The following is a 124,730-nucleotide window of genomic DNA, read 5'->3' as shown; positions in this document are numbered from 1 at the left end:
AGGCCTCAGCAGTGATGATTTCATGAGCTTCTTTAATGACAAAATCCTAAAGATAAGAGACAAAATTTGTAACCTCCTGCCGTTAACTGGTGCTGATGTATCTTTGGAAACTGCTCAAAAACCTGATGTTTACCTTGACTGTTTTTCTCCAATTGACCTTCCTGAGCTAAATTCTCTGATATCTTCGTCTAAACCATCAACCTGTCTTTTAGACCCGATTCCAACCAAGCTGCTTAAGGAAGTCTTTCCCTCAATGAGCACTTCTTTACTAGATATGATCAATATGTCTTTATCGACCGGCTATGTACCCCAGTCTTTTAAACTAGCTGTAATTAAGCCACTTCTTAAAAAGCCTACCCTAGATTCAGTCACCTTAGCTAACTATAGACCTATATCTAACCTTCCTTTTATCTCAAAGATCCTTGAGAAAGCAGTCGCTAATCAATTATGTGACTTTCTTCATAACAACAGTTTATTTGAGGACTTTCAGTCAGGATTTAGAGTCCACCATAGCACTGAGACAGCACTTGTGCGAGTTTCAAATGATCTACTTACTGCTTCAGACAGAGGACTTCTCTCTGTACTCGTCCTGTTAGATCTTAGTGCCGCTTTCGACACGATAAACCATCACATCCTGTTACAGAGACTAGAACATTTAATTGGCATTACAGGATCTGCATTAAGTTGGATAAAATCTTATTTATCAGATCGATCTCAGTTTGTTAATGTTCATGATGTGTCCTCTATGCACACCAAAGTTAGTCATGGAGTTCCACAAGATTCTGTGCTCAGACCGATTCTTTTTACCTTATATATGCTTCCTCTTGGTAATATCATGAGGAAACACTCCATTAATTTTCATTGTTATGCAGATGATACTCAATTATACTTATCTATGAAGCCAGACGAAACCAATCAGCTATCTAAACTAGGAGCATGCCTTAAGGACATAAAGATCTGGATGACTAGAAACTTTCTGCTACTTAATTCAGACAAAACTGAAGTTATTGTGCTCGGCCCAAAACACCTTAGAGATTCTTTCTCTAATGATATAGCTGCCCTAGATGGCATCAGTCTGGCATCCAGCACTACTGTTAGGAATCTGGGAGTTCTGTTTGATCAGGATATGTCCTTCATCTCCCACATAAAACAAATATCAAGGACAGCCTTCTTTCATCTTCGCAACATAGCAAAAATCAGACACATCCTGTCTCAAAACAATGCAGAAAAACTAGTCCTTGCATTCGTTACTTCCAGGCTGGATTATTGTAACTTGTTACTATCAGACTGCCCTAATAAGTCACTAAAAACTCTGCAGCTGGTACAAAATGCTGCAGCACGTGTGCTGACAAGAACTAGGAAGAGAGATCACATCTCTCCTGTATTAGCCTCTCTGCACTGGCTTCCTGTAAAATCTAGAATAGAATTTAATATCCTTCTTCTTACTTACAAAGCTCTTAATGGTCAGGCGCCATCATATCTTAAAGAGCTCATAGTGCCATATTACCCCTCTAGAACATTGCGCTCCCAGGATGCAGGCCTGCTTGTGGTACCTAAAGTCTCTAGGAGTAGTGTTGGAGGTAGAGCCTTCAATTACCAGGCCCCCCTCCTCTGGAACAATCTACCAGTCAAGGTCCGGGAGGCAGACACCCTCTCTTCTTTTAAGAGTAGACTTAAAACTTTCCTCTTTGATAAAGCTGGCTCAGGACCAGCCCATAGTTATGCTGCTATAGGTTTAGACTGCCGGGGGGATCTGACACACCAAGCTTCTCTCTCTCTCTCTCTCTCTCTCTCTCTCTCTCTCTCTCTCTCTCTCTCTCTCTCTCTCTCTCTCTCTCTCTCTCTCTCTCTCTGTGTGTTTCTCTGTCTCTCTCCCACTCTCTCTCTCTCTGACTCTCTCTCTCTCTCTTCCTCTCTCTCTCTGTCATATTAATGCAGCTCATTAACTCTGTATCTTCTGGTCCCATTAACATTACTAACCACATATCTTCCTGGGAGTTCTTGTGCTCCCTTGTCTTGAAGGTTCCTGGGGATCGTTGCTGCGGACCACCTGCTGCTGTGGACCTGCTCGACTGCAACAACTACTAACATCAGCCTTCCCCATAGTATCATTATTGTTGCTGCTAATGCTAATAGTAGACCTGCTGACTTCAACTGTTACAATTACGATTACCTCAGCCTTTATCATTACTCTGCTTCTCTCGCTAATTTATTTATTTATTTATTTAGCTAATCTTCACCCTAGTCTACCACTATTATTGGCATTGTAACCATAAGTATGTGTCTGTTGTTGTTCATGTAACAAGGACATATGTTGTTGTTGTAACAAGAACATATGTTGTTGTTGCTCTCTTTGCCTGTCTCTATTGTGGGAATTTTCCAGGGATCATCAAGGGGGTAACTCTTCTAAATTTAAAATTATATGGGGGGGCAATTTATTTTATGACGTTGACTTGGTGAACCCCGGTTTCCCCTGGTTTCCCCTGGAGAGCAGAGAAGGATCATCTTATCTTGCTGATGAAGGCCATGTGGCTGAGTGAAGTACCATGTGGGGATGGGGTAGGGGGTTGTTGATGTTGTATATAAGCTTGAACACTGCAACAGCAAGGGAGAGAACTGCTGTACTTCTCTCCATGCTGCATGTAAAATGTAAGTAAAGAGACTTGATTCGTAACATTGAGTTTGCTTGTTCTTCACAAATTATCTTCAGGAGGAGAATTTCCCTCACATTTGGTGTCAGAAGTGGGATGGACATTTCGCTGATCGACTCCTGAGTCTGGACTGAGGGTAAACTGCCGGCAGGGGTCTTTTTTGAGACTCAGGGTGACCTCCCCACAAAAAAGGGTGATAGGAACCCACCTGAAGTCAGACAAGGGTTTCGAACAGTGGATGCTCCATCTATTTTTATCGGGGTGAGTACGGTGTTATGAATCATTTTCTCAATGGTAACTGTGTAATTGTTGTGTGATAGGACAACTGTTTCCTTGTAATTCCTTCGTGGTATTGGAAACTAGTTTCAGCGTAATTCCAGACAAGCGGTTGTGAAACTAACGTATGGTTGTATTTCTCTGATGGATTTCCTTGGGGGAGCAGAGCCCGTTGGCATGTAAATCCTTTGTGGTATTGTAGACCAGTTCTATGTAATTCCGGAAAAAAGGTTGTTAGAACTGACAAGGGGAATCAAGAAAAGAAAAAAAAAGGGTGAAAGGGTGGAGGAGTTTTAGATAATCCTCACAGAAGTTAAATATGTTTGTTGAAACATAATGATATTACAGTAATTTAACACATTATAAGGGTATAGCACATTGTGATAAAATGGGCGTATGATTGAAAAATCTAAGAAATATATAAAGAATAAACTTTGTGGTTGTTCATTCAGTGTCTAGTACATATTCATGTGTACTACAAGGGTGCGTTGCTCGGAACGAATGTGTCGTACAAACCACCTGGCTGAATAAGTTACCCAAAGGTAGTGTATGTTTGATAAGATCCAACCATACTTGTATGGGAAGATTAGTGTGACTGTGTTTTTTTTGTGTGGATGATAAGCTCATTGGATGTGCAAGCATATCTGTCCTACTGAGTCAGTTACCTGACCTTCTTTCAGGTCCTGTTAAATTGATGGTAGACAAATGGGAAAAAAATGTGGTTGAGGATGTTTCACTCTGGCACTATATAATACAGGGTTTTTTCCTTTAATAGGCACATTGAATAATGATTGTTTAAGAAGATGTAGAATATGTTTAGAAGAAAGAGAACAGGGAAAGAAAGTGGGGAAGAAGCAGATGGATTGGCAAGGTTTCCAAAAGTGGGCAAAGATGAAAGTGTATGTAGAAAACAGAGAGAGATAAGCAAATGTAGGGTAAGAGATAGGGCTCTCCTGCCTCTATATGCTGTTTCCATTCCTGCAGGCCTCCTGGTAACGAGACACATCCCCCAACAGCTGATCAGACTCATGATGAGCCCGAGCAGGAGGGGGAAGGGGCAACAGTATACCCTGACCTGTCCAAACTTCATTTGATTGTTTGATTATTTGTTGCGGAGCTAAGGGACAAAGGGACTGTGCAAACAACTGCTCATGATGATGTGTCTAAATCTCAAGCCAAGGCCAACAGGAGGAGCGCACACAGCCACTAAGATCCAGAAGTGTTGGTGGACAGTCCATGGCAGCAACTGTTAGGACACACGTCCTGCATGCTGAGAGACGGAAGGAGATGGGGTCCACATCAAAGACTTCAAGGAAAGTATGGCTGCAAGCTGAGGTGTTACAGATGTGAAGGTTTTGGCCACGTCACATGATTGGACTTGTTGTTCACTCCCAGGATTGCTGTTGACACAGCCATAGGAGACAGCGGAGGCAGGTCAGAGCATTGTGCAGAATACACACACACAAGCATTGGTGACACTTATAAACATGTTTATAAGTAGCTTATCAAGGTGCCATTGTGGAATGCCCTAATTCACATCCTTGTCTTTCACAGGTGTGAGCAAACACATGGTGGTTTTCTGTGATTGATTTGGCAAATGCATATTTAGCATTCCTGTTTGTCCTGACTCAAAGTTCTGGTTTGCTTCCACATTCAATGCTAGGTGATATATATTGAAAGCCAATGTGTGGCAGCACACTTGTTCAGTATGTTGATGACCTCTTGATGTGTTTTCCCTACACAAGAGTATTATCAAGCTGACACAGTGTTGTTGCTGCAGTTTGTTGTGCGATCAGTGTGTTACCTTTTCTTTTTAGGCATAGCAGGCTAGTGCCATCCATGGATTTTTGATTTTGTGGAGATCTCCCAACCCATGTATGACATGACTCATGGGGAAAAAACTGACTTGACTTGACCGAAACAGCATTGACTGACTTAAGAAAGTTGTATTACTCTCAGACTAATAAGGATTGGACTTCAAACGTCCTCATATACTTACCCACCACACTGCAAACTGATCCACTTGCATTCAAAAGCCAAACCGATTTCATTTATACTGATATGCATACACCCGACCCATCAAAGGAGGGCGGAAATGGACTAATGTTACTAAGGGTGCAAGAGGGCACAGAGGGAAGTGGCATTGGCATGTCACCACCGCAGGGTCCGGAGACCCCAGAAGAAGACAAATATAAATTGATAAAGAAGAACTGTTCAAGTTATATGTTGTTATTGTTAATGTACATTTCCTATGGTATTATTTGTAGCATAATTGTAATTTCCTCTGGTGTATTGTGGTTAGGTGTATTGTGGTTTTGATTTGGTTTTGTATTTTTTGCAAATTCATGAAATTTTAACTTGATTATCCTGTAACATGGTGTGTAATGTGAAATTTAATTCCCAATAATGATTGTTTACACTTTGTGTCAAAAGGAGGGAATGTGGGAATTTTCCAGGGATCATCAAGGGGGTAACTCTTCTAAATTTAAAATTATATGGGGGGGCAATTTATTTTATGACGTTGACTTGGTGAACCCCGGTTTCCCCTGGTTTCCCCTGGAGAGCAGAGAAGGATCATCTTATCTTGCTGATAAAGGCCATGTGGCTGAGTGAAGTACCATGTGGGGATGGGGTAGGGGGTTGTTGATGTTGTATATAAGCTTGAACACTGCAACAGCAAGGGAGAGAACTGCTGTACTCTCCATGCTGCATGTAAAATGTAAGTAAAGAGACTTGATTCATAACATTGAGTTTGCTTGTTCTTCACAAATTATCTTCAGGAGGAGAATTTCCCTCACACTATCCTGCATCTCCTTCTATCCCATTTTCGGCCCATCCAGTCGAGGCAGATGGCTGTTCAACATGAGTCTGGTTCTGCTCGAGGTTTCTGCCTGTTAAAAGGAAGTTTTTCCTTGCCAATATTGCTAAATGCTACTCATGGTGATTCATGTTGGGCCTCTCTTTAAATAACATAACAAAGAGTCGGTCTAGACCTGCTCTTTCTGTAAAGTGTCTCGAGATAACTCTGGTTATGATTTGGCGCTATAAAAATAAAATTTGATTGATTGATTGATATATCCATGTGAGGTACAAGTTGTATGAGGATCATGGCTCATGTGGTCCTGATGATTATTAAATGCTGTGTCATTTTTCTCCGTCCTTTGAGAAAATCCTAAAACTTGAGGTTGATGTCTTGAGGTTTCAGGTTGAGAGTTCCGGTGGAGTGGTTGTTGTGCTCCAGTTTGTGCATGTGTACTTTGTTTGGGTCGTGCACCAAGGGATGTTAAATGAGACTGTGGTGATAGTGGACGAGGCTGGGGTAAGTTGGTATGATGTGTCTTGGATCTCATTTCTTTGCTGCAGTATGAATTCATGCCATCAGATGGTGCCCCACTGGCACTTCCCACTTGGCTAATTTCCAATATGGATAGCTTAGCACTGGTAGCTGCTAGCTCAGTTTCTATTGCAAGTTGTTCCTTTTTTCTTCTTAATCGGACCTGTTCCAGGCGTAGATTTTCCTCTTCTGTTTCCAAAGTGTGCTTCCTCTCCAGAGCAGCCATGCGCTGAAGAAGTGCTGCCTTTTCTGCTTAAGCTCTTATGCGTGCTGAGGAAGTGGTACTTGATGTTTTAGATATGGCAGATGAGCGAGTTTTGTGATTTGTGGAGACATTTGAAACACTGTCATCAGGTCCTACATCAGAGTTCATTGTTGAAAGATTGTCCTTTTCATCCATATGATGTGATTTTTCAGCATCCAATAGCCATTTCCTTGTTTTACATATGAATGTTTCGTTATTTTTACAGTGTTGTTCAAACCAGTTTTGTTGCTTTTTTATTTCATCCTGAGGCATAGACATTTCCATGAATGTAGAATGGGCCTCAGAAGCCTCAGTGCACAGTTTGGTGAAGTCCTTTAAAGCATTTTCAACCTCAGACACAGTTTCAGATGTTGTTTTAACAGTGAGCAAGTGGTCCACCTTTTGTTTGATTTGTTTGAGTTGAGTTAGTTTGGATTTCCGGGTTTTTTGAAGAACATCATACATGTATACACGGCCTTTTGACGTCATCTTCCTTTCCCTTTTTACCGTTTCACTTTTTGCAGTGTTACCCTCATTTTCATCAGAGTAATTATTTCCAGCATCAGCAGCAAAAACATTTCCAACATCAACAACATTAATATCAGCATCCGCAGCATTTTCAAAAGCATCAGCATTAAGCATCCATTTTCAGTTTGTCCGTCAACAATGTTCATATGAGCAGAGTTCATCCACGTGTTTGTGCGCGTCACACACTAAAGCGCACACAATCCAAACAGCGGAGGTTTTAATTCAAAATTCTAATGAATCAAATGTCAACAAAACACACGCACAAGCAAGTCAGTTCCACTGTTCCAATAACAGTTAATGAATATGCCGCGGCTTTTCCAATAAAACCAAAAACGGCACACAAAAACTCAGCAGCAGTTCCAAACGTCGGGCAGGAGAAAAGCACCACTCTGCTTATCCATAGGTGCCTCTCTTACCTTGCCGGTGGATCTGCGGCGGCGGCTTGGTGACTCACGGTGCTGTGGTGATGGTAATTCCAAACTTTAGCATGTTGTCCTTTCCAGCAGCGTCTTTGTCCGCTGGATCCCCAGCGTCGCACGTGCGTCCTCCAGCGTCTTCTTTCCTCGGGGAAAGGTTCTTACTTTTGTAGTGACTATCCAACCCAATGCTCCAACCTTCAGTTAGTCACCATGCGTAGGTGTATGAAAACAGGTTTTGACGCGTATCCAAATAATAAATGTCCAGATTGATATTGCCTTTGGGTGATGTTCCCGTTTATTGCAATGGTGGTACAGATGAGTGGTGATTACCAGTTGATGATGTATGTTTAATGCTCCAATGATGCTGTGATCTTGTGGTTATGTCTATGTGTTACGGTAAGAACCATATGTTCCCTTCACCTACACCAACTAACTTTCATTCACCTGTGACCTATAAACACATGACCTAGTCATGTGACCAATAACCCAACTCAAATACACACCCTAGTGGTCAAAGTAAATCATTATAACAACATATTCATCAAACTATTTACAACATAAGACAACCATAACACACACGCTCAAAATGGCTCCTATAACACCAGTATGCAGCACAAAGACACCAGTATGCAGCACCAGTACATCAGTATTCAGAACTATGACACCAGTAATCAGCACGAGGACACCAGTATAGAGCACAAGGAAACCAGTATTCAGCACCAAGAGACCAGTTTTCAGCAACAATATACCAGTATCCAACACCAGTGAAACAGTATTCAGCACTAGGACACCCGTATACAGCACTAGAACACAAGTATTCAGCACCAGGACACCAGTACACAGAACAAGGACACCGACATTTAGCACTGGGACACCAGTACAATCTCTGATCTTGAAGATAGGAAGGTTTTGCAGTCAGCTTAGGTCAGACAAAACTGCTTTGAATTGCTATTGGATGTGGTCGTTGTCAGGCTTTGTTAGGGCTGAACAAGTGAGTTTCACTCTCTAAGCATCAATAGGTGAGGTCAGCTGACACGAGGCACACCCTCTATTGCTTGCTGTTGTGAAATCAAACAGGGGCGGTTTCAGCTGTGGCACTTCCTGGTATTTAATTTTCTTTGTTGCCTGCCTAATGCAACATGTGCTACAAACAAATTCCTGTCATTCATGGGTATAGAAAAAATTGCATATCACAGACAACGCAACCCCAACAACCTCTCCTCACTCAGAAAAGCCTCTTCTACTCGCTCCTCCTTTAATTTTGGCCTGTGGAACTGCCAGTCTGCTGTAAATAAAACAGAATTTATCCAAGCACAGTGTCCAAACATCACGTCATGTCGATTTGCCCTGCACAACATCAGGAAGATCAACCCCACCTTTCAGAGCATACAACACATCTGCTGGTACAGGCTCTTGTGATATCCCGCATTGACAACTGCAACTCCCTCCTGGCAGGCCTTCCTGCACATTCAAACCTCTGCAGATGATCCAGAATTCCAAAAACCCTGTTGCTTGCTTACAAAACAGCAACAAAAACGGCTCCTGCCTACCTGAACGCCCTCATCCAGGTCTACACTCCCTCCTACCCACTACGCTCTGCCAATGAAAGGCGCCTGGTCCTCCCATCAAAACAGGGCTCTAAGTGGCTAATTAGATTCTTCTCCTCAGTAGTCCCCTGGTGGTGGAATGAGTTTCCAACCTCAATTCGGTCCGCAGAGTCCCTTTCACCTTTAAGAAAAAGCTAAAGACCCAGCTCTTTCATGAACACCTCTGCACTTAATGATATTGATGCTATTGATGATGACGACATTGAGGATGTTGTGAATGTTGATTAGGATATTCATGATAATGATGATGATGATGATGATGACTATATTGACCTTGTTGAGGCTGCTGATGATTATAAAAAAACCAAAGAAACGCCCTGTCCGGTCACACTTGAAGCTGTTTGTTGTCTCTTACTGACTTCGTTCCCTCCTGTCTTGATCGTTGCTTGTGTTGTATTAACACTCAGATGTACGTCGCTTGCGACGCAACAGGACACCAGAATACAGCAACAGGACACCTATATTTAGCACTGGGACACCAGTATTCAGCAACAGGACGCCAGTATTTAGCACTGGGACTCCAGTATTCAGCAACAGGACACCAGTATTTAGCACTGGGACACTAGTATTCAGCACCAAGACACCAGTATTTAGCACTGGGACACCAGTATTGAGCAACAGGACACCAGTATACAGAACCAAGACACCAATATTTAGCACTTGGACACCAGTATTCACCAACAGGACACCAATGTTTAGCTCTGGGACACCAGTATACAGCAACAGGACGCCAGTATTTAGCACTGGGACACCAGTATTCACCAACAGGACACCAATGTTTAGCTCTGGGACACCGGTATACAGCAACAGGACACCAGTATTTAGCACTGGGACACCAGTACACAGCAACAGGACACCGATATTTAGCACTGGGACACCAGTATACAGCAACAGGACACCGATATTTAGCACTGGGACACCAGTATATAGCAACAGGACGCCAGTATTTAGCACTAGGACACTAGCATTTAGCACCAAGACACTAGTATTTAGCACTGGGACACCAGTATTCAGCAACAGGACACCACTATACAGAACCAAGACACCAATATTTAGCAGTGGGACACCTGTATTCAGCACGGAAACACCAAAATATAGCGCTGGGACACCTGTATACAGCACCAGGACAGCAGCATCAAGCACTAGGAAACCAGTATCAAGCACCAGGACACCAGTATTCAGCAACAGGACACCAGTAGACTTAGACTTAGACTTAGACTTAGACTTAGACTTAGACTCAACTTTATTGATCCCTTTGGGATGACTCCCTCTGGGAAATTCAGTCTCCAGCAGCTTATACAGTACAATACAATAGGAAAGAATCAGCACACAGAGGGTAAAAATAAAGATCAAAATATATATATCTATCTATATAGATATATATATAAAAAGTACAAAATTAGATAACAAAATATATAAAATATACACTCTTAGAAAATGTACAAGTAAACAGTGGGTAATTGACCTGGTATTTAGTTCGATTAGACTAAATTAGGTTATTGCACTGTGGTTGAGAGATTATTGCACATTGACAGATTTTTATTGCACAAAAACCTTTGAGAAATAAATAAATATTACTATTGAATAAAAGAAGATAACTACTATTAACTTTGTGAGGTGAATTAGTGGCTACCGCTTGTGAGAGAGTCTGTCCCTGTTACCTCCTCCCCCTAAGTGAGGAGTTGTACAGCCTGATGGCATGAGGGACAAAGGAGTTCTTCAGTCGGTTAGTCCTGCACTTTGGAAGGAGCAGTCTCTCACTGAACAGGCTCCTCTGGTTGCTGATGACGGTGTGCAGAGGGTGGCTGGCATTGTCCATAATGTCCAACAGTTTGTTCAGTGTCCTTGTCTCTGCCACCGTCACCAGAGGGTCCAGCTTCATGCCGATCACAGAGCCGGCTCGCCTGATCAGTTTATCCAGTCTGGATGTGTCCTTCTTGGATGTGCTGCCTCCACCAGTATTAAGCACAAGGACATGTTACTGTAGTTTACTGTATTTTACTGTGGGTTACTGTAGTTTATTGTAGGTAAATGTAGGTAACTGTTACATACTGCAGGTTACCATAGTTTAGTTTAGCTATTGTAGGTCAGTTTTGACTGTTGATCAATGTAGGTTACTATCAGAATAACAAGAGGGCCTTTGAATGTCATTTGTGTGTTTATTCATTTAGTAACACAATACAAAAACTGTTTGAACCTCACATATCCATTTTTACAGTCTATGGTTTGATCAGACTGTTTTAATACTTCCTGTTTAGCCCTGTCAGCCGGAAGAGGTGATCAGCTGATGGAGGAGGAGCTGGTGAAGAGGTGAGCCATCTTCCTCCGGCAGACTGACACTCAGCCCGCACCGAGAGAGACGGATATATACCGACAGAATCTCGGTGTTGTTCGGAGGCAGAGAGGGTGAACAGCCGGAGGACAGCCGGTGCCAGAGTGCTCCAGATTTATGAAGGAGTGATCCCAGCAGATCTGGGAGGAATAAACGATCTCTGACGGACAGGCAGCAGCTTCACTCTGATACAAAGAAAATAGAGCCTGCAGCGGATTAATATCATCAGACCGAGTTGAACCGAGTTAATCTGGTGAATAGAGCCAGGAGATACACGATATAAATCAGTATGTAGATCTGACGGGACGTCAACTGTCCACCTTCAACTCTGCATGTAAACAAACTACTATTTAAGCTAGCTGGAGTTAGCTCCTTAGCTCTGTGGTGCTATCACGTCAGCTAACGTTAATGTAGTTTAAATTAGCGAAGATATACCGAGAATAAGCAGCCAGTTTAAAATATTAACCAACTATAACCTCATATTTGAATCCACAGCGGATGACAGCTGCTTGTGCTGCTTATATACGTGTTTATTACCATAGTGAGCCTTCCAGCTAACGTCGACTAGCTGTTATTTGTGTAAGCATTACCGCAGAACAACATCAAAGTAGTTCACGAAAGACTGAACAAAGAAGACATCAAACAGGACTGTGTATGTTTGTGTCACCGACTAGATTAAAATATGTTGCTATGTCGGATTAAACTCTGAGATTAGCATCATATGCTAATAGAAGGCTAACGTTGGCTAGCTGTGCAGTCTAAGAGCATGAAAACATGTTAAAGATTTCATCAAAGTGAGCGTTGTTACACAAACATACATGTTGTTCTAAGTTAAATTTGCAGCTTCATATTAATCATAGTTTATTTACATTAGCATTAGCTGAAGAGTGTCTGCTCTCAGTATAAACAGTACAGTTTATTAGCATTAGCATTAGCTGCAGAGTGCCTGCTCTCTTAAAGAGCTGCTGGGATATAAAGCAGCTACAGGTCAGCCGGCAGCATGGAGCGCTCTGTGTGATCGATACAACTGATCACTTATTTAATTTAGTTTATTAATAAACCAGCTGTTAGTGACAGGGCGGGGAGTAATTTTATACAGTATAAACATCATATAAAGTAAATATATCCTCCTGTATCAGCCTGTTCACAGTGTATTATGTAGCTGAGCGTTAGAGGCCCAGCAGTAAGCCTCTCAGCTGTGTTTTGGTCTCCTGTGGCCGCCCCTCCCCCCTCTGATCTCGGACCTCCCGACTCTGTTTCCCCGGACTCTGGCTATCTGTTCCCCGGACTGTCGGACTCTGTTACCCCGGGTTGTTGGACTCTCTTTCCCGGACTCTCGGACTCTTTGTCCCGGGTTCATACGGGCTCGGACAGGCCGGGTCTCCAGCCGCGGTCCCGGGACTCTGAGGCCGGTGAACGGTGGATGTGATGGAACTGATGTTCGCCGAGTGGGAGGACGGGGAGAGGTTCTCCTTCGAAGACTCGGACCGGTTCGAGGAGGACTCCCTGTGCTCCTTCATCTCTGAGGCCGAGAGTCTGTGTCAGAACTGGAGGGGCTGGAGGAAGCAGTCCGCCGGACCCAACTCCCCCACCGTCAAGATCAAAGGTGCGAGAACAAACACTCACACTGCTCAACCTGAAAACTCTGTGTGTGTGACAGAGTGAGTGTGTGTGTAACACAGTGTGTGTGACAGAGTGAGAGTGTGTGTGTGACAGAGTGAGAGTGTGTGTGTGACAGAGCGAGTGTGTGTATGACAGAGTGAGTGTGTGTATGACAGAGTGAGAGTGTGTGTGACAGAGTGAGTTTGTGACAGAGTGTGTGTGTGTGTGTGACAGGGTGAGTGTGTGACAGAGTGACTGTGTGTGTGACAGAGTGACTGTGTGAAAGCGTGAGTGTGTGTGACAGTGTGTGTGTGACAGAGTGAGAGCACGTGTGTGTGTGACAGAGTGAGTTTGTGACAGAAGTGAGTGTGTGTGTTTGTGTGTGTGTGGGTGACAGAGTGAGTGTGTGTGATAGAGTGAGAGTGTGACAGAGTGAGAGTGTGTGTGTGAAAGAGTGAAAGTGTGTGTGACAGAGTGAGTGTGTGTGACAGAGTGAGTGTGTGTGACAGAGAGAGTGTGTGTGACAGAGTGAGTGTGTGTGTGTGTGTGTGTGTGTGTGTGTGTGTGTGACAGAGTGAGAGTGTGTGTGACAGAGTGAAAGTGTGTGTGACAGAGAGAGTGTGTGTGACAGAGTGAGTGTGCGTGTGTGTGTGTGTGTGTGTGTGTGTGTGTGTGTGTGTGTGTGTGTGTGTGTTTGTGTGACAGAGTGAGAGTGTGTGTGTGTGTTTGTGTGACAGAGTGACTGTGTGTGTGTGTGTGCGTGTGACAGTGAGAGTGTGTGTGACAGAGTGAGAGTGTGTGTGTGTGTGACAGAGTGACAGTGTGTGTGTGTGTGTGTGACAGTGAGAGTGTGTGTGTGTGTGTGTGTGTGTGTGTGTTACACACACCCTCACTAGTGTGTGTAACAGTGAGAGTGTGCAGGAGTGGGTGTTAACCTGTCACTGTAAATAAAATGTATTATTATTGTTATTATTGTTATTATCATTATCTATCCAGAGGCAGCAGAGTGAAAGACACCTGCAGGTGTTGTCTTTAACAGTGATGTAATACAGGTGTGCAGCCAGGTGATGAAGCAGCTGTGTCAGGTGTGATCCTGGTTTATGCCAGTTATAGGCTGCTTCTCATTACATTAATTTGTGCGTCCTCGTGTCCTCTCTCCTCGGCTGAAATCCTCCCCCCTCCGCCATGACCGAAGATCTTCCAGTTTCTTCAATAATAATGAAGCCTAAGTAATCATAATAAAAAGACGATTTAAAAGGAAGATTAAATGATTAAAATAATTAACAGAAGTGATATATTCAGCCAGGTTAAACAGTTGACATAATGCTATAAATAAATTATTATTATTACTATTACTATCAAAGATGCTTCAGCATCCTAAAGATCAGTTTGACAGCTTATACAGCTGAGCAGCACGTCATCAGTAAGAGATTTTGCCTAGTGGTGGCGCTATTGACCCAATGATTTCTCGTTTGGCAATTTCTCCTCCTCAGCCCTCTCGTCTCTTTGTCTTGCAATTTCTCGCTGAGAGGAGCTAAGACGTGAGTCAGGGACGTGAGGAGACACATTAGTGGAATAAACTAATCTGTAGTTTGGAGTGACACAGAGCAGCTCAGGTCAGAGCTTCAGGATGAAATCATCAGTCAGACATGTTGTTGTTTCATATTGAACTTCAGACACTCGACAGGAAACACCTGAACTGTCAGAAATCAGAAGCTTGCTCTGATGGTGAAAAGTGATTTTTAAACTCTTGTTATAAGTGTCATTATGTTTACAAGACCGAGATCAAAGATTCAGTCAGACTTAAAACGATTTCTAAACATATTTTCCTGCGCTCACTATGCGCTATGTCACTGCCTCAGTCTGCAAAGCATTCTGGGAGTTTTCTTCTACAGCTCCATTTGGAGCCTGCACCTGAAACACTCAATTGAAAGGGTGAGAGGACACAACCAACCGGGACACCTGACTGCAGGTGGAAGCACTGAGGGGTGGGGCTTAGAGAGAGCTGGGACACAGCCTCAGAGTTTGGTGTGTGTTCAGTATATTTCATTCAGTGTGTTTACAGTTTTTACGGTGTCTGACAGTTATGAACAGGAATCAGATGTTTCATATTAATAGGTCCAACATGGTTCAGTCATCCATGATTAAACCTGCATCATGTCGGAGGTAAACACACAGTTGTTTGTCCTCAGCAGACAGAAACATGTTGATGCCTGTGAACACTGTTTCTCACCTCTGTGACTGAGAGAGAGAGAAACTCCTGGAAAGTGTGTCTGAGAAAGCCTCCTGTGTAAATGAGGGGTTAGTGTTACTCTAACCCCCTCAACACACTCGGTGGAGGGGGGCAGGTTGTAAAAGGGGTCCTCAACAGCAACTGGAGGACTCATCAATACCCCTTTCCCACCAAAATTAGCGCGCTGACGTGGGTTTTTCAGACCCGGGAAGACCTGCTTATGCTGCTTATCTCTGTTCCCATTGCCATTGAAGTATATTCCTTTTGGTCTCTTTTCTGCTGCGTCACCGTCTGATGTCACAAACGCGCCGGAGACAGGGTTAGTAAACAGTGAAGATGTTACGGTGGTTAGGTCTATTGTATCTATTACTCATTCAGTCTGTTTATCAAACTTGGTGCCAAAACATTTGGAACAATGTTCAAGCGCTGCTCGGACAGAGACGGGCGGAATTTGCCTCGGAAAGGGGGCGGAGATTAGAGGGTTTTGAGTTCCCATAAATGCTGATAGGCGCCGGGGTGATAATTACCCGGGTCTACTGCAGTCTTTAGGCCTGGGTCTGAATGCTGATTGTAGCTTTTCCCACGAAGCAAAAAGCTGGGTTTTTACTGATTTTTGGACCAGTGGGAAAGTGACTTTAGTCTCTCTGATTATTTCATTGTACACTTTGTTTGTGTTGTGTGTGTGCGTGTGCGTGTGCGATTCATCATCAATAAACTTTTTGGTGAAGTTATTTCTCCTCTGAAACCACCTGTGGACCATACCTCATTCAAAACAGAGAGTTTAACAGATGTAATATTATTATAATATAGTATAACTATATAATTATAATATAGTATAGTTATAATAGAATATGATTACTATCTGTATATGTTAGTATAATAGTTAAAATAGTGAAAACCAATAATTATAATATGATTGCAATGTGGTTCTAAAATAGAATTTTAAACAGGACAGGTGTGATTCAACCAGCTTAGCAGCACAGGGGCCAAAACTATGAAGCGAGTTCAACAGACCCAGAGTCTCTGTTCCTGATCTGCTTCACTTAACCTGATAACCTGGTTATGAGCGCATGCACATTGAAGGGGCATTGTTGGAGCAAATGACCAATCTAAACATGGGCGAGTCTGCCGTCAGCTGATCGGCATATTTTACAAACTCAGAGCAAACTATGATTTCAGAAAGATATGAAGAAGTTTCACATAATCCAGACAAAAATCCACCCAGCTGCAGCTGCTGGATGCAGGATGGACAAATAGCAAAAAAAAAATGCAAATTGTGTAAATGTGCAAATATAATAATATCAGTGCTCCATCATTAGAGCACCATATATTTATCATAACACTTGCGTGTTACATTAGATTAATACATTGCAGAGATGTGTTTTTGTTAACGTTAATGACAATGATAAATATAAAACCACAATTTAAAGCAGAATTCATACTTTCATATCTTATGAGTACAGAAGTACTTCAGGCTTCATTGTTTTTATCAGTCTCTGTTGTAGATGTATAAAAACAATACGTGTGTATTCAGCTGAGGGGTTAATAACCTGTTTGAGTCTGAGAGCTGACAGAAACTCAAAACAACAGCAGAATGTCCCTCCAGGGCCTCCATAGTTCTGTCTGTGAGCTAATGGAGTGCTCCCTGCTGAGACAGACCTCCTCCTGTTCTCTCTTCTTCCTCCTCCTCCTGATCTGTCTTCCTCCTCCTCCTCCTCCTGTTCTCTCTTCCTCCTCCTCCTCCCGATCTGTGTTCCTCCTCCTCCTCTTCCTCCCCCCATCATCATACAAAGGACCAGCTGTTGTAGTGGCCTCCCTCGGAGCTGACAGCTGATTGGTCGACAATTTTCTGTCCCTCAGCTGCAGCAACCAATCACATGCGGGCAGTATGGATCCTGTTACTACCCAGAATCCCTCTGTGCTCAGGCTCTAGACTTTACTGTCAGACCTCTGTCTCTAGAGTCTTTAACCCTTGACTGTCAGACTAACACAGTTTATAATCACACCATGAACATGTTAGCAGCGCATTATTCTGATTTAAAGGTTCTGATTGTACAGAAACTGAATGGTTCTGTAGATTAATCAGACTGTAGTTAAACCTCCTGTTCTTACAGAACACAGACTGACCTGAGCTGAATCACAGAAACAAATCAACTCAGGAGGAAACACCTTCACCTTTCAGTTGTCAGAGGAAATAGATATTTAATAAAATACAAGTACAAGTATTAAAAATAAACACTTAATACTCTTGAAGCACATGTTTGGATCATACAGCAAGTGGGCGGAGTTTCTCTGCTTTATCCTCTTACTGCTGCTTCAGGGCTGTGTCTGTGCTGTTTGTCTCCTCCTGTTGTCTGTCCTCACACACATTACAGACACAGACAGTTAGACCACAGACAGGAACACCACAGACAGGAACACCACAGACAGGAACACCACAGACAGGTACACCACAAACAGGTACACCACAAACAGGTACACTGACAAGACCAAAGACATGACCAAAGACATGACCACACACATGACCGCACACATGACCGCACACATGGCCGCACACATGGCTGCACACATGACGACAGACATGACGACAGACATGACCACACACATGACCACACACAAGTACAAGTATTAAAAATAAAACTTTATACTCTTGAAGCACATGTTTGGAGCAGTCACACAGCAAGTGGGCGGAGTTTCTCTGCTTTATCCTCTTACTGCTGCTTCAGGGCTGTGTTTGTGCTGTTTTTCTCCTCCTGCTGTCTGTCCTCACACACATTACAGACACAGACAGGAACACTACAGACAGGAACACCACAGACAGGTACACCACAAACAGGTACACTGACATGACCACAGACTTGACCACAGACATGACCACAGACATGACCGCACACATGACCGCACACATGACCACACACATGGCCACAGATATGACCACAAACATCAGAATCACCTTCACCTTTCTGTCGTCAGAAGATACAGATATTATGAATATACAAGTACATGTATTACAAATAAAACTTTATACTCTTGAAGCACATGTTTGGAGCAGTCACACAGCGAGTGGGTGGAGTTTCTCTGCTTTATCCTCTTACTGCTAATTCAGGGCTGTGTTTGTGCTGTTTGTCTCCTCCTGCTGTCTGTCCTCACACACATTACAGACAAAGACAGGAACACCACTGACAGAAACACCACACGCATGACCACACGCATGACCACACGCATGACCACACACATGACCACAGTCAAGACCACACACATGACCACAGACATGAACAGGCATGACCACAGACATGACCACATACGTGACCAGACATGACCACACACATGACCAGACATGAACACACATATGACCAGATATTATGAACACAGAATTGACTAACATAAACACAGACATTACCAACATGACCACAGACATGTACACAGACATTACCAACATGAACACTGAAATGTACGCCCAAATGAACACGGACATGAACACAGATATTACCAACATGACCACAGCCATGAACATAGACATGAACACAGACATTACCAACATGAACACAGACATGAACACAGACATGAATACAGACATTACAAACACTAACACAAACATGAACACAGACATTACGAACATGACCACAGACATGAACACTGACATGAACACAGACATTACCAACATGACCACAGACATGAATACAGACATTACCAACATGAACACAGACATGAACACAGACATTACCAACATGAACGCAGACATTACCAACATGAACCCCGAAATGAACAGAGACATGACCACAGATATTACCAACATGAACACAGATATTACCAATATGACCACAGACATGAACACAGACATAACCAACATGAACACTGAAATGAACACCAAAATGAACACAGACATGAACACAGACATTACCAACATGACCACAGACATGAACAGAGACATTACCAAGATTAACACAGACATGAAGACATATATTACAAACATGACCAGAGACATGAACACAGACATTACCAAAATTAACACAGACATGACTACAGACATTTCCAACATGACCACAGACATTACCAACATGACCACAGACATGACTACAGACATTTCCAACATGACCACAGACATTACCAACATGACCACAGACATGAGCGTAGACATGAACACAGACATTACCAACATGACCACAAACATGAACACAGACATGAATACAGACATTACCAACACTAACACAAACATGAACACAGACATTACCAAGATTAACACAGACATGACCACAGACATTACCAACATGACCACAGACATGAACATAGACATGAACACAGACATTACCAACATGACCACAGACATTACCAACATGACCACAAACATGAACACAGACATGAATACAGACATTACCAACATGAACACCGAAATGAACAGAGACATGACCACAGATATTACCAACATGAACACAGACATTACCAATATGACCACAGACATGAACACAGACATTACCAACATGAACACTGAAATGAACGGCAAAATGAACACAGACATGAACACAGACATTACCAACATGACCACAGACATGAACAGAGACATTACCAAGATTAACACAGACATGAAGACAGACATTACAAACATGACCAGAGACAGGAACACAGACATTACCAAAATTAACACAGACATGACTACAGACATTTCCAACATGACCACAGACATGACCACAGACATTACCAACATGACCACAGACATGAGCGTAGACATGAACACAGACATTACCAACAGGACCACTGAAATGAACGCCCAAATGAACACAGACATGAACACAGATATTACCAACATGACCACAGCCATGAACATAGACATGAATACAGACATTACCAACACTAACACAAACATGAACACAGACATTACCAAGATTAACACAGACATGACCACAGACATTACCAACATGACCACAGACATGAACATAGACATGAACACAGACATTACCAACATGACCACAGACATTACCAACATGACCACAAACATGAACACAGACATGAATACAGACATTACCAACACTAACACAAACATGAACACAGACATTACCAACATGAACACCGAAATGAACAGAGACATGACCACAGATATTACCAACATGAACACAGACATTACCAATATGACCACAGACATGAACACAGACCTTACCAACATGAACACTGAAATGAACGGCAAAATGAACACAGACATGAACACAGACATTACCAACATGACCACAGACATGAACAGAGACATTACCAAGATTAACACAGACATGAATACAGACATTACCAACATGACCAGAGACATGAACACAGACATTACCAAAATTAACACAGACATGACTACAGACATTACCAACATGACCACAGACATTACCAACATGACCACAGACATGAACAGAGACATTGCCAAGATTAACACAGACATGAAGACAGGCATTACCAACATGACCACAAACATGAACACAGACATGAATACAGACATTACCAACACTAACACAAACATGAACACAGACATTACCAACATGACCACAGACATGAACACTGACATGAACACAGACATTACCAACATGACCACAGACATGAATACAGACATTACCAACATGAACACAGACATTACCAACATGAACACTGAAATGAACAGACATGACCACATATATTACCAACATGAACACACACATTACCAACATGACCACAGACATGAACAGAGACATTACCAAGATTAACACAGACATGAAGACAGACATTACCAACATGACCAGAGACATGAACACAGACATTACCAAAATTAACACAGACATGACTACAGACATTACCAACATGACCTCAGACATGAACATAGACATGAACATAGACATGAACACAGACATTACCAACATGACCACAGACATGACCACAGACTTGACCACAGACATGACCACAGACATGACCACAGACATGACCACAGACATGACCACAGACATGAACACAGACATTACCAACATGACCACAGACATGAACACAGACATAACCAACATGACCACAGACATTAACACAGACATTACCAACACGAACACAAACATATCTCCATATATAGATATAGATCCATATATGTGTACAAAGATCCACATATGCGCACACAGATCCACATATACGTACAAAGGTCCACAAATGTGTACATAGACCCACAAATGCGTACACACGTGCAAATATGTAGAACAATTTACAAGTGTTTCTGCTACAAGATCTGAAAACACACAACTCATCAGTTACAACTGTGGCTGGCCTCTCAATTGGCTGTCGGGTTACATGTGACTTTTGCTACACTACACAGATTCACAGGCTCAGGCTGCCAGGCTAACTACTGTACTGTTTTGCCTGCACTGTTCCCCAGTAGCTATACTTCCTACATATCACCAGTCAGCGGTAGCAGTGAGTTCATTGCACGTAGGATATATAGCTACTGCGGGCACAATGGTACGTCAGGCACAGCAGCGTAACTTGATTAGTTCTTAATTTAAATCTCCAGACGGACAGGATCTTTTGTTTATTAAAGTTATGTGTGCTGACCATCAAAGAAAGGTCGGCTGTAAATGTTTATGTATATGTTTCTGCTGGATCACATGGCTGTACTCTCCAGTGTGTGCATTAAGTACACTGGCCAGTGTATTAATATATGTGGGCATGATTGTCGGTGCTACAGGTAGTTATGTTTGAGGTTTATAATAAATTTACCTCTCAGTTTCCTGTGTGCGAGTCTGTGTCTGTTTCTGTGTGTATTAGAGGGTGCATGCATCAGAATGAGCGTGCATGATGGAGAGCTTCGTGTCGGTCCCTGGCTGTTTTTGGTCTGTGCACGGCTCAAGCAGAATTCTCCCTGAGGTGAAGCAGTCATGTGTTGAGGAAGTGGTGAGCTTTTCCTTATCTTCTGGCATCACCAGCGTATGCGCATTGCGCTTCTCTTTATTAATACTAAACAATAAAATAAAGTTTATTCCTTGTGGGAAAACACACGTTACGGGAGTGGGCAGTAATGGTCAGAAATCCAACAGGTGCGGGCGGGAGCGGGAAGAGAACGGTCCCGCATAGGGCTCTATTCTGTGACACCACGGTGAACACAAACATCTGACTCCTCCTCCTCCTCCTCCTCCTCCTCCTCCTGCTCCTCAGATGGTCAGGTGATCCCTCTGGTGGAGCTGTCAGCGAAGCAAGTGGCGTTTCACATCCCGTTTGAGGTGGTGGAGAAGGTGTACCCCCCCGTCCCCGAGCAGCTGCAGCTCCGAATCGCCTACTGGAGCTTCCCCGAGAACGAGGAGGACATCAGGTGAGTCAAAGTAAAACTTTAAAACATCAGGTGACACAAAGTAAAACTTTAAAACATCAGGTGAGACGAAATAAACTTCAAAACATAAGGTGAGACAAAGTAAAACTTTAAAACATCAGGTGAGACAAAATAAAACTTTATAACATAAGGTGAGACAAAATAAAACTTTAAAACATAAGGTGAGACAAAGTAAAACTTTAAAACATCAGGAGAGATAATTTAAAACCTATATTATAGTTGCATTTGACGTCATATTGTGGAGGATTCAGTGTACGGTCATGATGACCTGTGATTGAGACATCACATCACAGCATCATCTATCAATGTGACACAGTGAGAGGAAAAGTTCTATGTGTCGTATCCTGATAAAAACACAGAGAGACTACTGACCTGTAAGCTGTTGCTCACCCAGTGTATTCTGGGGCATTCCGATACATTATCTGGGCTTTGTCACTGTTTTTAAATCAGATGGTACGCTCATTTAAACTATCTTTGAAATGTTTTGTTCTTTATTTTATTCACTGTGCGAATGTTGTTTGTGTTGTTATGATATTCGTGGTGTTGTGTTTTGTAAAATTTCTGCTGCCTCTTGGCCAGGTCACTTTTGAAAAAGAGATTCTATATCTCAACAAGCTTTTACCTGGTTAAATAAAGGTAAAATAAAAAAAAATAAAAAAATGATGGGACATTCTGGGGCATGCTGGGACATTATGGGGCAAAGTGGGGCATGCTGGGGCATGCTGGGGCATTATGGGGCATAATGAGACATTATGGGGCATGCTGGGGCGTTCTGGGACATTATGGGGTATGATGTGACATTCTTCAATCAATCAATCAATCAAATTTTATTTGTATAGCGCCAAATCATAACCAGGGTTATCTCGAGACACTTTACAGAAAGAGCAGGTCTAGACCGACTCTTTGTTAAGTTATTTAAAGAGAGGCCCAACATGAATCCACCATGAGTAGCACTTAGCAATTCGGCACATTGGCAAGGAAAAACTTCCTTTTAACAGGCAGAAACCTCGAGCAGAACCAGACTCATGTTGAACAGCCATCTGCCTCGACTGGATGGGCCGAAAATGGGATAGAAGGAGATGCAGGATAGAGACAGGCAAAGAGAGCAACAACAACATATGTTCTTGTTACCACAACAACATATGTCCTTGTTACATGAACAACAACAGACACATACTTATGGTTACAATGCCAATAATAGTGGTAGACTAGGGTGAAGATTGGCTAAATAAATAAATAAATAAATAAATTAGCGAGAGAAGCAGAGTAATGATAAAGGCTGAGGTAATTGTAATTGTAACAGTTGAAGTCAACAGGTCTACTATTAGCATTAGCAGCAACAATAATGATACTATGGGGAAGGCTGATGTTAGTAGTTGTTGCAGTCGAGCAGGTCCACAGCAGCAGGTGGTCTGCAGCAACGATCCTCAGGAACCTTCAAGACAAGGGAGCACAAGAACTCCCGGGAAGATATGTGGTTAGTAATGTTAATGGGACCAGAAGATACAGAGTTAATGAGCTGCATTAATATGACAGAGAGAGAGAGAGAGTCAGAGAGTCAGAGAGAGAGAGAGAGAGAAGCTTGGTGTGTCAGATCCCCCCGGCAGTCTAAACCTATAGCAGCATAACTATGGGCTAGTCCAAGCCTGAGCCAGCCCTAGCTATAAGCTTTGTCAAAGAGGAACGTTTTAAGTCTACTCTTAAAAGAAGAGAGGGTGTCTGCCTCCCGGACCTTGACTGGTAGATTGTTCCAGAGGAGGGGGGCCTGGTAATTGAAGGCTCTACCTCCAACACTACTCTTAGAGACTTTAGGTACCACAAGCAGGCCTGCATCCTGGGAGCGCAATGTTCTAGAGGGGTAATATGGCACTATGAGCTCTTTAAGATATGATGGTGCCTGACCATTAAGAGCTTTGTAAGTAAGAAGAAGGATTTTAAATTCTATTCTAGATTTTACAGGAAGCCAGTGCAGAGAGGCTAATACAGGAGAGATGTGATCTCTCTTCCTAGTTCTTGTCAGCACACGTGCTGCAGCATTTTGTACCAGCTGAAGACTTTTTAGTGACTTATTAGAGCAGCCTGATAGTAACGAGTTACAATAATCCAACCTGGAAGTAACGAATGCATGGACTAGTTTTTCTGCATCGTTTTGAGACAAGATGTGTCTGATTTTTGCTATGTTGCGAAGATGAAAGAAGGCTGTCCTTGATATTTGTTTTATGTGGGAGATGAAGGACATATCCTGATCAAACAGAACTCCCAGATTCCTAACAGTATTGCTGGATGCCAGGCTGATGCCATCTAGGGCAGCTATATCATTAGAGAAAGAATCTCTAAGGTGTTTTGGGCCGAGCACAATAACTTCAGTTTTGTCTGAATTAAGTAGCAGAAAGTTTCTAGTCATCCAGATCTTTATGTCCTTAAGGCATGCTTCTAGTTTAGATAGCTGATTGGTGTCGTCTGGCTTCATAGATGAGTATAATTGAGTATCATCTGCATAACAATGAAAATTAATGGAGTGTTTCCTCATGGTATTACCAAGAGGAAGCATATATAAGGTAAAAAGAATCGGTCCGAGCACAGAACCTTGTGGAACTCCATGACTAACTTTGGTGTGCATAGAGGACAAATGAACATTAACAAACTGAGATCGATCTGATAAATAAGATTTAAACCAACTTAATGCAGATCATGTAATGCCAATTAAATGTTCTAGTCTCTGTAACGGATGTGATGGTCTATCGTGTCGAAAGCGGCACTAAGATCTAACAGGACGAGTACAGAGAGAAGTCCTCTGTCTGTGAAGCAGTAAGTAGATCATTTGAAACTCACACAAGTGCTGTCTCAGTGCTATAGTGGACTCTAAATCCTGACTGAAAGTCCTCAAATAAACTGTTGTTATGAAGAAAGTCACATAATTGATTAGCGACTGCTTTCTCAAGGATCTTTGAGATAAAAGGAAGGTTAGATATAGGTCTATAGTTAGCTAAGGTGACTGAATCTAGGGTAGGCTTTTTAAGAAGTGGCTTAATTACAGCTAGTTTAAAAGACTGGGCTACATAGCCAGTCAATAAAGACATATTGATCATATCTAGTAAAGAAGTGCTAATTGAGGGAAAGACTTCCTTAAGCAGCTTGGTTGGAATCGGGTCTAAAAGACAGGTTGATGGTTTAGACGAAGATATCAGAGAATTTAGCTCAGGAAGGTCAATTGGAGAAAAACAGTCAAGGTAAACATCAGGTTTTTGAGCAGTTTCCAAAGATACATCTGCACCAGTTAACGGCAGGAGGTTACAAATTTTGTCTCTTATCTTTAGGATTTTGTCATTAAAGAAGCTCATGAAATCATCACTGCTGAGGCCTATAGGAATACTTGGCTCAGTGGAGCTGTGACTCTCTGTCAGCCTGGCTACAGTGCTTAAAAGGTACCTGGGATTGTTTTTATGTTCTTCTATGAGGGAGGAGTAGTAGACACCTCGAGTATGCCGTAGGGCCTTCCTGTATATATTAAGACTATTTTGTCAGAGTAAACGAGACTCTTCTGTTTTGGTGGATCGCCACATTCTTTCAAATTTACGCGACATTTGCTTCAAGTTACGAGTTTCTGAGTCATACCATGGAGCTAGCTTCTGTCGTTTAATAATCTTCTTTTTTAAGGGGGCAATCGAGTCTAGAGTACTTCTCAGCAAACCTGCAGTACTATCAACAAACTGATCAATCTGAGAGGGACTAACATTAGCATAAGAGCCTTCTGTAGTAATCAGATGTGGTAAAGAATTAAAAGCAGCTGGAATTGTTTCCTTAAATTTAGCTACAGCCCTATCAGACAAACATCTTGTGAGTACATTTTTGTTAACTGGAGAGTAGTCGGTTAATAGGACATCGAATGTTACTAAAAAGTGATCTGATGAAAGAGGATTTTGTGGGAAGACAATTAAGTTTTCGGTTTCAAGGCCATAAGCTAGAAAAAAGGTGGAGGGTGTGGTTAAAGCGGTGAGTAGACTGGTTTACACTCTGAGTGAAACCAATAGAGTCCAAAAGGGACATAAATGCCATGCTAAGACTATCATTATCAACATCTACATGAATATTGAAGTCCCCTACAATAATTATTTTATCTGAACTCAGGACTAAATCTGATAAAAACTCTGAGAATTCAGTTAGAAAATCAGAGTTTGCGCCAGGAGGGCGGTATACTATCACAAATAAAACAGGCTATAAAGTTTTCCAAGCTGGGTGTGAAAAACTCAGAACAAGGCTTTCAAAAGAGCTGAAAATAAGTTTTGGTCGAGGGTTGATTAGAAGACTAGAACTGAAAATAGCTGCCACTCCACCACCTCGACCAGTGTCTCGAGGAATATGAGTATTAAGATGACTGGGAGGAGTGGATTCATTTAAGCTGACATATTCTTCCTGACACAGCCAAGTCTCAGTTAAAGAGAGTAAATCAATATGATAATCTGATATCAGATCGTTCACTAATAGAGCTTTAGATGACAGGGATCTGATATTTAACAGACCACATTTAATTCTCATATTTTTTGGCATATCTTCGGTTGTTGTTTCAATTTTTATTAAATTTTTTTGATTTACTCCTTTTTTATTTAAGTTTGAATTAACTGTAATAAAAGGCCTGGGTTGGGGGCAGACACAGTCTCTATAACATTAACATTGTGGCTGGGAAACTGCTCACAGGGAAGCTCAGAGGAGTGTGTAGGACTACAGCTCTGGGACATTATGGGGCATGCTGGGACATTCTAGTACATTCTTGGGCATTCTGGGACTTTATAGGGCATGCTGGGGCATAGTGGGGCATGCTGGGGCATAGTGGGGCATGCTGGGACATAGCAGGACATTATGGGGCATTATGGCGAATAATTGAACATTATGGGACATTCTGGGGCATGCTGGGACATACTGGGACATTATGGGGCATAATGGGACATAATGGGACATACTGGGACATTCTGGGGTATTCCAGGACTTTATGGGGCATGCTGGGACATTCTCAGGGTTCCCTCATGCCCTGGAAAACCTGGAAAACCTGGAAAATGATTGGCCAATTTTCCAGTCATGGAAAACATATGGAAAATGACAAAAAAGGTCAAATGTCCTGGAAACGGATACGTTTTCCTGGAAAATTATTTATCCTCCCCCTGCCTTGTGAGCGAATTCAAACTGGTTAAAAGTTATGCGCATGCATGTCTGTTGTCACCTTTTTCTGGGCAACATTAAGGCACAGCGCTTCTCTGCTTTTAGCCGGCGCAGCGCCCCACGTGACGCTACCAGCCAATCAAATTTGCATTTCCGCTTAGAGCAGTTCTGCAACCCAGTGCTTCCAATTGACTTTGTCGCTAGATTTAGCGACTTTTCAGACCCTGTTAAGGACTTAGCGACTAGAGACAAAACTAGGGACTGTATGTTGAAAATTGTCGCTAGTATTGGTCCGCGAGTGTGAGGTTTTTCTCTCCCGCGGCCACAGGCTCCTGTCTGTCCTCCGTTGAGTGACAGGCAGAGGAGCCGAGGAGGGTTATAGTGGGCGTGTCGTTCAGAACACTTACAAAGAATGAGGGGGACAGGGGAATGTATTAGTGTATGACGTGATAACTTGTCTCTGTAGCGGCTGAAAATGTCCTGGAAAAGTCCTGGAAAATAATTTCAGGAAAAGAGTGGGAACCCTGATTCTAGTACATTCTGGGGCATTCTGGGACTTTATAGGGCATGCTGGGACATTATGGGACCAAGCACCAGCTGAGCAGGATCAGAGGAGAAGTTAAATGTATTTAGGAGAGAGGCACGCAAGATGGTGCCACTGTAAGACGCTTTTTAGGTGCTCTGGTGAATTTCTTCTTGTTCAAAGCTTGAATTCATCTGCCCAAGGACAAGAAACATGTAAATTGTTTTCTAACATTAAGGACATGCTGGGGCATTCTGGGGCATCATGAGACATTATTCTCAAGATCCCTCTATTTTCTTTTTTTCCCTGAAAACAAAAGATGGTATATGGTTACTTTTTTGGTCTTTTCGGGAGGGGTAGCCTTAATTCTTGAGCTTTCTGTTCATAGACTAATGTGAGTAAATTACTTGCATTACCATTACCACTGATAAAAAGATGCAGGATATATACATATATATACAGTACTGTGCAAAAGTTTTAAGCAGGTGTGAAAAAATGCTGTAAACTAAGAATGCTTTCAAAAATATAAATAATAATAATAATTGTTTATTTTGATCAATTTTAAAATGATCAGTGAGCGAACAAAAGAAAAATCTATATCAAATCAATATTTGGTTTTACTACCCTTTGCTTTCAAACCAGCAGCAATTCTTAGAGGTACACCTGCACAAAGTCAGGGATTTTGTAGGATTACAGTCAGGTGTATGATCAACCAATTATACCAACCAGGTGCTAATGATCATCAACAATGTAGGTTGAAACACAGTCATTAAGTGAAACAGAAAAAGCTGTGTGGGAGGCTTAAAACTGGCTGAGGAACAGCCAAACCGTGCTACCAAGGTGAGGTTGTGGAAGACAGTTTCATGTTACAGGTCAGACACCATGGCAAGACTGAGCACAGCAACAAGATACAAGGTAGTTATACTGCATCAGCAAGGTCTCTCCCAGACAAAGATTTCAAAGCACACTGGGGTTTCAAGATGTGCTGTTCAAGCTCTTTTGAAGAAGCACAAAGAAACGGGCGATGTTGAGTGGTCGGCCAAGGAAACTTAGTGCAGCAGATGAAAAACACATCAAGCTTATTTCCCTTCCAAATGGGAAGATGTCCAGCAGAGCTATCAGCTCAGAACTGGCAGAAACCAGTAAGACCCAGGTACACCCATCTACTGTCCGGAGAAGTCTGGCCACAAGTGGTCTTCATGGAAGAGTTGCAGCCAAAAAGCCTCCGACATGGAAACAAGGCCAAGCCACTCAACTATGCACGAAAAACATAGGAACTGGGCTGCAGAGAAATGGCAGCAGGTGCTCTGGACTGATGAGTCAAAATGTGAAATATTTGGCTGTAGCAGAAGGCAGTTTGTTTGCTGAAGGGCCGGAGAGCGCTAAAATAACGAGTGTCTGCAGGCAACAGTAAAGCATGGTGGAGGTTCCTTGCAGGTTTGGGGCTGCATTTCTGCAAAGGAGTTGTAGATTTGGTCAGGATTAATGGTGTCCTCAATGCTGAGAAATACAGGCACAGGACATTACAGATAAGATTTTGGCTGTCTTTAAGGAATGTACTGAAAATGGAGAGCTAACTGAATCGATGAAACAAGGCCTCATTCCCCTAAACCAACCAAAGATAAGTTACATTTAGATAACTGGCGTCCCATATCATTATTAAATTCAGATTATAAATAATTTGCTTCACTCTATGCCAAGAGACGATGATATCACCAACTCAGTCTGGATTTCTGACGGACAGACACATAAGTAATAATATTGGTTTAATCCTACATATCTTAGGTGATTCTGATTTAGTTAACAAAGAAGCAGTTATATTGTTTTTAAATTTTTACCAAGCCTTCGACACTGTGGAACACCAATTCATAAATTAAGCTTTACTTCATTTTGGCTTTGGGGAAAATTTCAGAAAAATGGCTCAAACCCTATAAATGTATCAATAGCAGTGTCTCTTTAGTTAATGGCTCTTCACCTCAGTTTGAAGTTAAGAGGTATCAGACAGGGGTGTAATGGTAACCTAAGGTCCATTATGTGTATGATGTGGTGAGGGTGAACATGTTTTTTTTTCAATGATCAATTTTACCTTCATATATAAATCACATTTGTAAAATGTTATTGCTTAACTGTTTGTGGACATGGCATTCATATAGGACCAAGAATTATTTATTTCATATACGTTCGGGAATTTATAAATAGAGGGGAAGTGACGTCTCGAGGGGGAACGGCGAGAGTATGCGCTGCAGGTTGGCAGACACCGTTTGGAGAGACCTGGCGAAGAAATCCTTTCCTGGGGAATATTAATGTGGATTATGTCATTGATCAGGAAAATCGAATTATTTCCTTTCCAATTGGATTATTTGGGGATCTTGTCTCGGAGTCTAAACGGACTGGGTGAGGTTGCGTGGAACTTTATTTATTAAGCCGTGGCACCTCGCTGCACTGCCATCTGGACCTCCATTGACATTATTTCTTTTTGGACATTATTATTTTTAAGCATTTATTTAATGAACTTTGGAGACTTGTGTGAAACTTTTGGACTGAAACATTGGGTTTGATGATTGTTGAGTGAATTTAGTTTGGCATTTACGCATCTGTTTCCGTTTCTTTGTTCTGTTTGGCGCCGACTCGGTCGGTTGTTTTAAGTTAACATATAACAATAACACTCTTGTTCAACACTTATGTGCCTCTTTCGTTATTTATTATTTTTTTCCTACATTATAGTGAACTGAAAAGGAAGTTCTGTGTTGTGTTTTGACCATATTGAGTCATTCTAAGTTTCGGCAATTCCGCCCGTAACCTGTTTTTTGTGCGTTGTGCAGTTCTCCTTAACCAAATAGTTTAGGTGAATTGTTACAGGGGTGCCAGATATCCCCATTTTTATTATCAATTGCTGTCGAACTCATTAACCTGTATAGGGGACATTGTACAGATATTGAAGTATAAAAATGTGAAATTCAGTACATGTACAATAACAGTACATGATTCTGATAAGACAGCATTAAGTGGTATAGATGTAAAAACAACAGTAAGATATCTTGGCATCTTAATAAATAAGTTGGCTTCTGAGAGAGTTTCTGCCAACTGCTGGTTGCAAAGAGACCTTACCATCCAAGGGCGTGTACTGCAGTCAAAGGCAGAAGGTATCTCAAGAATAGTATAACCTGCCATCTCACTTTATGTTGACCCAAAGACATGAACAGCCTTTGATTATCTCCTATTTAAGTTCATGTGGAAAAACAAAAGCGAATATGTTCAAAGAAAAAGTTACGCAGACGGGGGCTTTAATGCATTCGATTTTCAAACAATCAGAATTTCAAGATCAATTGCAGACAAGCAGTGCTTGTCTAAAAAAATGCTGGACACAGATCCTGTGGGATCCAGGCGTTATAATCGCCATCTCAGAAAAATACTGACCTCAGCTCAGTTATTTTCCCAAATCGATTCTTTTATGGAAACTCACTTTTCCAGAAGTCTTATCAGAGAGAGTGTGGTCAGACCCTCATAAATTCCCCATTCCAAATAAAGTCAAAGAAGTTCACTTTAAGATATTGGATAGATAATACCCTTGTAATAAATGATTACATAAATATAAAGAAGACTTTTCTCCTGTTTGTTCTTTCTTTACAACAGATATTGAATCAATATCTCACTTATTTTATTAATGTACTTACTCTCAAGAGCTCTGTTGATTTTTCAAAGTTTTAATAGATTGACACCAAGATTAGAAGACATGGTCTTCTTTCTGATTTGTAATACAGACTCACAATCAATATACGATGATCTCAAACTGGTCTTGTCTGCAAATATCACATCCATAAAGCTAGAGTGCTTCAGAACTATATGTCTTTGACTCTGTCTCTAAGATAGGAACAAACCAAAAAGCTATTAAAACCTCCCAACTACTCGAAAAAATACTATGTAGCAAAAACGAATAAGATGCATATGTATCTCCCTCGTACAACTTGTTTGCATTGATTTTTGTCTTGGTGTATTGATTTTTGTTGTAAATGTTAATTTGTGTTATGATAAAATGTTATGAAATGTTGAAATGTTAAATGATCATATTTCAAGATGTATTAATGGAAAATTGTAAGAATATCATTTTGTAAATTATGAAATATGATCAACAAAGTATTTAAAAAAAAGATGTGTTTAGTTTGCACTTTGGTAACGCTATTTTATATCACTCTCTCTGTCTGTCTGTATGTCTGTCTCTCTCTCTCTCTGTGTCTGTCTGTCTGTCTGTCTGTCTCTCTCTCTCTCTCTCTCTGTGTCTGTCTGTCTGTCTGTCTCTATCTCTGTGTCTGTCTGTCTGTCTGTCTGTCTGTCTCTCTCTCTCTGTCTGTCCGTCTCTCTGTCTCTCTGTCTCTCTGTCTCTGTCTGCCTGCCTGTCTGTGTCTCTCTGTCTCTCTATCTTTCTGTCTGTCTGCCTGTCTGTCTGTGTCCTGGTTGCAGGTTGTATTCCTGCCTTGCTAATGGGAGTCCAGATGAGTTCCAGCGAGGAGAGCAGCTGTACAGAATCAGAGCCGTCAAAGACCCTCTGCAGATCGGTCAGTCCTATTCTAATATCCACTCTACACTCACCAGCTTTATTAGGCACACCTGTTATCTGTACACCTGTTCCACTGCTCGTTAATGCAAATATCTAATCTGCCAATCACATGGCAGCAACTCAATACATTAAGGCATGTAGACATGGTCAAGACGATCTGCTGAAGTTCAAACCGAGCATCAGAACGGGGAGAAAGGTGATCTTAGTGACTTTGAAGGTGGCATGGTTGTTGGTGCCAGACGGGTTGGTCTGAGTATTTCACACACTGCTGCACAACATGCACAACCATGTCTAGGGTTGACAGAGAATGGAAAAGAGAACATATCCGGTGAGCGGCAGTTCTCTGTCTGAAAATGCCTTGTTGTTGCAGAGGTCAGAGGAGAGTGGACAGACTGGTTAGCTGGAAACAGCAGCTAACTCGCTCTGAACTGTTGATGATTGCTGCTTATCATAACGGACTGATCCAAGCAGACAGTAAGGATCCTTTCCCTGATGTTAAACTTGTTCCTGTTTTCAAATGTGATGTTGGTCATCTGCTGAAACTGAATGTTGCTGGCGATAAATCAGTGAACATGTTAACAGGTACAACCATGTATTATTTTTTGGTCAAAGTGTTAAACCAGAACAAACTCAAAGGTCGAGTTGACTCGCCATGGAGAGCTCATCTGGCTCTGACAGAGGCCCAGAGTGGAGAGCACTTTATAAACCACCGCTAACTAAGAGGGCTGCTGATTTACAGTGGAGAGTGTTACATGGTGTTGTTGCTGTGAATGCGTTTGTTTCTGTCATTAATCCCGATGTCTCAGACACCTGTCCTTTCTGTCCTCACATAGAGACTGTGTTTCATTGTTTCTTGGAGTGTGGTCGGCTCCTGTCTCTCTTTCAGATGTTGGCTCACGTTTTCTTTGTTTGGTGAGGTCTTCTCTCATCACGTGTTTATGCTGGGTTACAAGTACGACAGAAAAAACAAATCAAAATGTCAACTGTTCAATTTCCTTTTGGGGCAGGCTAAAATAGCTGTTTAACTGAGCAGGCGAAAGAAGGTTCTCTGGATGCTGATGTAAAGATGATCTTTGTCCGCATGTTAAAGGCCAGACTGAGGCCATTTTATATTCTCTGTTTAGAGTCAAATAACAATTTAGTCTGCTTTGGTTTTTGGTTACATTTCTCCAATGTTCTAAATATAAGTCTTTGGATTGATTCATAATGACTTTTATTCTGCTGTGTTGTTTTGTCTCTCTCTCTCTGACTCTGTCTCTCTCTCTCTGTCTCTCTCTCTCTGACTCTCAAATTCAAAATCAAATTGGGTCTTCAGTGCTATGAATTGAAGTGTGTCTTTCTGACTTGAGTTTAGATGTTTCCAAAATGTTATTGCTCGTTTCTGTATGTTTAACAGTAATGGAAAACGCCCCAGTTCTGCTCGGCAGGCGTTATTTGGTGTCTTCCTTTGAACGTTTAGAGTTATCCGACAGAATTCAGTGTGGAGGGCCTCTATTGGGTGTTTGTCCCATGAGTCATGCTCTAATCGACTGAGCGGGCCCAAGATCTCACTTCCATACAAAGCTATTGGTAAGATTACGTTATCAAATATTTTCTTCCAGATTCTAACTGGAATGTTAATGTTGAATAATTTGCTTTTTAATGCATACATTGCCCTGTCTGCTTTGTCTTTGAGTGCATTTATTGCCAAATTGAAATTTCCTGATGCAGATATGGTCAGACCAAGGTAAGTATAGTTCTTTGTGTGTTTAATTTGGGTGGTATTCAAATTAAAATGGGATTTGTTTTCAAGACATTTGGGTTTTTTCTGAAAGATCATGATTTGGGTTTTCTTCAAATTGACCTCCAAAGCCCAGTTTTGGCAGAATTGTTCCAGGATGGTCAGATTTTGTTGAAGACCATCTCTGGTTGAGGACAACAGAATAAGGTCATCTGCATAAAGCAGGTATAATACCTCTGTGTCTCAGAGTGTGAGGCCCGGAGCTGCTGAACGCTCCAACTGCTCTGCGAGTTCGTGGTGTACATGTTGAATAATGTCGGACTTAAACAGCATCCTTGCTTCACACCGCGTCCTTGAGTGAAATATTCTGTTCTTTGATTGTTGATCTTCACAGCACACTGGTTGTGTTTGTACATACATTTCATGAGGTCATATACCTTACCACCTATTCCACTTTGAAGAAGTTTGAAGAAAAGTCCTTCATGCCAATTCGAATCGTAGGCTTTTTTGAAATCGATGAAACAAGCGAATATTTTCCCTCCCTTTTTTTGGTGGCCATGTTTGTTAATTAAAGTGTGTAAGGTGTATATATGATGGATGGGTGATTTGGAAGAAAGCCAATTTGACCGTTACTAAGTGTGTTTTCTTCTTGAATAAAGGTTAGTATCCTGGAGTTTAGGATACTACAGAATATTTTCCCAAGGTTGCTGTTGACACAGATCCCTCTGTAGTTATGCGGGTCTGATTTGTTCCCATTTTTATAGATTGGGTTGATCAGCCCCTGGTTCCAGACATCAGGAAAGCAGCCAGCAGTCAGCACCATGTTGAACAGTTTAACTATTGCAGTTTGCAGCTGGGGGGTTCTGTTCTTCAGCATTTAATTTTTGATGCAATCTGTGCCACACGCTTTCTTTGAATGTAGAGTTTTCAGTTTGTCTGTTAACTCTTTCTGTGTGATCGGGTAATCTAATGGATTTTGGTTGTTCCTTGATGGCTGATTCAAGGTTGTTTAATTTAGTTTTAATTTCAGTTTGATTTTTGTTCAGGTCTTCATGTGGGATGTTTTTGTAGAGGACATTAAAATAGTTTTCCCAGATGTCTCCATCTTGTATTGTTAATTGTTGTGGCTTTGTAGTTTGTAAAGTGTTCAACATGTCCCAGAACTGACCCTGGTCTGCTGCGTGTTCAATCTCCTCCAGTGTTTTGTTGGTGTAATGATATTTATTTTGTCTGATGGTCTGTTAATACTGTTTTAAAGTCTCAAAGTATTCCTGTAGCAGTGTTGAGTCGTGTTGCTTTCTGTGTTTTTGGTTTGATAGCCGTCTTAAGTGTTTTCTCTTTACATTCACTGTCGAACTATTTTTTTGTTTACCATTTTGATGTTTTCTTTTTGTTTTCCCAAGCTTTGCATTTAATGCAGCTTTTTGAAATATACAGTTAATGTCTTTCGTCGCTGTGTTAACTCCTTCACAGTTATTTTGGTAGTGTGAACTGTTGAATGTGTTTATAGCATGTTTTATTTCATTTGAATTCAAAGTTTGTACAAATTGTTCAGCACTGTTTGGAGCCCATCTGTATGACTGCTTTAGATCGTACAGCTTACTGGGCTGTTTCTTAACAGTATCTCTCGTGTGTTTTCTCAAGTAAATATTAATCTGGCTGTGATCTGACAGAGGGGTTTGTGTTCGGACAGTGAAAGCACTGAATGAGGAGGGGTCCATGTCTGAGATGGCATAGTCGACTACACTTGTCCCAAGAGCTGAACAGCAGGTGAAGCGTCCCAAACTGTCTCCTCCGATCCTCTGAACATATACAGGCCTGAGACTCTTTACCATTTCTGTTCATCATCATAAATCTACCTCACAAATGTCTGTGTGTTCATCAATTTTAAGCCAGATGTGGTTTTTGCTTTGTTTGACGGTTGTGATGTGTTTGCTGAGATCAGCTTTGTGCCAGATTATTATTCCTCCTGAATCTCGACCACGATGTACTGTGCTCAGTTTAACTGAAGGTACTGTGGTTTCATTGTAGCCTGAGGGACACTGAGTAACTGTATCCGATCGACACCACGTTTCTAACAGAATCACAATATCAATATCCTTTATGTTATTTAAGAAATCAGGGTCTGTGGTCTTAAGACCAAAGGTGCTCGAGTACAAGCCCTGAATATTCCAAAAGCTTATAGTGAAAGATTTCATTCGTGAGAAACAGAAAATAAATTCAACCAAAACATGAACAAAACGAAACAGACGAAAGATCAATCAATCAAACCTTTAGACTAACTTTGTGTGTGTGTGCGTGTGTGTGTGTATGCGTGTGTGTGTGTTCTTATCTAAGGTATCTCTGTACCTCATGTTTGCAGTAGTCTGTTACACAGTGTATGGAGCATCTCTTTGATCGCCCCTAGTTCAGACATTGGTGTAGTGGATAGCAGAGGTGTACGATTGTTCATCGTAGATGCGTAGGTCATCTGTTGGTGATGGTGGGGGGGTCTGTAGTTCCTGGGAGCAGCTGTGTGGGCGAGACTGTTGGGGTTGCGACTAAGGGTAATCCTTCAATGTTTTTGCAAACGTTCTCATCCCAGCCTTGTTCAGGTGTATCCCGTCATAGAGATCACATGTTCCAATGTTGGTGTGGTGAGCGAGGTGGATGTTTGGGAGGGCTGCACAGCTCCTTGAGATGTCCATGTTGATCTCGTGGATGACATGTGGAGGGGTGTCTGTCCTGGGGAGAAGGGTAGAAAGAATCACCCTGCTGTCAGGGAACTCCATGGAGGCCCTCTCAGCCACCTTGGTCATGGCCTCAGCAGTGCCCCGGCGTAGGGTGTGGAGGTCATTTGTGCCTGTATGCACCACGATGTACTGGGGGCTTCCCAATGTGTCCTGTCTGAGCAGCTCCATGGTTCCTGTGTTTCGGCAGCATTTGGCTGTGGTGTTGAGGCCAGGGAAGGGGCGTTTGGTGTCCAAGTATTTGCCATTGGAGTCCATCAGTAGGACCACCTGGGCTTCTGGCTTGGCTGGTCTGTCAGGGTCGGACTCTGTGTTTGATAGGGGTTGGGCAGCAGGGAGGGAGATTGTGTCAGGGGGGGAGTCTTTGGGTGTCAGGGTCAGAGAGGTGAGTAAAGGCTGTGGAAGGGGGGAGCTGCCAGTGTTGCAGGGAGTTGATGTTGAGACAGCTGCATGTGTGTAGCTAGGGGGAGATACCTGACAGCTCTTCTTCTGCAGTTGTTCCCGCATCTCTTGTAGCTCTCTGCTGAAGTTCAAGTCTCTGTTGGCTGCGTCCTCCTTCATTCTCATGGTCTGGGCTCGTAGTGTGGTGTTCTCCTCCTCCAGCTCACGTATGGTCTGTGTCAGCTGTCTGAGTCTCCTCTGGGTCTCCCTGAGCTCAGTGGTGGTTTCTTGGTTCTCCCTGCTCAGCTCTGTGATGGCCTCGTGGCTGTCGTGCTTTAGCTGTTGGAGCTCATGTCTCAGCTGTTGGGTGGTATCAGACTCAGCTAGTCTGGCCAAAGTGAGCTCCTTGAATTCAGTGAAGTCCAGCTCCAGGAGGGACAGGCTCTCTCTTCTCTTGTTTTTGGAGGAGCTTGGGGGGTGTTGGAGGGACAGAGCTGGATAGACTGGTTGTTCGCTTCAGGTCTGGCTCTGTGACCTCTGGGACGACTGTGTCCTCCTCCTCTTCTTGATCTAATGCTGTGTCTCCTCCTTTAGTGCTGCTGCTGGTACTGGGTCGATCTCTCTCAGCCTCTGCTTTCATCTTGAGGAAGAGTTTCTCAAAGGAGTTGAGCTTGCCTCATGTCCCTGTACTAGCATTGTACCCTTTTTGGTATAGTAGGTAAAAGTGAGCAGAGGGTTGTCCGTGTCAATGGTTTCATCCTGACACACTGTTAAACGGCCACCACGACCGATGCCTTCTTTGACAATGTGTGTGTAATTATTACAAATGACCTTCTTCCATATGCTGATGTTGTCCGTATGAAAGAGGACGTTGTTTTTTATCTTTTTGTTGTTGCATAAGATGTAGTCAGCAAACAGCAGTTCTGCTTTGGACAGGAGCGTTGCCTCTGTGTTTTTTCTTGGCTCTAGCGCTGCTACAGTTAGCAGAGTATTCTACCTCTCTGCTGTTAGGTTCCGTCTCCATGGTAACACACTTTGTCAGGAGGATGAGATTCCAACCGATTTTAACTTATTCCAACTGTCAGAATTGCTAAGCTGTCTCTCTCTCTCTCCCTGTCTCTCTCTCTGTCGTCCCTCAGGTTTCCACCTCAGTGCGACGGTGGTATCGAGTCAGGCCGGTCAGTCTAAAGGAGCGTACAACGTGGCGGTCATGTTTGATCGCTGCCGCATCACTTCCTGTAGCTGCACCTGCGGGGCCGGGGCTAAATGGTGTGCCCATGTGGTGGCACTGTGTCTCTTCAGGATCCACAATGTGAGTGAGACTGTGTGTTCATCAGCTGTTCTCATTCTATCAACAGGAAACAGAGGAAGCAGCACAGGCCGGGTTTACCTGACTCACAATGAGGCCGAGGTGGAACCTTCCTCACCATGTGTGTGTAGCGTGCGTCATGGTTTTTAGGATTGTTAATTGTGTAGAATTTAACCTTTAAAGCCGGTTTTTATTATTTACATGGATAACGGCTGTTTATAGTTAAACATTAACATTAAACAAGTGTAGCTTTCCTTTACATGGCCCCCAACATGTGGCCCTGTTACAGTTAAATTAAAGCCATCGTTTTCATCCACACAGTGCACACCCAGAGGCTCCTGTGTTATAAAAGCTATTGATAGTGTTCTCAATCATGTATTACATATTCAGTGAGAAGGTCTGGGAGGACGAGTGTCGTTAAATCATGTAAACATGAGCTTTGCACACCCTCCTAATGACTTGGAAACTATATACCCTCGCTTTGACTCCTCGTCCTGTCCTGCACTCTGACCCTCCAGAACCAACAAAGCCACCGCAGCCCGTCAGTGACATGAAACATTCTGTTTTACCTGCCTGTGATGATCGGAGGATGTCTGCAGTGTTTCACCTGCCCTCTTGATTCTCCTCCTCACGAATGATGGGAACTTATTCTGAGCTTTAAAAGAAATAAACAGTTTAACAAATAATGATAATAGACACTGAGACATAAACTGGGGAAAAAGCTGCAGGTCTCAGGTGTCTGAGATACAGCCAGTATGATGTGTGAAACTTGACTTTTATTTTGTAGGATGTCATCAGGTTAAAAACACTTTTATCACAGCAAAGAGGATGTGTGATCAGCTGACCCGAGGTGTGTGTCTGTGTGTGTGTATCTTTGAGCCTCTGTATGTCTTTGTGTGTGTCTGCAGGCGTCGGCGGTGTGTCTACGGGCTCCAGTCTCGGAGTCTCTGTCTCGGCTACAGAGGGATCAGCTGCAGAAGTTTGCTCAGTACCTGATCAGTGAGCTTCCTCAGCAGGTAACAGGTGATCATCTGTATAAAAACACAAGTATAATAAGCTATCATGTGTGGTATTAATTAAGTGTTTCTACAGATTCTGCCCACAGCTCAGCGTCTGCTGGACGAGCTGCTGTCCTCTCAGTCCACAGCCATCAACACCGTGTGTGGAGCTCCAGGTACAGACTGACACACACTGTTACTGTAACAGTGAGACTTTTATTATAACAGACAGAGACAATAAGACAGGAGAGGTTTCAACACAGACTGGGCATCTGAGAACAAACATCAGCTGTTTAAATCTTTTCTAATCTGAAGACATCCCAGTTTCATCATGAACTCTTCCGGCAGCTAGATGGCAGCGATGTTATACAGAGCAGGTAGAGAGGAACATTTCCTGTCCTGTCCTCCTTTTCCTGCTCAAAGAGTGTCTGTGTGTTGTTACTGTGTGCGTTTGTGTAGACCCCACAGCTGGCCCTTCAGCGTCTGATCAGAGCACCTGGTACCTGGATGAGTCGACCCTCAGCGACAACATTAAAAAGACTTTGCACAAGTTCTGTGGGCCTTCACCTGTAGTCTTCAGGTACCAACTCCTGGTCTGACATCATGTTTTCACACGTTCAGATAAAGATTTTACTCAAAAGTAGTAACTATGTCTTTGTGTGTTGTCTCCACAGTGACGTGAACTCGATGTACCTGTCGTCCACGGAACCGCCGGCTGCAGCTGAGTGGGCATGTCTTCTGCGACCTCTGAGGGGCCGAGAACCTGAAGGCATCTGGAACCTTTTGTCCATCGTCAGAGAGATGTTTAAGAGACGAGACAGCAACGCCGCCCCACTGCTCGAGATCCTCACCGAGCAGTGCCTCACCTACGAACAGGTACGTGCTCAATACCAACAGGTACATCCTCACTACAGAGAGGTACATCCTCAATCGAGCAGGTACATCCTCACTATAAACAGATGCATCCTCAATACCAACAGATACATCCTCAATAGATACAGGTACATCCTCACTACAAACGGGTACATCCTCACTACAAACAGGTACATCCTCACTATAAACAGGTGCATCCTCATTACGGACAGGTACATCTGCATTACAAACAGGTACATCCTCACTATAAACAGGTGAATCCTCATTACAGACAGGTACATCTGCATTACATACAGGTACACTGCCGTTCAAAAGTTTGGGGTCACTTAGAAATTCCCTTGTTTTTGAAAGAAAAGCACATGTTTTGCCCATTAAAATAACATAAAATTGATCAGAAATATTGTGTGAACATTGTTCATGTTATAAATGACTACTGTAGCTGTAAACAGCTGATTTTTAATGAAATACCTACATAGGCATACAGAGGCCCATTCTCAGCAACCATTAGTCCTGTCTTCCAATGGCAAGTTGTTTGCTAATGCAAGTTGCTAATTTCAACAGGCTAACCAATCATCAGAAAACCCTTGTCCAATTATGCTAGCTCAGCTGAAAACTGTTGTGCTGATTAAAGAAGCAATAAATCTGGCCTTCTTTGGACTAGTTGAGTATTTGGAGCATCAGCAGTTGTGGGTTCCATTACAGGCTCAAAATGGCCAGAAACAAAGAACTTTCTTCTGAAACTCGTCAGTCTATTCTTGTTCTGCGAAATGAAGGCTATTCCATGCGAGAAATTGCCAAGAAACTGAAGATTTCATACAACGCTGTGTACTACTCCCTTCACAGAGCAGCGCAAACTGGCTCTAACCAGTTGGAATTGGGTCTAAAAGACAGGTTGATGGTTTAGACGAAGATATCAGAGAATTTAGCTCAGGAAGGTCAATTGGAGAAAAACAGTCAAGGTAAACATCAGGTTTTTGAGCAGTTTCCAAAGATACATCTGCACCAGTTAACGGCAGGAGGTTACAAATTTTGTCTCTAATCTTTAGGATTTTGTCATTAAAGAAGCTCATGAAGTCGTCACTGCTGAGGCCTATAGGAATACATTGCTCAATGGAGCTGTGACTCTCTGTCAGCCTGGCTACAGTGCTGAAAAGGTACCTGGGATTGTTTTTATTTTCTTCTATGAGGGAGGAGTAGTAGACACCTCGAGCATGCCGTAGGGCCTTCCTGTATTTATTAAGACTATTTTGCCAGATTAAACAAGACTCTTCTGTTTTGGTGGATCGCCACATTCTTTCAAATTTACGCGACATTTGCTTCAAGTTACGAGTTTCTGAGTCATACCATGGAGCTAGCCTCTGTCGTTTGATAATCTTCTTTTTTAAGGGGGCAATCGAGTCTAGATTACTTCTCAGCAAACCTGCAGTACTATCAACAAACCGATCAAGCTGAGAGGGACTAACATTAGCATAAGAGCTTTCTGTAGTAAACAGATGTGGTAAAGACTTAAAAGCAGCTGGAATTGTTTCCTTAAATTTAGCTACAGTCCTATCAGACAAACATCTTGTGAGTACATTTTTGTTAACTGGAGAGTAGTCGGTTAACAGGACATCGAATGTTATTAAATAGTGATCTGATGAAAGAGGATTTTGTGGGAAGACAATTAAGTTTTCGGTTTCAAGGCCATAAGTTAGAACAAGGTCGAGGGTGTGGTTAAAGCGGTGAGTAGGCTGGTTTACACTTTGAGTGAAACCAATAGAGTCCAAAAGGGACATAAATGCCATGCTAAGACTATCATTATCAACATCTACATGAATATTGACATCCCCTACAATAATTATTTTATCTGAACTCAGGACTAAATCTGATAAAAACTCTGAGAATTCAGTTAGAAAATCAGAGTATGCGCCAGGAGGGCGGTATACTATCACAAATAAAACAGGCTGTAAAGTTTTCCAAGCTGGGTGTGAAAAACTCAGAACAAGGCTTTCAAAAGAGCTGAAAATAAGTTTTGGTCTAGGGTTGATTAGAAGACTAGAACTGAAGATGACTGCCACTCCACCACCTCGACCAGTGTCTCGAGAAATATGAGTGTTAAGATGACTGGGAGGAGTGGATTCATTTAAGCTGACATATTCTTCCTGACACAGCCAAGTCTCAGTTAAAGAGAGTAAATCAATATGATAATCTGATATCAGATCGTTCACTAATAGAGCTTTAGATGACAGGGATCTGATATTTAACAGACCACATTTAATTCTCATATTTTTTGGCATAACTTTGGTTGTTGTTTTAATTTTTATTAAATTTTTTTCGACTTACTCTTTACTCTTTTTTATTTAATCTTGAATTAACTGTAATAAAAGGTCTGGGTTGGGGGGCAGACACAGTCTCTATAACATTAACATTGTGGCTGGGAAACTGCTCACAGGGAAGCTCAGAGGAGTGTGTAGGACTACAGCTCTGCCTCCTGGTCTCAACTCTGGTTTGTCAGGTTTTACGACTAACAAACTTAGCCATATTACGAGACAAAAGAGCTGCACCATCAAAAGTGGGATGAATGCCGTCACTTCCGATCAGACCAGGCTTTCCCCAGAATGTCTGCCAGTTATCTATGAAGCCCACATCGTTTGCTGGGCACCACCTCGACAGCCAGCGGTTGAATGATTACATGCGGCTATACATGTCATCACTCATCAGATTGGTACATTGGTACAAGAGGTACATCCTCATTAAAAAAACGGGTACATCCTCACTATAAACTGGTACATCCTCATTACAAACGGGTACACCCTCACTATAAACAGGTACATTCTCACTGTAAACAGGGTCATCCTCACTATAAACGGGTTCATCCTTACATAGGAAACTCGACACGGGAAACCACAAACACCTAACTAAAAATACAAAACTACACACAAGCACCTACAAAAACGTAACAACAAACATGAGACTACACACCATTATACAAATCAAACTACGCACAGGAAACTATACATGAAAAAACACTCATGGGAAACTACTAAACAAACTAAACAAAAATACACAAGAAACAGCATGACAAATTCTTCACACCCAACAAAAGAAATAAAGCTACACTCGAGAATCTTAACACACACTGGCAATTACACAAAGCAAACTACACACAGAGAGCCAAAAGAAAACTACACACCGAAAAATACACAAACTAAACAATCCAAACTCCACATAAAAAAACTACACACTGAAAACTACTTAAAAACAAACTTAATACGCCAAACTACTCATGGGAAACTCCAAGTAACAATAAACATGAAACTACACATAGGAAACTTAATACAAACCAAACAGCGCACAGGAACTACACATGGAAACTACTAAATGCACTCAAAACAACCACTACACCAGAGCACCTACAAAAATGTAACAACAAACATGAACTTCACACAGGAAAATACACACAATAAACTGCAAACGGGCAACTACTACAACAAAAACCAACGGGAAACCACTAAACAAACAAGAAACACCAAACTACACATGGGAAACTACACTCAGGAAACTACAGACGAGAAACCACACATTAAAAAAACACCACACTGAAAAGTACACATAACAAAATTTAAATAGAAAACTCAGAAAATGAAATGCAATGAAAACTACAAACACTAAATGACACACAAGAAATGACATACGGGAAGCTATACACAGGAAACTACAGATGAGGAACTACACAAGGGAAATTATGACCTAGACAACGATATGTTACAATGAACTAATTTTTAAACCATAAGTCTGTTTTATCTGTTGTTGTTGTTGTTGTTGTAACAAGAACATATGTGTTTGTTGTTGTTGTTGTTGTAAAAAGAACATATGTTGTTGTTGTTGATGTAACAAGAACATATATATACATATATGATATCAGAGTTGAGTGTGTCAAAGTATCCAAAAATATCTGAGTAAAAATAAATGTTCAGAACCACTAGAAAACCACGAGGGACGTTATTAATGACGTAGTGATCAAAACGATCAATCATTACCAAATCACATCACCTTTTACAGTATAAGTTTCATAAACAGCGACAATCAGTGCATTTACAGTAGGGACGTACGGAGTTAGATACACAATATCTCCTCATCATATTGTGCAGCTTGCTGGAGTTCGATGACAAGGGAGCGGAAAGTTAGATATTTAGGGCACAGCTGATATAGGCACATAGATTGTTTACATTGGGTAATAGAACTGCATATGATTGTGTGTGGACAGAGAGTGTCCGATGTCAGCGATGTGGAGCGGACCCTCTTTTGCCGTTAGAAGTAAACTGGTCCCGCTATTGTTTATTTGGTTGCCAAGACTTCGCGAGACATTGATGTCCTGTGACTCCGGTCACTGTTTCAGTGCTTTTCCTCAACAAGGACAGAATGGACGACTGTTGATTTGTAGTGGAAATCTCCACAAGTCGTTTATTTGCAACTTCACGACACGTTAAAGAAATCTGAAGCAGCGGCGGCAACAATTCTGTGGCTGCCACTAAATGTATGTCGCGGAAACACTGCTGCTTCTCTAAGTCCACCGCAGATGGAAAATAAAAGAATGACACGTTGTCATCTCCAATGGTAGATGTGCACCGGGGGCAGCACACACAGGCATGATGGGGAATCATCATGGTATGTGCAGAGACGTTCAGTGTATGTGGACACGAGTTAGCTCAGACTAAGAGAGGAGGATTGATCGCCAGCCGAGAAGTGTTATTGAACCTGTGAGGGCGGGACAACTGCGGTTGATTGGTTCATAATTGGTACAAGGAAATTTATTATGTAATAAAAACCGTAACATAACCACGCCCAATTCAACCCCAATGTCAGGGCAGTTAACAAAGAAAGGCAATAACTCGAGTTTGGATTAAAACTAATTTCTAAAACTTTTTAGATGCGTAGTAGTATGTACATAAGACCCTAAATTACATAGTTAGAAGGATTTTCTGGATTTGTGTTTCCAGGGGCCCTAAGGAAGTTTTTCTGAATGTTGCTAAGAGCTGCTCATGGTCATTCATGTTGGGTCTCTCTCTAAATAAAGAGTATGGTAAAGACCTGCTCTGTTTGGAAAGTGTCTTGAGATAGCTTTGGTTATGATTTGGCGCAAGTAAAATTTGATTGATTGATTTAAATGTGATTTATGTCAGAGCATTGTGCTGGATCTTTGATTTACATATAAAACTCATAGATACTCATTATAAACTTTACACTGTTTTACACTCACTCCTCTTCCTAAAATGTTCGCTGTGTGTTCTTTGTGATTTCAGATCATCAGCTGGTGGTACAGCGTCCGGACGTCAGCATCACACAGCAGTGCCAGTGGACACACCGGCCGCAGCAATGGTCAATCAGAGGTGGCGGCTCATGCATGTGCCAGCATGTGTGATGAAATGGTGGTGCTGTGGAGGCTGGCAGTGCTGGACCCCACCATGAGCCCCTGCAGGTCAGAAACTAGGATTAAGACTGGGGTCATAAATAAAAGTCATGTGATATCTAAAGGGGCTATACGTAAGATTTGACATGTATTAATAATTTTTTATTGCCAGTGTGTGAAGGTATAGCAGAGGAACTGATGAATTGAGACCTTCCCCATCTTCCTCCGTTGGCCCTAACAGCCTGTGGGCAGATTTTTATGTAAAGCTCGGGACGGTTTTTCCGCATCTGCGCGTTCGCGAGTACCTCTGCCGAGAGCTCATTCTCCTCCTCTACAGTCAACAGTGTACAACACGAGACAACGCAAGCTGTGAAATGGAGACGTTTAATGCCAACAAACGGCACCCACAACAACACCAACACAAACTACACACAAGAATAAAAACAAAACAAAGTTTTATCTAGTGAAGCCCGTCTGACCAAACAGGAAGTGACTGACTTCAGGGGGAAAACTAGAGTCAACATCGGCAGGGCATGTGAATCATGGAGACCTTCGATTGCTTTTGGGGATCAAAACAGACCCACGACTGGCTTTCTTGCTACGCGTTGTAAGCTTGTTGAAAGCTCTGAAGTAAGCAAAACTTATTGTTGTCATAGAAACAAAACACGTGTGCAGCGTTTTTTCTCTCACTGCTTCATCCCATCTCTCTCCAGCTGCCCTTCCCTGCCTGGCTAATGTTCGCTAATGCTTGTGATGATTTGCTGGTTCAACGGCGTAATTTGCCATTTGGTTACGAAGCACAATGCCGGAGTCATGCAGTGTATTTATGTTAGAGCTAGTTGGCTAACCTTAGCATGCTCGCTAATGTTATAACATGTATGAAATACAATCTGAGTGTGTATGTCAGTTATGTAGCTTGACAAATAACTTCGCCAGCTAACATGATACTAACTTAGGTATTATGACAAACCGTGTGGATTTTGGACAACATGATGCCGGTCAATAAACACGAATCGTAAGTAGTAAACAGCCGGTGAGTTCCGAGACTGAGCATGCTCCGTTTCGCGTGTCTTTGGCAAAAACCCCGGATGCTCGTTCATGCGTGCGAGTATCCGCACGAGCGCATACAAGAAGGTTGACTGCAGTTCCCTCAACGGCCGACCGTGTCGCTAGGAATGAGGATTTTCTGAAAGTAACATATAGACCCTTTAAATAAAGATTAAGTTTGACCTCTGTGTGTCTGTCTCAGGCGTCTGGAGCTGGCGGGGCAGCTTAAGCAATGGCACCTGAAGGTCATTGAGATCGTGAAGCGGGGGCAGCACCGGAAGTCTCTAGACAAACTGTTCCAGGGATTCAAACCTGCAGTGGAGTCCTGTTACTTTAACTGGGAGGTGGCCTACCCACTGGAAGGTATCACGTACTGCAGCGCTGACAAGAAGAGCGCCACCTTCTGCTGGTCCAGAGCAGTGCAGCTGCAGAGGGGAGCCAGAGCAGCTGCAGGGGGGGGCGGGGAGCCCTCTGAGGGAGGGGGAGGGGCCAGAGGAGAGGGAGGAGCTGATTATAAAGGAAGAGGAGGCATTCACTCCTCCCAGCAGGAGGTGGCAGTGCGACCCAAAGAGACCATCCTGACCAAGAGGAAGGGTCTGTCAGTGAGTGGAGGGGGGGGCATGCTGGTCCGGCTGGGGGGCGGAGTCTCTCTGTCCCTGGAGGATGGAGGAGGGAAGTGCATGTACAAAGGGCCCGGCTCGTCATCTGGGGGGAAGCTGAAGCTCACTCAGGGAGGGGGGAAGGGGGGGTCAGTGGGGGGTCCTGGAGGAGGAGGGGGGTTAGGGGGAGGGAAACATTGCAATGCGAAGAGGAGGACCAGTAGCGAGGACAGCTCTCTAGAGCCGGACCTCGCCGAGCTCAGCCTGGACGATGGCTGCAGTCTGGCTCTGGGGGCCGAGGCCAGCAACACTTTCGAGTTCCTGCCCCCGCCCCCCGAGATGCTGCCCTCCCCCAGCCCACTGCTCAGAGACTCACGCAAGTACAGTGGTGGGGGAAAGATGTTTGAACCCAAGCGTGTAAACCATGCATCCACTGCACCTGCTGCAGAGCCTGCTCCCCCATGCCTCCCCCCCAAAGAAACCGTGTTGGTGGTTCTTGACTCTGCTCAGAAGGAGGCAGAGCTACAGGTGGAACTGCAGGCGGAGGCGGTCCACAACAGAGAAGAAGACGTAGACTCAGCCGGAAGTAACCAGCCCTCCACCTCTGCCTCCACCACCACAGAAAGAACTGCTGTAACTGAAACACCTGCAAAGCCTCCACAGGGCCGCAGGGAGGCGGAGTCTGCAGGAGGAGCTGCAGAAGGCGGGACAGCACCTGCACCAGGAGCAGAGGTTGCAGGAGGAGCTGCTGGAGGAGGATCAGGAGGAGGACCTGTGGGTGAAGACGACTATCAGGCATACTACCTGAGTGCTGCCTCAGAAGAAGGAGCTGACAGACAGCTGGCTGAAAACCACCAGGAGGAGGAGCCAGACATCTTCGCTGGGATGAAACCACTGGAGCAGGAGGGACGCATGGAGGTAAAGAAGGAGGAGAAGGAGGATATTGATATCATGATGTGCACATGTGCAATAACTCTGCAAGTATCTGGTGAAGTTTACTATATTTGTTTAGGTTACAGCTTAGTTTTTAGTTCCAATTCCAATATGGTACAGCTCTATGTCAGACCTCATCCATAAACCTGCTCACCATAGAAAGAAAGAACATGTAAATTAAATGTATGTTCCTGTTGTGACAGATCCACCGATATTCATTATTATTATTATTATTATTCATGCTCTCCAGCATTGTCAGTACTCTAGTTTGATTGATGCAATATCTGTGTGGACTCTTAACCGACATTAGCCTCATAACCTTGATAAAGTGGAGGGGTATTTGTGTATCCCTGTGACCCCGGAAGCTATGGGGTCCAGATGAAAGCGCCTTTGACGCAACGTTTTTTCTGTAGGCCTGCTCTCACTGTAGAGAGTATAACTGATTGAGGACTGAGATCAGTTTCACTGATCTCTCAAGCATTTATCTGTGTTCAGATGCAGTTTGTAACAAAGTGTGTGTGTGTGTGTGTGTGTGTGTGTGTGTGTGTGTGTGTGTGTGTGTGTGTGTGTGTGTACAGGTGCTGTTTGCGTGTGCAGAGGCCCTCCATGCTCATGGCTACAGTAATGAGGCGTGTCGGCTGGCGGTTGATCTGGCTAGAGATCTGTTAGCAAATCCCCCTGACCTGAAGGTGGAGCAGCCGCAGACAAAGGTACAAACTGTCACACTACTCTTCTTCTGTGGTGTAGTGTTCCTCTGTTCTTCTTCTGTGGTGCAATGTCTGTGGCTGTGTGATGGGATATACTCAGCCTTTCTAATATTTATTACATATTGTGCTCAAATTTTGAAGAACAGTAAATATCAACCATTCACTGAATGTGTGTCTCTGCCTGTCTCCAGCTTCCTGTCCTAACATGTTTATCACTCAACCTGTTCTGTCCTCTATATATGTGCACTATACATCTTGACAGGCAGGTAAACACTCTCCTTACATCACGACTCTGATGACGGTTGTCTGCTTTCCACAGGTTTAATGATGTTGCAAGGAAAGTTGTGAAACTAAAACATACAAAAAAGCATAAACAGTCCTATAATACTTTCACATGCACATAAGCACGATGTACATATACACAACTCAATATGACTTAAACCTCTAATTTAAATATTACCGTATTTATGTATTTATTTTAGTTTTTTATCCAAAAATGAAATATACAATATCATATTTTTAACCTGATATCAATAATGAATTTACTTTGCAATAATCAAAGGCAACTCACAATCTTCAAGCACCAAATGAAACATTTACCCCAAAAAAATCATCTATAAATAAAGGTTATACTTATATTAACAATACATACCCATGATGCTATCAAAGGCATGCAACCTCAGTGTAGATGTAGCTGGATTCACTCTCATACAATGCCATTCAGCCATGTGCTCAACTTCCTGCTAAGCGGTCACATGACATTACTTCCTGTAACTAGCTTCCCGTTTCTCTTAAAGTGACCACAACATTAAACAGAAACACCTTAAATCCACAGTATAAAACAGAAACACACTCGAACATTAACTGTGTAACATCACACAGCTTCTTGTCCTAACATTTTTATTATTCAGCTTCCTGTCCTAACATTTTTATCATTCAGCTTCCTGTCCCAATATTTTTATTGTTCAGCTTCCTGTCCTAACATTTTTATCATTCAGCTTCCTGTCCTAATGTTTTTATTATTCAGCTTCCTGTCCTTATATTTGTTTTATTTAGCTTCCTGTCATTACATCAGTGTTACTTCCTGTTTGTTGTGTTCAGGGGAAGAAGAGCAAAGTGTCGACCAGCCGTCAGACTCAGGTGGCCACCAACACGTTGTCGAAAGCTGCCTTCCTGCTCACCGTCCTCAGTGAGAGACTGGAGCTCCACAACCTGGCTTTCAGCACCGGCATGTTCTCCCTTGAACTGCAGAGACCGCCAGCATCCACCAAGGCCCTGGAGGTCTGACTCTGTTATATAAACATATATACTCATAGATACAAACTCATAGCTGTAACAAACAGCAGCCTCTGACCTCCAGTTGCAAAAAATAACTGATAAACGGTAAAGCAATGTGCTACCTTTGGCTCTCACCAGATCTCTGCATCACGTTTGTATTCACACACACTTAATGATTACTGATGTTTAAGTGAAGACTGGTTTTATCTACATGCTATAACTGTAAATTTATATGTGTTCAAACTCTGTGTACGTGTTTTGTGTATACTGTATCCCTGCTGTGTAGACTGTGTAGACCTGTACCCCCACACTGACTCCCTGTGTACCTGTGGTCCAGGTGAAGCTGGCCTATCAGGAGTCGGAGGTGGTGTCTCTGCTGAAGAAGATCCCTCTAGGGCTGGTGGAGATGTCGGCCATCAGAGAGCGAGGCGAGCAGCTAAGGGATGGAAACTTCTGTGATTACAGACCAGTGCTGCCGCTTATGTTAGCCAGCTTCATTTTTGACGTGCTGTGTACTCCAGGTAAGCACCAAGTCTCTGCAGTACTCCTGCACAGGTTGCATTAAAGTTCCATGTCCTTTTATCTGTTTCATATGAGTCACCTGTTCAGTGTGACATACCTGCAGGATGGAGAGCATGAACTTCATGTTGTTAATAAAGTTCCTCTTCATACTTTCCTTCAGTCAAGCTGAAAACATTAAAACATGAACTCTAAAAATTAACATCCCTTTGACTTTACTCCATATTGTTTGTGCAGTTGTGTCCCCAACGGGCTCCCGTCCACCGAGCCGTAACCGAAACAACGAGATGCCAGGCGATGAGGAGCTGGGTTTCGAGGCCGCGGTCGCTGCTCTCGGTACGTTTACACACCTGACCATTTAGATCATATATACCTGTGTGTCTCACCTGTACCTGACCCCTGTGTGTGTGTGCAGGGATGAAGACCACAGTGAGTGAGGCGGAGCATCCTCTGCTGTGTGAAGGGACCCGGCGGGTGAAAGGAGACCTGGCTCTGGCTCTCATGATCACGTACAAGGACGACCAGAGCAAACTGAAGAAGGTAACCGATCAGTCTGATCACATTTATCACTTCGATCACTCTGATCACACTGATCACTCTGATCTATAATATCCAAACTGCCCCCTAAATCCACCAAACTCGCATAAAACGTATCTGAGAAGAACCCATAAGGGCTACAGTGTGACGAGGGACAGACAGAACAAAGCTAAAGGCAGAAAAACTACACACACTGCAGATAATTTGCAAAAAGACTGGAGTCGGGAGTCCTCTCTGCTAGCTGCAGCTCATCGGCTAATGCTAATCCCGATGAAGACTGAGAGATGGAGGTTAGCCTCAACACAATAGTCAGTCAAAGTTTTCAACAAGATACCCGACAACAACCAAAGGAGATCAGGGAGGAGATTGGTAAAACCAAAATAAGACTGGACGAGGCAGAGGAACGAATTACTGATGCAGAGGAGAAGCTGCAAACAGTGGAAGAAGTCATGACAAAGCTTGTTAAATTCCAGACTCACCAGGAAGCAAAACAAATATGCCAGGAAGGAAGGTCCAGATGGAATAATGTTAGGATTTACTCCGTAACTGAAGGGTCTGGGAAGGACTCCCCATCCATGATAACTTTTGTTGAGGAGCTACTGAAACAAAATCTTTCTCTGCCCGCTGACAGGAGTTCAGCACTCGGCCCCTCCCCACCTGAAGGAGCTCCACCGAGATCCATCATTGTAAAGTTTCTCAGAGTCACAGAACAAAAGATAAAATTCCACGATTGGTGTGGCAGAAACAGGGATTCATATGGAAAGACAAAAAAGTTAACTTAGATCAACACTATGCACCTAATTCTGTAGGACAACAGCAAGAGTACACTGAAGTGCAGAGGACCTTAAAAGAAAAAGGAATATGGTTACAGACCAAACATGCGACATCGGCCCCATTGATATTTCTGACCACTCGCCTACACGAATGACAGTGAGCATTAGCAATAATCCAAAATCTACTCTTTGGAATTCGAATATATCCTGAATAATCCCAAGGTAAAAGAAGAAATAAAAAAAGATACAGAAATCTACTTTAAAGAGAATGATGACGGAGAGGTACCTCCACCTATGGTATGAGATGCATACAAAGCAATATTAAGGGGGAAGTTTATTACCCGATCTGCATGACTAAAGAAGCTTAAACAAGAGAAGCTCAACAATTTACAAAACCAACTCAAAGAATAACAAGAGATCATGTGAAAAGAACAGAATAAGATAAGGCAACAGAGATTTAAAAAATACAAAATGAAGAAGTTGAGATATAAAATGTGCTATTCTTTGAAGCAGGGGCAATATGAAGCAGGGAGTAAAGCTAAGAAACAAGTAGACAATACTATCGATAAAGTAAGACAGACAGTCCAACATAAACCGAAAGGGATTCAACATATTTTTGGAATGTACTACAAAGACCTTTACTCGCAACCAAAATTAGATAACGAAAACCAAATTGAGAGATTCCTTAATTCTCTGAACCTGCCCACAGTCAGGGAGGATCAAAATGATACTCTGACGGCAGAGATGGCTTCACAGCTGAGTGGTACAAAACCTTTAATGATCAGATAACCCCGAGGCTGGAGGGAAGCCATAATCTCGGAAATTCCAAAAGAAGGTAAGGACAAATTAGACTGTAAACAACACAGACCCATCTCTGTGCTGAATCTGGACTACAAAATATACACATCAATACAAGCCAGGAGAATAGAAAAGATCTTTATTCACCAGAGACAGAACCAAGATAGCATAAGAAGAACATCACACATCATGTGGCATATACACCAAAATCAGACAGGAGCTTTATGAATGGGAGTAGACGCAGAGAAGGCCTTTAACTCTGTCAGATGAACCTTTCTCTATAAAGTATTAAATACATTTGGCTTTCATAAGACTATTAAAGAGGCCTTCCAAGCAATACATATGAAACCAACAGCAAGAATCAAAATCAATGGCAACCTATCAAAATCCTTTATATTAGAACGTCCATGCAGACAAGGCTGTCCTCACTCTCCACTTCTTTTTGCATTATTCATTGAACCTCTTAGCCAGTGTATAAGACAGACCGAAGAGATCACAGGAATAAAAATAGGGGAAGGGGAACATAAACTTTTTGCAGATGATGTATTAATCTTTCTGACACAGCCAACAAACTCCTTTCCCATTCTGATGTCAACTTTGGAAGAATGTGGTCGACTATCAGGATACAAACTAAACATCCAAAAAACACAAGTCATGACCTTCAGTTATGACCTTCTGAAACAAAACATTGATACGTACGGTCTGAGATGTGAAAAAGATTCAATGAAGTATCAAGCCAAGTACGGCCCTCTAAAGTCCAAAATGAAATGTGATGTATGTATGATGTATCCAGGTGGAACCTCATACCCTGTCTGAACTTCTCCTCAGGGTAGAGTCAGTTAAGGTGGTTGTCCTGCCACGTCTGGTATATCTATTCCAATCACTCCCAATTGAAATACCTGAACAACAATTCATTTAATGGGACAAATTAATTTCCCGATATATCTGGATGGCTAAAAAAAACAAGAATTAGATCTAATTTAATATTGCAAAAATAATAAAATAATAAATAAATAATAATGTTCTAGTCTTTGCAACCAGTCAAAGCTGCTTTTACACTACATGTCCCATTCATACACACATTCATACACTGATGGCAGAGGCTGCTAAGTGCCTAACTGTCAATCAGTCATCACATTCATACCCGTTGGCTATGCCACCAGGAGCAATTTGGGGTTCAGTGTCTTGCCAAGGACACTTCGACATGTAGCCTGAGGGAGCTGGGGATTGAACCTCCGACTTTCTGATTGAAAGACGATTACTCTACCGCTGAGCCACAGCCGCCCGAGTGGGGCACTGAAAATACTAAGATCGTGAGCGTATGACACTGACTTTACCCCCAACATGACAGATAAACGGTTCGAAATCTGGATGAATAAAGGACTCACTGTTGTTTTATACAAAACGGAACATTGCAGAGCTTTGAAACCTCAAAAAGAAATGATGGCTTGGAGACTCAAGATTTCTTTAAGTACTTCGTCTAAGTACTACGTCTTCATATCAACATACAAATCAGAAAACAGACACAAAATAGTATCCAGACTTTCAAGGGCCTCGAAGAGACTTCAAAGGTGAACACCCATTATATTAAAAATAAATGGGAAAAAGAAGGCAGGATAGTTATATCTGGAGAAGAATGGGAAAACATTTGTAAATCTCAATGGAAAACTACCTCTGCTCAAACCTGGAGACAATTTGGAGGGAAGAATGCCGTAAGGTTTTTCATTTCTCCTGCTCAGAAAAACCACCAAGCTGCAGGAGCGAGCTGTTGGAGGCTGTGCAGATCGACTGTAGCTAATCATTTTCACGTATTCTGGGAATGCCCGAAACTTGTGTCATATTGGCAAGAGATCCATAAATGCTTGGAAACCGTATTTGGGATCACAATTCCATTTGATGTTTTGACAATGTATATGGGTGCCACTATACAGAATGTTCAGACTAAAGCAGACAAATACTTAATGAGAACACTCACGATTGGAGGGAAAACAGCTTTGACGTGGAAATGGCTACAACCTGACGCACCACAATTAGAAGATTGGTTAAAACTATTTGTGATACGTATGTAATGGTGAGAGAAACCTTTCCTTTGAAAGTACAAAAAGATAATTTACCACTGTTATTGCAGATTATGGTTTCAACCTTTGGAAATATTTATTTTTTTATTTATTTTTTATTTGTTTGTTTGTTTCTTTTGTACTTTTTTATTTATTCATATTAATTTATTTTCTCTTAATGTATACAAACCATACCCTTTTTAAGAAAATGCCTACAGAAAAGTTAACTGTTTACGGTGATTCTATTTGTGTATTCAGTGTACATTTTTGTAAAACCTCCCGAATAAAAGATTTTCTTTGCTTAATCAGTCAGACACTCCTTCAGGACAGTTTTTCCTCCTCTGTGTCTTCATTAACTCTTTAACTCTCCCCTCCCTGTGCTCTCTATCCCTCTCCATCTCTCTCTCTCTCTCTCTCTCTCTCTCTCTCTCTCTCTGCCCCCCCCCAAGATCCTGGACAAGCTGTTGGACAGGGAGAGTCAGACTCATAAGCCTCAGACTCTCAGCTCTTTTTACTCCAGTAAACCAGCAGCAGGAAGCCAGCGCAGCCCGTCCAAACACACAGCCAGCAGCCACAGCGGGGTGGGTGGGGCCACAGGGGGGGTCTCCAAACACGGCCCCTCCTCTTCATCTGCAGCCCCTACAACTGCCCCTTCTTCAGCTGTGGCTCTGACAGGTGAGGAGGTGACGCACCAGGACCTTAACCCAGTACAGACCAGTTCGACAGCAGAGGGGACGGCCGAGACCAGAGAGAACGGTGAGACCACAGGATTCATATGAATGTGTATGAGTACTAATATTGGTTAAAGTGATATTTAACCTGAAACGCTTACACTAAACATAAGAGTTCTCCATATCAGCACCAGAGTGACACCACCTGTTCTCTCTCTGCAGTCTCTGATGGAGCTCCGCCCGCTGAGCAGCAGACTGAAGCTGCTCCATTCAAACTGGAAACAACAGTTCCCAGTCGGCTGGCTCTGGGAGCTCGCTGTGGCTACAGTCAGCGCTGCTGGGGCTCACCTGTGCGCCAGAAGAAGAAACACACAGGTGAAAATAATTTCTGTGCATATGTTATAAACGGCCAAGTATACATGAAATAAACATGATGTTAACGTAAAAAGTAAACATGACTTTAACATGAAGTAAACATGATGTTAACGTAAAAAGTAAACATGACTTTAACATGAAGTAAACATGGCATTAACGTGAAGTAAACATAACGAAAACATCAAGTAAAAATGATGTTACCTTAAGTAAAAATGACGAACACATAAGGTCTATATGACCTCAACATGAAGTTAACATGACGAAAACATGACGTTAAAATGAAGTAAACATGACGTCAGCATTACGTTAACATGGCGAAAACATGAAGTATACATGACGTTAACATTAAGTAAACATGATGAAAACATGACGTTAACATGAAGTAAACATGACTTTAACATTAAGTAAACATGACGAAAACATGAAGTTAACATGAAGTATACATGACGTTAACATTAAGTAAACATGATGAAAACATGACGTTAACATGAAGTAAACATGACGTTAACATGAAGTAAACATGACAAAAACATGACGTTAACAGGAAGTAAACATGACGTTAAGATTAAGCAAACATGAGGTAAACATGACGAAAACATGACGTTAAAATGAAGTAAACATGACGTCAGCATTACGTTAACATGGCGAAAACATGAAGTATACATGACGTTAACATTAAGTAAACATGATGAAAACATGACGTTAACATGAAGTAAACATGACTTTAACATTAAGTAAACATGACGAAAACATGAAGTTAACATGAAGTATACATGACGTTAACATTAAGTAAACATGATGAAAACATGACGTTAACATGAAGTAAACATGACGTTAACATGAAGTAAACATGACAAAAACATGACGTTAACAGGAAGTAAACATGACGTTAAGATTAAGCAAACATGAGGTAAACATGACGAAAACATGACGTTAACATGAAGTAAACATGACGTTAACATGAAGTAAACATGACGAAAACATGACGTTAACATGAAGTAAACATGACGTTAACATGAAGTAAACATGACGAAAACATGACGTTAAAATGAAGTAAACATGACGAAAACATGAAGCAAACATGACGAAAACATGACGTTAACATGAAGTAAACTTGACGTTAACATGAAGTAAACTTGACGTTAACAGGAAGTAAACATGACGTTAAGATTAAGCAAACATGAAGTAAACATGACGAAAACATGAGGTTAACATGAAGTAAACATGACGTTAACATGAAGTAAACATGACGAAAACATGACGTTAAAATGAAGTTAACATGACGTTAACATTAAGCAAACATGACGTTAACATGAAGTAAACATAACTAAAACATGACGTTAACATGACGTTAACATGAAGTAAACATGACGTTAACATGACGATAACATGAAGAAAACATGACGTTTAACATGAACTAAACATGACGTTAAAATGAAGTAAACATGACGTTAACATGAAGAAAACATGACGAAAACATGAAGCAAACATGACGAAAACATGACGTTAACATGAAGTAAACATGACGAAAACATGAAGCAAACATGACGAAAACATGACGTTAACATGAAGTAAACATGACGAAAACATGAAGCAAACATGACGTTAACATGAACTAAACATGACGTTAACATGAAGTAAACATGACGAAAACATGAAGTTAACATGAAGTAAACATGACGTTAACATGAAGTAAACATGATGAAAAGAAGTAAACACGATGTTCACATGACGTTAACATGAAGTAAACATGACGACAACATGAAGTAAACTTGACGTTAAGATGAAGTTGACATGACGAAAACATGAAGTTAACATGACGTTAACATGAAGTTAACATGACGTTAACTTGACGTTAACATGACGTAAACATGACGACAACATGAAGTAAACATTACGAAAACATGAAGTAAAAATGATCTAAACATGACGTTAACATGAAGTTAACATGAAGTAAACATGACGTTAACATGAAGTAAACATGACGTTAACATGACGTTAACATGAAGAAAACATGACGTTTAACATGAACTAAACATGACGTTAACATGAAGTAAACATGGCGAAAACATGAAGCAAACATGACGTTAACATGACGTTAACATGAAGTAAACATGACAAAAACATGAAGTAAACATGACTTTAACATGAACTAAACATGACAACATGAAGTAAACATGACGTTAGCATGAAGTAAACATGACGTTTACATGACGAAAACATGACAACAACATGAAGTTAACATGGCGTTAACATTAAGTAAACATGATGAAAAGAAGTAAACACGATGTTCACATGACGTTAACATGAAGTAAACATGACGACAACATGAAGTAAACTTGACGTTAAGAGGAAGTTGACATGACGAAAACATGAAGTTAACATGACGTTAACATGAAGTTAACATGACGTTAACTTGACGTTAACATAACATAAACATGACGACAACATGAAGTAAACATTAAGACAACATGAAGTTAACATGAAGTAAACATGACGAAAACATGACGAAAACATGAAGTAAAAATGAACTAAACATGGCGTAAACATGGCGTAAACATGGCATAAACATGACAGAAACATGAGGTAAACGTGATCAAGTGACCTGCCATGTGTTTAGGCATGGCGAGTATTGACAGCAGTGCTCCAGAGACGACCTCTGACAGCTCCCCCACCCTCAGCCGCCGCCCACTCAGAGGGGGCTGGGCCGCCACATCGTGGGGGCGGGGCCAAGACAGCGACAGCATCAGCAGCTCGTCGTCTGATTCGCTAGGCTCCTCCTCCTCCAGTGGCTCTCGCAGGGCAGGGGGTGGAGCCAGAGCCAAGAGCACGGATACCAGCAGGTAAACACACTGAGTCAGCAGGTAAACACATTAAGTGACATCATCAGCAGGTAAACACATTAAGTGACTTGTTTTTTCTTCAGGAAACTCAGAGTTTGGCTCTGTCTCCTCCCTCTAGAATATAAAACCCTCATTCACGTCCTCATTCATTCAGCCCGTCTCACGCGTCTTGGAGCAGTTAGTCTCTGTGCTGCTCTGACCCCTTTGTAAAAGTCTTTTATAATTATTATAAAATAATCAAAAAACAAATCTGTGTCAAAGTCATCATCAGCAGATTTCCCACCACCACTGCCGAGTGCACTCAGATAAGATCATTTATTTGGTCCTCTTCATTTCCGACCAATACAAAAGCAGCCGTAAGTTATTGGAAATATTTATTTAAAAAAAACATGATTCAGTTTAATCAAACAGGATTCAGGTGAGAGGACATACTGTATGTGAAATCAGCCTTATGTTAGGGATAAAGCTAATGCACATTAAAACAGCCATTGAATGATATTTAATTAGTTTAATATTTAAAATCTGACTGAAGTGAGCTTCAGCCATGAGCCTGTTCTGCCTGAGCCGCACCTTTGAACGATGTTCTGGTATTTTCATTTTTAACTGCCTCCATGTATGTTTTTCTCCCGCTGGATTGCTCCTAAGTTAATATAAATTTTAGCTTCCAGTCGTGATTAAATATTAAATAAATAGACCAGTTCAAACTGACGCATTCACTTGAGCCGCTTCTCTCTCTTTTGCAGCTGCAGCTGTGTTACTTTATTTTTCTAAAAACATGCTCATATTCGCTGAACATCCGCATGACGATTCCGAGCTCCACTGGTGTGACGTAGGAGGACCTCTTTTTGTGTACCGTTGCCAAGGTGAATCGTGGTATCGGGGCTCCATTATTGCGGGCTTTTTATAGTCAGCGTGCACGCGCTTAACTCCGGCTGAACCTACTTAGAGTTGATTGAACTAACTCTGGTCAGCTGCTCTGAAACCAAAAAGCGACTTTCAGCTCAGGGTAAGTCAAACCACAGTCCGGGGTTAGACTGAGGCTTTGTTGAACCTCCTTTCTGACACGGACCCCTGGTCTAAAAATGAAGTTTTGTCCTCTTGAGGCTGTCTCCAGCAGTGAGTCAGTCCCCATAGATCCCCATGTTAAACTTTACAGCAGAAACATGTTTACAGTATTAGAGTTCGACTGAGGGTTTGTTGAACCTCCTTTCTGACACCGACCCCTGGTCCAAAGTCTAAAGTCAGTGGCGAGTTCACATCACGAGTCCCCATGTTAAACTTTACAGCAGAAATAAACATGTTTACAGCCTGGTACAAAAAACAGTTTAGGTCTCTATAGCTCATTTCTCTCTTCATGACAACTGTACGGGGAGAATCTTTATACAACTCACCTGTTTACATTATATTAAGGCTTAAAGTGATGGATCATTAGGGGCGTGGCCTCTTTGAGTGACAGGTGGGAGCTGCTAGGTGTCTCTCTCTCTCTGTCTTCAGGTATAAGGGGCGTCGCCCTGAATGCCATGCCCCACACGTACCTAACCAACCCTCTGAGGCAGCGGCTCATTTTTACTTTGAGCTGGCGAAGACAGTCCTGATCAAAGCGGGGGGGAACTCGTCCACCTCCATCTTTACACAGCCGTCAGCCAGCGGGGGCCACCAGGGGCCCCACAGGAACCTGCACCTGTGCGCCTTTGAGATCGGACTGTACGCGCTCGGCCTGCACAACTTTGTGTCCCCCAACTGGCTGAGCAGGACGTACTCGTCCCACGTGTCCTGGATCACAGGTGAGGGGGGGAGTGAGGGAGGTGTCTGTTTTTTATATGTCTGTGTGCTCTGACTCACTTCCTGCGTCCGCCCCCTCAGGTCAGGCCATGGAGATCGGCAGTGCAGCTCTAAACATCCTGGTGGAGTGTTGGGACGGTCACCTGACCCCACCTGAGGTGGCGTCCCTGGCGGACCGAGCGTCCCGGGCCAGAGACCCCAACATGGTGCGAGCGGCTGCAGAGCTCGCCCTCAGCTGCCTCCCCCACGCCCACGCCCTCAACCCCAATGAGATCCAGAGGGCGCTGGTGCAGTGCAAGGAGCAGGTACGGGGGGGAGTGGGTGTGTGTTTTTTTGGGGGGGTGTTAGCCTTTGATTTATCGAGTAATGACTCTTCCTTCTCAGGACAACGTGATGCTGGAGAAGGCGTGCATGGCGGTGGAGGAGGCCGCTAAAGGGGGTGGAGTCTACCCTGAGGTCCTGTTCGAGGTGGCCCATCAGTGGTATTGGCTGTACGAGCAGTCGATGGGGGGGGGCTCAGGCCAGCAGAGGGAGACCTCCGGACGATGCGGAGCCAACGGGGGTCCCGGCAGGAGGCCTGTGGAGTCGAGCTGCGGGGTCCTCGACGGGGGGGGCAACATGGAGTCGGCAGGGCTAGCGACAGTGACGGCGTCGGTTACGGCGGCGGCTGTCGTCCCAGTCATCTCTGTGGGTTCCACCATCTATCAGTCCCACCCCCTCCCCGGGCAGGCCATGGCCCACCCCCACAGCCAAGGCCTGCACCCCTACACCACCATCCAGGCCCACCTCCCCACCGTCTGCACCCCCCAGTACCTGGGACACCCCCTGCAGCACGTCCCCCGGCCCACGGTCTTCCCCGTGTCGGGCGCCGCCTACCCTCAGGTCAGAACTCAGATGCCGAGAATCATGGGAGATTATTTTATTTTATCAAGAGGCTGTAAATTAATAAAAAATATAGATTTAAAAAAATGTTTTTAACAGAATAAGAGAATATTTAATCACCAAGCAGCAGAGGACATTTATTGATTATTTATTTATTTGTTTATTATTTGGATCAATGTTTGTTTTATTTGTTGACATTCTCGTGCATGTTGAGAGAGCAGCGGTTTGGTTTCTGTCGTCGTCTTTAAAGTGGAATAATGAATCCTCCTCACGGCTCAGTGTGAACGCAGACTGCTACCACTACTGAAGAGTCTAACACACACCCCTCTGTGTGTGTGTGTGTGTGTGTGTGTGTGTGTGTGTGTGTGAGATCAGGGGATGCACCCAGCCTTCATCGGGGCTCAGTACCCATTCTCGGTGGCTGCAGGTCCTCAGCCCCCCATGGCAGCCACAGCCGTGACGTTCCCTGGCGTCCCCGTCCCGTCCATGACTCAGATCGCCGTCCACCCGTACCACAGCGAGACGGGGCTGCCGCTCAGCACCACCGTGGCAGGTCAGGACTGAAATACCCCTTGCTCCTTCAGTATGAGACTTCATAATGAGTCAGGATGTGAACACGTGACTGTAACACGAAGTATCAATGTGTGTTTGGACTGGGTAATGTGTGTGTGTGTGTGTGTGTGTGTGTGTGCGCGAGCACCATGATCTGTGAAGTATTCAGTGTGATGTCATGTCCCTCAGTGGGCAGCGTGCACTCTGGCCCCGCCCTCCAGGCTCTACCGCTGTCCTCTCAGCCCTCATTGGTCGGCTCTGCGTTCCCAGCAGAGGACGAGCAGCACAGCCAGCCAATCAGCCAGCAGGGCTTGCACTACCTGCACTCTGCATACAGAGTTGGTGAGTACACTCAGCACTGTGGTACCACTGTGTACTGTGGGGCAGTACAGTGTGTGTTTCAGTATAACCTGTGTGTGTGTGTGTGTGTGTGTATAGGCATGCTGGCTCTGGAGATGTTGGGCAGACGAGCTCACAACGATCACCCCAACAACTTCTCCAGGAGCCCCCCCTACACCGAGGACGTCAAGTGGCTGCTAGGACTCGCTGCCCGACTCGGTGAGACATTAACACGCTATTTACATGTGTATGTGCTCATATGTGTATCTTTAATATATGTGTGTTATCCGTGGCCAAGTTTGATTTAAACGTGACGTGAACAGAGCGTCTCCTCTGCACCGTCAGAGCTGCTGTTTATCAAAGTGTCCGAACGTTTCCTGTCATTCAGAGATTTATAAATAAAGTTTATTAAATTCATTAACATATCTGTCCTGCTTGTTTCTCTGTCTGTCTGTCTGTCAGGTGTGAACTATGTGTATCAGTTCTGTGTGGGTGCAGCTAAAGGCGTCCTGAGTCCGTTTGTCCTGCAGGAGATCATCATGGAGGCTCTGCAGAGGCTAAACCCCGCCCACATCCACGCACACCTGAGGACACCTGCGTTCCACCAGCTGGTACAGCGCTGCCAGCAGGCCTACCTGCAGGTAACACCCACATCAGAGGTCGAGTTCACAGATATTTTCTGTCTTTGACAGAATTTTTTGAACAATGATGGAAACATTTGAAGGCTGTCATTTAGACGGATCAAAACCCTGAGAGCGATCCACTCCTCACCTCCACACCACATCATTCATTAACTATCATCCACCACCGACCTCACTGGGCCATATGTACCAGGCACTTTTTAGGGCGTGTCCGGCCCACTTTTGCTAGTTACACGGTGCACAGACAAACTGAAAGCATCAGTATCATGATTTAAGGAGACGAGGGAAACAAAAGCTTGCCGTCAACGTTTATCGTTCACTGTATCTGCAAACACACTGCTTTTTCCTTATGAGTCAAAGCACTGCTGTGAGTGACGAGCAGACTTGTGTGTTGTGAACTCTCTAAATAGCAGAGACAGACTGCGCCACTGACTTTAGACTTTGGACCAGGGGTCGGTGTCAGAAAGGAGGTTCAACAAACCCTCAGTCGAACTCTAATACTATAAACATGTTTCTGCTGTAAAGTTTAACATGGGGCTCTATGGGGACTGACTCACTGCTGGAGACAGCCACAAGAGGACAAAACTTCATTTTTAGACCAGGGGTCCGTGTCAGAAAGGAGGTTCAACAAAGCCTCAGTCTAACCTGACTGTGGTTTGACTTACCCTGAGCTGAAAGTCGCTTTTTGGTTTCAGAGCAGCTGACCAGAGTTAGTTCAATCAACTCTGAGTAGGTTCAGCCGGAGTTAAGAAAAACGTTAGAAAAACGTACATGGAAGCAGTTAAAAATAAAATACCAGAACATCGTTCAAAGGTACGGCTCAGGCAGAACAGGCTCATGGCTGAACCTCATTTCAGTCAGATTTTAAATATTAAACAAATTAAATATGAAGAAATGAAGAGGACCAAATAAATGATCATTTGTCTTATCTGAGCGTTCCCGGTAGTGGTGGTGGAAAATCTACAAATGATGACTTTGACACAGATTTGACTTTTGATAATTTTATTATAATTATAAAAGACTTTTGCAAAGGGGTCAGAGCAGCACAGAGACTAACCGCTCAAACGCGCGTGAGGCGGGCTGAATGAATGAGGACGTGAATGAGGGTTTTATATTCTAGAGGGAGGAGACAGAGCCAAACTCTGAGTTTCCTGAAGAAAATCACAGACACAGTTACCATAGTAACCAACTCAGAGCTGAAGTTACCTCTCTTTCTGAAACGGCAAGCCCGAGGTTTCCCTCATTTCAGGGTTAACTAAACCCGCTTTCTGAAATGGACCCCAGGTTTTTGTTTGTCTAAGGCGCAGCCGCTTTCTGTGTCCTCAAAATGGCAACGCACCGCCCGTTTGCCTGACCACACCTCATCTTAACACTGACGCACCCATAGGTACTAACAGTCACAAGATCACTTGGAAAACAAACATGCTTTGTGTGGTCACATGAAAAGTGAGCGCAGAGCCGCTGTGTGTTCATCTCTTGGTGCTCTGTTAAATCTGTTTCTTCCAATTAAATGTTTGTATTTGTCATGGAGAGGTTTTGAAATTAAAGCTGGTAAAACTTGTTAATAATATTTATGACCCTGTCCGTCAAAATGACAGGGAGAAAGTCTAACCTCTGACAGACACACACACACACACACACACACACAGCTGAAGTTGTTACAGTCAATAATGAGCTCATAGTGAAGTGGGAGAGCAGCTGTTATTAGACTGAACCATCGGCCATATTGGATATACTCTCTCTGTCTCTGCCCCCCCCCCCAGTACATCCACCACCGGCTGATCCATCTGACTCCTGCAGACTACGACGACTTTGTGAACATCATCCGCAGCGCTCGGGGGGCGTTCTGCCTTACGCCGGTCGGGATGATGCAGTTTAACGACGTCCTGCAGAACCTGAAGAGAGGCAAGCAGACCAAGGAGCTGTGGCAGAGGATCTCCCTGGAGATGGCCACCTTCTCCCCTTGAGGGGGGCAACTGTTACCGCCCCCCCTCACTGAGACTGACCCTGTCCCCTGATACAGACACACAGCACACAGGAAGTACAATCAGACCCCCCCACACAGGGACAGACTGCTTCATCATGTTTGTGTTTCTGTGACTGGGGGGGCTGTCTCCTCCCCTCCTCTCCTCCCCTCGTCTCCTCCCCTCCTCTCCTCCCCTCTTCTCCTCCCTAGTATCCTTCCCTCCTCTCCTCCGGTCATATCTTTTTCTCGTCTCTTCCCCTCTCCTCCTCCCTCGTCTCCACCCCTCGTCTCCTTCCCTCTTCTCCTCCCCTCTTCTCCTCCCCTCTTCTCCTCCCTCGTATCCTTCCCTCATCTCCTCCCCTCATATCTTTCCCTTGTCTCCTCCCCTTGTCCCCTCTGTTCTTTAGTTTGAATAAATCAGCTGACTCGTCTTCGCCCTGACTCCTTCCTGTCAGGCTTCGTGTCTCTGTGGTTTCAGGTGACATTGATGTTTGAGGACTTCCTGTTTTTGTTTAATCTTTTGATACTTTGTGAAGAATCGGAGGAGGAGGAGAAGAAGAAGAGGAGGATAAAGGGGCTGTTGTTGTGGGATCCATATTTACATTTCAGCCTGAAGAGGGACCTGAACTCCAGAAGCGGCTGGATGAGACTCTCTCGGTGTCCCGCAGTCAGAACTGGATCAGACCAGAACATTAAATGTTTCAGAGCACCTGAAGGGACAGAATAAGAGTTAGGTGTTCACTCGATTCTAACATCTCTAAACGTTTTCCAAAACCTTCTTTTTCTAAATATTAATCAGATTTTCTATGAAAGAGTTTTGGACATTTAACACAACCAGACACTGCCGTTGAGTTCAGTCTGAGATTTTGTTTTAAACGACTACAAACTCTGTAATAAAAACAGAAACACTGAACTGACCGAGCTGAAGTTTCTACTTCATCCTGACCGTTTCAAACCGTCTCATTTGGAATCTCAGATGAAGTTTTGAATTGGAGGCATCGGGAGTCTCACACAGTCTCATTTATTAAATGTCACTCTGGTGTTTGAGTTTGATGGTGAACTTCTCACCTGTAATGAGACCTGGTTCTGGTCTGGTTCTGGACTTCCTGTTTCAGAGGTCCCCCCCCCCCCCCTGTGGTTTAAGACCATGGTGCTGTTATTAACATGTCAACGCTCCATCCCGTCCCGGCAGCTCGCTGGTTCTGATCCGGACTCTGATTGGACCTCACAGGTGAAGGTGTGACTCAGTAGAATATGTACTGTGATATTTTTGTATTCTCAAAGTGTAGCTCCATGAAAAGTTCTTTATGTGATTGAAAAGTTCCTTTATAGAAAGAAAAGAATAAAAAAAGGTAAAAGCAATACTGAAGTGTAGAGTTTACTAAATAAAGACGATTAAAACAGTGATGGGCTCAGAGTCCTCTGTGGGGTCGCTTTGTTACAGCATTGGGCCTGGGCCTTAATACAGATGTGAACAACATGCAGGTTCCTGTCAATCATCACATTCACGTCTGCTCTGTGATGATCATGCTGCTGATCACAGGTCAGAGACAAAACAACAACACTATATTTATTTCAAACTAATGCTGCAATTAATATTTTCCTTTGATGAAGCTCAGAGTTTGACAAATCAAATCAAAATGTTCTTTAAAATGTTCAAATGATGAGAAACAGTGAAACAGGATGAATGATGTTCAGGTGAACTAGAAAAATTAGAGCAGAAAATGTGTAGAATGCTGACAGCTGAAATGAAATGTTGAATAAACTGCTTAAAGTTGTTGAAAAGACTGAAGAGGCAAGGAAGAGAGGTACAACAGTTGAATTGTTTCTGTAGCTGAAAAATGTAAAAAAAGAAAAAAAATGTAAAGAAAGTTGAATTGTGTGTGTGCGCGCGTGTGAATTGAATTCTGTGTGTCTGTGTGTGTGTGTGTGTGTGTGTGTGTTGACCGCATTGATTAGCTCATCTTAATCAGGGAGTCTCCAGCAGGCATCAGCGCCGCCCTGGTGTTGTTTCTGGATGGGTGTAACAAAAAAATCTCACAACATTCTTCCAGCAAAACCCGCGCCATGAGTGACCCTGTTGAAATCCATTGTAGCTGGCATATTCTCTCCCAACTCTCCACAGAAATGACTACATTTCCTTCTCTTTCCCACCTTTTCTTTATATATTCTGTACTGTCATCTTTAAGATGGATGCCATTATACAGTCTGGATATCATTTTATTGCCTGTTCGGGAATTAAGTAGTGATAGAAATAACTGCAGGAGCCCTGATTCAACCTTCCCAGACCTCTTTCAGTAGATGTGTTTCTGATGTCAGTGATGCCAGAAATGTGGACACCACAGCAAAATACAAAAGTGCTCCCAAGTGGGTCGCCTGAGGAAGTTGAAGTTACATTTAACATTACAGTTGATGGAGAGTTTTTCAGTGCTCCTGTTGCTTTGAAGCTTATTGTGTCAAAACTGTTAATCCATTTGGCTTCAAAATTGTATCATTTTATACATTTTGAGGATAAAATTGTAACTGTACCCCAAACATTCCACGCAATTCACACTAATGTTACAATCGGAAAAGGCTAAAAACAGTATAAAAGAAAAACTGTAAAAGATAGCAAAAAGCTGAATACAAGATAAATAGTTTAAAGAAAAGTGTGTGAAAGTATGCTGAAGTTATAGCATTTCAAAGTTGAATGAGTGAACCAGAGTTGAAGATCTCTTCTCATTCTAAAATTTTGTGGAAAAAGTATATGTTATATTTTAAAAAGAATAAAGAGTAGAAAAGAAAAATACAAGCACAAATGTCTTTGAAAAGCTTAACAGTTTTATAGCTGAACGGTTTTTGTAGCTGGAAGAATGCAGAAGGAGAACAGGATAACAAACTGTGGCAGAGCCCTGTCGGCAATAGAATGTTCAAGGAATAAAACCCCTTATTGTTTTCGCCACTAGGTGGCGGTAAGAGAGTCCGACAACAAAAATACCGAAGAAGAAGAAGACTTCCGGTGTTACACGGAGGTACTTCCGTGTTCAGCGTGCACATGTGGTAAACAAGCACATGAAGCCCTGACAGAACCATCATGGACTTTTCTACAAAGTGGACAAACTTACCGTCCGGACCGAGCCTGAAGAACCTGACCCGGGCAGGTTTCGGCGCCCTGAAGGAGGACCAGCACGCGGCGGTCCAGGACCTGACCCGAGCCCACATCGAGTCCTTCGACCAGGCGGTTTCTGACGGGCTGAGCCGGGTCGTGCAGGTCCGTATAGTCTGGATATTTATAAACCAGTCTAACTTATATTATACAGTAAAGCTGTGTGTTATATTATCATGTTAGAGTTACATGTTAGGCTAAACTATGCCGGGCTGAGCCGGGCCGTGCAGGTCTGCTTAGTCCGGATAAAGTTACAAATAAGAAAAACATAAATGTTAGAAGATCATGTGATGAAACTGCGGCTTCAATCAACGTTTTATTCTTACATATGCGTTTATAAGTACAGCTCTGCGTCACGTGAGCGGTTTATTATGGAGATGAAAAACTGAGGAGCCGCTCAGGACTAACTTTAACATGCAGCACACAGACTGATGTCAAAGTGACTAATGTTTACAATCATAATAATAATAATACTTTATTTGTATTGCACCTTTCAAGACAGGAGCACAAAGTGCTTTCCAGAAGTTAAAAACAGCACAGAACACAAAAATCTCAAAATACAAGCATGCAGTTAAACAACTGTATAAAGAAAAGTTAAAATAAAACAAAAGGTAGCAAAATACAATAAGGTTAAAATATGGAGATATTATGCACATCAGAGCTCTAATAAATTAGCTGTCAGCTAAAAAGGCAAGTTTGGAAAAATATGTCTTAAGATGATTTTAAAGCAGAAACAGTGTCCGCGGATCGAATACAAGAGATAATGTTGTGTACAGTCAGAGATAATGTTATATACAGTCAGAGATAATGTTGTATACAGTCAGTCCTCTGAATGTTCTGTGTGTGGCAGAGTTTAACTTCACAGATCAGAAGATCATTTAAATCTTTTAATAGTTTTATTGATTTTTTTTTCATCAACACATTTTCAGCTTTTTGTCATTTTGTAAAGTTTTTATTTTTAAACTGTTGGTTTGACTGAAGAAGAAGTCTGACACTCTGAAGAACATTTTACACAACTGATTAATCTGCAAACGGTCTCTCCCCCCCCCCCCCCCCCTCAGTCCATCCCTCCTCTGGAGTTCTCCTTCAGGAACGAGCAGATCAGTCTGGCGTTCGTGGAGGCGACCATCTTCAGTCCCCTGGTGGCCAAAGGCAGCATCTGCAGGGAGATGAAGGTGTTTCCTGCTGAGTGCAGAGGGAGGAGGTGTTCGTACCGGGGGAAGCTGGTGGTCAGTCTCACACAGTCTTATGTTTATAATAAATATTATGTTATATAATGATTATTATTATTGTTATATAATATACGTGTTAACCATCACTCTGTGCTGAAGGCGGACGTCAGCTGGTCGGTGAACGGTGTCCCTAAAGGCATCATTAAACAGTCGCTCGGTCAGCTGCCCATAATGGTGAAGTCAAAGCTGTGTAACCTGCACGGGCTGAGTCCCCGAGAGCTGGTGGAGCACCACGAGGAGGCACAGGTCACACACACACACACACACACACACACATACACACACACACACACACAATTGATCAGCCATAACATTATGACCTCCTGCCTAATACTGTGTAGGTCCCCTTCTGCTGCCAAAACAGCCCTGACCCGTCGAGGCATGGACTCCACGAGACCTCTGAAGGTGTGCTGAGGTATCTGGCACCAAGACTTGTGCAGCAGATCCTTTAAGTCCTGTAAGCTGCGAGGTGGGGCCTCCATGGATCGGACTTGTTTGTCCAGCACATCCCACAGACGCTCCATTGGATTGAGATCTGGGGAATCTGGAGGCCAAGTCAATACCTTGAACTCGTCGTGTTCCTCAAACCATTCCTGAACCATGTCTGCAGTGTGGCAGGGCGCATTATCCTGCTGAGAGAGGCCACTGCCATTAGGGAATACTGTTTCCATGAAAGGGTGTACTTGGTCTGCCACAATGTTCAGGTAGGTGGTACATGTCAAAGTAACATCCACATGAACAGCAGGACCCGAGGTTTCCCAGCAGAACATTGCCCAAAGCATCACACTGCCTCCCCCGGCTCACCTTCTTCCCATAGTGCATCCTGGTGCCCCTGGGAAGAGACGCACACGCACCCGGCCATCCACATGATGTAAAAGAAAACGTGATTCATCAGACCAGGCTGTCTTCTTCCATCGCTCCGTGGTCCAGTTCTGATGCTCACGTGTCCATTGTAGGAGCTTTTAGTGGTGGACAGGGGTCAGCATGGGCACCCTGACCGGTCTGCAGCTACACAGCCCTGTCAGTGGTCATAATGTTATGGTTGATAGGTGTATACAGATGAGAGCTGGTGGAGCACAATGAGGAGGCACAGGTCACACATACTAAATGAAATTATAGTAAATTTTACACATTAATAAAGTTTATATGTCAACAGGAAATGGGCGGTTACTTCATCGTGAACGGGATCGAGAAGGTGATCAGGATGTTGATTATGCCAAGGAGAAACTATCCCATCGCCATGTCCCGACCCAAGTGGAGGAGCAGAGGACAGGGATACACCCAGTACGGTAAATACCACCTTGAATATGTAATACACCCAGTACAAGTAGGGCTCTGTAAATTAAACCTGTATGTTTAAAGATGGCCGCCCTCTCCTCCTCAGGTATCTCTATGCGGTGTGTGAAGGAGGAGCACATGGCCATCAACATGAACCTTCACTATCTGGAGAATGGGACTGTGATGCTTAACTTCATCTACCAGAAGGAGCTCTTCTTTCTCCCTCTTGGCTTCGCTCTAAAGGTGAGCATCAGGTCCACTCTGCTGCCTGCTGACAATATACATGTTAACATATCAACATATATCAGACCTGCCAACCTGTACGCATTTTCACATCAAAGTACACTGTTACGATTTGTCCCCCTAAAGTTCGCAAAAAGCTGGTGACGCCTTGTCAGTTTTACCAGCGGTGGAGAGAAGTTAACTCAAGTCAACTTAAGTCTAACCCCAAGAGGCAGCAGCAATATGCCAGCGAGCGTCTAGCCTGCCGAAAAGCAAAAGAAGAAGGAAAAGAGTTTGACCAATCATAGTTCCGGATGCATTCCCCTTACCTCACCCACCTCCAAAAAAAACATTCGCAAGTGGGGATGATTGACACGTGCATAATGTAGTTTCAAAAGACAGTAACGTTAGCTAGGATACGAAAATCGACCGCAACACTCATGACCTGGATTTTATCCCTCTCGTTCCCCTCGTCACTCCGGCTGGCTGGTTCCTCAGTTGTGGACCGTTCTTTGAGTTGATTTGCAAAGGTACAGATGGGCCACGCTAACTGTGGAACATGTTTGCTGTGGAACATGTTTGCTGTGGAACATGTTTGCTGTGGAACATGTTTACTGTGGAACATGTTGACAGTGGGCCACGTTTGCTGTGGAACACGTTTGCTGTGGAACATGTTTACTATGACACATGTTTACTATGACACGTTTACTATGACGCATGTTTACTGTGGGCCATGTTGACAGTGGGCCACGTTTACTGTGGAACACGTTTACTTCTCTTACAGTGGACTGAGATAAACCATAGTAAAGTGTAGCGCCCCCTGCTGGTGTGTGTCTTTCCAGGCTCTGGTGGAGCTGTCGGACTTGGAGGTGCAGCAGGAGCTGATGAAGGGTCTGGAGGAGAACTCGTTCTTTAGGAGCTGTGTGTGTGAGATGCTGCGTGTGGTGATGGAGGAGGGCTGCTCCACCCGAAGCTCCACTCTCAACTACCTCGGAGAGAGGTTCAGGGTGAAGATGAGCCTGCCTGAGTGGTTCACCAACGAGCAGTGTGCTCATTTCCTGTTAGAGTGAGTCTGTCAAACACTACACAACATCTACACACCAACTTCACATTGTGTGTTAAACTGTGTGGATGTGAATATAAAGTGTGTGTGTGTCTGTGTTACAGTGAGTGCATCCTGATCCACCTGCGCTCTGACGTAGAGAAGTTCCACCTGCTGTGTTTGATGACGAGGAAGCTGTTCAGCTTTGCGAAGCAGGAGTGTTTGGAGGAGAACCCCGACAGCATCATGTGTCAGGAGGTCCTGACACCAGGCCAGCTCTACCTCATGTTCCTCAAGGTGAGACACTAACTCTAGTTTTACTCTAACTTTGTTAGTTTTAGCAGCTCTTCTTTGCTGTGACTTTCTGTTTTATAGCTCCTTATAATTTGTATCACATTGAGTCTTTGAATGGGGTCATTAAATTGAAGTCATTTCAGGGGCTTTTTCTTTAAAGAACTTTCGGTTTGTGTTGATTTTGGCTCCCCCTGTTGACAAAGCCGTACCTCTTATCTGTTTGCTGATTTTGCTTAAGTGGTGTTGAGCAAAAATCTCATCCTGCTTTCATATGCATCACCCACTTAAAATTTTTGCCCTGGAAAATGTGAACAAAGGCAGCGTGCAGGTAATCACTTCATCTGACCCCCCAGTTTCATTATTAAAAATAACGATATAGAAATAATCATCTTGTCGCTGATTGTCTGGTTTGCTTTTGATGGTCATAGAGAGTCATCAGAATTAATTTCAGTCTGTTTCATAACCAGCAAAGAACTCCTCACAGGAGCTTAAATCAAACCAGATTGACTTCAATGACTGCAAAGCTTCCAGTGTGAAGTCATCGTTAGCATGTTGAGCTCTGAGCTTCACCAACACTGAAGAACATGAAGTTATTGATAACGATAGAGTTTAGAGGCAGGAAAAACAGCTCAGCCTCTAAAGAAACACTCCCCCCCCAGGAGCGCCTGTCGGCCTGGTTGGTGTCGGTGAAGCTGTCCTTCGAGAAGCGCGGCAGCCGGCTGAGCGGAGGCTGGAGCGCAGAAAACGTAATGAAGATTTTCAACATGGGCTCCGACCTCACCAAACCCTTTGAGTACCTGATGGCCACTGGGAACCTCAACTCCAGGACGGGTACTGATCCGTGTGGATGTCTGTGTGTGTGTGTTTAAGAAACAAAGTTCCTGTTTTAAACCATCCTTCTGTGTCATCAGGACTCGGCATGCTGCAGAACACGGGTCTGTGTGTCGTCGCAGACAAACTGAACTTCATCCGCTACCTGTCTCACTTCCGCTGCGTGCACCGAGGAGCCGCCTTCGCCAAGATGAGGACCACGACGGTCCGGAAGCTTCTGCCTGAGTCCTGGGGCTTTCTGTGCCCGGTCCACACGCCGGACGGGGAGCCGTGTGGACTCATGAACCACATGACGGCCAGCTGTGAGATTGTCACGCAGAGTCTTTCCACAGTGTCTCTGCCCACGCTGCTCTGCTCCCTGGGTGGGTTTACAGATGAACACATGAATGATTGATGAATGAGCGGGTGTTAATGCGTTGTATTTATTAAATCTTTGAATCCTTAGGTGTGACTCCTGTGGATGGCTCTCCGGGGCAGGCGATCTCAGATTGTTACCCGGTGGTGCTGGACGGGGCCATGGTCGGCTGGGTGGAGACTGAATTAGCTCCAGCGGTGGTCAACTCGTTACGCAGGTTTAAGGTACGTTCACATGATATGATTTACACCTGGCTGCACCTTACACATTATCTGATATTTTTTCGTGTTTAACCCTCCAGGTGCTGAGGGAGAAGAAGATGCCTCCTTGGACTGAGATAGTTCTGGTTCCTAAAACGGGGAAGGCCAGCCTGTACCCGGGTCTGTTCCTGTTCACCACGCCCTGCAGGATGGTGCGGCCCGTCAGGAACTTATCTCTGGGGAGGCAGGAGCTGATTGGCACCTTTGAACAGGTACACTGAGTGTTATAGATGTTTGGTGATTCAGCTTATTGATTATTGACGATTACTGATCCTGTGTCTGTCTCTGCAGCTGTACATCAATGTGGGTGTGATGGAGGACGAGGTGGAGCCCAGAGTGACGTCTCATCAGGAGCTGTTTCCTCACAGCATGCTGAGCGTGGTCGCTAACTTCATCCCGTACTCAGACCACAACCAGAGTCCCAGGAACATGTACCAGTGCCAGATGGGTCTGTCTGACAAACACACACACACTCACACAGGCACACACTCACACACGCACACACTATGAATGTCCATCCATATCAATATTAGCAGACACCTGCGCAGCAGCGTGATAAACATAGTAAATTTTGTACCCGTGCGTGCGCACGTGCGTTGTTACGTGCGCAGACTACATCACGTGTAACAAGAACATGCGTACTGCACTTAGAAGCGTGTGCACGCACGCCTATTACTGTTGGAGAAATTTTGTTAAGTGTCCACACACACACGCGTTCGCATTTTTTGATACTACGCAACCGGAGGTTGATCTGCATCGCACACACCAGTCCGCGTACATGAACGCCTCACGTTGTTTTCCTCTATTTCATTCTATTTCTGTGTTCCATTTTCATCCAGTAGATGGTGCCGTCGAGCCAATAAAACACTCGTATATAATTATAGTTTTTTTATTTTTTAAGTATTATTATGAGATGTAATTAGAAAAACACAGACACAAAGTTAGTAGCCTAGATACAGTTTTTTTAGTATTGTGGAAGAAAGTATTTGAATGAAATATTTATTTTATCATTTCCACAGAAGGCAGAGTTAGCTCACTGGGTAAGGAGCTGGGATTACAGTCCAAACATTATGGGATCGAAACTCACCGTTGCCATGTTTTTTTTGTGTGTGTATTATTTTTATTTTTGCTTCATTTTCAATTGGAAATTATAACCGCTACATTACTCAATATTTGACCAGCGGATTTTTATTATTTTTGAGTATGTATCTGTCCCGTGGGCAGAACTGATTTAGAAGAGCAGTATTGGTGACAACAAGTGATTTGAGATCGTTAACAAATGATCTGTGGGTTTTTTCACGGGACGTGCTCAATTTAATGGATGGATTAATTTATAATTCCCGTGTATCATATAACTTCACTGATATCTCATGATTTTTGCGCATCATAACCACTTTTTGATCAACTGTCATTGTTGGGAGGAATGATGAAACAAACGGGACGACCGGGGAATCCCGAGTGACATCATGCGCTCCCAGAAGGAAAGCCCTCTGCCCCACTGCCCCTCCCACTCATTCACCTTTTATTTTTTAAACATTTCATTACTAAAAAACAAGGTTTTTTTTTTTGGTTACAGGAAGTACGTCACTTTCCTTTGTCTCCTTCGTCTTTGTTTTCACAGACAACACATGACAGACAGACTAGCGACCACACGAGTGTCTATAAAGTCCAGACCAACACAGTTTCAGCAGGTGGTGTGATAGTGACGAAATTATGACTCAACATTTAATTTATCAGAGTCAGCATCAGAGCACATCTAACCGGGGGGCATTCAGTGAATGCGGGGGTCACTTTCTGCCACTCAAGAACTCAGTATACGATGTAAATACGTGATAATATTAGTTTTCTGTAAACAATCAACACGCTAATCCATGTCTTATACCAAAACATCCAAAGGAGCAAGTTTTCACGTTGGCATCGCATAGTGTACTCGAGTTGTCAAAAAATTACAGCCTCTCTCTCTCTCTCTCTCTCTCTCTCTCTCTCTCTCTCTCTCTCTCTCTCTCTCTCACTCTCTCACACTCACTCACTCACTCACTCACTCACTCACTCACTCACACACACACACACACACACACACACACACACACACACACACACAGAGCCTCTCTTTCTTTCACGCACGCATGCACTCAGCCATTGCACATCACTGAAACAACTGTAATAGAGCACACAGCCAGATGCAGCATAAATTCAGACAGGACAAAAACCCAGTCAGCTTTAAGTGTTATAAACAAGTATGCCACGGCGGGAAAAATAAGGTACATTAAAAGCAAGGCTTACCTTTAAAAGTTATAGGCGGCGAGTGTGGCCACTAAACCTTCGAAGAACGTTGTCTTTCCACTCGGTTGTGCATTTTCGGGTCAAGTCTCTTTCGAAGACCAGCTGAACCAACTGGGCCTTTCTTTTATGAAGCAATGCACGTCTGTGGTCCGAAAACACATTTCTCAAGTTTGAACACAGTCAGCACACTTGGCATCGCCATCAGATGCGTGTGGTACTTTGAGAGGATTTACTGTACAGTCTAACCCACCCCCGTCTGTTCTGATTGCTTTGCGAGCTGAAAAACTGTTTAGCAACTTTGAATTCTGTCTCAATGACATCCACTCATGACAGGTCCATAATGTGCTTCACAGCACTGACGTCAAGGAATGCGGTGCTCTCTGGATTTAGCGCAGAAAGCGCACCAGCCAGCTGTGAGTTGCGCTCGCTGAATCTATGATCCATTTCTCCAAATACTGAATCTACAATGCTGTAATCTAATCCTCACTGTATAGTGACTTAAATAATTAACACACAGATTAATAAAATATAAAGTTTGGAACTAAAAGGCTGGATTGCAGGCGGGTGAGGGCGCAGGAAAGGGGGGGCACAGTAACTTATTTGGGGCCCGCATTGCCCGCAAATTTTTTTTGTTTTTCAATTTTCTTTGAATGATATATTTAACATTTTGCAACACAGAAACATGAACATGTCCTTGATGATCAAAAATATCCATCCATCCATCCATTATCTTCCGCTTATCCGGGGCTGGGTCGCGGTGGCAGCCTACTCAGCAAGGTGACCCAAGCGTCCCTTTCCCCAGCAACATTTTCCAGTTCCTCCTGGGGGATTCCGAGGCGTTCCCAGGCCAGACAGGATATATAATCCCTCCAGCGAGCTCTGTGTCTGCCGCGGGGTCTCCTCCCAGTTGGACGTGCCCAGAAGACCTCCAAAGGGAGGCGCCCAGGAGGCATCCTAATCAGATGCCCGAACCACCTCATCTGGCTCCTTTCGACGCGAAGGAGAAGCGGCTCTACTCCGAGCTCCCCCCGGATCTCCGAGCTCCTGACCCTATCTCCAAGGCTGTGCCCAGACACCCTCCGAAGGAAACTCATTTCGGCCGCTTGTATCCGCGATCTCATTCTTTCGGTCACTACCCAAAGCTCGTGACCATAGGTGAGGGTTGGAACGTAGATCGGCTGGTAAATCGAAAGCTTTGCCTTCAGGCTCAGCTCCCTCTTCACCACCACAGTCCGGTACAACGCCTGCATTACTGCTGATGCTGCACCGATCCGCCTGTCAATCTCACGATCCATCTTACCCTCACTCGTGAACAAGACCCCAAGATACTTGAACTCCTTCGCTTGAGGCAAAGACTAACTCCCCACCTGGAGGGGGCAATCCACCGGTTTCCGGCAGAGAACCATGGCCTCAGACTTGGAGGTGCTGACTCTCATACCAACCGTGTCACACTCGGCTGCAAACTGCCCCAATGCCTGCTGGAGGTCCCAGCTTGATGAAACCAACAGAACAACATCATCTGCAAAAAGCAGAGATGAAATCCTGAGGTCCCCAAACTGGAAACCCTCCTCCCCCCGGCTGCGCCTTGAGATACCGTCCATGAAAATCACAAACAGCATCGGTGACAAGGGACAGCCCTGGCGGAGGCCAACACGCACTGGGAACGTGTTTGACTTTGTGCCGAGGATGCGGAAATAGCTCTCACTTTGGTTATACAGCGACCGGATGGCTCGTATCAATGGCCCCGGTACCCCATACTCCCGCAGGACCCCCCACAGGACCACCCGGGGGACACAATCGTACGCCTTCTCTTAGTCCACAAAACACATGTAGACTGGATGAGCAAACTCCCATGCCCCCCTAAGCAGCCCTGCCAGGGTAAAGAGCTGGTCCACTGTTTCACGGCCAGGTCGGAATCCACATTGTTCCTCCTGTATCCGAGGTTCGACAATCGGCCGGAGCCTCCTTTCAAGCACCCTGGAATAAACTTTACCCTGGAGGCTGAGTAGTGTTATACCCCGATAGTTGGGAGACACCCTCCAGTCCCCCTTTTTTAAAAATGGGAACCACTGTCCCGGTCTGCCATTCCATAGGTACTGTCCCAGACCTCTACGCGACATTGAAGAGGCGTGCCAGCCACAACAGCCCAACAATGTCCAGAGCTCAGGGCGAATCTCATCCACACCTGGCGCGTTGCCACTGATGAGCTTCTTGACTACCTTAGCGACCTCTGCCACGGATATAGATGAGGCTTTCCCTGGAACTTCAGACTCTGCCTCCTCATCAGAGGACGGTTTGCCAGAACTTCTTTTAGGCCAACTGAAAGTCCTTCTCCATTGCCTCCCCAAACTCCTCCCACACCCAGGTTTTTGCTTCCGCAACCACAGAAGCTGCAGCCCTTCTGGCCACTTAATACCCGTCTGCTGCCTCTGGAGACCCCTGGGCTAACCAAGTCCGAAAGGCCTCCTTCTTCAGCCTGATGGCTTCCCTCACCGTCGGTGTCCACCAACGGGTTCTCAGGTTGCCGCCACGACAGGCACCGACAGCCTTCTGACCACAACTCCTTGTAGCCGCTTCCACAATGGAGGCTTTGAACACGGCCCATTCGGATTCCATGTCCTCAACCTCCCCCAGGATGCAAGAGAAATTCTTCCGGAGGTGGGAGTTGAAGACCCCGCGGGCCTCTGCCAGACGTTCCCAGTTCACCCTCACCACACGTTTAGGTTTACCAGGTCTGTCCCGCAGCCTCCCCCGCCCTCTGATCCAACTCACCACCAGGTGGTGATCAGTTGACAGCTCTGCTCCTCTCTTCACCCGAGTGTCCAAAACATGCGGTCGCAGATCTGATGAAACAACCACAAAGTTGATCATTGATCTACGGCCTAGGGTGCTCTGGTACCAGGTACACTTATGAGCAACCCTATGTTCGAATATGGTGTTTGTTATGGCCAATCCATGACGAGCACAGAAGTCCAATAACAAGACACTACTCGAGTTCAGATCGGGCAGGCCGTTCCTCCCAATCACCCCCCTCCAGGTTTCTCCATCATTGCCCTCATGAGCATTAAAGTCCCCCAGTAGAACTATGGAGTCCCCAGATGGGATCCCTTCCAGGACCCCACCCAGTGACTCCAAGAAGGCCGCGTACTCCGAACTGCTGTTCGGTGCATAGGCACAAACAACAGTCAGAGCCTTCCTCTCCGCAACTTGCAGTCGCAGAGAGGCGACCCTCTCGTTCACTGGGGAAAACTCCAACACAGCAGCGCTCAGCCGGGGGCTTGTGAGTATCCCCACACCCGCCCGACGCCTCTCACCCTGGGCAACTCCGGAAAAGGTGAGAGTCCAGCCCCTCTCCAGGATCTTGGTTTCAGAGCCAGAGCTGTGCGTGGAGGTGAGCCCAACTATCTCTAGTTGGTAACGCTCCACCTCCCGCACCAGCTACGGCTCCTTCCCCACCAGAGAGGTGACATTCCACGTGCCAACAACCAGTCTATGCTGCCGGGGATCAGCACGCCAAGGCCCCCGCCTTTGCCTGCTGCCCAGTTTGCATTGCACCTGACCCCTATGCCTATCCTTGCAGGTGGTGGGCCCACAAGGCGGCGGCTCCACATTGCTCGTTCGGGCTGAGCCCGGCCAGGCCCCATGGACAAAAGCCCGGCCCCGCCCATTGACTTATAAGTCAATGGGCAAACTACATGACACGTCAGGCGTTGCTTTGCTGCACAGGCGTCAAAGCACGTTCAGTTGATAGCTGCGCACGTTTATTGAAACGTATGGACCTTCATACACATACACACACACACTCACACACACACACACACACACACACACACACACACACACACACACACACACACACACACACACACACAGCCCAGGCACAGTGCTCCTGCTGTGACATTTTTACTTTGCGCAGTGATGAAGCGTCGTGCCTGTGCAGGTTTATCTAACATGTTAACATGTGATTGCTAAAACATTAATTGTTTATGCAACGGAGAGCGATGTGCGGGTGTGAGCTTGTTGTCTACATAATCCTGTAAAAATGTTATCATAATACCAAAAACAAAACTTCCATAACCTTCAGGTCACTTTCTACTGATATGAAGCCTCTGAAGATTCTCACTCATGGATCCCCCGTGTGTCTGTTCAGGAGGTTAAAGGGTTAACTGTGTGTGTCCTCAGGTAAGCAGACGATGGGTTTCCCTCTTCACTCCTTCACGGATCGATCCGATAACAAGCTTTACCGCCTGCAGACGCCTCAGAGCCCGCTGGTCCGGCCCTCCATGTACGACCGCTACGACCTCGACAACTACCCGAGCGGCACCAACGCCGTTGTGGCCGTCATCTCCTACACGGGCTACGACATGGAGGACGCCATGGTGAGCAACTCTGCAGCTACTGTTAATATTACTGTAGAAGAAGACAAACATCTGCTGTCAATAAACTATAGAAGAAGAGTGGAAGCTGCAATAAATATAGCATAGAAGAAGAGTACAACTGCTGCAGTAAATAACCTGTAGAGTGATGCACAGATTCATGTCTCCTTAGATCGTGAACAAGTCATCGTGGGAGCGCGGCTTCGCTCATGGCAGCATCTATAAGACTGAGCTGGTGGACCTGGCAGACAAAGTTCGGGGTGAAGACAGTGTCGTGTTCGGGACCAAACCTGGAGACCCCAAAGTGTCGGACAAACTGGACGGTGACGGTCTGCCTCACATCGGGTCCACACTGCAGTACGGAGACCCATTCTACAGCTACATCAACCTGAACACGGGACAGACCTTCATCACCTTCTACAAGTCAGTGTTAAATCATCAGTGTTTAACAATGTTTCACATTATAATTAAAGACTCTAAAAGTGAACATAGCATCAAATCATAGAAAAAAGTATACGTACAGATACTTGTGTAGTATCTGTAGAAGTAGTGCCCTGCAGCACCAACGTAGTGTCCAGGCTCTCAGATGTCCTCACTGTACAAAGTAAAAAGTGTCCTTCTGAAGGACATTTCTACCGGCCGTTGAGCTAATATGATAAATATTTGGAGACTGTTAAACTGAAAAAATTGGAACCTAAATCAAAGAATCATCTTTTTATGTTTTTTTAGTAGAAAGTAGATATTGGTATTAAAATGGCTAAAAGGAAAACATTGTCAGAAAAATACTGTGTAGTTTTCAGGTATCTGTACTTGCAGTACTGTAACACAGTATTTGTGATCTTCAGTTCTGACCCTCCTCGGTGTGTTTTAAAGTTAGCCTCTGACCTCCTCAGATTAAAGGAAGTTAACATGTGTTTGTGTTTCTCAGGAACCAGGAGTCGTGCGTGGTCGATAACATCAAGATCTGCAGTAACGACACTGGCTCGGGCCGCTTCAAGCGGGTCTGCATCACGGTTCGAATCCCTCGTAACCCAACCATCGGCGACAAGTTCGCCAGCCGGCATGGTCAGAAGGGCATCCTGAGCCGCCTGTGGCCGGCCGAGGACATGCCGTTCAGTGAGAGCGGCATGAGCCCCGACATTCTGTTCAATCCGCACGGCTTCCCATCTCGCATGACCATCGGCATGCTGATCGAGAGCATGGCAGGGAAGTCAGGTGCACTGCACGGCCTGAGCCACGACGCCACGCCCTTCAGCTTCTCCGAGGACAGCTCGGCGCTCGAGTACTTTGGCAAGATGCTACAGGCAGGGGGGTACAACTACTACGGCACAGAACGGCTGTACAGCGGGCTGAGCGGGAGGGAGCTTGAGGCAGACATCTTCATTGGGGTTGTCTACTACCAGCGTCTGCGTCACATGGTTTCCGACAAGTTCCAGGTGAGGACGACGGGGGCGCGGGACAAAGTGACCAACCAGCCGGTGGGGGGGAGGAACATCCAGGGTGGGATCCGGTTCGGGGAGATGGAGCGAGACGCCCTGCTGGCTCACGGCTCATCCTTCCTGCTGCACGACCGTCTGTTCAACTGCTCTGACCGCTCAGTGGCTCAGGTGTGCGTGGACTGCGGCAGCCTGCTGTCCCCCCTGCTGGAGAAGCCCCCCCCCTACTGGTCGGCCATGAGGCACCGACAGACGGTGTGCTTGCTGTGCGGCAGGAGCGATGCCATCGACTCGGTGTCCGTGCCGTACGTGTTTAGGTACTTTGTGGCCGAGCTGGCAGCCATGAACATCAGAGTCAGACTGCAGGTTAAATAGGTCCACATGATGATCATGTGATCAACACGGTTCAATACAAACTGTGTGTGTGTGGTTACTCCTCATAAAGCTGCTGCAGAAACATGAAACTGTAGAGATGTGACGAGTCTGAGAAGTCTTCTGTTTTTGTTTTATAAAATGAGCCTGTTGACCCGTCTGCTGCTCAGTGGCACCTGTCTCTCTCTCTCTCTGTCCCGGTCTCTCTCTCTGAGTCTGACAGATCACTGTTCAAAACTGGTCTACCATTAAAGTTATATTTTGTGAAGTTTGAAGATGTTTTCTGTTGATTGTGATCTCTGGATGTTTTCTCTCTTACAAACATGAGCTGTTATTTTGTTAATAAAAACAATTGCATTTAAATCTGTTTAATCATAAATAAAAATAAATTAATAATTATTATTATTAAGTTGTATATATTGTTCAGCTGATATCATCAGGTACATATGAGCCTGTCAGATCGCTATGCAGATTAGTAGTCTACCTGCTGGGGCATCGCAGCATCTCTAACAGTAACTTTGCCTACAGGTGCCTGAGAATCCTCTGCCTGGGGAAGCCACACCGAACACCTTTTTGGGCCTAGTCTGGTCATCACCTGGGGACTACCAGTCAGGGATGTTTCACTTCTATACCCCAGTAAGTCTCCTGGTGGCGGTAGATGTACTGGGGTAAAGGAGATCTCTCCCTGCCACTCCCTGCTGCTGCCCTAGGTGTTGCTTGCCCCCCTAACTCCTGTGCTTCCTCTTCAGCCACAGCCAGAAATTGCCTTTCTATGCTTCCTACACCAGCTCTTTGAGAGCTTTCCGGTGTCCTGCTCCTGCGTAGCCCATGTCGCAGGCCAGTAGTTACGTTGGGGAGCCAACAAAGCCCCGGCACCTTACTTCCACAGGACATGCAACAGCCTTTCAGCCCGCCTCCCTGCAATCTGCTGCCAGGTCAGAAAACTTGTTCTTTTTCCACTGGTGGGCAGCCTTCAGGGGACAAGGCAGGGTGCCATACATTAATCTGATCAGAAAGCAGAGCCTCCAAATGCTGTGACAAACAAGATTGAGAAGTTAGAGGTACAGTAGGCATTTCCATTGGATGTTCTAACTGTTGTGGTGGGTGCAGCACATCCGCAAAGTACTTGGATACCAGGAGCCTCATGTACAAAGGGTGCGTGCGCACAAAAACGTGGCGTACGCTCTTTTTCACGGCAAAGTTCAGATGTATCAAGACTGAAATGATCGTGGAAATGTGCGGTGCCTCACGCCAACTTCATGGCTGGCGTACGCACGTTTCTACAGCTGTTGATCCTTTGGGACACTTAGAGGTGATGCTGGGAAACTGTTATAATAAATAAATGTGAAAACAATTAGTCCTCAGACTAAGTGATGTGCACATCAGAGACACATGAACAATTAACACCGATGAACAATTAACACACCCACCTGTCTTCAATTACATGAGTTGATATAAAAGCATGCGCAAAGTGGTGCAAAAAATACCGTTGGAAGACATTATAAATGGTGCACGAAGAGAGCGTGTGTTCAGAGACAGAGAAGATTTATTGGCACATGATGACAACTGGCTCATCAGCCGCTTTAGGTTCCTGAGGGCAATCCTCCTGGAACTGTGCGCAGAGCTGCGGCCGGCCTTGGAGCGCAACACAGCAAGGTGTGCCGCATTGTGATGGCGTGCGGCGTCCTCCACAATGTGGCACACCGGCACGACATACCACTGCCAGAGCAGCATAAGCTGGACCCATGAATGTGCATCCTACCCAGAAGGCCATTCGGGCCCGGCAACATTTGATTTCAACCATGTAAAAGAGGCAAGGACGAAGAATTCACTCATTCACCAATGCATTTATTGATTCACCGATATTTGTGAGGACGCCTAGTAGTTGATCTAGGCGATCATTTATGCTGCCTATTGCTTTAACGAGTTCTTCTTGTGACTCACAGCAACATGGTTAAATAGGTTTGGATTACATCCAACTAAATGGCCCAACAGTGACACCTGCTGTTGTATATGTGTAACTGCAGCTTGGTCTCAGAGTAGAGATGGCAGGGCGTTATGGGTAATTCCTCACAGCATCGGAGGAATTATTACAGGTAACGTGTAAAACGGTCTCTGAATGTTCAATTAAGTTCACATTAATGCACATACAACCGAAGATGATTATTTGTGGTTTATTGTTCAGTGTCTTAACAATAATTTTGCCATGTTGTTGATGAGTTAACTCTTCGTTTTTGTATGTTTTATTGATGATAAAAGATCGCTAGCTAGCGGCTAACATTAGCATCGTGCATGCGGTTACCTGGAGAATCACCATTCTGCTCTGTTTGGTTTTGTAACACATGCAGGTATGTTGTTTCAAGCATTTATTGAGACATTTTTGGTTTATAAAACACTAAGATTTATTCTTTGAATGTAAGTCATACCTTTGCAATGTAAATATTTCATGATGAAATGCAGAGTTAAAAATATTCTAAAATTTCATAGTGTTATTCATATTGTTGTAAAAAAAAAAAAAACTGTAAAAGCATTTATAATTCTGTGAAACACAGTTAAAACGAGTGTGCGGTTACCTTCGAGAATCACCATTCTGCTCTGTTTTGTTTTGTTACACATGCAGGCTGGCAGTGTAATAAAAATACTGTTCCAACCAACATGAGCGGCTCCAGTGAATAATTCTTAGAAGACGGCCTGATTACACATGGGTCACACTGGCATGTATAAATTTAAATTCAAAAGATTTCAAACCAAATAATACCATACATACAGCATTCACGCATGAACCTCTATCTTATAGGGCTGTGAGTAGGCTATACTCATGAACTGGCTGATGCTACTGGAGTTCTGCTCCATTGGGATGAAAACTATGACAGCTCTTTGCCACTCTGAAGGGATTACTTGATTCTTCCACGCCGCTCTTAGGAGTTTCCACAGGATTCTTAAGACCGTAGGGCAGTTTTTGTAAAGCTTATACAGAATCTATTTGGGGCCTGGGGCTGAGGCTGCTCTTGCTTTTTGGACAACGTCTGCTGCCTTGGCAAGTTTGGGGAGAGCAGCTTTGAACGGTTAGGCTGGGGGAGCTGGGCAAGGAGCGTAACCTGGAGATCCCAATGGGGTCGACTTTGCTGGTTCACAGTACTGCTCGCTGATGTGGTTTTCAAGCTCAGACTTTGTAATATCCAGGTTTCCACTCCTCATGTCCTCCGGCAGTTGTCTTGCTTGCTTGAAGGGATTCTTACTCTTTTCTTTCTCCTTTGTGCATTTGCAAAAATGTTCTGCCCTCTGCAGCCTGGCAAGGTTTTCTTAACCTCCTCTCGCAGTAGCTTCAGGCCTTGCTTTACTCCTGCCTTACCTTTATCCACTGCATTCAGAGCTGACACCACCTCATCACCAACTGCTCGATCTCTCTGCCTTGGGCCACCTCATCGCCTTTCTGGGATTTCTCCAAATCTGCTCCTGCACTCCTTGTACAGGATGTCTCCAATGCAGTTGAGCTTGGTTTCCTGCCGGCCATGCAGTGATTGCTCTAGAACAGGTGTCGGCAACTGGATTATTTTGATAAAGAGGCTTTTAATTATTAAACAACGCCATGACAGTCAAGGACAAAGAAACATTCATGCTACGGAACAGGGCGTGAGCGGCACAGCAGACAGTGGACAGCTCCTTGTGCTGAAACAAATCACCGTCACAGCAGCAACAGTTATCACCAGAATCACCTCTTCTTTAATCTTTTGCCTACAAAAAAGAATTTTGTTACAGAATACATAACGATAGCTTAGCACTTAATGTGAAAACTGATATCTCCCATCCCATTTTTTGGATGTCTGGTGATTTTGATTTCACTTTTACCTGAAGGCAGTTCTCAAGGTTTTTACAAGTCAGTCAATTCCTTTCTTGTGTCTTTATCGCATTCATTGAGGAGAAGGTCGACTCTCATGTACACATGGAAGGGAACAGTGGCAGCACATAAATGGCAGTCTTTTGATCATGCTGTATTCATCTGAGCATGCAACCCAAAAGGCGCTCACAGACTCCGCATTTCTGAGCGCATTGCTGACCAGGGAGGTTGTTTGGAAGTCAATCCACTCCATCTGAAATGCAGCTTCATCCAAGGAGGGGATCATTTTTTTGCCAGGGTGGTCTCTATTTGCACGTAGTGTGAGAGGATCACGTACAAGAGCAATGATGTCCTTTGGAAAAGAGTAGTCCTCATACCGAGAAGTGAAGCTGGCCCGTGACTTCTTGATGAAGTCCACCATCAGCTCTATCACCTGTCCCGGTGCCTGTGATTTTAGTGAACTGAAATGCAGGAGCCTTCCTGCTGATATGTCTGACTCTACCAACTCCAGCTTCCTTGTGAATGATTCCAGCTTTTCAACCATGTCCACTACAGTTTTACCTCTCCCCTGTAGTAGCAGGTTAAGCTGGTTTCGGTGGCCAGATATATCCACTAAAAATGCTATATTGGACATGAACTTTTTGTCATCCACAAGGGCAAGGTGGTCAGCTGCGAGCCCTAATCTTGCTCGATTTAAGGAACGCCTTGACCTCATCTAATAGCACACAGAAACGCTTTGCCTTTGCTTATCCAGCGCACATCATTGTGTAGCATCAGGTCGAGGGTGGCCTCCTCTGACTCAGCCACAAAGTGTCGGAAAAGCCAATGCTGGGTGCTTGATGTACCCCTGACAAAATTAATGATGCGCATCATTTTATCCATTAGTTCCTTCAGCTTACCACTGAGCGTGGCACAAAGGACACTCTGGTGGATGAGGCAATGCAGTCCATGCATTTGGGGCACCAGCTCCTTCAATCTGCTCCCCAGACCCCTGTGCTTTCCCAACATAGCAGGAGACCAGTCTGTCACGATTAAGTTTACTGTGTCTAATGATAGTGAATGCAATTAACTCTTCCAGTTTGTTAACCTTAACTTCTTTGAAAACCTCTGCGTCAGTGAATGGCCTGTTGTACAGTGCGATCACCCGAGATGCTTTCAGGGATGCACTTTCTGTTAGCTGTGAGGCCTCGCATTACGATTCTGCTGCTGTTGCATAGCTTACTGTCGGTGCTTCAATTTTGCGCTTTCGTGCCTCTGTCTGGAGCGGAAAGGCCACTTTGAAGGTGCCATGCTTTGTCTCATGATGTCGTCTTGCATTATATTCCTTGCATACATCTACAACTTCATTGCAGACAAGACACACTGGCTTTGCATTCATGAAACCAGGTAAGATAAACGCATAGTTGTCTTTCCATTCTTCTTTGTATGCCCTATTTTCGCTGTCAACTTTCCTCTTTAAAGCTTTTGATAGAGACATTTTCCTCGCTCTATTAGGCCAGTAATTAACTTCACCATGTCCCACACATGAGAAGGTGAATAAAGACAAAGACTAACCCTAACCCTTTTATTATTTCAGGCAATGCAAAACCCAGACACCATCACACCTGTGGCTTGACTGACTGTCCTACACAATTTAACCACAGGGTGGCGCAGTTGACAAAAGACACTCTGTAACGGACTGTTGCAAATTGTAGTTGCATTCTTTCAATAAATCAACTTCATGAATTAGCCTTTGATTATGTTCTGGCCTGCCATCTAGGGGCTTCGAAAAAAATTAGCCTGAGGCCAAACTTACTTGCTGACAACAACTCTAGAATGAAGTCCTTATCCAGATGCTGCCATACTACCACCTCTTCTTGCCACTTGATTGCCCGTCTCCGCCCAGGTTCTTTCCTCTCCACTGGCTCCTGTTTGTTGGTTAAGGTTTGTATTCTGGGTGTGTTCGCCACAGCGCCACCTTCAGAGGGATTATGCTCCGTGTTGGCCCTCCCATGTCCACCATCCGACTGTCCTCATCAACGCTGGATCCTTCACGGGTTCCGCTTCTCTGACTTGCAGTGTAATGCCGCTGTTGGCCTTCCTCTCCACACTTTCTCCTTCCCTGGTGATTCCGTAAACCTTACTGTAAAACACTGAAAGCAGTTACATTCATTACACCCACCCACACCCGCATCTCCTCGTTATCATACAGTCTTTGTCAGGGTCTGCTCTAATCGTTCCAAGAAATCTGTCCGTTTTGGCCCCTCTTTCACCCCGCCTCTCAGAGGGCCATCGAGTTGTTTTCACATATATATATTAGTATTGTTTAATATACTTTCATGCTCATATTAAACTTTTTTACAGCTCATATAAACACAGACACAATGTTTGGGATGATTTTTAAATGGTGTATAAATGGTGTCATCATGTAGTTTGTCCAGCAGGGGGTGCTGTGGCTCCACAGCTCACAGTCCTCTCAGCTCATGCTGTGACCCAGCTGAGCAGACAATCTGTAAATAATAATAATGAAGCATTCACTTTCATTTCAGTGTCATAAATCAAACACGTGCTCTCTGATCTGTTCAACTTCTCCATCTATAACACATCATCATCCTCAGGACAGTCAGGAGACGTGGGCACAGTGTGTGTGTGTGTACAATGTGTGTGAGCAGTGTGATATTACATTAAAGGTGAAGATCATCACTCTGTTACAATCTGAGATGTACTGAGCTGTATGGAAGTGTTTCAGGGCTCCTCTCCTGCTGACATCACTGACTCAGATGACAGTACTCTCTCACAGTCTGCCTCCAGTGGACTCACGATCTGTTTACCCAGGTGTATTTCTGGTGCCCCTGTGAGGACGTTGGAAATGAGAAGGCGGGTCAGCACCCCGCCTCTAACACAGGAAGGAGGTTATCGGACTGTCACTCTGTTTGTACTAAAAGAATAGTTTAATCAGGACATAGAGGATCATTCGATCATCACAGGTGATTCCCCCCCTCCCCCAGGTGATACACTGCCCCCCAGTGAACCCAGGAGAACTTTTTACTCTATATGTTTATATAATGTCCGAGAAGAACACATGAAAGAAGGAGCTGAGTGTCAGTGATGTTTTATTTGTTCCAGTGTTGAACAGTGTTACATGTACAGAGTGACGACAGCTATATCTCTACTGGGGGGGGATAAAGCTCATTCTGGGCCATATTGTTCTTATTTTAAAATCTATGTGGTTAATTGGTGTGAAAAGTTTTACTTTTTTAAACCACAAACAGACATTACATCTCTCTCTTCAAAGACGCTAAACTGCATTTACATTTTACTTCAACACACGAGATGTTGGTCTACTGCTGCCTTTAAAATGTTGATTCTGATACAACACTATGTTTGTGTAACCTACAACAATCATAACACAAAGACAAACAGTAACACAAACAAAAGAACCGCTCATGGCAGCAGTAGAGCAGCAGCTCCTGTGTCTTGTGAGCTAAAATCACTTTCTGGATTCTTAGAGGTCACCAGTTCAGGTAAATAAATATAAACAAACATTTCATACATTGACCTTTGCAGGAATCTTCAACACGTCTCCTAAAATAAATCCTCAACACTCAGAGCAGGGGGTGGGGGTGGTTCAACAGCCGGGTTACTAAAGGAGCCTCTTCTTCAGGTTTCATGCTCACAGTTCTCCTCATCACGTCTTTATGTCGTTCTGATCTGAGCGTAACGGAGTTTAGATCTACAGAGAGAGAGAGAGAGTGTCAGAGTGTGTGTGTGTGTGTGATTGTGTTTCTGTATTATAAGTACCTGGGAGTCTTCTCTGACGTTTGTTTGCTTTGAGATGAACTCTTAAACTGAGCCTCTAGTCTGGAGTAGATCCCTCCTGTAGGCTGCAACACACACACACAATGAAAAATATGTAACGGAGACATCCACTCGTATAACTCTGACATGAATACACATGAACACTGATACTCACAACCAGGATGTCTGTGTGTTGGGTTGTGTTTATGTGCGTGTTGGGTTGTGTTCATGTGTGTGTTGGTGTCAACATAAAGCCAGATTTTAAAAGTGACCATTTATACCTGTAACTGCCAGCGGGTCAAATTTACCCATATATAGAACGCCATCATTTTCGGAAGTCTTGTATGATACATTGTATGTTGCTATGGCAATGCCTTTTTTTTCCTACTACTGTGTGTCATCAAGTTGCTCATCAAGTCATAAACTGCAATTCAACATGGATAAGAGGAAGAGATGCATGAATGTAGATTCACTCAGTGCCCTGAGTAAAGGTGAGTCTGACGGTGGGCTGGTCTCTGGACTGTCAGCTGTTGTTTGGTTTGTTTTCTGCGAAGCACCTTGTTCAGAAAGTGCTTTGCAAATAAAGTTTATTCTCATATATACATTTCATTGTCATGTTGTCATTTTATAAGCTACAAAAAGACACTTCATAATACAACTCTGTGTTGTAAAATGATAAATAAATTAACCTTGTACTTTGAAAATCAGTACATTCAAATAGCGGGTACATTTTACCCGTAGGCGGTTTTGTGACCCTGGTGGTTCTAGTGGTACACATGATCATATTCACACCTCTTTGTTGTCCTTATATCTGCTGTGTTCTTGCTCTCCAAACCTCATCTTGGTCAGGTGACAGATGATCTCCGCCATCCGACGCTGGTCTGAGATCATACAGATGAATAAATCACAGAGAGATAATATAAAATTATATTATTTTATTAAACAATAAAGTTAATTCTTTAATTTTAAAGTTACTATTAAATAACGTCAGTGTAAGGGATGAATCGGTCTCTCCTCACCTTCCTCCCTCTGAGCGTCCTGGTTAAACCTCAGAGAGCGAGAGCTGTCCCACTTACTCTTCTGCACACTCACGCTGAAACACACACACACACACACACACACACAGTGTGAACAATGGATAATCAAGATTCAGCATATTACAAACATCACAGTGTAACCCCCCCCAACAAGGATGATGAAGATGAACTCACGTGAAAGGTGTGCTGTCTCTGGACTGTGACTGTGGGGAGGAAACATGACACAAGAAGTCACACTCGTACTCTTCATACAACGTTTGTATTCATCATTTGTAGATTTTCCACCACCACAGCCGAGAGCGCTCAGATAAGAGTGATAATTTATTTGGTCCTCTTCATTTCTTCATATTTCATTAGTTTAATATTTAAAATATGACTGAAGTGAGGTTCAGTCATGAGCTTGTTCTGCCTGAGCCGCACCTTTGAATGATGTTCTGGTATATTATTTTTAACTGCCTCCATGTACGTTTTTCTCCCGCTGGATTGCTCCTAAATTAATATAAATTTTAGCTTCCAGTTGTGATTAAATATTAAATAAACAGAACAGTTCAAACTGACGCATTCACTCGAGCTGCTTCTCTCTCTTTTACAGCTGCAGCCGTGTAATTTTATTTTTCTAAAAACATGCTCATATTTGCTGAACTTCCGCATGACGATTTCGAGCTCCACTGGTGTGACGTAGGAGGACCTCTTTTTGTGTACCGTTGCCATGGTGAATCGTGGTATCGGGGCTCCATTAATGCTGGTTTTTTTATAGTCAGCGTGCACGCGCTTAACCCCGGCTGAACCTACTCAGAGTTGATTGATCTAACTCTGATCAGCTGTTCTGAAACCAAAAAGCAACTTTCACTCAGAGTAAGTCAAACCACAGGGTTAGACTGAACTTTGTTGAACCTCCTTTCTGAAACGGACCCCAGCTGTGTTCATGATGTGTTCAAGGACGGCACTTTCTGCACCAGTAATTAACCATATAAAATCAGCTTGACACTATAAAGAGGCTGAACTATTCTGCTCAAATAACAAACACTGTATTGGTCTGAATATAAGACAGGGTTTTTCCCCTTGACATATAGGACTGTGCAAAGGTTTTAGGCAGGTGTGAAAAAATGCTTCAAACTAAGAATGCTTTCAAACATGGAAGTGTTAATAGTTTATTTCAAGCAATGAACAAAATGCAGTGAATGAACAGAAGATAAATCTAAATCAGATCAATATTTGGTGTGACCACCCTTTGCCTTCAAAACAGCATCAATTCTTCTCGGTACACTTGCACACAGTTTCTGAAGGAACTCGGCTGGTAGGTTGTTTCAAAAATCTTGGAGAACTAACCACAGATCTTCTGTGGATGTAGGCTTCCTCAGATCCTTCTGCTCTTCATGTAAGCCCAGACAGACTCCATGATGTTGAGATCAGGGCTCTGTGGGGGCCATACCATCACTTCCAGGACTTCTTGTTCTTCTTCACGCTGAAGATAGTTCTTCATGACATTGGCTGTATGTTTGGGGTCGTTGTCCTGCTGCAGAATACATTTGGGGCCAATCATAAGCCTCCCTGATGGTATTGCAAGATGGATAAGTATCTGCCTGTATTCCTCAGCATTGAGGACACCATTAATCCTGACCAAATCTCCAACTCTATTTCAGAAATGCAGCCCCAAACCTGCAAGGAACCTCCAGCATGCTTCATTGTTGCCTGCAGACACTCATTATTTTAGCGCTCTCCAGCCCTTCGGCGAACAAACTGCCTTCTGCTACAGCCAAATATTTCACATTTTGACTCATCAGTCCAGAGCACCAGCTGCCATTTCTCTGCAGCCCAGTTCCTATGTTTTCATGCATAGTTGAGTTGCTTGGCCTTGTTTCCATGTCGGAGGCTTTTTGGCTGCAACTCTTCAATGAAGACCACTTGTGGCCAGACTTCTCCAGACAGTAGATGGGTGTACCTGGGTCCCACTGGTTTCTGCCAGTTCTGAGCTGATGGCACTGCTGGACATCTTCCCATTTGAAAGGGAAATAAGCTTGATGTGTTTTTCATCTGCTGCACTAAGTTTCCTTGGCCGACCACTGCGTCTACAATCGTCAACGTCGCCCGTTTCTTTGTGCTTCTTCAAAAGAGCTTGAACAGCACATCTTAAACCCCAGTGTGCTTTGAAATGTTTGTGTGGCAGAGACCTTGCTGATGCAGTATAACTACCTTGTGTCTTGTTGCTGTGCTCAGTCTTGCCATGGTGTCTGACCTGTGACATGAAAGGTCTTCCACAGCCTCACCTTGGTAGCAGAGTTTGGCTGTTCCTCACCCAGTTTTAAGCCTCCTACACAGCTGTTTCTGTTTCATTTAATGACTGTGATTCAACCTACATTGTCGATGATCATTAGCACCTGTTTGGTATAATTGGTTGATCATACACCTGTCTATAATCCTACAAAATCCCTGACTGTGTGCAGGTGTACCGATAAGAATTGATGCTGGTTTGAAAGCAAATGGTAGTAACACCAAATATTGATTTGATTTAGATTTTTTCTTTTGTTAGCTCACTGATAATTTTGTAAATTGATAAAAATAAACAATTATTATTATTATTTTTGAAAGCATTCTTAGTTTACAGCATTTTCTCACACCCGCCTAAAACTTTTGCACAGTACTGTATATCTGAAAAAGAGGGATTGTCTTATATTCGGGGTCTAGACTTTTAAAGACCAACATACATTCCCACCAGCAGATGGTGCCACCTATCTGTAAAGCGAGTGTACCCCTCATGACTCAGGCCGGCTGTAACTTACAACTACAGTGTCAGGGAGATCGCCCGGAACAAAGTAGCTCAAAAGTCATAATACGACGAGAATAAAGTCGTAATATAACGAGAATAAAGTTGTAATATGACAAGAACAAAGGCGTAATATAACGAGAATAAAATTGTAATGTAATGAGAATAAAGTGGTAATACAACAAGAATAAAGTGAAGTGGTAATATGACGAGAATAAAGTCGTAATATGACGAGAATAAAGTCGGAATATATTCAAATAAAGTTGTTATATAATGAGAATAAAATCGTAATATGACGAGAATAAAGTCGGAATATATTGAGAATAAAGTCGTTACATAACGAGAATAAAATTGTAATATAACGAGAATAATGTCAAGATATGATGACAATAAAGTCGGAATATATTGAGAATAAAGTAGTTATATAACGAGAATAAAATTGTAATACAACAAGAATAAAACCAATACGGTAAAAAAAACGTCAGTTTTATAATAATGCAGTTTTATGATGTGAAAAAAAGCAAATTCATATTTGAGGGGTTATTCTGCTGTAAAGTTTCCTCTTTATTAACACTGCCTGTTACAGTACATTTACTGCGCTCAGACTTAACTCTTTAGTTTATCACAACACTGAATCATCCTTCATGTCTGCAGAATTTGACTCTCCTGATGAGTTTAAATTAAATATGAATAAAGTGACTTTTGATTAAATTGATTATTAATAAAGAGACTGACTGACCTTCTCTTGTTTCTCTTTGCGTTGAAAGTTTGGAGAGGACAGTTGTTTTTTCAGAGGTCTGTGAGTCTTTTTGTTCTTCTTTGCAGCTGAAGCAGAAAAAATAAACAGCATTACATGTTTTCTGCTGTCAAACACATTTACATTCAAGCTTCTTGTGATTCTCCGAGATTGGGGTGAGTGTGCCTTCTACGTCTGAAATTCGCTGTTCTGCACTAGCAATGCGCTTGGTTAGAGAAGTTAGTTCCGACTCGATTCTCGATTCTGTGGTTGTAGCTTGTATTGTCAGAAGGTAAATGCTAATCTCTAATTTCTTGAACTGAGGTGATTTCCTGTATGATCCTTTGGGCCCGGGGGGGGGTAAGGTTCTTATTCAGACTGGTCGTTTTCTTTGTCTTCCAAAGAACATCCGGGCACGCCATCTTTGCTTGGCGACCTGCTAGCTAACTTGTTGCAAGATTGGTTTTGTTTTGGTCCTCTTCTTGGTGAACGTTTGTTGTTCGCCATGTTTCTAAAAACAGTTAATGCTAATAAAATCGGTAAAATTGTTTAGCAACAAGTTGAAAGGGCTTTGTTAGATATATTTAGCTGAAACAGGAGAGCTCGTTCAAGATGCGTCCTACTCCACCAAGGTCATCAAGTAACTCACTATTTTGTAGGTCTTGACATGATAAATATGATATATTTTACGATTTATATAAATGGCTCTCTTCAAAAAAATATATTTCAATGCACACAAAAATATTTGTCCTTCTATATAAATGTAAAAAAAAAAAAAAAAGTATTTTTTAACAAAAACATTTTTGAACGTTGTGACATTTATATACAAACTGTTTAACCTGCATTTACGAAGTGTTTTTGGTTTGTGAACTTCACTGTATTTGTGTGTGGGTATTTTGAGACTCCCCTGCCGTAGCTCGATCCACAAATAGTTTTTTTTAGGGAATCATTGCTAGCCAATCAGATGTCTCCCTACCAACCAACCAATCACATGCATGCCCACACCCACGTGGGGGATTGTTGTCTTATGTCCTACATAAGAGTGTTGTGTGCCTGATGCGCGTTCTGTATTAAGCTTGTCTCGTCAGCTTTCGGATTAGCTAGCAAAACCAAACTGAAAAACGTAATTGTTAAATAACACTAATACATCATTTATCACAGTTTTTTATATTTAATAAACCAGAGTAACTAATTAACTGACCTCAGAAATCAAACATTACATTAGTGCAAGTTATAAATATTTAATATTTATTTATATAAATTATATAATATTTCTTATTCACATTAAATAAATCAGTCTGTTTTTTCCACCTTGTTTCTTGCTCAGCTCCTCTTCATCGCCGACCTCGTCCTCAGTGACCTCTGACCCCGTGGTGTACTCCTCGTCCTCCGACAGCAGAGACTGCTGTCTCTGCAGAGGTCACATGATTCACACGTTTACACTTGAATTATCTTTACGCGTTTACATTCAAATGATCTAACAGAGATCTAAGAGTAGGGCCAGCTCGCTAACAGAACCATCAGAACAGACTTACCAGCTGCAGACTCCAGTTCTTCAGCAGAGAAAACTGTAACAAAAGATTACAGATTAATAACTTCTTAAAGTTACATTAAAGTTATACTAAAGTTACATTAAAGTTATACAAAAGTTATACAAAAGTTATATTAAAGTTATATAAAAGTTATACTAAAGTTACATTCAAGGCAGATTAAAGTTACATTAAAGTTATATAAAAGTTATACTAAAGTTACATTAAAGTTATATAAAAGTTATCTAAAAGTGATATTAAAGTTATATAAAAGTAATGCTAAAGTTACATTAAAGTTTTATGAAAGTTATATTAAAGTTATATAAAAGTTATATTAAAGTTACATTCAGGGCAGATTAAAGTTACATTAAAGTTATATAAAGGTTATACTAAAGTTACATTAAAGTTATATTAAAGTTATACTAAAGTTACATTCAAAGCAGATTTAAGTTACATTAAAGTTATACTAAAGTTACATTCAAGGCCGATTAAAGTTACATTAAAGTTATATAAAAGTTATACTACAGTTACATTCGAGGCAGATTAAAGTTACATTAAAGTTATATTAAAGTTACATTAAAGTTACATTAAAGTTATACAAAAGTTATACTAAAGTTACATTCAAGGCAGATTAAAGTTACATTAAAGTTATATAAAAGTTACATTAAAGTTATATTAAAGTTATACTAAAGTTACATTAAAGTTATATAAAAGTTATATTAAAGTTATATAAAAGTTATAATGAAGTTATACTAAAGTTACATTAAAGTTATATAAAAGTTATGCAAAAGTTATATAAGTTACATTAAAGTTATATTAAAGTTATATAAAAGTTATATTACAGTTATACTAAAGTTACATTAAAGTTATATAAAAGTTATGCAAAAGTTATATAAAAGTTATATTAAAGTTATATAAAAGTTATATTTAAGTTATACTAAAGTTACATTAAAGTTATATTAAAGTTATATAAAAGTTATATTAAAGTTCTACTAAAGTTACATTAAAGTTATATAAAAGTTATGTAAAAGTTATATAAAAGTTATATTAAAGTTATACTACAGTTACATTCGAGGCAGATTAAAGTTACATTAAAGTTATATTAAAGTTACATTAAAGTTACATTAAAGTTATACAAAAGTTATACTAAAGTTACATTCAAGGCAGATTAAAGTTACATTAAAGTTATATAAAAGTTATATTAAAGTTATATTAAAGTTATACTAAAGTTACATTAAAGTTATATAAAAGTTATATTAAAGTTATATAAAAGTTATAATGAAGTTATACTAAAGTTACATTAAAGTTATATAAAAGTTATGCAAAAGTTATATAAAAGTTACATTAAAGTTATATTAAAGTTATATAAAAGTTATATTACAGTTATACTAAAGTTACATTAAAGTTATATAAAAGTTATGCAAAAGTTATATAAAAGTTATATTAAAGTTATATAAAAGTTATATTTAAGTTATACTAAAGTTACATTAAAGTTATATTAAAGTTATATAAAAGTTATATTAAAGTTCTACTAAAGTTACATTAAAGTTATATAAAAGTTATGTAAAAGTTATATAAAAGTTATATTAAAGTCATATAAAAGTTATATTTAAGTTATACTAAAGTTACATTAAAGTTATATAAAAGTTATGTAAAAGTTATATTAAAGTTATATAAAAGTAATAATTAAGTTACATTCAAGGCAGATTAAAGTTACATTAAAGTTATAAAAAAGTTATATTACAGTTATATTAAAGTGATATAAAAGTTATACTAAAGTTACATTAAAGTTATATTAAAGTTATATAAAAGTTATATTAAAGTTATACTAAAGTTACATTAAAGTTATATAAAAGTTATGTAAAAGTTATATAAAAGTTATATTAAAGTTATATAAAAGTGGCATACAGGTTTTGACCGCTGTATCGCGAGGGCTGTGTCACTGTTGTTGGATGGTATCTGCCATGGACCCTTACCGATAAGAAATAAATAAACACATTTATCCGCAATCTGGTCTGGCTGCCATCTGTTTCAACTCAAATACATCATCACAATACATCATCTGCTACAGGTAACTGCAAACCGCGGTCAAGCGTGTCAGCCAGGTCGCTCTTGGATCTACATCTCAGTAGTTCAGTGTTAGACTGATCTCCTTTAACAAGGTATATTAAAGTAATATGTCATATTAAAGTTATACTAAAGTTATACTAAAGTTATACTAAAGGTATATAAATGTTTGTATAATCTATAATGTTTCAGACTCACTGATCCTCCATCTCCTCTCAGGCGTCCCAACAGAGTCGGCTCCAACAGAACGTCACAGTCCTGAACCTTCTCTTGACTAGGCACACTCTCCTCACTGTGCACGCGCGTGCACATGCGCGCGCGCGCACACACACACACACACACACACACACACACACACACACACACACACACACAGGATTATAATTGTTGCAGCGTTGAACCAAACATCTCAATCAATCAATCAATCAAATTTTATTTGTATAAATCATAACCAAAGTTATCTCAAGACACTTTCCAAACAGAGCAGGTCTAGACCGTACTCTCACCAGACTCATGTTGAACATCTGAAGAGACTGGATGGGCCGAAAAGTGGGATAGAAGGAGATGCAGGATAGAGACGGGCAGACAGAGCAACAACAACATATGTTCTTGATAAAACAACATCAAGGGGTTGACAATGAGCACAATTTTCCACTGGCACTCCGGGCCAGTAACTTTCCAAATTCACTGGTCTTGTCACTAAAACCACTGGCCCTGAAATAATTTGATATTTCGGTATTATTTTTAACATGTTGTTTTTCCTTATGTGAGGGTTCTTATTACTGAATGTGTTAAATTGTGGAACTATTATAAACTCATATAGACCAAAATAATCATATGGTAAAGAGGTTTATCAATAACAGTAATTTTTACAAAAGCTTACTGTCTCCTACTTTCTGTCAGCACACACACAACCTCACGCTGTGTGTGTGCTGCAGCCACCTTGCATAACTGCCTGTTTGCCTTAATCATCCCACAGACACAGGCAGGTGACACACAGACTGCATGCACAGCGGTCAGTTCACTCTGTACTCACATTAAAAGCTGCACTCAGGAGATATCAGACAGACCTTTCCTGCTTTTCTATGTGTGGCAAACACTGCTATGGGTGCTACATGGGTCATCAGTGTACAGACACACACACACACTCGCTCACCTCTGTGCAGGTGTGTTGGACACACACACTGCGTCTCTGTGCAGCAGTAGGTCGTTGAGGACTCTGGTCTGAGCTGATGTTTCGTCATCACAGTTTTCTTCATCAGGTACATTGACTATGTGGTCCCTCCTCTTACAGCCCTAACACACACACACACACACACACACACACACACACACACACACACACACACACACACACACACACACACCTTAGTGTCACAGGACTAGTCACTGTGGAACCATTAAAGACTGAATGAAGCTATTGGACAGTGTACCTGCCAGTCTACTACCTGTGCACACCCTGCACCTGGACTCATTGCACATAAGCAGAGCTAAAGCAGGGCTAACAAGCTAGTCACACAGACTGACAGAGAGGTAGACTCTGCTGCTCTCTGTGGACTCGCCCTGCACTGGGGAGGAGCACACGCAGGTGTTTCTCTGGTTGGATACTGTTTACATCCAGCGTACTCTTGCTGTTTAATTTAGCCTTTTCCTAGTCCTGTTTCCATGGTTACACAGGTAGCATTAATGTTTAATCTAACACTGACACAAACAGATGTTTAGTTTGAACAAAATAATGACAGTTTTAACATGAACATAAATGGCTCCTATATACTGGTTGAACAAAGTTCCTCCCCCGGCTTCAACACTGACAGAACTGCAGGCTGATAAGAAGAATGGAAAATGTGTGTGCATGTGCGTTCATGCGTGTGCGTGTACCTTGGGAATCCCTGTGGGGTCAAAGCGCAGCACCCTCTGGTGGCAGCAGGGGTACAGTCCTGCTCCGTGCCAGCCTCTCTCTGATCCCAGACCAGCATACATCACAGAGTCAGGGTGGTACTGACAGTGTGTGAGTTCTGCACACACAAACACCTGCGCCATGCACACACACACACACACACACACACACACACACACACACACACACACACACACACACACACACACAGAAGCTCTGTAGGTGGGTTGAATTCACTGTTTTCAGGTTCATATCAGATCACAGTTTATAAGAAGTGGACGTAGCCTCTAAAGCCAGGCAGAAGTTATTTAAAACTGCATTCTCTCTAATGTCCAGCAGGGGGCGACTCAGTCTGGTCCCATAGAAGTCTATGAGAAAATGGTCCTCGTTCTCTCTTTATTCCCTCAGTAAATATGTTCCTAATGACTTCATGGTCTAGTTTCAAGTCTTCTTTAACACAGCATGATGTTCATTTAGTCCAGTGGTTCCCAAACTTTTTCTGCAGGGCCCCCTTTGGTAGATGAAAATATTTTCAAGCCCCCCCCCCCCACCCCTCACCATTCTCATCGACATATAAACATACATATACACCAATACACGCAATCAGACACGTGCTGCTCCTCCGTATTTTCTGACATGTCATTAATGCACCTCACAGGTGTTGTTGTTGACAGAGGGACAGACAGAGTTCGCTGCCTGTCGCTTCATCACTCATCAGTGAAACCTCTGAGGGTCGTATTAATCCCTCAGCTGTAGTCTGCAGCTTTTAACATGAGGTAGCTCTGTGAACTTTAGTAAAGCCACTCTGACTGTTGATTATAGGGCTGAGCCACAAATTGTTTAACAATCGCAGTCGTGATGTGCGCATGTGCAACAGTCACAGTTGCAGGTTGTCAATAGTGAAGCAAATTAAGTGAAACATGTGAAGCTGCTACTTTATTGCTGCTTGGTGCAAAAGGAAAACTCTCCATTTTCTGTTTTTCCATGACTTATCGACAGAAACAGTCTGATATCATGTTAGTGCAGCTCTTCAGCAGAGCACACAGAGAGCTGACCGCTGTGTCACCTGCCTGTAAACTGTAAACAAGCACGCGAGGTGGCTTGTTACGTATTCCTGTTATCAGCGGCCCCTCACCATGGTGCTGTGGCCACATAAATGGACCGTACACGGAGCGGACTTGCCGCGGAGTGTTCGCCTGCAGCGCACACCGGCGTGATGAGGGGGCTGTAAAAAACTAATACTTTGAGGCACACCAACACTGTGGTCTCTCTTGATTACTTACAGTTGTACAGGTGGAGCCTTTCACAAAACTGGCATGCTTTGTTAGCAGCACAGAACTGTGTGCAGTGTTTAAGCCTAGCCACGCCCCAGACGTTACTCCGGGCGCCCCCCACCCCGTTTTGGAATCACTGATTAAGTCAATTATGCTCCCATTTAGAGGCACACAGACCATAAAGCAGGGGAGGGTTTAGGGCGGGGCTACCTGAGATTGACAGGTCGCTACCACAGGGACCAGTCAACGAATGTTTATCCACCCTTTTGTTCAAATATGGTCGCTTCCTGCTACAAAATAAGTAGATGGTGACGGCCGAAATACCGAACTCGAAGCTTTAAAACATTATTTCCACAAACCAATGGGTGACATCACCGTGACTCCACCCACTTCTTGTAAAAAAAATTATGTATCCTCCTTGCTAAACCTTACACATACACACAGAAACAAACATACACACACCTGTTGGCAGCGAGAGCAGGTGAGGTAGTTTATGGTTCCCCAGATCCTCCAGTAAACAAGGACCCAGGACTTCAGCTCCTCATACAGACCAGAGATGTACTCATGGACGTCCCAGCTCCTCTGTCTGCACACACACACACACACACACACACACACACACACACACACACACACACACACACACACACACACACACACACACACACACACACACACACACACACACACACACACACACACACACACACACGCATGCACACAAGCTGTTAACCCCTTCAAGGTGATGTGTGTATCATGGTGACAGTTGCTGTAGTACCTGGTGTGTGTGTAGACGATCTCTCCTCGAGCGTCCACGTTGATCTTCCCTGGAGCACATGAGATCTTCCTCTCTGTGTCTCTGGTCAGCAGCTTCAGACAGAGGCCACACCTGACACACATGCACACGCGCACACACACACACACGACCAACAGGAAGGGCCTTTCTCAAACCACTCCCTACACACTCCGTGAGCGCACTCACGTGCAGGCTCTGCCACATTGAGTCTGTCTGAACCTCTCAGTGTGGAGTGGGAGTGGCTTATAAAATATGTCGTACATATTTTGTATTCGTACGTATTACTTTTTATATTTTTATTGTTATTGCCTGTTTTTATCTCTACTTATTTTTATTCTCGTTCTGTGTTAATCGTTCTGCACCAAAACCACCAAAACAAATTCCTTGTATGTGTAAACCTACTTGGCAACAAACCTGATTCTGATTCTGAACCCTCCGCCAGCGAGCCTGCACCGATGCTGAATTACTGACCAGGTGTTACAACAATGTTACAGTTAGGGTTTGGTATCGTTTGGATTTTAACGATTCTGCGTACCGATTCTGGTTCTTAACAATTCTTGATTCCAATTCTTTGAAGGACAGGGTCAAACAGGTCACATGCTTATTTCACAGAAGAAAACGAGCAAGGCCTCAGGCCTCTAAAGGGCCTCGCACAGGGTCCACAGCAACACTTCAAATGTAGCCCAATTCCACTGGAAAACCCTGGACCTGGCAACCCGGGCTTGCATCCTGCATTTGTTTCTACTATATATAGGCTAATATTTTCAAGACTGATGATTCTGAAATCAAATTCCTGTTGGTCAATTCCATTATGCATTGAAATAAGACTAAAATTATATAATAATATGATTATTATCATAATATTAATAATAATAAAACGCATCATATAAAAGCCTGTGAAGCAGACACAGAGGGGGAGAGCTGCTGAAAGGGAGGGAGTACGGACTGAAGTGATCACATGATATGAAACTTTGATCATGAAGCCTGATGCTCCTCTACAGCTCTGCGTTTATCAGTGAGATATATGAACTACACAGCATATGGACATCTGACAGCCTGTGGAGACAGAGTTTATACTTTATAGTAACTGTGTGCGGAAATACGGACAGATCACGACGTTTTTGAGCACGACAAACACACACAGATCTGTGTCATATCTGCTCCTCTCCTAATGCCTCCTCCCTGCGCGGCATCAGTAGTATCAATATCATTAAGTGCAGAAGTGTTCATCAACAAAGGGGTCGATAGCTTCTTCTTAAGGGGGAAAGGGACTCACCTCATTCCACCACCGGGGGACGACTGAGGAGAAGAGTCTAGTTAGCGACTTAGGGCCCTGTTGTGATGGGAGTACCAAGCGCCTTTCATTGGCAGAGCGTAGTGGGCGGGACGGAGTGTAGACCTGGATGAGGGCTTTCAGGTAGGCAGGAGATGTTTTTGTTGCTGTATTGTAAGCGAGCAACAGGGTTTGAATTTGATGTGAGCGGCGACTGGGAGCCAGTGGAGGGATATGAACAGTGGAGGGATACGAACAGTGGAGGGACGTGCTGCGTTGGGTTGATTGAAGACCAGTCGCGCTGCTGCGTTGTGGATCATCTGCAGAGGTTTGAATGTGCATGCTGGAAGGCCTGCCAGTCGGGAGTTGCAGTAATCAATGTGTGATATCACGAGAGCGTGTACCAGCAGTTAGAGGTCTTCACTAACCTTGGGACCCAGACGGGTTCGGGTCGGGACTCGTTCGATAATCCTCAGTTCCGGGTCTGTTCAACATTATGTTTAATACCCGATTGGATCCGGGAGGACCCGGCCGTGATTAGAAAGGGTCCATGATTAAGGTCCTGTGAGTGTCTGTGTGTGTATTTTAACTTGCGACAATGTGTCATTCTCATGAGAATGTGCGGGAAATAAAATGGAAAAAAACGGAGAAACGAGTTGAGTGACGTGTCACAGGACTGCAGGTTCAGAGAAGAGTTGAAGCCAAGGCCGGTAATGAGAGATACCCTCCTCGCTGATGTGGACAAAAAAGCTAAAAGAAAATGAATGTAAAGAGGTAAAACCTTGTGTATGTTTAGTGTGGACAAAGACGAGAAGAAAGTAAGCGCAGTTAAGTAACATGTCATAACTCAGTTCGGGCCCCAGCTTTCAAATAATAGACGGATCCGGTTCAGTTCCGGGTCGCACAATTACGGGTCTCTTAGGGTTTTGGCATGAAATGTTGGACCTGTGAAGACCTCTACCAGCAGGTGTGGTGCATGCTCTGACAGGTGGGGTCTGATCTTCCTGATGTTGTACAGGGCAAATCGACATGACCGAGCAATCAAGGCCACGTGAACCTTAAAGGTTAACTTGTCGTCAGTTATGACGCCCAGGTCCCGGGCAGACTCAGTGGGTATGAGTTCAGTTTGTCCGAGCTGGATGATGATCTGTGATTGCATAGAGGGACTGGCTGGGATGACAAGGAGCTCAGTCTTGGATAGGTTGACCTGAAGGTGGCATTCTTTCATCCATTTTGAGATATCGGCAAGGCATGACGAGATACGTGCCGAGGCTCTATCCTCTGGTGTGAATGACGGGAAGAGCTGGGTATCGTCCGCATAGCAATGGCATGAGAAACCATGGGAGCGGATGATTGCACCAAGTGACGTGGTATATATTGAAAAGAGAAGGGGACCGAGCACTGACCCTTGAGGCACCCCTGTGGATAAGCTGTGGGGTTTGGACACTTCTCCTTTCCAAGATTCTCTAGAAGATCTCCCTGAGAGGTAGAACATGAACCAGAGGAGGGCAGATCCTGAGATACCAAGCTCAGAGAGGGTGGAGAGGAGGATTTGGTGGTTCACTGTGTCAAAGACAGCTGACAGATCTAGCAGCAATAGAGCTGAGGACCGTCCAGCAGCCAGACGCAGTGATCCTGCTCCCGACAGCAGTGCCGTTTCTGTAGAGTGGCCCCGCTTAAAGTCAGACTGATTTGGGTCTAACTGATTGTTCTTGGACAGGAAGTCAGTGACTTGATTAAAAACTGTGCGCTCAAGTATTTTTGACAGGAAGGGTAAAAGTGAAATTGGTTTTTGACCTGAGCTTGCTTGAATGCAGTGGGGAACACATCTATTGACAGGTGCAGCGCTGTGTTATGTTCGTCATGAGATGAGAAGCGTAAACTAAAGCTCTGCGTTATCACCCGTACAAACGAGAGCTGCTTTAATTAAGATAAACATGAAATAATAAACTGACGTCAGCGTCTTGAAGTTCACAATTCAGGATCTAATAAATGTTTTCTAGAAACGACACAAGTGAAAAGTTGAAAGTGTTTCTATTAAAGCAATTCTTACCTTTCTGGCATGTCCCTCAGCACTTACTTAAAATTTGAACAAGAACAACTCCGCCTCCCTTCAAAGTCCCACCCTCTTCCCCCTGCCTGACCTCTGACGCTCCCCTCCCTCCCTCCCTCCTCCTCCATGCATCCCTGACGCGTGCGGTGAGAGAAGTAGCGCGAGTGAAACGGGTCAATGGAGTCGGAGTCAGAGTCAGAGTCAGAGGCACAGGTAAGTGAAAACTAACCAACAGTAATTAAATAATATTCAATTCTGCATGTGGTATAAAATAAAATTCCCTCCCTCGTAACGTTTAGTTACCTTTTGTAGTCTGACGAACTACCAACGTTACTATCGTAATTATAGCATTTCATCGCCTGTTTGTTTACAGTCAAATGCGTCGTTTTTCGGCAGAATTAATATTTTCTTGCTGTCATAACGTCTTACCTCGCCTGAATTGTCCCGGTAACGTTTGTCATTAAATTAGGAGCAGTTGAAGCAGTTTTGTTTACAGGTTAACTTTGTTGAGAACCTGTTTTGTCAGCTAACGGTAGCTAATGGTAGCTAACTTTAGCCCTCGTTCAGACGTTTAGCTTCAACATTTTTTTCTTTTAACTTTATGTTATATAGTCACAAAGTAAAAGGCAAGCTGCCCCAAGATCCACAACAAGAGCCAGTCGGAGGGCACGTGGACCTGCTGTACTCAGTCCTGACGATCTCATCCGAGTCCAGCAGTTCATATAGTTTTGTATTTTTTCTTATTCACATTGTTCAATAAAACCTTGCATTGTATAATTTCCTTTGTCTTTTTACTCACATAAAGTAATGTTTATTATGCTTTACTTCCATTATGACCCTTTTTTCATATTCCCACTTCATCTGAATGAACTGCAGTGAATTACTAAAATCAATTTTTTAGAAAAACATTTATTATTGTACACAGTTTATAATTTTTTTACAGCTGTCTTCTATAAGAAATTAGTTATTTGGTCCCAATAAAAAAGCAAATAAATAACATAAGGCACTTGCAAGATTACTGTTTAGTAATGCAAACAAATCTTTTAGATGTAACATTCAGTTCTTCATGAGTTCCAGGGGTACCAAGTCTTGGCTGGTGCTGGATGTCCTCCATTACGGTGAGAGTGGTGTACCTTGACAAAGAGTAAAAAAAAAATTGAAACGTGACACAGGATATAAATTGCATAAACTCAAACAGGCTAGATTTTATATAGATCTTAGGCTGCTTTGGCACAGAGTGATGTTATCACAATGTACAGTAAGTGGAGCAAGTGTATGTATCCACTTATTACAATTTAAAATTCCCTACTGGTAAATAGTACTTCTTCCCAAGGATGGAAAAAGTCACAAACATAGACAGATCGGTCTTATTTACACAGATGTCAGCTAGCCAGCATTATCTATTAGCCGGAGAAGTCTTCTAGCAATGTGCTGAACTAGCTCTGGTTACTGTACAACCAAGTCAAACGCAACCCCGGAGTTATAATACTAAAACTGGGTTAATGACAACTTCACAATAAACACTGAGGCTAACGCTGAAGCTAACGTTACCGGTAGTGTAACGTTAAACAAACCAAGCTGTGGAGTCAGTTTGTTTACACTACCGGTGCTAACGCTAGGCTAAATTTCCCTGCACAAATAACATAATATTACAGAACGACAGTAACTGGTAACTGATGTTATCACATGTAATGTTGTGTTTTAGGATTAGGCAAACTTAACGTACCTGTCCAGCAGAAACTCCGCGACCATCTCATCTCTTTTTAGCTCCGGATGTAGCTGCATTAGCCTCCTCCATTGCTGGAAAGCAGAGCCGATGTTGACTCCAGTCTTGCCTCTTGCCGCATCAAGCTCTTTCTTTAAGGCAGCTTTTTGTGAAATAGTCTTCTTTGTCCTGATAATTTTCTCTGTGGGGGCAGCTGATGATGGAAGTGGCGGCTCGCCTTGGTCAGTCATTGTCAGGTCTCCGTTCCTTGCTCTCTCTCACCGCTCTACTGCGCTACCAGAGAGGCCCGTGACTTGAGAGGCGCGCGACTTGCGAGCCGTGACAGCGGTGCAAATGGGAGGGACGCGGCGACGGATGACAGACAGGAAGCTCGGCAAATCAATTTATTCGGACCGAATAAAATGATTGGTCAGACTTTTATCAGAAATATATGAGAATTAAATATTGATGAGTTTCAACGCCTAGTTGATTTCTTTTACATTTTATTGTGCTATACGCTTATTAGGAGCATTTTATGATTACAAAAAAAAGCGGAAAAATGCCAGAAAGGTAAGAATTGCTTTAACAGGCTGTAAAAACTCAGCAGGTCATTAACATCACATTAAAAACATATTTACAGATCAGAAAAGTCACAGAGGAAGCTCCAAGCTGATGTTCCTCACGATGTGGACAGATTTAATGACTCTGCTATTGACACTGCTTCTATCCTCTGTGTGACATGTAACCATGGTTACACACACTTCCTGTCTCCACCGCAGTGAGGGGAGTTCATCTCAAAGCTCTTTGCTGTATTTACCCACCTGAACGATGTGCTCCATTCAGCTGTGAGTGTGACGTCACACAGAGTTCACTCAGCACACCTGAGTCAGGTAACTCACCTGTAGAGCGTGGAGGCGTTTCCAGGTGAGTCTCTGCTGTGATAGTTTGGATCAAAGAGACTTTCGATCTTCTTCTGGAACAGTTTGCTGAGAGGGGGTCAGAAAGACAGACAGGTACAGAGTTCATAAGAGAGGGGGTCAGACAGACAGGTACAGAGTTTATAAGAGAGGGGGTCAGACAGACAGACAGGTACAGAGTTTATAAGAGAGGTGGTCAGACAGACAGGTACTAAGTTCATAAGAGAGGGCGTCAAACAGACAGGTACAGAGTGTATAAGAGATGGGGTCAGACAGACAGACAGACAGACAGGTACAGAATTTATCAGAGAGGGGGTCAGACAGACAGGTACAGAGTTCATAAGAGAGGGGGTCAGACAGACAGATACTGCGTTCATAAGAGAGGGCGTCAGACAGACAGACAGGTACAGAGTTTATAAGAGAGGGGGTCAGACAGACAGACAGGTACAGAGTTCATAAGAGAGGGGGTCAGACAGACAGGTACAGAGTTCATAAGAGAGGGGGTCAGACAGACAGGTACAGAGTTCATAAGAGAGGGGGTCAGACAGACGGACAGACAGACAGACAGGTACAGAGTTTATAAGAGAGGGGGTCAGACAGACAGGTATGTCTCACCTCTTGAACTTGTCCTTCTTGTCCCGGATGTCGTCGGCCTCGTTATGATTGAACAGTTGGGCAATGCGAGTTGCCAGGTTGCTGTTGATGCAGTTCATGTTGCAGGGCGTGGCCACGATGGCACTCATGTGTTTGTGACAGTACTGGATGCACTCGTCCACCTGCACAAGCACACACACACACACACGCTGGTTTATCTCTAAGTGTGTGAATGATGTCACCATGTGAACATGGTGCAGCATGAACACAGCTCAGAGGACCTCCTGTTCTTCATGGACGTGTTTCATAAAGCCTGAGGTCTGATGAGGAGCAGGTGAGTGACTCAGCACTCACACACTTCCTGTTAGGAGAGGGTGTTTGGAATCACTGAGAACACATGAGCACATGAACTGTTTGGCATGTTTTATGAGCAGATCTTTCTGAGGTTTCTGAGCTATGAGATGTTCTTTGGTGAACGTGAGGTAGGTTTCGGTCCGTGAGAAGAACCAGAGGCCCGGAGCGAACATCAGCTCACGTCACAACACTTACTAACGAATCCATCTTCAAGAACTCGGAGGAGATCAGGATGGAGATCACATTGCTGGGCTCTGAAACCGACAAACACCACGTCACCCAGCGAGCAAACACACAGGTCACACAGAATACAGAACACACACCACACACAGAGCACAGAGCATGCTCAGTGACTGATGAACCCCCTCCACAGGTCTGCACAGACAGGAAGTATGTGTGTTTACCCAGCCGGGGTTTGTCCTTGCTGCCGCCCCCTGCAGAGTTCCTCCTCACGTAGTTCATGAGCCAGTCAAAGATCTGAACGTCACAGTGCACAGAGATGTCCACCTCCTCCCAGCGCTGAGAGTCCACCGACAGATACTCAGCAAAGTAACGCATCTCCTTCACTAGAAGATCTCTGGGACAGGTGAAGTCCTGCTTCAGGTTCTTTGTCTCATCGCACACGTGGATCACCATGTTGGGACTGACCAGGACAACATATCAACATATACATCATATTATATTTTATATACTGTGCAAAAGTTTTATGCAGGTGTTAAAAATGCTTCAAACTAAGAATGGTTTCAAACATGGAAGTGTTAATAGTTTATTTCCATCTATGAACAAAATGCAGTGAATGAACAGAAGAGAAATCTAAATCAGATCAATATTTGGTGTGACCACCCTTTGCCTTCAAAACAGCATCAATTCTTCTCGGTACACTTGCACACAGTTTCTGAAGGAACTCGGCTGGTAGGTTGTTCCAAACATCTTGGAGAACTAACCACAGATCTTCTGTGGATGTAGGCTTCCTCACACCCTTCTGTCTCTTCATGTAAGCCCAGACAGACTCCATGATGTTGAGATCAGGGCTCTGTGGGGGCCATACCATCACTTCCAGGACTTCTTGTTCTTCTTCACGCTGAAGATAGTTCTTCATGACATTGGCTGTATGTTTGGGGTCGTTGTCCTGCTGCAGAATACATTTGGGGCCAATCATAAGCCTCCCTGATGGTATTGCAAGATGGATAAGTATCTGCCTGTATTCCTCAGCATTGAGGACACCATTAATCCTGACCAAATCTCCAACTCCATTTGCAGAAATGCAGCCCCAAACCTGCAAAGAACCTCCAGCATGCTTCACTGTTGCCTGCAGACAATCATTATTTTAGCGCTCTCCAGCCCTTCGGCGAACAAACTGCCTTCTGCTACAGCCAAATATTTCACATTTTGACTCATCAGTCCAGAGCACCCGCTGCCATTTCTCTGCTGCCCAGTTCCTATGTTTTTTGTGCATAGTTGAGTGGCTTGGCCTTGTTTCCATGTCGGAGGCTTTTTGGCTGCAACTCTTCCATGAAGACCACTTGTGGCCAGACTTCTCCGGACAGTAGATGGGTGTACCTGGGTCCCACTGGTTTCTGCCAGTTCTGAGCTGATGGCACTGCTGGACATCTTCCCATTTGGAAGGGAAATAAGCTTGATGTGTTTTTCATCTGCTGCACTAAGTTTCCTTGGCCGACCACTGCGTCTACAATCGTCAACGTCGCCCGTTTCTTTGTGCTTCTTCAAAAGAGCTTGAACAGCACATCTTAAACCCCAGTGTGCTTTGAAATGTTTGTGTGGCAGAGACCTTGCTGATGCAGTATAACTACCTTGTGTCTTGTTGCTGTGCTCAGTCTTGCCATGGTGTCTGACCTGTAACATGAAACTGTCTTCCACAGCCTCACCTTGGTAGCAGAGTTTGGCTGTTCCTCAGCCAGTTTTAAGCCTCCTACACAGCTTTTTCTGTTTCACTTAATGACTGTGTTTCAACCTACATGTGAAACTGATGATCATTAGCACCTGTTTGGTGTAATTGGTTGATCATACACCTGTCTATAATCCTACAAAATCCCTGACTTTGTGCAAGTGTACCGATAAAAATTGATGCTGGTTTGAAAGCAAAGGGTAGTAACACCAAATATTGATTTGATTTAGATTTTTCTTTTGCTCGCTCACTGATCATTTTGTAAATTGATCCAAATAAACAATTATTATTATTATTTTTGAAAGCATTCTTATTTTACAGAATTTTTTCACACGTGCCTAAAACTTTTGCACAGTACTGTATATATGTGTATTATTACAGTGTAATTATCATGTAAAGACAATAACAACTGTAACATAATAAACTGACTCTCTGGCCCTGTGAGCTTTGTCGTCCTCCTCAGCTGACTCTCGTCTCTCTTTCTTCTCCACAGAGCTGACTCTTCCTGATGGAGCAGGTTTAGATCCTGCTGACACACACACACACACACACACACACACACACACACACACACACACAGTGTTAGTAGAGCCGTATTAATGTATTAATGTGTAATTTCCTGTACCAACAGTAGGTGTCACTGTCGCGGCTCAGTCTATATAATAAAGGTGTTTCACCTGTCAGTTTGCTGCTCGGGCTGCTTCCTGTATGCTCCGCAGCCCCACAGTCCAGCAGGGGAGAGAGGGCGTCAGAGAGGGCGGGGCTTCCTTCTGTCAGGGTGTTACACTGGTCGTCCACGTGAGGAAGATCCCCCCCAGTCTTCAGCTCCTCAAACCTGCGAGCACACTGTGAGAACACATCAGTGATATCTGTTATCTACAGGCCTGACTGAAGCTGAACCATTATCCAGAGTTCATAGCTACCTCCTTGGCAGTGAATCCTGGAACCAGTTTGGCCACATTGTCCCAGTTGATGGGCGGGGGGACCCCCCACAGAGAGCCCAGCACCATGTCCAGCACCAGCACATTGTTGTCGTACGGGAAGTTGTTGTTGTCCGAGCAGAAGCGGCTCATCGCTGCAGAGACAAGAAGAAGGCCATGATGGATCAGCTTCATCACCCAATCAGAATCAGAGTTTGCTTCTCTTGTGTGATGGTAAGCCATAGGGTGTGTCCGAAACCGCATATAATCATCCTAATCATCAGATGTTTGAGTATGAGACAGGAACTCACTGGTTGTACTCAACCGCCCCAAAATGCATTGCGGCTATTCAGCTTCTACTATGGTGGAGATGGACCGGAGATCAGACCGGACATACTTAAAAGAGACAGAAACAGGGAGACAGGAGCCGAGAGACAGGAACAGACTGACAGGAACAGAGAGACAGGAACAGAGTGACAGGAGCAGAGAGACAGGAACAGAGAGACAGGAACAGACTGACAGAAACAGGGAGACAGGAGCAGAGAGACAGAAACAGAGAGACAGAAACAGGGAGACAGGAGCAGAGAGACAGGAGCAGAGATGTAGCCTCTGAACACGGGACGCCGGCTCTACCACCTGAGCTAAAGCAGAGCGAGCAGGTTCGATTCTGATGTCATGATTCTGACCGTCTTTTATTTTCACTGTAAAAACGGTTTCAATGTGACGTCAGTCCGACTCTGCACCAATCACGTGTCCTCTGCAGCTCTGCGTGACCTCTTTTAACGTCGGATGTAACATGTTTGGTTGTGATCAGATTTGTTATTGTGCAGCAGAAACAGGAGGTACATGTGACGCGTTGGTCTGACGTTCTACCAGTGAACACCTCACAGGTGATAAAACATGCTGCAGAGCGTCAATCTGACGTCACATGATCAGACACACAGGAGTATATTTACATGTAACATACATGTGTTAGCATAGGTGCATTATGCACAATGAAGAGAAACGGTGCACGCGTAGGCCCGGTCCCTCTGTCCTCCTCGTGATGCTTTCAGGTAAAATGAAAGAAACTGATTTTTAACACTTCATCAGTAAAAAGGTGCGCTCAGTTTTACCTGGTGTCTTCTTCCTGTCTTCAGTTAACGCTGCTCAGTTTGATGTCATCATGTCTGAATGATGAAGGTGATGCTGCGGTCTGCTCCTGCCGGCTGCACACACTGCTAACGCTAGCTCACTCTGCTGCCTTCAGGGACTCCTCGGAAACTCCCAATCACAATCTCCAGTGACGCTGTCAGCCGTATTTTATCAAATTGAGGGTGTGTCGCTTTTTCCCTCAAATAAGACGAGGTACTCTATTTAATAATCAGGATCAATCGTAAGGCTGCGTCCCCAGAAGCGCGTATCCTCGGTTCATCCAAGTAGCCAAATGTCTTAAAGTGTTTCCAATAAAGAAGCTCTGAGGTTTTTTTTTAATAAAACTTTAAAGTAACAATAAATAGTCTTTGATCAACGCACTAAATTCACGCTCAGGACCGAAACTCTCATGGCGTCGTATCCATGATTTTACCATTTCCAATAGTACCTGAAGGCAACGCTATCTTATATCTACTAGCATAACGAGCGGCTACTTAGCGTGGATGTTAGTACCTGTTTCAGCCCAGTTTTCCGGTGAAGTGCGACCAACAGGCTTCACTGTTACGTGACACACTCAGCGGTCATGATGAATGGTGAATGTTCACAAATTAAAGCTTTAAATTATCCTCAGTCGGTTCTACGGAGACTCTCGGATGTCGCACTGCAGCAGACCAGCATGAACACAACGTTTCTTTCGTAAATTACGCGTACTTTTCGAAAGACTACGCAGAGTTATACGACAGAAAATACTGTGGCGTTGCAGGATGGTTTCGGTTGGAGGAAAAACGAGGAAGAGGCGTCGTGCGTTGCTAGCCCGTCAGAGCCCAGATTTATTTCCTTGCCGTACGAGGTTGAGGTGTCCCCAGGAAAACAACAACAGGTTGTTGGCCCAATCCCAATCGCCACACTCACGGAATTTGAGGCGCGTTCCCGGTGAGTGTGTGAGTGCTTAGTGCTGTCCCACTGTCAGAGTGCTTAAGGACTCTGATGTGGACTTTACAACGCCAAATTACAGACTTTTCGTGAGTCCGCATATCTGCAGACTTTCCTGTGGGACTTACCCAGAGTTCATAGCGAACTTGGTGACGTATACGAACGTGTTTTTGGCAGTTCTCACACCCTCACGGACTCGCACACTGCACGCCTGATGCCATTAAAGTCTGTGAGTGTTCAGTGCTTAGGCTTCAGGGTAGAGATTGGGATTGGCCCTTCGTCTCTTCCCTTAGCTCTCGCTCGCTCAACATGTGACTTTTCCTCCCCCGGAACTACTTCCCAGCCGATTACCCACTACGGTGGACACCTTCCTCAATAACCAACTGCAACACCACAGGAACTATTACAATACTAACATTAAAGTGTCCATAATGAAGACTAAAACTGGCTGTGTGAGTTCACTCTTAATAACTCTCAGTTATTTGTTTGTGACTAAAGATCAAACTCAAGATTTTACACAAAGGAAAAAAAGATTTTTGAAAATATTTATTTTTTTTCAAAATAATTATATTAAATATTTACAAAACTATTTTCTGTGACTGACAAATTAACCCACTCTTATTCTGAAAGGATCCACAGAGAATACACCACAGAGGATGAGGCCCTCTGTAAGTACGAGTTACATCTTTACATCACCACACAGAACCAGGCTCAGTGTGTTTCTGACAGAAGGCTGGTTCATGTTACATCTCTACATTTAATATCAGACATGAGCACAGCTGAGAACCATGTGCACAGGACACGGAGCTGGAGTCCCGAGTACAATTGTGCTTGTAGTCCGAGTAATATTGACCAATCACGTATCAGCAGGCTGCGGTGTGTGCAAGAAAAACAATCCGTGAGGAGAGCAAAAGCAGGCGGAACGTAATCTACGGTAATACCATCCCGGCTCCCATCAGCGTGATCTGACGATGATTTAGCTTCTTATTAATCTCTATAAACAGTCTCTGCATGCTAACAGCGAACAGCTAACGATCTGTTCTAGATCTAAAATTTAACTTTAACAAGCATTTTAAAAGTTTTCTTCACCTCTTGAGGACAGACCTGACAAAACTGGAATTTTTAATTCTTTCTAATCTGCATCATGATGTTGAAATTTGGGCAAAGGTCAGACCCGTTAATAACAAGTGAATTACAAGAGAACGCTTTCTCTTTCTGTAACAATGCAGCACGCGCAAAAGGAAGTCTTGATGGGAAGTCGATTATCGCTTACTGCCTGGCACGTTCACCGCTGTCCCCAGAGGCTGTATCGTCTCAGACTATAGCTGATGGGATCAGAGATTGGGGCTAACCCTAACACACACTGTGATTAACACATGAACAGCCTTCTGATGTACCGTCAGAGTGTGTGTGTGTGTGTGTGTGTGTGTGTGTGTGTGTGTGTCAGGAGGATCAGACTGTTAGATCATTATTCAGTGTTAACAGAGACGGACTTAACACACACCTGCACACAGACACACATACATTATGACATCACAGGTCGGTCTTCTCAGGTGGCTGTCTGTCTGTGTGGGGGAGCAGGCTGGAGTTTGTTGGAGTTTCTGTGAACACTGACTCCAGCAGCTCTTCTGAGGGGGCGGAGGGGTGGGTGGGACCTGGTCCCGGGGTAAATCCTGAGACAGGAAGTGACTGTGGGACGGTGTGTGTGTTGGCCTGCTGCAGCTCAGCGAGTCTCTCCATCTCTGCGTGTCTCCGTCCTCTCCTCTTCCCGAGGACTTTGACATAGTTTGCAGGGACGAGTCCTGAGGTCTGACCATCCAGGCTGGCCAGCAGCCAGCCACGCACACGGGGCTGTTGTTCTACACACAGGGAGGGGGGACAAGTCAGATCACAGCAGGGTCTCATCACTGATACATGTATCTCATGATGTTAATGATTTTAACATTATTTAAAACATTAAAACCCAGCCCTGCCATCAAACGGATTCAGACTCAGAATTCTCACGTGTGTGTGTGTGTGTGTGTGTGTGTGTGTGTGTGTGTGTGTGTGTGTGTGTGTGTGTGTGTGAGTGAGTGAGTGAGTGAGTGAGTGAAATACCAGAACAGAGAGTAACACCCAGCAGCAGGTAAACATTTCTCACCTTTCGGGGCGAGGTTCAGCATGTCCCCGGCTCTCAGAGAAATCTCCTCCTCAGACGCAGCTGAAAAATCGAACTCTGCTCGGGCGACCACGTGGTCGTCCTCCCCGCTCGCCCAGTTAGTGTCTACAGGAAACAACACAAGTTAGAAACAGGAAACAGGCAGCAGAGTTTATATTCAACTCTCTGTGGAGAATGATGTGTGCCTGGAGCGATCAATGAAGGCATTGAACTGAGGGTAACTACAGCTGTGCTTCAAAACTGTTTACACTGACACACATGACAGTGTGAGATGTGTGTACATGTGTTCATTCAGAGTATCTGTTAAAACAAGCAGTGATTGGCTGGAGTAACAGCAGCTGATGAAGTGCAGCGAGCCGTCACAAAGTCGTGTGAATGAGTGAGGCAGCCGGTGTGGGGCCGACTGTGATAGTTTTACAATGTTCACCTTCACCGTCTCTTCAGCAGGACGATGAACGAACTTCTCACCGTTTTCCTCGGAGCTGGGGCTGGAGCTCAGCAGCTTCCAGATGAGGTACGGCCCTCCCAGGACCACAGCAAAGAACAGGAAGATGGGCCAGGACTTGGGGGTCTGATCCTCCGTCCCTCTGGAGGCCGTCAGAGCATCACTCGCACTGTCCGCCCACAGGTCCTCCACCTCAGAGTGCCGCCCCAGCAGCCTCTGCAGGCGGCGGTACAGGTAACGCAGAGTGCGCACCAGAGCGAAGGCAGACAGGACACGGGTCAGGTGAGCGCGCAAACGGGTCAGGTGGTTGGCTACATCCAGCACGGCGCGGAAACTGTTGTAGACGGCGGAGAAGGTGGCATCCAGCATCATGCTGACGGAGGCAAAGGCCTGCACGATGCTCTCGATGGACTGGAACGCCCCCCGGCTGCTCTCCTCCGCCTGCTGCACGAAACGGCTGGGGGCCACCTCCTCTGTGTGGGGGAGACGGCCGTACCCCCCCAGGCCAAAGCCCCCACCATAGCTGTAGGGGCTGTACCCCCCATAGATGGAGCTCCCATAGGGGCTGTAGGAGGAGTTGAAGGAGCTGTAGGAGGGACGGTAGGCCTGCTGGACGGTACGAGGGGGCACCGGGGGGGCCATCCTGGTCAGGACAGGAGGACCTGCAGAGGCTGAGGGGCCTGCAGGGGGGCCGAAGTTGACAGACCTGTTTAAGGAGACAAATGTATCTTCAGAGAGGTTCTGTTTCTGTGACACTGAAGAACACAAGAGAGTCTGAAGCTTAAACTAGCAGTAATTCTCTTTAGAACTGTGACCACACGCAGTTCAACAATAACTTTACACAGCTAAAACACTTGATTCAAACATGGTAAAAAATCTTGTTACAATCACACTGAGCTCACTGAACCGAGATTCACTTCTTCTTGAACAGAAAGAAAACACTAAACAGTCCGACATGAAGTTCAGAAGAGGAACAAAAGATAACTGCGAAGCTTTATTTCATGTGTTTTGTGTCACTGATATTAATAATAACGAGACTTTACCACAAATAATTTCAAGTTATAAATGGAGTTAACCGGAAGTGACGAATGACGGGCCTCGGTGAAGCTAGCTAGCCGGTGAGCTAAATGCTGTTGTCGTGTTTACATGAAATATGGACGTGAATAACATTTTTCATTTGGTAAATATTAAGACACTTCCGCTGTTTAATTCTACGTGGGGTAGATAATTTCGCTTCTGCACAACCTCAGCGTTAGCTAGCCAGCTAGCAGCAACATCTGCATAAACACAAAACTAGTTAAACGGAAACGAGCTAACTATTAGCTATCGCGGCTATAGCACGTTTACCTGTAGTTCACAGGTGCACTCATCGCACCTGGAATCCGCCTCTCCCACGGCTTCTGAGGAGGCTGAGGATCCATCGAGAAATAAACACGTTAAAACACTCTGAACCTGGACTGGACCCTGAACCCCTCACTGCTTCTCCTGCTGCATTCAACTGCTGCTCGTAATTTCCTACGCTTGGTGTCGCAACTCACTCACTGTGTGTGTGTGCGTGTGTGTGCGTGTGTGTGTGCGTGTGTCCGCGCGCGCACACAGTGAGGAGAGTGTGCCTTGTCAAGAGAAGGTTCAGGACTGTGACGTTCTGTTGGAGCCGACTCTGTTGGGACGCCTGAGAGGAGACGGAGGATCAGTGAGTCTAAAACATTATAGATTATACAAACGTTTATATACCTTTAATGTAACTTTAGTATAATTTTAATATAACTTTAATATGAAATATAACTTTAATATACCTTGTTAAAGGAGATCAGTCTAACACTGAACTACTGAGATGTAGATCCAAGTGCGACCTGGCTGACACGCTTGACCGCGGTTTGCAGTTACTTGTAGCAGATGATGTATTGTGTGTGTGTGTGTGTGTGTGTGTGTGTAAATATTATACAGGTTCCGTTAAACCTTATTGATTTATTTGGCATCACCCTGTTTAGAATAGAATGTAATTTTTTGACCGAAAAATTCCCGGGCCCCTAAAGGCACCATCTGTGCTGTCGGAGATGCTGTGATCAGACCACTATAACTGAGAAAATAAGAAAATATAGATTTAATTCACGCGATTAAATGTTTACGAATATTCAAAGACATTAGTCTTTTTGGAGTCACAATAATTTACTTCTTTATTCATATTATTGCTTAAATCATCTCCCAGATCCATTAACAATCCTGTGTGTGTGTGTGTGTGTGTGTGTGTGTGTGTTTGTGTGTGTGTTTTCCACGCTCGATTATTGCAGCCTTCGACAATTAAATGCACGTCGTACTTCTGTCCAGCAGAGGGCGCTGTGACCTATCGGAAAAGATACGCTTACAATTTTGGAAGGAAATTTCCCTCCTCTGAAACCCTGCAGTTAAACGAAGAACAATGATTTATTTTTGTTTTATTTTTGTTTAATAACTAATGTCACATCAACAGCAGCGATGGTAACTTCCAGCGATTGTCTAAAGAGCTTCATGAACACTGTGCTAAAGTGTTAAATCACATTAATCCCTCTTTTACCACCTAACTGTGAACCGTGTCAATCAATCAACTTCACAGTCAGGACTCAGACAGAGCAGAGAAATGGTGCTGCAAGGCCAGCAGTGTGTGCAGATGTGTGTGTGTGTGTTTGTGTTTGTGTGTGGTTTAAGAGGGAGTCCTGTGATGTCATGTGATGTGTGTTACAGTGTGAGTGGGCGAGTAGGCGGAGCTTATGACCGTGAGCACCTGTCATCTGAGCACCTGTGTGACCTTTAGTTCTGTGACTAAATATGACGGTCAAAGACAATAAATAAATAAATACTTTGTACTGGTTAAACTGGTTACATGCTGGTGTTCTGCTGGACTGGTCTGAAACTGATGTGTACTTTTCACAAACACTGCTTCCTCTTTTCTCTGAGTGTGTGTGTGTGTGTACATGGCAGACAGGAAGTTTGAGGCTGAAACAAAAGTGGAAGCATGCAGAGAAAATCTTTGTGGAACCTACAGATAAAGTTTGTGTATTAAACAGTATGATGACATGTTAAAAGAAAACAGTCACTGTATCGTCACACTGTAACAGTAACAATGTAATGTCCCACTGTAAGAGAAATACTGCATCGTCACACTAACAGAAACACTATCATCATACTGTAACAGTAACACTATAATGCCACACTATATCGTCACGCTGTAATGCCACACTGTAATGCCACACTGTAACAGAAACACTGTATTATCACACTGTAACAGTAACACTATATCATCGCACTGTAACTGTAAGACTGTATCATCACACATACATCGTCAAATAAACAGAGAGTCAGTCAGGTAAACAGTGTTAGTCAAGTAAACGGAGAGTTAGTCAGGTAAATGGATAGTTAGTCAAGTAGGCAGAGTAAGTCAGGTTAATAGAGTCGGTCAGGGGTCCGTTTCAGAAAGGAGGTTCAACAAAGCCTCAGTCTAACCCTGGACTGTGGTTTGACTTACCCTGAGCTGAATGTCGCTTTTGGGTTTCAGAACAGCTGATCAGAGTTAGTTCAATCAACTCTAAGTAGGTTCAGCCGGAGTTAAGCGCGTGCACGCTGACTATAAAAAGCCAGAATTAATGGAGCCCCGATACCACGATTCACCTTGGCAACGGTACACAAAAAGAGGTCCTTCTACGTCACACCAGTGGAGCTCGAAATTGTCACGCGGACATTCAGCGAATACGAGCATGTTTTTAGAAAAATAAAGTAACACGGCTAAAATTATATTAATTTAGGAGCAATCCAGCAGGAGAAAAACGTACATGGAAGCAGCTAAAAATAAAATACCAGAACATCATTCAAAGGTAAGACTCAGGCAGAACAGGCTCATGGCTGAACCTCACTTCAGTCAGATTTTAAATATAAATATATATATACAGTACTGTGCAAAAGTTTTAGGCAGGTGTGAAAAAATGCTTCAAACTAAGAATGGTTTCAAACATGGAAGTGTTAATAGTTTATTTTCATCAATGAACAAAATGCAGTGAATGAACAGAAGAGAAATCTAAATCAAATCAATATTTGGTGTGACCACCCTTTGCCTTCAAAACAGCATCAATTCTTCTCGGTACACTTGCACACAGTTTTTGAAGGAACTCGGCTGGTAGGTTGTTCCAAACATCTAAAGAACTAACCACAGATCTTCTGTGGATGTAGGCTTCCTCAGATCCTTCTGTCTCTTCATGTAAGCCCAGACAGACTCCATGATGTTGAGATCAGGGCTCTGTGGGGGCCATACCATCACTTCCAGGACTTCTTGTTCTTCTTCATGCTGAAGATAGTTCTTCATGACATTGGCTGTATGTTTGTGGTCGTTGTCCTGCTGCAGAATACATTTGGGGCCAATCATACGCCTCCCTGATGGTATTGCAAGATGGATAAGTATCTGCCTGTATTCCTCAGCATTGAGGACACCGTTAATCCTGACCAAATCTCCAACTCCATTTGCAGAAATGCAGCCCCAAACCTGCAAGGAACCTCCAGCATGCATCACTGTTGCCTGCACACACTCATTATTGTAGCACTCTCCAGCCCATGGAGCATATTGCATGATGGATAAGTAGGATTAGGGTTCGTCAGGTAAACAGAGTTAGTCAGGTAAACAGAGTTGTGATTTCTCACAGTTATACACTGGGGGCCTTCCCGCTCTGACGAGCTGCTCCCTCTGAACATTCACACCTGTAATTTAAAGTGCAGCAGGAAGTGAGCAGACTGTCGGATGAGGAGTTTGTCTGGGGCAATGAGAGCTCTGCAGAGGTTTTAAAACACTGACAAGATGAACCGAGTTCTTAAAATCTGTCAGTTCCTGTCTGCAGATTGATTTGTGATTAAGTTAGAATGATGTTATCGTCATTGTGATGGAGGTTCAGTGAGTGAGTGATCAGACAAAAGGACAACAAAAAATCATGTTTGTGTTTAATGTTCTAATAAAGGTCATCTGAAGGTGGTACAGGTGTGAAAGTGCCTGAGTGAAGTCTGAACACGTCAGTGCAATATCAGGTTCTTCAGTGTGAACGATGCTGTTGCTGTCTGCTGGGAGAGAGAGGCTGTGATCTTCAGAGGAGGGGGAGGAGTCAGATAGGGGAGGAGTCAGGGGAGGGGCTTTACTGGAAAACTGGTTAAACAGGTCTCACTTGCCTTTTCCAGGATGTGATGAGGAAACATGCAGCAGGCTTCACTGAGCAAGCACGCACGCGCACACACACACACACACACACACACACACACACACACGCACGCACGCACGCACGCGCACGCACGCACGCACGCACGCACACACACACACACACACACACACACACACACACACACACACACACACAGTGTTTGTATAGTTGTAATAATAAGTGTGAATGCAGCATGCAGCTCTGTGCAGTGACTTCATGTCTCTGTGAGGACGTTTGTTCTTATTATGTATTATCATGGATTTGTATATTTATATTATTTTAATATTAACTGAGTAGTGAGTGAGGTGTGGACAGTTTAAGAATGAAATCAGGAAACGATCCAACTCTTTGTTAGCTTAGCGTTAGCCCCATGTCCCAAAGAAGCAGTGTCACTGTGTAAAAGTACAATGTTTCAAATAAAAGTCCTGCATTCAAAATCAGCTGTTAGAACTGAAACGTACATGAATTCTGACCGTTAAGGAGCTGATTGTGCAGCTAAACGTCCCTGTGACTGATTTATTATCAGACATGATGTCAGAGCAGAGTCAGAGGAATACACAGGGTGCTATATGATGACGTCAGATAATCCAGAGGTCCTCCTCACTGCAGCGGGAGCAGGGTCTATGGCTGTGCTTGAAATGCCGTACTATATTATTCTCCTCAGTGTAATGTTAGCTAATAGGGATGGAATGGTTTAAGTAAGAGGCTATGAGAACTACTGTGTGTTGATTTAGAGTCCAAAAACTGTGACGGCTCACCTTGTTTAAGTGTGTTGACATTTTAAATTTTATTGCATTTCTTTATTTGTATTGGAACATATTGTGCTGTGTTTCAAGAACTGTGGGCTGACAGAGAGAGAGCGAGCAGATGCTTCTGGGCATCTCTGGCTGTGTTCGAAATGCCATACTACATACTACATACTATATACTACATACTGCATACTGCATACTATATACTATATACTATATACTACATACTACATACTACATACTACACACAACATACTATATACTATATACTACATACTACATACTACATACTGCATACTGCATACTACATACTACATACTACATACTATATACTGCATACTGCATACTACATACTATATACTGCATACTGCATACTACATACTATACTACATACTGCATACTACATACTATACTACATACTATACTACATACTACAAACTATATACTACATACTGCATACTATATACTACATACTGCATACTATATAAAACATACTATATACTACATACTGCATACTACATACTATACTACATAATATATACTACATACTGCATACTACATACTACATACAACATACTATATACTATATATTACATACTACATATTATACTACATAATATATACTACATACTATACTGCATACTATATACTACATACTATACTGCATACTATATACTACATACTGCATACTACATACTATACTACATACTATATACTGCATACTGTATATAACATACTATAATACTACATATAACATACCATATACTACATACTATACTGCATACTATATACTACATACTGCATACTATATACTATATATTACATACTACATATTATACACTACATACTATATACTGCATACTATATACTACATACTATATACTACATACTGCATACTATATACTACATACTATATACTACATACTGCATACTATATACTACATACTATACTACATACTATATACTACATACTGCATACTATATATAACATACTATATACTACATATGACATACTATATACTACATACTATACTGCATACTATATATTGCATACTGTGTTTGGCAGTAGTCTGTAGTATGGAGGAGCTTTTCAAATTCATTTTGCAGTATGCTACGCCAGGTGGAAGTTGACAATAGTGGCTTAGCCAACGTGTATGAATGTGATAACTGATTGACAGTTGGGCACTTTACGTAGCAGCCCCTGCCATCAGTGTATGAATGTGTGTGTGAATGGGTGAATGTGATATGTAGTGTAAATGCAGCTTTGAGTGGTCGCAAAGACTAGAAAAGCGCTGTAAGTACAGTCCATTTACCAATAACCGCCCCTTGTTTAGCTATAGCGCCCCCTTCTGCTGGAAAGCTGCTGCTGTCTGTCATTTCAACTGTGACGTTCCAGCGCTTTGCATTGTGGGATACAGTAGGTGAGGTAGACTGATCCAATGTATATTTTGCTTTTGTTTGCATACTACATTAAGGCCACATCTGGACGTACTGCTAGGATAGTATGGAATTTTGAACACAACACGTGATCCGGAAAGAGGGTGTGATGCAAAATTCCTAAAATGTGGGAGAAGTCAACGAGGGACATGTGATGCTCAGCGGTTGTTGTAAGAGACGGTCACATGACCAGAGGGGTGTACTACGAAGCAAGATTAGAGGCTAAGCTGGGTCTGTTGAGCCTAAACTCAGAGTTTTCAGTGTCACAAAGCTGGCTATCTTTTAATCAGCTGATTGGCTGAACATAGCTGTAGCTGTGTTTACAGACCGACCTCTCCATCACTTTGTCATTTAATATCAGCCACGGCTACATTAAAGCTAAGTGTTAGCATGTTAGCTTCAGTCTTTCTGGTAACACAAACTACAGTGAGAAGATGGGCCTTACCCTAACCGGACCCTCCCCACTCCCACTCCATCTCAGAGTGAACTCTTTGTGACGTCACACTCACAGCTGAATGGAGCACATCATTCAGGTGAAGGAATTAAATACAGCACTGAGCTTTGAGATGAACTCCCCTCACACCGGCAGAGACAGGAAGTGTGTGTAACCATGGTTACATGTCACACAGAGAAAAAAAA

The 124,730-nt window shown here is 43.4% G+C and overlaps 4 protein-coding genes across 9 annotated transcripts; 2 read left to right on the top strand and 2 right to left on the bottom strand.

The window, feature by feature from the left end:
- The first annotated feature begins 11,406 nt into the window (after positions 1-11,406).
- zswim8 (zinc finger, SWIM-type containing 8) lies at positions 11,407-66,901 on the top strand. Of its 2 annotated transcripts, XM_069658582.1 has the most exons (26): positions 11,407-12,997; positions 22,361-22,514; positions 32,668-32,762; positions 38,734-38,906; positions 39,812-39,919; positions 39,996-40,077; positions 40,361-40,481; positions 40,576-40,777; positions 46,057-46,232; positions 47,413-48,727; positions 49,321-49,452; positions 50,551-50,730; positions 51,065-51,248; positions 51,484-51,582; positions 51,662-51,786; positions 55,861-56,167; positions 56,305-56,457; positions 59,078-59,300; positions 60,795-61,084; positions 61,164-61,387; positions 61,467-61,964; positions 62,340-62,517; positions 62,706-62,858; positions 62,955-63,074; positions 63,318-63,496; positions 65,260-66,901. In XM_069658582.1, exons 1-26 carry the CDS (start codon positions 12,820-12,822, stop codon positions 65,461-65,463), a joined length of 5,853 nt encoding a protein of 1,950 aa, XP_069514683.1. In that variant the 5' UTR covers positions 11,407-12,819; the 3' UTR covers positions 65,464-66,901. The 2 variants fall into 2 exon arrangements, with proteins under 2 accessions (XP_069514683.1, XP_069514684.1); XM_069658583.1 differs by lacking the exons at positions 62,955-63,074; positions 63,318-63,496; positions 65,260-66,901 and having other exon boundaries at positions 62,340-62,547; positions 62,706-62,748.
- Positions 66,902-68,479: 1,578 nt separating this feature from the next.
- polr1b (RNA polymerase I subunit B) lies at positions 68,480-82,913 on the top strand. Of its 2 annotated transcripts, XM_069658993.1 has the most exons (15): positions 68,480-68,712; positions 69,669-69,836; positions 69,939-70,085; positions 70,996-71,128; positions 71,224-71,360; positions 72,182-72,405; positions 72,507-72,678; positions 73,335-73,506; positions 73,587-73,868; positions 73,952-74,085; positions 74,163-74,333; positions 74,413-74,569; positions 80,587-80,783; positions 80,953-81,203; positions 81,709-82,913. In XM_069658993.1, the coding sequence occupies exons 1-15, from the start codon at positions 68,536-68,538 to the stop codon at positions 82,589-82,591; spliced, it is 3,405 nt and encodes a 1,134-aa protein (XP_069515094.1). In that variant the 5' UTR covers positions 68,480-68,535; the 3' UTR covers positions 82,592-82,913. The 2 variants fall into 2 exon arrangements, with proteins under 2 accessions (XP_069515094.1, XP_069515095.1); XM_069658994.1 differs by lacking the exons at positions 68,480-68,712; positions 69,669-69,836; positions 69,939-70,085 and having other exon boundaries at positions 71,039-71,123.
- Positions 82,914-89,501: 6,588 nt separating this feature from the next.
- Positions 89,502-114,207, bottom strand: sanbr (SANT and BTB domain regulator of CSR). 4 transcript variants are annotated; one of them, XM_069658265.1, is made up of 21 exons: positions 113,141-114,207; positions 112,029-112,180; positions 111,783-111,951; positions 111,535-111,634; positions 109,604-109,842; positions 109,395-109,453; positions 108,867-109,027; positions 108,234-108,320; positions 102,286-102,396; positions 101,970-102,093; positions 100,215-100,367; positions 99,493-99,632; positions 98,535-98,628; positions 96,276-96,308; positions 96,052-96,151; positions 94,744-94,829; positions 91,415-91,443; positions 91,223-91,296; positions 90,996-91,084; positions 90,207-90,289; positions 89,502-90,138 (listed from the first exon to the last, which is right to left on the bottom strand). In XM_069658265.1, exons 2-21 carry the CDS (start codon positions 112,176-112,178, stop codon positions 90,102-90,104), a joined length of 2,118 nt encoding a protein of 705 aa, XP_069514366.1. In that variant the 5' UTR covers positions 112,179-112,180; positions 113,141-114,207; the 3' UTR covers positions 89,502-90,101. The 4 variants fall into 4 exon arrangements, with proteins under 4 accessions (XP_069514366.1, XP_069514369.1, XP_069514367.1 ...); XM_069658268.1 differs by having other exon boundaries at positions 111,535-111,631; XM_069658266.1 differs by having other exon boundaries at positions 113,673-114,207.
- Positions 114,208-114,623: 416 nt separating this feature from the next.
- Positions 114,624-118,208, bottom strand: pex13 (peroxisomal biogenesis factor 13). Its single transcript, XM_069658929.1, has 4 exons — positions 118,043-118,208; positions 116,719-117,401; positions 116,233-116,355; positions 114,624-115,951 (listed from the first exon to the last, which is right to left on the bottom strand). The coding sequence occupies exons 1-4, from the start codon at positions 118,114-118,116 to the stop codon at positions 115,626-115,628; spliced, it is 1,206 nt and encodes a 401-aa protein (XP_069515030.1). The 5' UTR covers positions 118,117-118,208; the 3' UTR covers positions 114,624-115,625.
- Between the last annotated feature and the right edge of the window lie 6,522 nt (positions 118,209-124,730).

Source organism: Semicossyphus pulcher, unplaced genomic scaffold (assembly GCF_022749685.1).
Source record: "Semicossyphus pulcher isolate SPU_LCO1_2020_fin unplaced genomic scaffold, fSemPul1.0.p SCAF_12, whole genome shotgun sequence".
Classification (NCBI taxonomy): domain Eukaryota; kingdom Metazoa; phylum Chordata; class Actinopteri; order Labriformes; family Labridae; genus Semicossyphus; species Semicossyphus pulcher.
Note: the sequence above shows the minus strand (reverse complement) of the source record. Positions and strands in the feature narration are given on the sequence as shown.

Coding starts and splice junctions, on each gene's coding strand:
- zswim8 (XM_069658582.1), top strand. CDS start 12,820: ATGGAACTGATGTTCGCCGAGTGGGAGGACGGGGAGAGGTTCTCCTTC. Junction 59,301..60,794: donor AAGAGCACGGATACCAGCAG/GTAAACACACTG, acceptor CTCTGTCTTCAG/GTATAAGGGGCGTCGCCCTG. Junction 62,518..62,705: donor GCTCAGCACCACCGTGGCAG/GTCAGGACTGAA, acceptor CATGTCCCTCAG/TGGGCAGCGTGCACTCTGGC.
- polr1b (XM_069658993.1), top strand. CDS start 68,536: ATGGACTTTTCTACAAAGTGGACAAACTTACCGTCCGGACCGAGCCTG. Junction 71,361..72,181: donor CTCTTGGCTTCGCTCTAAAG/GTGAGCATCAGG, acceptor GTGTCTTTCCAG/GCTCTGGTGGAGCTGTCGGA. Junction 73,507..73,586: donor GAACCTCAACTCCAGGACGG/GTACTGATCCGT, acceptor CTGTGTCATCAG/GACTCGGCATGCTGCAGAAC.
- sanbr (XM_069658265.1), bottom strand. CDS start 112,178: ATGAGCCGCTTCTGCTCGGACAACAACAACTTCCCGTACGACAACAAT. Junction 108,321..108,866: donor AAGAAGGACAAGTTCAAGAG/GTGAGACATACC, acceptor ACCCCCTCTCAG/CAAACTGTTCCAGAAGAAGA. Junction 94,830..96,051: donor GGAGCTGAGCAAGAAACAAG/GTGGAAAAAACA, acceptor TTTCTGCTTCAG/CTGCAAAGAAGAACAAAAAG.
- pex13 (XM_069658929.1), bottom strand. CDS start 118,116: ATGGATCCTCAGCCTCCTCAGAAGCCGTGGGAGAGGCGGATTCCAGGT. Junction 116,356..116,718: donor CCCCAGCTCCGAGGAAAACG/GTGAGAAGTTCG, acceptor TGTTTCCTGTAG/ACACTAACTGGGCGAGCGGG. Junction 115,952..116,232: donor GCTGAACCTCGCCCCGAAAG/GTGAGAAATGTT, acceptor CCCTGTGTGTAG/AACAACAGCCCCGTGTGCGT.